Below are 103,693 nucleotides of genomic sequence, written 5' to 3'. Positions count from 1 at the left end.
TTGGTTCATCAAAGTCCAACTTACAAAAATCTTCAGACGGTGTCCGATACAGATCACAGCCTCGAGTATCTACAGATATCAATATCATCAACATCTAGGGGTGCAGCTAACGATTATTTTCATAATTAATTAAGCGACAGAGTAACAGAGTAGTCGTCTGGTCCATAAAATCTTGAAAAATATAGATCAGTGTTTGTCAAACCTGCAAAGGACGAGGTTCCCAATTGTCTTGTATTGTCCACAAACCAAAATGATTCAGTTTGAATGATTTCTTAGTTATATGGCGCAAAGAAACAAGACAATATTCACATTTAAGACGCTGAAAAATCACAAAAACTAGTTTTAATTCTTTAGAAAACACTCAAACCGAATAATAGATTATATCGATATAGTTGACGCTTTATTCAGTAATCGATTAATCACTTCAGCCCAAGCGATATCGATGAGATACTGTCTTAATACTAGGTAAAACTCATCCGTTTTCCTCATTTCTTCTTTTATCTTAAAAATAAAGAATCCTTCACTTACATCCTGGTCACATGACATTTGTGGCATTCATCGTCATTTACAGCCAGTGCTTCACAAACCATTTATTGTATGTGATCTGTAGGGTTTTTGGACTCGATCAGATTCTATTATCATTTTTAGATCCTGTCATTTTAAATAGCATTTGACTGATTCTAAGAATTGGTAAAAACAACAAAAGGGGGAACACAACTAATGTTTTTGTGGCTTTATTGTCACATAAAACTTGTACATGATTACATTATTCTTGGTCTGTTCCTAATTTTTCTGCCGCTACATATTTCCCCGCTGAATTTCACAGGCAACTCAGGGACCCGGAACAGGATTCTGCTGACAAAGACAGTAGTCAGGATTAAGACTGTGGGACAAATGGTTATAGAAAAGCATCTACTTACAGAAATCAGGTCAAAAACACAAGTTTTCACATCATTTTAACGGTTACCTTGGCAACCACCCTCGGCCTGCAGATTCCAAACCAGTCACACAGCTGATTCCTGTGAACCCGTACTGTGTCGAGGTCATTCCCCCTGAAACAGACACCCAGCACATGTCACACACTGTATATGAGCAGAATTCATCAATCTGGTTTCACCACTAACCAGTCAGTATCGCTCAGCAGGGTCAACACATCATCCAGCAACTCTGGATCGACGACATCGTCGTGGATCAGCAGCATCTCATACATTTGACTCGCTGTGCTCCTTCTTACCTAGAGTTGTCAGAGAGGAAAAGTTCATCTTTTTGTTTATCACCATGCAATAGTCGACAAGTCGTTTTGCCCCAAACCACAAATAAATCCAGTATTTGACTGAGTTAGTTGCATGGCTAGAAAGCTGAGCAGGCTCAATCATAACAATGGTAACGATAAATATATTCATATAGAACCTTTAAAAACACAAGTTTACAAAGTGCTTTGACGAACAAAGCAAGATACGGGACACAAAGGGAGAGAAACACAAAGACATGTCAACAACAGAGAAACAAAACCAAGAAGACAATGTCCCGTAAAAGCAAGTAAGTGATACTATAAATAATACAACATAAAAATAGGTTAATAATGGCTACTGATGAACCGATTGTACATCTTTTAACAAAACATTTGTTTTTTTTTGATTTTAGGTCATTCTTGTCGAGTTTGTGTTTATGCATTTCAGAAATGTTAAGACTTGTTTATACGTTGTTTATTTGTGATTGCAGACCTTAAATTGGACCCATGGTGGAAGAAATAAATTTTTTTTGTAGTTTTTTTTTATTCTAAAACACAGTCTATCATTTAGATACAAGTGTTAATGTGAGCAGCCGTTATCTTGTGAACGTACCACAGGGAAGTAATGGCAGAGTAGCATGAGCAGCTGGGACAGAACCTTCTTCCTAACCTCACCCTGGAACTGCATCAGACCACAGAAGCTGGGAAACACAGCTCAAAAGAGTCAGCACAATCACCACCGACAGTTTCAATTCATTCATTCATTCATTCATTCATTCATTTTCATTAAGTGCTATACTGTATATAATGTTCACGCCTCTCATTGAGAGAGATACTTACATGGCTATACAGGCATTCAGCTTTGTGACATCTTTGGATTTCCTGAGCTCTTTGCAAAGATCCAGAATATCCACACAGAACTGATGACTAGAAAAACAAAACAAAAACAGAAAAATGTTAGTTCTCAGATGGCATGCAATCTTTTTTACACACATATACATATATATATATATACACACACATATATACATATATATATATACATATATACACACATATATATATACACACATACATATATGTATATGAAAGAACACATACAGCAGCACTCACTTCTCTTGTGTGTTGAAGATTTCAAAGCAGCCGTTTGTGAGCAACAGATTGAGCATCTTAAGAAAAGGAATATTTACCCTAGGAAATGACACAGATGACCAATTTAAATTTGCACTGCATATACATATATTTTAATTATTTTTCCATTTGCAGCCGTATAAAAAATAACTGTGTGTACCTATCATTGTGGAGATTGTCTCTGAAGATGGAGAGCAAAGTATCTCCAAACTGTGTCAGAGCAACACTGTCGTCTTGGATTCCTTTCAGGTAGTTGAGCAATGACTGGGAGGAAAAATTTACCTGAATAGAGGCAGGAGAGCAGCAGTTAAAAGTAAAACTTAAACTTAAACATACACATTTTTTGTTATATCACTACCACATTGTAAAATGTGTACTCGCAGCTTTTTAGTGCGCACCTGAGGAAGGCCTTGGAAAGACAAACAGGCTGCAGTAAAGACCGAAAGAGTCAAACCCTGACTACATGCTGAAGATAAACAAAGTCACATGGAAGTTGATTTACTGAGCAATAGAAAAAAGTATATAGCGCATGTACGCTGTGAAATATGTGTTTGTCGACCAGAGACAGTTTTTTGCAGAGCTGAAATGAACGCTCTCACTCTCTCTCCACATTTATGCCGACCGTGAGTGCAATTCCTGGAAAGTTGGTGGACGCTCCGTCTCTCTCTGGCCTGTGGTGTGAGAACGGTAATCTTGGCCAACATATTGATGCAGCCTCGGCTCAGTTTCCTTAACGCAACCCTGTGTAAACATACCAGGCCTCCCCGTCTCTGAGGATGAATCTGTGGCAAAGAAAGGCCAGAGGAGCAGGAGGTAAAATCATGACGAGCGCCAGAGACCGTCTCCAAGGGAATACGTTTACAGCCTCCGTTGGCAGATGAGTTCAACTTAACTGGCCTCGCTGCTGCTATTACATGCATTACGCGTTGAAAGTTAAAAATAACCTAACATTACAAATCTTTATGGGAAAGCCTTTTTTTAAATGACCGCTAGTTCACACAAAGGGAGGAGGGAGAACTTGATCAACACTAGTTTGAGGCCCCAGCTGAGTGATGGGGAGAAAAAGGTCAGGAGTGGAAGGCAGCAAACCTGTTTCTTAAGACGTCATTCAGTTCTGTATCGTCAACACGCTGAATCTGAACTGATGGGAAACTCTCGCCACAAGAGACACATTTGATTCATTTATCTGGACAGTTTGACGCTTGATGCTCAAGTGGCTGCAAACTGGCAAAGGTTGTAAGATTCAGGAAATCATAATCAACAGACTGATCACTGAGAGAGTCAGGCTTTCACAAGAATACACAACATTTAACAAACGGCTCCCTCTGCTGGTTTAAAGTCATCCTGAATAATACCAGCTAAGCAGGACTAAACACCAGCTACAATAGATAAAACAAAGCAGCACACACTGAAAAAAAGAATGCCATTGACCATTGAGTTGACTAAAAAGTAGTTTCATGGCCAGGTAATTTTTCTGTTACCTCACTATTCCCTGTCAGAACAAGCAGATAAAGGTCTGCAGTTGATTGCAAGTGTTGATTTTGCATTTGGTGGCTTTTCACTGAACGTTTCAATATGAGGTACACAGATATGTCAATGCAAGTGAAGAAGGCCATCATCAAGACTGAGAAAACTAAATAAACCTATCATAGAGAGTAGCCAAATCAACAATTTAGACCTAAAAGACCAAGGACGACAAGTAAAGAGGGTGATCACAGAATTCTTCTGAAGGTGAAGGAAAACCCAGGTACAACATCCAACCAAGTCAAGAACACACTTGAGGTGGTAGACGTGTCAGTGTCAGATCAAGAGATGCTGTCATCAATGTAAACAAAGAAGGGTTTACAACAAGGTGCAAACCACTCATAACACTAATGGCTAGATTATAATTTGCAAGAACATATCTTGAAAAAAGCCTGTAGAGCTCTGGAAAAAGATTCTCAGGACAGATGTAACCGAGCTGAACTTGTACCAGAATGGTGGGAAGAGAAAAGTAACAGCTCATGATCCCAAGCATACCACGTCATCAGTCAAACACGGAGGAGGCCGTGTTATGTCATGGCTGCCAGTGGACCAGGCTCACTTGAGTTTATTGATGATGTGACTGTTGATGCAGGATTATAATCCTCTCTGCTCAGATTCAGCTAAATGCTGCAAAACTGAAAGGAAGGCATTTCACATTACAGATGGATAATGACCCAAAACATGAGGGTAATAAAGGAAACCCAGACGTTAGGTATGTAGTCATTGACTGCAAAGGATTTTCTAGCAAGTATTAAAAAGGAGCCTTTAATTTATCATGATTTGAGTTTGTCCACATTTTGAGGCGGAAGCTTAATATGCAAACGAAGAAGAACGACATCATTCAGGTTGTGCAAAGGCCACTGCAAGACCGTGACCCATGTGGGAGAGGAAAGGGGTGAGGGGGGTGAGTCACACTGAACGTATTATAAGATGGGCCAGGAAGTGGACTTCGCAACTCTCTGTATCATAGATTGTTTATGGTGGAGGGACGGAAAATGTTCTCGAAGACCATGATTCCAAATTTGGTGTTTTGTTAATGGCCTTTCTAATAAGTGAGTCTCAATTCGTCTATTGCTATTTAACTGGGTTGAGCTCCTGTGACTAATAAGGCTACATGTATTCACTGAACCGGTTTGTCCCTCAGTCTGTCCCCCCAAGTATAACACATAATGCTGTCATTCGACTAAGTTACTCCCTTCAAAGATGACCTACCGTAGACTCGGTGATCCCTCCCACAGACACGGTGAGCCCTAGCAGGGTGTGGTAGTGATACTGTGGCAGTCCCAGCAGCTGACTGATATAGTGGAATGACTGGGATGAAGCGTTCCAGTTCAGACTGGTTATCGTCTCACTGAAAGATATGACACATTTTAAATAATCTTACATTTACTTGGCTCCACGTCACGCTGATACGTTAAATGTTATGTACAGTATTGTGTAAAAAAATGTAGGCTTTTATTTACAATGTGAATAATGAAATATCCACAAACAAAACATCGTCTAGAAGCACATGGAGTTTCCACAGAAAGTACAACGGTGGTAAAATCTCAGAGTCGCTTGGAACACACAAACTGATATTTAAATTAAAATAATGTATGTGTACATATTAATAGTAATTAACTTTATTTATATAGCACTTTTCTTAACATTGTTAACAAGATAATTAAAACCAAGTGCAAATAAAGTGCTCAACAATAAGTAAAACAATGGTAGTTAAAACCACACAAGCAGTTGACTAACACATAGCGAGACATGCAGAATGAAAGAAAACAAATAAAAACAAATATGTATCAGAAAAACATAAAGCACAGTGATTTAAAATGATTAAGGGCATTTAAAAGAAGTGATTTAAAAGAAGCTTAACAAGAGCTCAACAAATGCAACACAAAGTTGGAGCAATGTATATGTTTAAGATTATAACAGCTTTTGATTTAATTCAGAGTTTTGCTTGACTTTTATTAACCAGAAAAGCTGACGGTTGAAATCACTGCAGCAGCTATTACAGTAAGTGAAAAGCAGGAATTACTCACACAGGAAAAATGGCCAAGACCTCCTCCCGGTGGGGGATATGTGGTACTGCAGGCTCTGTGCTATGGAGGAGGCGCAAGAAGATGTTGCCGGCGTGGGCTCTGGATCGGTCGATCTTCTCAGCTGCCTGCTTGGCCAGGCCACACATCATGCATCTCATCCTGCATCACACGTAATGTGAAAATGAAATGAAGTGAAAATGAAATAAAGAAAAACTTAACCAAACTTCACATTTTTGAAAACTAATAATGATTCAGGCTGGACTGATTTAGTGCTGATGTACCGACATTGATTTTGTCTGACACCAAAGACCAAAAAAGACACTTCTACAAAAAAAATTCTACTCACTGATCTGAAGAAAGGATCTCTGGAGCAGTGCTGGCCACCAGCAGTGTCACATCCATCAGACTGGTCATTGCTGCCTCCCTCACCCTGGTGATAAAAGTCAGTGGAGACTTAATGATTACAATGATGGAAGTGACTCTACTTTACACACACTGAGTAAGTCCTAAAATATGATCTTCTAATATGGTTTCTTATGTACAGGGAAACAAGTCACCAGATGAATATTGTTTTTAATGTCACTGGAATTTGCAGGTTTGTGGCTGCAGGGCATAATTTGTTTATGTGACCTGTAAATCACAAGCATTCATTCAAACGTCACGCCCTGAAACAGGTGCACACAGGCAACAAGAGGAACCTCCGACTGTTGGCTTATTGGCAAATGTGAGGGAAAAGGAAATTAAAGATCATCTATGTTGTGAATGATGAAAGATAAGAAAGAATGCGTTCCTGTACAGGTGTGGCAGGAATGATAAGGATGTGCAAACAATGAGGAAAAAAGAAATAAAGAAAAAGAATGAAGGAAAGGAAAAAAGATTGCTTTGCTTGACAGCCTGAAAGAAAGTGCCCTTCCCATGCTATGAGGACAAGTGACAAGCCTGGTGGCATTCCAGGCGAGTCACTAAGCATGGCCCAAGGCTACTACTGAGGGAAGCATTTGTGTCGTCTTCATGTCCTTAAGTGGAGGGACAGAAAATCTCCAGAGGCCTCAGGCAGTGATCTTAATGCCTTAATGGCAAATGTACGGTCTTAAGTTTTAATCATCAGTGTGTATGTATATCTTTTGCACATAATGTGCATGTTCACTCACCAGGCTCCTATGTCCCCTCTGCTGTCGGTTGTGTAGTCGTTGATGTTTTTGAGCAGCGTGTCATACACCCCAGCTACATTTTCACCACAAAGAGCAGAGTCTGGGGAACCCTGGACGCAAACACCAACCGTCACACACACTCTGAGGGAGAGTGAAAAAGGAAAAAAAAATACTCAAGGATGCACATGAACACTGTAAACCAGATAACATTAAATTTCAGAAGAACTGCATAAAAATAGTAGTAGTAGATGATGATGATAAAGTGACCAACACATCATTCAGGTCCTGCAGGTATTGTCACTTGAGTGTTTATTTTACAGACTACACAACTATGTTGTTAAACTAGCAGACAGGCAGGACAAAGGACTGAGGAGAGACAGAGGGGCCTTTCTAACCTAAGCCCAAACCATTCTCAAATAACAGAAATACAAATAAGAGAAATAATAGACAAAGAAGGTGTTAAAATGAGGAGTCTATAAAAATGTAAGAATGTGAGAATACTGACTGAGAAATTGCCTTGACAGCATCTCTCCTCGCCTCTGTAAAACTCGCCTCCTGGGTTACTGTGCACATCTGCTGAAGACCTTCCAGGATCTGTGAAGAAAACACTGTCAGAGTCTGGTTTGAGGACATTAATCTCCTGGCGACTCACTCTTAACTTAACTTAAAAGTACTACTGGACTAACCCGACCCCTAAACCAAACCTCATCCGAACCATACAACACGTCTTCACCTTGAAATGTCCCCATAATGTGACTTTGTAAACAGATTTAGGTCCACACAGCATCAGTTATACGTGGAACACGCACACACAAAATGCCCTAATATTGAGGCAGTGAAATGTCAAATGTCAAACATAACTTCAAAACACACCTGTTCCAGTTTACCACTGATGATAAATCTCGGCAGACAGCCGAGGGCAAGGGCGGATCCACAACGCATGAGTATCTGTGGACTCTTGAGTCCGTCAACGTATCGAGATACCAGGGCATCTACACATGCACGGAGATACACACAGCACACACAGGTTATTCTCAAACTAAGACAAAGAGCATCACGCATGGGTTCACACCATTCAATCTACCTTGGATTTGTGGGTCAGCCTGTCCTGACTGTGTCTGGTAGTATTCCTCACACAAGGCAGACAAGGCTGCTATCACAGCATCCTGCAGAGACGGTAAACAAACAGTTTCTTTTGTGAATTCAATCCTTTAACTGTCTAGTGTAAGGTGGAAAAATTCAAATTCTGTGACGAAAATCAGAAGCTGACCATCATGCTGTCCTTCACTCCAGAAGAAACAAGATGAAGGGTTCGTATGGTGTCATCAATGAATTGCTGCCACTCGGCTGAAACACAGTGTCACAACATTAGACATCTGTGGGTGTCCTACTGACTGATTACTGTCTAAAAATAATGAACTTACCGATAAGTGGATCATTCTTAAAAGGCATTTTGGACAAGGACAGCTTTTCTATTAGGCTGCACACTGCAGAAATAAAACAAACAAAACACAGTCATACAAGTTGTCCTCCATTGTGTTTCAACTAATTAGAAAAACTATTAAATTAATGTTGGTTTGCTTATACTCTTACCTGCTGGTCTCATTAGCTCTCCACCAAAACCCCTGCAGGAAAAAAGCATAACTTTAACATGAATCCAAAATGACACTACTAACAAAATAATCCACTAACATAATAAACGTACCTGTATTGTTTTCTGTTGTGTAGCTAACAGAAATTTAAAAAACAGAAGAAGCAACAGAAGTCATTTTGACAATTCATTCAATCTGGCACAATTCTTTCTTTTTTTTGCACTTGAGGCACTCTTACGTTTTGGTGAATGTTTTTTAATGCATCTACGCATTCTGAGGAAATCATGTCCACCACAGTCCTACGTGACAAATACAGAGAGAAGGTGCATCCGTTAGTTTAAGTTTAGTTCCAGGTTTTCACTCTTTATTATACCCCCTGCACAAATAAAACAATGTTTTACCACTATCTCAATTCAACAGTCAGTAACATGTTCTGCTGCTGCAACCAGCATGTGAGTTTTAAATATTCCTGGGTATTTATCATTTGGACACTAAATGTCTATCAGTGTTTAAAATTAATACATGACATACATGATTTACTAAAGAGTCTACCTGTTGGTCTGAAGGCCCAGTTTGTAAAGAGCATGCGTGACCTCTGCACATGCCAGAATAGCTCCATGGCGACCGTGAAGGTCAATGCCCACAGCCATGGTCAACAGCTTTGGCAGAACTGAAACAAAAAAGATGTTTTATGTTCATTTTTGATCAAATTACAATTTGCAAAGTGAGCTCACGGAGGAAAAATGTAAATCAAACCAGCGTACAATTTTATAAGTCTAAATCTAATCTAAATATTATTCAGATTTTTCTTCTGTTAGCATTTTTCACTCCTGCACACTTGCACAGTGTATATTCATGACAAATAATTATGGGCTTCAGTTGGTTCCAAAACGAGGTATGTTGCATGAGCATTTTACTTTTGTCGAGAGCTCTGCTTCAGCTGGGGAACAGGCGAGGTGACATTGTTTACCTGTTGTTGCCATATAATCAGGCGCTTGAGGCGTCAAGTGGTGAAGAGCTTTACTTGCGAGCTCCCGGATCACGCTGCAGAAATGCATAAAAAGATCAAAACAAAACGTCAATATTGATTCGTCCTATGGGCTGGAATCATGAGGGCTAAGCAAGTATTTACCTGTCCCAGTGGTTGATCTTCATGGCTATTAAATGGTCTATCATAGCATTGGTGTACTCTGGGAAACTGGCTATGTAAACACTGTGAGAACAACAACAGAAACAGAGTGAATTCAGCTTCAGACACATCTCCATCAGTGGGAAATTAAATAATTCCATCCAGCTCTCACATTCTATACATACAGAGTGAATGTTCTTTGTTCAGTGCAAACCTACATTCAAACATACCCTGAGGGAAGCATCTTTATCCATTTCACTACTTGGATATTTGTTCTTCTGCATTTCTGCCAGAGGTGAAAATGCTTGAAAGGTTTGAAGCTTAACTTTGCGGGACTTAATAGACATCATAGTCAAATAATGTGCAACACTAAGTGTGCTGCTGTTCATAAAAACACACCAAGCAACAAAACTGCGCATAGAGTGTAGGAAAACATTAGCAACTCCTATAATGTGTGACATATTAAGGTATTCATTTTTTACTGATTTTGTGCCACGTTACCCAAATAAAACTACAAAAAGGCGTTTTGCGTTTTGTGGTATTCCCTGAAATGGTTGCAAATTCTTCAATGTATATTTAAATGTAGTTTATGACAAGAAGTTCTCTTGAATGAATAAAAAATGAATAAAATCTAACTGAGTCAGGGAGGAATGTGTAGAAACCGTTCTAAGCAACTGCTCAAGTGCACATTTTTAATTTTAACAATGTGACACTTAAGGTCAACATGGCCCTTGTGAGACCACTCAGACTTTCTTACCTGATGTTCAGGTAGCAGCTGTTGAGATTTCCAACAGCATAGTAATCTGCTGCAGTTAAAATGTCAATACCATGAGGAAAAGTTCCCTGTTGAGACACAAACAAGCAGAAATAAGCTCTTATGTTTTCAGTGCATTGCATAAGAACGGTCTAAAATGTTCAAAACTCAGCAAAACGATGGGCAGTCACTGATTTGACCCCAAATTCAACTCATGACCTCACTTTTTCCACAGTCTTTGCTTCACAAGATTTCACTATCAAGGCAAGTTTGAGCAAGACCTGTGTTTTGACAGCAAATTAAATTGGAATCACAGTATTTCTCTAAGTCATATTGTAGTAGGACAGTCACAAACCTGTCTGCCAACATTCTCCTGGAAGGCAGCCTGGGACAAAATGAGAAATAAAAGTTAAAAAATTGTGTCGTGAAACTGTACATATTTAATAAGATAAAGATAGGAGGAGGTCGACCGGGGAACTTACAGAAGCAGCTCTGCGGCAGTTAACGTTCCTATCAAACACGGCCGTGATCAACAAAGCGCTGCAGAGGGAAACACAAAGTGTTGGTTGAAGGATATAAATGATTTCATGGAAAAAAAACATGTCTACACCAAAGGTGGTGTATTAATTTGTTAAGAATCTCTGACTCAGATGTTTTAGTGATGTCTGGATTGCATCACCGACACAAAACAGATTTTTCTGAAGCGTTGCACAAGTTCCCAGCAGAAATACGTAAATTTAACCACAACATGATTAATAGCAGGGCTGTAATGATTATTATCACTTTGAAATGGTGATGTTCTCAAATGTCTTATTTTGTCCAAAAACCAAAATGAATCAGTTGTAATGATTTCTTTGTTATATTGAACAAGAAAACCAGACAATACTGTATTAATGTATGTATATTTACTGTATAATGTATAAATCGTTGCAGACCTAATTAACTGTGACCCTACCGCAATATGTTCTGTGTTTTTACCTCGAAATCCTTGCTTCTTTACACTCTCTCTTCAAGTTCTACAAGTGGATTCGAATGTAAGTTAGTGACGGCAAAATGTCCGACCTAAACAACTAAATATCCATCTGCCACTTACTGCTGCTCACTTTGTTTGCTCACCTTCCATGTTCTGCGTTTCCTAACAGAAAGATTCAAGCCTGCAGCTTTTATAACTGGCCCATTTTGCCTTCAGTTACTGCCCTTAGCCTAAGGGCTTGAAAAAAAAAATGCAATTAATATTAATATTACACTCTGAATCCAAGTAACTGTAACTGTGGAAGTAGAGACACTACTGTTTGTATGTATGTGCCCCGGAGTCACTTAGTCCCACATTAAAAAAAAAAAAAAGTGAGGGTTTTTTTTGTGTCATCAAACTGTGATGAACAGAGCAGGAACCAGCTTGTCTGACTGTTTCTGCCAAACGGCGACCGAAACCTACAGCAACAGGCGAAACCTGGCAATCCTGCAGGCTAGGGAAAGGGAGGGTGTTGTCGCGACTGCCGATGATAATGGCAGCAGGGGTTCGAACTGACTCTGCAGAGCTGGTCTGCACAGTCAAAGGCCACAGGTCCATACATGCACGCTGAGAGAGCGAGGAGGAGGCAAGCCGTTACTGTTGACAAAGACGGCGCATACATGACTGGATGACGTTGCAAGTTAGCTTCTCTAGCATCGAGATCAATCACATTTTTTCTTCAGTCAACCCCAGAGTCATCTACTTGAGATTTGCATGAGATTATCTATAAACGTTTTTCACATATACACCCATTTACTTTAATCTCATAACACCTCAGCCTTGTGTCTGAATAAGCATCCTGGTAATTTCTGTAAATGACTCATGTGTGAGGAAAGAATATTGACATAAAAAAAGCAGAGTCACATAGTGTATGTATGCAAAGGAATATACTTTTTACGTCTCATTTCATGTGTAGAATTAAGAAGGTTATTAATTCACTGTCTTTTTGTTAGAACAGGTTTTTATTAATCTGTCCCTACAAATGCAGATACCACTATGGTTATACAATTTAATTCAATCATTATAAATATTATAATTATTTGACACAAAGTATATAATTTTACATTTGGCCAGTATGTAAAAACAAAACCAAGCAAATCCCAAAATGTCTTAAGGCTCCTAACTGATGTTTCAAAACTGAACTGGTTTCACTAATGACTTTCCCAATAGCAGTGATCGTGGAAGACTTTCGGGATGTAGGGCTTTATGAAACTGAGGAGTGTATCATTATTGTGTCACACGGGGAAGCAACAAGGATTTATTTATACAAAAGTGCCACTGGCACTGAGCCACAATAAGATCAACAGCACATAGAAACTGGCAGCAGTGCAATGTTCATAGAGAGATCGAACATTATAGTCATTATAGTCCAAAAACACCTGTAGCATATAGCAGTAGTATGTTTGTTCAATTAAACATAAGTGTATTGCAAACGTTTGATGGTTACATACAGACTTCCAAGATGTAGTAGAGAAAAACTGGTTTCAGGCAGTAAGTAATGGCTCAGAGAAAATCCTTTTTAACTGTTTTTTGAGAAAGATTCCTGTTTCAGTTGTGAGCTGCAACTCTATTCATATTTGACCTTGTCAGGAGGGGATGGGACTCAGATATTGATTATTACTAACCAGTAATAGTGAATTTACCTTTTGCTGTAACGCACTGTACACACCAACACACAAACAAGGTGTAAAGAGGAGCAGTGGACAACACACATTTGCAGCCCTGGCGCAATGCCGGTTAGGTTCCTTGCTATGGGCCACCTTAGCCCTTTACCTGTCTGTCCTGAGATTTAACCCTCCAGTTACAACCCCATTTCCCTACCACTTGTCCACAGGCTGAACCCTCACAAGATTGCCTTTCAAATCACTTAAACCAGTGGGTTCTCAAAGTGGAGTCCAGTGTTTCCTTTGAAACCACTGACATAAGGAGATTATTTGACAGAAACAAATGTGTTGTTGGTTTGGATTTCTTGAGACCTAGGCATATGACAGTTTTAGGGGGGAAGAGGACTTACCTGGCAATCTGAGTGACGAAAGGCTGGAGCTCTGTGGGCTCATAAGCTCTGGCAAATGACCAGCACACATAGCAGGCAGCATCTCGCACAGTAGAACCAACACTGCATGCTCCCCTCTTTTCATCATAGATCAGTGACTTGATGATGAGTGGCACAACTGCAAGTGATGAAAAAAAGAAAAAGATGCATGTCATAAAGTCATCAACTATAATGCAATTCTAATTCCTTTTGAATGCAATGCTTACTTCACATTAATGGTGGATCTATAGATTATTTTTGTAGTAAACAATTCAAATTTCCAAAAACTGAGAAGCAAAGCTGTACTTGGATTTTACTAAGAGGCAAATCGATATAGATTTATAAAGATTGAACTGAAAGCAATAGCAGAAAGGTTGTGCACAAAAAAAAGAAACTACTACAACTACTTACGTCTATATTAGGAAAACAAAGAAAAACATGTTGAACAGTTTCACCGGCTGCGCATGTAAAAATGCTACTGAACTTGACATGAAACTTGACGCATTTCCGTAAATGAGCATGTTACTTTCAGGATCTGCAGAGTGATATCCATGTGGTCATTTCCACAAAAAGGAGAGACGGACTAGGATAGAGGAGGAAGTTGAATTAGCGCCCACCTGACCTCATCATGTAAATCATCCCTTAAGGCTTGACTAATATCAAGTACATCAATGTTGCCCGAGGGCCCTGCTGTTTGGGCTGAAGCCCCACCCACTGAGACAACACCTCAGAAAAAGGAACTCACCACACAACTACCATCACCAAATGCAGCACACACATGCACCTTCACTCACATTCACAAACACGCAGTGAAGTGAATGTCCTGACGAGATCATAACACTGGCTGTGGAAGACGGACTGGCTCTCTGCAGAACACATACTCCGGAGAGAACACTATTACTACAACAAGTGAAGGTAATCTTATTTTTAATTAACGTTTACTCAGTAATTCTGTCTCTTTGGAAAAAAGCCATTGTTTGGTTAAGGGGTTTATATTTAAGTATGTTGCACTTGTTGCCAATAGGTTATAATTAGCATCTGCTCGCACTGCTTTCACTGCGGACCTTCTGAAAACTGTTCAAAATAGTTAAACAACAGACCACATTTAAACAGATATTTAAACTGAGCTCAAAGAACCCAATCATATATTTTTTATGAAGAATCCTACCTTACATATTTTATGAAGACAAAAGGAAAAAAACAGGAAAGTGTATCAATATAATATCATGTTAAAAAGAGATTTCGCTTCATACGAAGGGTGTGGTTTTGTGTGCTCCTACAGTTGGACAGAAACTTGAGTGACAACTTCTTGCGACAGCGCATGACAAGCAGGTTCCTCCGAGCGACACCCAGTAACTCTTGACTCACAGCTTAAGGTGATGTTTCATTTCAAAGGCGGACCTGAGGTGTTTCAGATGCCAATCACTACACCTGTTTTAGCTGGTTGGTACATAACCAAGAATCAAATTATTAAAGAGTTACTTCTAATGATCTTATTTCTGCAGAGCTGGTGAGCTCATGAAATGATGAATGAGAGCATCCCGCAGGTGTAGTCATGGGAAGCAGGTGGCTGGTAGTTCCCACGCCGACAGCAGATATTAGTAAGGTTGAGAGATAATTCATGTCTCTGCATGCCCTCCAGGGCCGTGTTAGTAAGTGTCTCGTCTGCTTAACAACTGCCTACCAAGTGCCTTAGCAACTCCCTAACTGTACAGGACACATGAGTGCAGGAAAATCATAATGATAGCAAGATGAGCACACAGGCCAGCGAGAAGCGTTTGCAGGCTGCTGTCAATCAACCACAGGCACAGTAAGGTGCATGTGCACATGTATGCAAAACTGCAGGTGCCTTTTTGCATTCAAGAGACAGATTTCCATTTTTAACCATGCTCTGCTTGGTGTCCAAACCAGCACAAAGTAACAGTTGCAGGAATACATTAGCCTGAGGGCACAGTGTTTAGTGCAGGTAGAGATTTTCTGACCAGGCAACTTAAGGAAAAACTGAGACAATCTTAAGAACCGCTCTCCAACTGAACCAGTCAAACAACTTTATGAGCCTCATTACTCAGTGACAATCTGGAACAAAAGCAGCAATGATTCACCAGTTGCTCCTATATGCTTAAGTGTCATGTTCCCCAACAGCTTCAGTATTTATGAAAAAAGAGAAATTGAATCTAAAAACTGCTGCTCTTTTTTTTTTTCTTTCAAAAAACGTGCATTAGAATCAAGATGGAGACTGTTCAGGAACGCAAGCCAAAAAGGCCACACTACATTCCACGACCACCGGGCAAGCCCTTCAAGTACCAGTGTTTCCAGTGTCCTTTCACCTGCAATGAAAAGTCCCATCTTTTCAACCACATGAAATACAACTTGTGTAAAAACTCAATCTCGCTGATGTCACAGAAAACTGGGCATACAGCTCGACAGGCCAAAGCTGTGGCAAAGGGGGTCCCCATCATATCCAAGGATTGTGCAAGTCCAGCGCAGGCAGGTTTAAACGACAGCCTTGAGAAACAGGGAGCTGACGAGAACAAAGCGGAGAGCAGAGAAAATACAGAAGAAATAGATGTGGGGTGTGACAGTCCGGTGAATAAGGACAGTCGGAATGTGACAACACCAAATCCATCTACAGAGAGTGAAAAAAGAGACAGTGATGAAGCCAAGTCTTTGCCACGCCCATCTGCCTTCTCCCCTGTTACACCCAACCGTGATGGAACAGACGCCTTCAAGTCATCTGTGCAGCAATCAGAGGATTCACAGTCCCCAACTCCAACTTTTAACCATCCAAGTTTACAATGGGGCACAATTTCATCATCCATCCCCCTAAAACCATTACCCCCTCCCATGGTTCCTGAATACCCAACTTATCTCATGCCAGACCGGTCCCCGTATCCACCCTACTACTTTGCAGGAAATCCCCACACAAACGAGCCAAATGCTTCTTCTTTCCAGCCAGAGTTTCTGGACCCCCAAAGGCCTTTGGTGCCACAACCAATTGCCCCACCTCACACTTCCCTCTTTCCAGCATACACATACAGATACTGCCACCCTCTTCACCCGCCCACCCCTCTACACTATGCCCTGTATAGACCACATGAGCTCTCCATGCCAATTACAGGACCCAGATATATTCCTCTGGAGTTGTATGACCCAAATTTTAGGTCCAAGGATTATGATGTATACCTGCATTCAGGGCCGAGACACAACAGCTTCAACACATCTGCACAAGAGCAGAGCAAGCATGGACAGAGTGGAGACAAAGCAACCAGACAAAGCCCTAAAGAGGGATGTTCAGCTTTGGGCTCCCCCGACAGGCCGAGCCATGCACACACCATCCAGAGAGATACAGAGGCACTGAACTATACCAGCATTGGTGTGACACAAACAACTCCCCAATTAGGACACACAGCTTCTGACTTAAGACAAGAGGAGTCTTCAGAGAGTTTGCCACATTTAAGTAATCAGCATGTGGACAGAAGGTAAGCTAATATTTGTATGCATCCAGAAGCAAATATTTCTTTCTAAGCTCAACTGTGTCGCTATATTTGCCTATAAAATGTTTGTTTTTGGCCCGTCCTTTTTAGGTCCTCAGAGAGCAGAAGTTATTCATCCATGTCCGTCTCAGAGCCATGTCCTGAAACCATGTCAGAACAAGATGATAAGGACAGCAGAGTAGATCTGGCTCCCCTAAATCTCTCAACAAGAAAACAGGATAAAGAAAATAGCCCATCTGAACACAGACTGAGGTATTCCGACACATTAAAGGGGGAGATGTTGCCTCTGAACCTCAGTCTTCGACCGTCTTACAGCAGCCCTGACGATCAGCTGAGGCCAGACAATGAGCTGGAGGAAGAGCCATGTGACCAGAGGCAGACTGCAGCACTGGCACTGTGTCAGCTAGCAATTGCAGGCTCTGCTGTCTCGTCGTGTGACTTCAGCACTGCAGTCGTGCCCTCATATGACTGCACAGATGCTCGAAGCCCGAGCTCTCCTGATGACACTAAGCATAAGGTAACTGGCATGAAAAGAGCAAACAGGGGTGAGTCTGAAAACCACTGCCATAAACCAAATAAGCAAGCAAGAGCTCCACGACGGGTTCTGAGGAGGAGGCCTCGCTGATGCTGACAAAGTATCTCTCACCTGGACAAATGTAAGCCCCAGCGTATTGAATATCAATATTAAAAAGTATGAATAAAGCACTGAATGATTAGATCTAGTTCTTGTCAGAAGAGAAGCAACATATCTACAGAACTGCCACAAGAACAACTACTGAAAAACTGAAAATGTTGTCACAGGTATATGTACATTATGTTTTGTTACACTTGATTTAAAGAGGTGAAAAGCATTTTTTTAAGGGTTCTTATTATTTAAACGTGGACACTTTTGTAATATAAATGTTTACACTGTGAGATGTGGTAATGCACTGTAAATGTAAAACATGAACATTTAATAATAAAGAAATAACAACAACAACCTTGCATACAACAGGCCATGTATCTTGTAACATGTGAACACATACCATCTGTCAATCTGGAAGGCAACAGCAGGCCTCGCCTACCAAGTTCTGCCAAGGCCAGGCAGCCTCCATGCCAAGCATTGTCAGTTTCCTGGAAGCTGGAAGACAAATTACATGTGTTTCTTGAATATTCAGCTGCTTGAAAAAGTGTCAGGCATTGTGGAAAAAAAAAGGAAAAAAAGAAAACTAATGATAAAAGCACTGCGTTGCTGATGCCGAGAGCTAATACACCCCAGGCATGAACCTACCTCAAGCAGTCCAGCAGTGATCCAACAACCTCATCTGCCAATTCCTTGGGAAGCCTCCCAGTCACCCTCCCAATGCTGAAGGGGTAAATAAAATAGATTCTTTGAGTCTTTGACATGAATAATTCCAAAGACAAGTAGCAACAAGGACAACTTGTTATCAGCTCCTGTAAATTTGCAGTGTGAGGACACATTGTTACCCTTTTGCTGCAGACCAGCGCACCACTGTTTCCTTGTCCTTTAGTCCCACCAGCAGATGCTCTGTAAAATAGCATGTACATTTGATTTAAAGAGGAGACATTATGCAATGCCAAACATTTTTAAAATGAGTGGAGGTGGGACCTCACCAATAACAGTCTCTACTTCTTCAGGTATGTCAAAGTCCTCCTCCTGTTCCCGTGTGTCTGCATGAGGAGTCACAGCATCAGCTGTTACAGCAGTTTGGGACATGGAAAGGTTTGCGGCCAGGGAGCGGCTGCCTCTCTGGTACCTGAAAAACATGGGACATAAATATTTAAAACACTGAATTATGTGCTCATAGTGCTTGCTCATGAAAACAAACTATATTGTATAGTATACTACATTAATCACCACGAAAAAGCAGCTAGGAACACAAATAAGAATGGGTAGACATAGGCACTGACTTTATACATTAAAGATGTTGAAATGTAACATGGCTAGGTTTTACAGAACCACACATTCAATCAGAATCAGAAGAGCTTTATTGCCAAGTACGATTTGCACATACAAGGAATTTGTTCTGGTGTCATTGGCGCATAACAAGCATACAAAATTTTCAAAAGTGAACAGTAAACGTATATATACACAGTATATAAATGTTTTTAAAGATGAAAAAGAGCACTACAGAAAGAGCAGTAAAGAGCAGTAAAGAGCAGTACGACTGGGCAGAAGTGAGTAACAGTGCAAAGTGTAATAAGTAATAGTAATGATAGTATTTAATGGTTTTATGACTGACCGCCAAGCAGCCAAACGTGGCTTCAGAAAATTGAGGCCAAGTCGTTGCATTAGTTTGACACTGAACTTCCTCAAAATGGCCTCACTGCTCTCTAACAGATGTTTCTGCTCGAGACATTGCAGAACTGTAGGAGCTGGGAAACAAAGACACAATTAATGCATGTTGTAATACAGACATAATTTAGGCAGCTAATAGACTACATTATACACTTACTTAGAGTACTAATACACACAATTCTGAAGATCTGTCTTGCAGCTAAGGCTTTTCGATGTAGATTTAAATATTAACATAAATTAACAGGCCTCAGGAACAAAAACAAAAAACTGAACCATGCATTTCGTGTCATGTGATGCACTGACTTCAAACCAAGACAAACAGGACTCACTTATTTTTAATAGCATTTTCATACTTACCATACATACCACATCACATCATCACCTGAACCCAAACCAATAGCAAAGTGAATTACTACTCTAGACAAATAGGAAACATTCAAATATCTCTCCTCTGGCATAGGCAATTTCAGTACACAGAAATAATCCAGTTCCCACAGACAAAAGCAACTTAATTGTAGGTTGTGAATATCACAATGGCGCACTCAAATAGGGCTGCAACTAAAAATTATTTAGTTGATGATTTCATAAGCAATTAACTTGTCGATTAATCGGATATCGATAGAAAATGTTGATCAGTGTTTCAACAAATAATGATGTTCTCAAGTGTCTCATTTCATCCACACAACACAATTATTCAGTTTGAATTATTTCTTTGTTATATAAAGCAAGCAGCCAAAACATATTCATATTTTAGAGGCTGAACAATCTGAGAACTCAACTCCAATGAATGTAGTGATCAATACTTGATCAATAATTTTTTAACGGGACTGACTATGAAGGAACCTTGCTGCCATGACCTTACCTCATATTAAATTACATTATTGTCCACAGTTTAGTGAGCCCACAAAGCTGAAGTCCACATATGATGAATATGATATGGACATAACAAGGCACTTCTTAGAGATTTAATGAAATCAAAAACAAAAAAGTGTTCCCTTCATATATTAACACTGGTATTTTATTTAGGTTGCGCTGTCCTGATAGCTCACTTGTCTTTCGGAGAAGCCTGTGAGACCAACTGGTTGCGGTTAATGGCAAATGTCAATGGATCTACGTTCACTATATACAGTCAGTAAACAGACAAACACAGGAACCTACCATACTGCAGGAGGTCATCTCGTTTCCCATGTTTAAAAAGCTTTGCCTAGGAAACACATAAAATGACCAAGTCAATCTTGTACTGTAAACACATAAGATAACAGTAATATATCCAATATATGGAATGTTCTCCATAATTTACAGCAGTACTGTACATCCTGCCAATAGTAAGTCATTTCTGGCTGTTTGGGTTCATATATCCAGATATTGTTTCCTCAATGCCCACACAAATAAGTAATCATTAAGGCTGAACAGTGAGTTCTTTCTCAACATGTTACACAGGTTTATGTGCTGATGATAGTTCTGTAATGTACTTTCTTGCAGGGGGGGGGGCACACAACTCATCACCTCACCTCAACTGACAGGGAGTGAGATTAAAAGAAAACATTCATTAACAAAGAGTGGCGGTGTCAACAGGTGTAATTGGAGAGTGCTTTTCATTGGAATGAAGTACCCACAACCCTGTTCTCATTTGCTGATGAACCGTTTACCTTAAAGCTATGGATTAAACTGAGACAAGTCACTTAAAGCAGGCGATCTCACACACGCAACAGGTGCATTGTACACCTGCCAGAATAATATTAAGTGTTGGCTGAAAAATAGAATTCATGTCAGCTCTTGTAAACAACCCACTGCAGGTTGAAATAGCATCATGCACAAAGAATACACTGGCTTAAAACAAACATGCAGGCAAGCGTGCATGCAAAACAAACTGTGTATGATCTTAAGTGTGTGTTTACCAGAGACTGCAGGGCACCATCCAGCACCCTAACATCCGTCAGTGACTGATCACTGGTCTGGGAAATAATGCAGAGGCTCCAGTCCAAAAAATCTCCAAGGCACTTCTGTTTCACATCAGGGCGTGTCATGAACCTGTATAGTCACGTATAATAAGACAAGAAAGAAAGAAAAGTTTTTAACTGGATAAACACAAGCACACACCAGTAATTATAGGAACAACACTGCCCTCTATTGGTTATATTAATATTTGCAGTTAACAACTTCACATGGTTGCTGTAAGCTAATAGTATCCAAAATAAAACTCTAAAACGAACATCAAATTGTATTGATTTGATCAAAATAACATTGTTTTGCATCTGCTACTAATATGAATACCAAACCAACCTGATGTCAGGCTGGTTTTGCAGGGCCGTTGATAAGCTTTTGGGGGCCATTGCATTGGTAAGAGGTATAGTGAGCTGCGGCTCTGCTGATGTGCTGAATGACACAGCCTTGTGTATGAAGGATTGACTGTGATGCTAATAATTTAGCAACTCTCTGAGCAAATCATCATCATTCAGCTCATTCAGTAACAGACTGAACCATCCACACCAACAGAGCCACTTAAATGTATTTTATTTTATTTGATATTAGAAATATGTCTTTGATCTTTGATCCTTCTAACTCTTAGTATATTACCTTTCTTGTTTTTCACTTTAAGTTTGAAATTTAATCTTCATATTTCATTTTATTTTTCTCTGGGACCTCTTCATAGAACCCTTGAGGTCCCTAGACCTGTTATTGATAAACGTTGTTCAAACTACTACAATAGTTTATCAGGGTTCTCAAGCTTTGAAGTCAGTTCAGAGTGAGATTTTGTCAGGAAGGACAGGGGTGTTGGTGGCCGGGGGTTATGATTGTGTGTTGTAGGCATTGGTGGCAGATTTTGAGGCCTTCAGGGTGGGGGGGGTAGGGTGCTGACATCTTTGAAACAGACAAATGTAACGATTAATGTATGCATGGCCAGGATAAAAAACCTAAAAATTAAATATTACAACTAAAAGTAACCTCCTGACTAAAATAGACTGTGCAACGATGAAACTGTATTTACTGCAACGGCACTGCAAACTGTTATTTCAAAAAGAAAAGAAACAACAGCAACAATAAAAACAGATGATGGAAATATGACTACACTCGTGTAAGGACAAGAAATGATAACAGAATAAGCCACTTCCCTTCCTATATATTTTTCAAGTTGTTACATTTCAAATGTTACATGGTTATTATGTCCAGTTTTTTTATGTATTGTATATGTATTGTTCTGTGTAGCAGTGTAGCTCACAAAATAGTATCTGTGCTCCCGTTTTGACATTGATGGAAAAGCTTAGAAATCACACTTTCAGAATCTGTAAATAACTGTCCCTCAGCCTACTTGTTCCTGGTTTTTCCATGGCTGGTCACATATCTGTTCTTAGACATCTAACGATATACTCCTACCTTTTAGCAAAATGTTTGATATGTGCATGTGATTATATGTTGAACGGGTAAAATTATTTTTCATCTTTCTTCTGTGTCCGTAAAACACTGTTTTTTGGACCTATTACAAAATGAAAATTATTTTTTTTTGTTTTTGTACTTACTTTGATACCAGTACGGCTGCAGCATCCCTGGGTTTACTGCTGACGACTAGATAAGACTGTAAACAAGCAAATCACTTGTTATTCATACTGAATAAAAACATTAATGTTGAGCAAAATTGTATAAATACACAACGCCATGCTCATTTCACAACATTTTAGTTCAGGTATTAAAAACACCACTAGCTTCTGTGGTTTTGTTTCACAGTAATTGCAGAGGAGACACTTTTTTACCGTTATTGTTGATAGAAGAGCAACAGATGCTTTGTTATAAGTTACTTTCTGTCAAACCTTTTGCAACAATACTACTTTAAGGCAGTTAAAGTTACATTAGTTACTGTAGTGTTTGTCATGTTTCCTCCCCAATATGTTTTTGGGATAACGGGTCTCTGTCCTGAGCTACTGTCATTAGATGATCATGGACAGACAAGGGCTGTCACTTGTTACAAAAGTCAAGTTCCACCATATATTATGACTGACACATGTGACATTCAGTCACCGCGTGTATGGAACACCCGTAGCGCGAATATCATATCATTCTGCCTTGTATTACTTCACTTCGTTCACACATATACAAATAACTTGCCTTTGCAATGTTTAAGATGCGGTCCATAGTGGATTCTCTCGTGCTACCTCCATCTGAGTCCAGGTGGCCATCCAGACGAGAGAGGTCAAAGGGTATGAGGCAGGTCATGGACAGCCACAACAACAGAATGTAGCGAGTTTCCCAAGTCTGGTATATATAGAGTAAAAATAAAATGTTCACTGTAAAGACAATATATAACATATACATAAGAGGAAGTAAGTAGTAGTAAAGTCAGTCTCACCTCAGTGTCTGTGGAATCCTGTTTGGACAGTAGGTCCAGAACTGGCTGGAGATCAGCTACCTCATGAGGCAACTGATGCATGAAGATTTTATAGCCTCTTACCTAGACAGAAAAAAAACAACAATTAAATACATACATATTTTACCACCCTAGAGCCTACATCACCAAACAGGATTATTGAAATCTGCAACTGTCAGCAAGAGCGTAGTGGGATTTTTTTTTACTGACCTTCGAGATAATATAGAGAAACCTGAAGCCCAGGTGAACCAGTGAAGAAGGAGACTGTTCATTCTTTACAAAGTCCAGTATCATGTTTACCATCCATTCTAATACCAAAATGGAGAGTGGAGGCATTTTAATTAAAAATAATATATATATCCTGTCCAAAATGAATCTACAGAAGTGACACAGATCATTTTAGAGTCATGTACCTAGATGTGGGTCCAGCAGATGAGGCTGATCTTGGTATCTGTTCATTATCACTGTGGGGAGAAAAGGCAAAAAGTAAGGGACTGTGAGCAAACTGAAAATCAAAAAACATAGATTCAATTTAAGTAGGTACAGCTGTTCATCTTGTGTATTTTAAAGCATTTGTTTAATTTGACATTGCATTTAGGCATATAGACATGAAGTTCAAATTGAGCATTAGAATGGGGAAGAAAGGTGATTTAAGTGACTCTGAATGTGGCATGGTTGTTTGTGGCAGACAGGCTGATCACAGTATTTGAGAAACAGCTCATCTTCTGGGATTATCTCACTCAACCATATCTCAGAAAAAAGAGATTATATATCCATTGAGCAGCATCTGTGTCGCAGACAATGTTTTGTTGATGCTAGGCATCAGAGGCGAATGACCAGACTGGATTAAGACCAAGTGGCAACTAGTTATGATGTCACACTAGGACAAATAGGAGTCTGAACTCCTATTTTGAAGCCTTCAGAATCTCAATTTGGCCAAAAGTTCAGAGGCATCGCACTAGTGTCCACTCATATTTATGTGCTGTAATTTATCATCCATTTCCCTCTAAATGGAAACATAATTTAGAACATCTACATTATGTGTGGCTACACAGTGGTTTGCATTGTTCCCTCATACAGTAGGAGGTCACCAGATCGACCAAGTGCCTTCCTGTTTGCATGTTTTCCCTGTTAACTGGACACTCAAAACATGACTGTGGGTGTCAGAGTGAAAGATTGTTGGACTGGCTACCTGTCCAGGGCGTACCTTGCCTCTTGCCTGTCAGTTAAAATCGGCCCCAGTTCCCCTCATACCCCTCATATGGAGGACAAAGTGGTAGAAAATGGACGGTTTGAAAATCATGTGCTTGTGAAAAAGACGCAAAACGAGTGATTGGGTTCATTAACCCGCAGGAAAATGTTTGCTAATACTATAAATCAAGCAGCTCAAGTAAGCTCATCCCATGGACGTCATGCTATGCATGTATATCCATGCTATGGGTCAAGAGTAATACAACGACTTGTTTGCAATAATAATGGTACCATGAAACCATATCTGAACACTTAACATGTCAAATCTTGAAAGGTTTGGCCTGCGACTGCAGCAGCAGAGGATCGTACTGGCGGCCACTTCTAGTGTCATGTGTACCTAACACTTCTATGTGAGAGTCTGCAGTCAGAGCACTGATTTGTTTTAGGAGTTCTGTTGATGAATGTCTCACCCAGAAACCTCTGTTCGGCGGTTTCTCTGGTTTCCATGCCCTCGTGGACCTCCGGCAGACTAGCGATGAGAGTTCTGGTCTCGTCGCTCTCATTGAAGCTGTCGAAGACACATGCTGCAAGAGTCACGTCGGACTCTCCGCCGTCCCCGCTGTCCGGTGAGGCCATTTATAAAATAATCTTTTTGAAGAGGCTAAACTTAGTGTCTGATGTTACGGCGCAGGCACCAGTTAGCTAGCTAACCACAGAAAAGAAATGGATGTGGGTAAGAATTGGCCCGGGAAACCGTGGTGTGACACGTTTATATGGTGTAGAGAATCTTAACCTTTTTTTTTTAACTCGCTTGAAATAAAATTAATTCCACAAAACAAAACCCTGGTTCCTTATTATATTCCTCTGTTGTGATGCTGCAACAACGTATCTGCGTACATCCACACCCCGCCCCAGTACGGAAAGCGAGAAGTGTCTATAAAGGAGTGACGACTTAAAAGTCACTGGGTTACCTTTCAGATGCGCGGTTCAAAATTCAGCAGATCGTTTTTATCATTTACATTTTTGACACATTCTCAAGTAAAACGTGTTTAAACTAAGAAATAACTGACTTCTAAATAAAATAAATAAATAGCTTTTAAAAATACAGTGTGCCAGGACAACTGTAAACAGTATGTGTGATTCAGTCTCAGGGGTTCAATTATGGAACAGGCTAACAGATGAAGTAAAGCGAAGACAAAGACAAATCAGTTTAAAATAATATATACAAAATGCAATTTTACAATAAATATAAGAATGAACAACAGCAGTTTAATCCAAGATAGAAATGTATATAAAACTAGAACTATTCTTGTGTTGTACTGAGAACATTAAAAACATTGTATAAAATATTGTGCAGCTAATTTTTCTACAATTAATCTTTCAAACCTATTCATATGCTGCCAGCACAGTGTCTTGCCAAAGGACACATTGGCTTGTAGTCTAGCGAATCCACAACCTTCAAGTTCCACTCCACTCACTCTACCACTCTGATGACATTGCCCTCATGAAGTTTTTTTTTTTTGTTAATGACTCTCTATAAGCTGTATTTTATAGAATATTGAGGTCATATTCATCTTGTGTATATAGCCAATGGATAATATTCTGATACTGAATCCTGATCGGGCAAATATGATGTGGCATTTCAAAATAAAGGCCCTCTGACATATCATAATCAACATATATTCTACCAAAGAAGAAGATATGGGTTTATACTGCAGTTTTTAAGACATATCAAATAATAGATCAAGACAAGCACTTTTGATCAGCTCAGCATTTATTGATGGATAAGCAGTGAATACCTTCTGTATTAGTCTCCATTACAGTGACATCAACATCAATCAAGGATTTTCATTATAGATACACGGACAAATGAATGTAGGAAGTTATTATAAAAAATATTGAACTAAGTTATATTCTTGTTCAATTTAAGACTTTTGCTGGAAAATACAGATTTTTGAGAAGTTTTGAAAGGAAGCTGGCATAGTTGATTTTGTCATTTGATTCTGAATGTTAAACACACTATAACAGATATTACAGTGTCAACCTGTAAGGTCTATTCGGCAATCAGTCACACACTGATTTTGGGTAATATAAATAAAATTGACTTGACTCACCTAGTTTTGGTCCAAATAGCATTGATCTCTCACTCTCTCTATATATATTACATATGATACTTGGCTCAAGTTTAAGACATGCAGCATTCTACAACTGTTACTAGTGTTACTTAGAAGTGCATTCTACAGTTACTTCAGTAAGTTCTTCATTATCTTTATTGAGGAGCCTCTATATCCTCCACCAAAGTGGTTCCAGTGATTCAGATAGTGGAACAGCTGGTAAAGCTGGTTTCTCTCTGCAAACCCTGGTGCTTTGATAATCTTTTCATGGTAAGCAGAGTAAAAAGATCTGTCAAAGCCACCAAACATCCCTGCAATACTCAACTCATACTCTGAATGGCCATAAAATGAAGCAGGGTCAAAGATGACTGGGCCCTCTGCAAACTCTGCCACATTGCCACTCCATAAATCCCCATGGAGGAGAGCAGGGACAATCTCCACACCTGTGAAAAACTGTGGGATCTTCAGCTGCAAAAACAAACATAAAAGGTAAGGTGCACTGTCAGATTACTAATACAGTGTTTTGCTTCTTATGAGGGTTAAAGGAAGGGTGCACCTGTAGCTTAGCCCACAGTTCTCTGGCCTCCCTGTCTCCATAGGATTCCTCTACCAGGTTAAGCTGATGCTGCAGCCTCTGCTGGGCGTAAAATGTCACCCAGTCATCCTGCCACTCATTTCTCTGGTGAGACAAGAAGAAAAGAACAATGAGATCAAGCACACAGGTGCAATCCATGCATCCATCCATCCATCTTCTACCGCTTTATCCTCCACATGAGGGTCGCGGGGGGCACTGGTGCCAATCCCAGCTGACGTAGGCAAAAGGTGGGGTACACCCTGGACAGGTTGCCAGTCCATCACAGGGCTACAAAGAGACAAACAATCATTCACTCTCACACACAGTCAATTTAGTGTCCAATTTGCCTAATCCCCAAATGTGCATGTTTTTGGATTGTGGATGAAAACCAGAGACCCTTAGAAAACACGCACACATACACAACATGCAAACTATGCGGAAAGACTCTGGTTCCAACCAGGTCGCGAACCCGGGTCACACAGATGCAATGTTTAGATATATACTTTTTAGTTTTACCTGTGGTAAATATCCACAGCATGTTGTTACACCAAAGCCAAATTTCTCAACCGCAGCTGCCTCTGACTGTCCAGCTCCTTTTCCTGTGTACCACAGAGTAAGTTCATCCAAATGTTTTCATTCTCACTGAAAATGTGTCTTTTCATGTCATTAATAGTCACTTGTTACTTAATGGTGACTTACCGACTGTCTGCTGCTCTTTACTCAGTTTTTCTAACTGTCTCTTGTTGTGAAGATGCAGATCAGCGAGCTGCTCTCCCAGGTGCTTTGTATACCTACATATTTTCATTTGGAAGAAAGAAATGACATTCAAAAGAAACTTTAGCATAGACTGCAGTGTGTAAATAGTAATTGCATTACTGATATGGCACTTAACTACTTAAACAACAGAAGTCTTACTTGTTAAGATGTCTCATGTCCATATGCTCCATCACAAATACACAGCCTCCATTGTCAAGTTCAATCACCCTCACAGGCCTGGGGACTTTCACAGTGTTTGTCTTTAAAATGGCCTCCAAACTGGCCATCTCCCCGTCAAACATCAATTTGGCCTTAGAGCAAATAATTCACTAAATAAATCATTTAAAAGTTGAAAAGTTGTGGGGATTTTAGAGGGTATGGGTTAGGGATAGTGAAACAACAGCACATATTGCAATGCATTACTCGTGTGCATTTCAATAAAATCATATTTACCTCGCTCTTGTGGTTTATCTTCACAAACACTCTCCCATTGTCAGTGTCGTAGCTCTGTCCCTCGCTGATGCATCCACCTGCTGAGTGACCAGTTGACTTCAGCACGGTTGTCCCTAACTCTTTCTTTAACTTAGCTTCCATTGTTATTTCCTCTGAGCAAGTGAAGTAGCTGAGATCAACCACACATGTTCGAGAGACGTGTGGGGGCGTTTTCAGTGGATTAACAACACGACGGTTTGTTGTCTTGTTTTGCTTCCGGTTAGTGATGACGCCAGTGAAATGGTAACCAATCAGAGGCCAGGCGCGGATGATTGACGTCTTTTTTTGTCCTATGGCATTGGCGCGTCATTCACGTCGTCATGGTGCCGTTGTAGGCTAGCTCGACTAGCATGCTACCATCCTCCTGAATATGAGCAGAAGTGAAATGTGTTTGCTTCTTGGGGCCACAGGGGTTGGAAAGACGTTGCTGCTCAAACGTTTGCAAAATATCCTTTGTGTTCAAGTGAGTGTTTTGAACGAGAGCTTAAAATGGTGCTTTAAAAATGTTTTGTTACACAAGTGTTGTGTTTCTTAACTCTAGCTAATTGAGCCTTGATTGGCTAAGAAAATGGTAAAAAGTATTCTTGTCAGTGTTATAGAGAAACGAAGCAACGAAAAGCATTTAAGAAATTGAAAAGTATTTTTTTCATTAAAAGAAATACTCTAAATCAGTGGGTGGTTCTCAAACTTTTTATACCAAGAACCACTTGAGAAAATATTGACCTCGCAAAGTAACACCTTTATCACCAATGTTAGAAATACAGTGGAGTAAACAGACAAATAGGTGTGTGTGTTTGCAGTAGGGTACACATAATTAATGTAATGTTATTTAATAAAATCAAACGTATCCCACAGGATTTTTCTCTTAACACATTTTGTTCACAGCTCAGTGTGCATGGAGCAGGCGAACTGGAGCCAACTCCTGCTACTCTTCCCACGGTAAATGGCAATGAATGGTAGTTGTAATTGAGAGTTCCGTGACAGCACAGCCCATTTTTCCTCTGTTTCGTTTGATCCTCTATAGGTTGGAACAAATCTGACAGACCTGACCCTGAAGAAGAAGATGATAACTGTGAGAGAGCTGGGAGGCTGCATGGGCCCTATATGGCTCAGTTATTTCAAGGACTGCTCTTCTGTTATTGTATGTCTTGTACACAATGTTCTGTTTGCAACAGTGGATGTTAGTAAATAGATGTATTTACCTGAATGTTTCCTTGTATTTTTTCATAGTTTGTGGTGGACTCGGCCAACATTGCTCAGGTATCCTCCTCCTGTATTCAGCTGCTATCTGTCCTCTCTGCTGAGCCTCTGCACAGTGCTTGTGTGCTTATTCTATTCAACAAGAGGTAGCACTTTATATACGAACCAGTCCTTAACATTCACTTGTCATACACAAGCATCATCAGGTTCAACAAAACATAAATCTCATATGTTGTGTACTCTCTCCTTTTGTTTTGTCTTCCACCCTTTCCAGGGACGTGCCCAGCACTATGAGCCTTGTGGAGATAAAGTCACTGTTCAGATTGGATGACATTGTTGCATCTGCTACTCAGCCAATCACATTGCTGGAAACAAGTGCCCGCTCTGGACAGGGACTTCCGGAGGTTCTCAACTGGCTCGAGTCCATCACAGTCAAGTGATCTATCATTAGTTTGGATCTTGCACTTTCTTAATTTGAAGAATGGTTAAAGCCTTGTGGCAAAAAACATCGGTGTCCTCAGTGCGTTGAGATTGTTTACGCAATGTTATCAAGAGGATGTGATGATGTGTTTAATGTTAGACTTCCTAAAAATGTGGCAAGATACAGGACATAAAAACTGAAAAATCTTTGGTGCCGTTAAACAAAGAAAGCAATGCATTTGTGATATCCTGACAGGATGGGATGGCAGTAACTCTGGCCTTTTTAACACCGAAAAAGCAAAATTTCCGGCACAACCTCATCTACTTTCAAGATGCATGAAGAAATTACAGAAATGTGTGAAGAGGTCAAAACTCCAGGAACAATTGCAGTTTATAGAAGAACTTTATTGTTTTACTGTTGCGTGTTTTGCTTGTGGTTCAGCACTGCTGTCTTACCTGCTGTTATTTACACTGGTTACTAAATGTTTACTAAATAGTTCCAGATAAACTGCAGGTATTCATGAATGACAGTAGTGTTATCATATGACATTGTAACATTGGAGTAAAGTTCATGAAAATAAAAGTAAGGAATAAAGTAACCTCTTGTATTTAATGTTTAACAACCAGTAAAGTTTGGTGAACAAATGTAAGAAGACTAGTTACTCTAAAAGGGATGCAATGTAGTGGAAATTAGATATCACCAGCAGGGGGCACAAGGCCCATAGCAAACATTGAAACTGGTACTGGGCGTGTGCCTGTGTTGTGATTTCACATTGACTAATGATATCAAGAGAATGAGAAAATGCAAGGCAATAAAATCAACTTCAGAACGATACTGCGTTATAATAATACCCTTATGTTTGACGAGAGTTCACAAGAAATGAAGGAAACTCATGATTCAAAGATGATTCTAATGCTGACTTGCTCATGGGTCATAGTGAAATATGTATATTCCTCCAAAGTTATAATTTAATTCACATAACTCCAGTAATTTACTTCACCATAGTAAAATTCTATACACACGGGTCAATTCTGGTCCAACAAAAGCTTTAAGTTAATGTTCAATGCAGTAACATTTGAAAAGCTGGACAAATTTGTTTCCAGTTATTACATTTCTTTGCAGGAGCGTCTATGACAGCAATAGTGCAGCTAAGCTGATCATACAAACACTTCAGTGTGCGGATTTGCTGACTAAGTGAAAAGCTGTAAAACATTTGCCTGGTTGTTAGTGATGTATTGTATAGACAAACAAAATATTATCAAACTGTGCTTTTGTTTAGAATTTTGACATGACATTTTGGAAGAGGAGAACCGTGTTGCATCAGTCTATGTGTTACTGTATTACACCACATTGTAAAAACAACCAAGAATTGGGTTTTCATACAAGTCCTTGGGGCTATAGTTTGGTCTGCTGTTAGAGCGATTTCATAAGCATAACCTAATTGGCAATCCCCTTCCAAAAGAACCCAAAAAAGGTTTAGTTGGTCATAAGAAAGGGTTTTGACTACTCTGTGCAGCCAGTGATTCTTGAGTGCTGGCTGAAGAGAAGGGCAACAGAGGCTCAGGGAGTGGCCCCGGCAGGTCCAACCCAGGCTGAGTGGGGTGAGTCAGTGATGAAGGGAGGCTGGCAGGCTGGTGGCTAATGGGCAGTGGTAAGGAGGCACTGTAAGGAAGAGAAGTGGTGAGAGGAGGCATAGAGGTGACGTTGGAGCCCATTTGGTTTAGAGTTAGTTTGGGCTGCTCAGCTTGGAATGGATTGGTGACCGAAGGTGCACTCAGGCCTGGAAAGACAAAAAAAGTAGTGGATTAATTTTAACCAATTATTCTTATTAGATCCATCATCTCTGATACTGAATCTAAAAGCTGATAAATAAGACACTTATGTCAAGTTGAAGTGTCTCCATTGTAGGGTTCCTGTCAAACTGCTAAATGTCCTTTTTTTAGCTCTTTTTGTGGTCACTTATTCGTGTTTTTGGTCATTGCTCACAATAGTTGTATGCCTTAATTCACACAAAAATCAGTATTATAATTGAATGGGCTAATTCATGCTAAATAGCAGGGTGACATAGTGTTCAATTAAATCATTTCCTGGTCATGAAACAGAACCAAAAAAAAAAAAAACATACCTGATAAAAAGGGGTTCTTGGCCTGAGCTTGGGGATTTGCTGGGATCAACCTTTCCAGATTCACCAAAGATGCTGCTGTGGGGCCCAGGAAGGATTCGGGTGTTTGGCATTTTCGAGGGCTGGAAACAGCCAGGCTTTCCCCAAGACCTGATAGGTCAAAGAGCTCAGGACTGCCCTCTCTTCGACCATTGACATTTATCTGACCTCCGTCCATGGCCTCATCAAACAGATCCCCATCTGACAAGACAAAAAAAAAGGGTTTTGTTGGATTCAAAGACAGACGGTGAGAGAATGAGCAAGAGAAAGTTTTGTTTACCTGAGGGGCTTCCAGTTCGTAGAAAAGCTTCCCCAACAGCTCCTTCAATTACCGATCTTTCTGATGGGCCAGAAAATGGATCGACTCTCGAAGGGGCTATAAAAAACAACAACGAAATGCTACATGATTAGATACTGTGATGCACTTTACTTCATCTCCGGTTCGTCCTCGGTCAAGCTGTGCGAGTGCATGCACATCACAGACTCACCTGTGTTTGCATGAAGAGCCCAGGCACCGTCTGTGGCATTGGAGACATTGTTAGGCGGAGCATCCCAAGGATGAGTTGGGGGCTCCCATGGTGGTGGAGGGCTGCTAGAAGGTGGTGGTACCATCCAAGATGAATCCTCTCTTGAGGCGTAAGTACTGCCTTCTTAATAACGGGGGGGGGTTCAGAAATACACATTTCATAATTGCATGTAATTCACTTCCTATTTGTGTCCTAAAAAGACTGATATACTGTACCTATAATTGACGAGGCTACAAAAGCTATTGCCTTCAATTAAAAATACTTAATGACCATGGTTTAACACATGTTATTGTAACATTTAAGTCGCTGTGAGCTAACTTAAGGCTCACCCATTGTGTCCCACGGGTCTGTGCCGCCCATTCGAGCCGCTGCCTGGTGTGCATTATTCCAGCGATGGTCACTAGAAGGCAACTCTGAGGGAACTGCAAAAACATCTACCAGGTCCATGAAAGAGGTCTGTACATATTTAAAAAGAAAAAAAAATCTTTTCATTATATTGCTACAGTACTAACCATTACTTCTGTAATCCCTAAAGGTCCAGTGTGAAAGAATTAGTGACATCTAACGATGAAACTGAGGAAGCTTGTCAGGAAACTACGGTCTGCGTCGTTTCCGTTAAAAGCTTTTGCTTTAAAATGTGAAACACACTGTGGCTGACATTCAGGCAAAACATACCTATGGGTAGTGTATTCAAATTCTGCCAATAAACTCTCACTGAACTCTTTAAACCACATACAAGTAAACTGGACTTATTTATGACTTCCATAAACAAACTAGATTGAGGTTTTTACCACAATTTATTTTCCGAGGATAAAACTAATAAATCCTGAAGCCCAAAAAACTATAATAACCCTAATTGTCCAATCATAAAGTATTATAGTGTGTTTCACTGTGATCCTCAGGCGATTCAAATCTGTGGTTATATTTCATCACCCCATTGAGGTATTCCATACCCCAATATTTCATACCCCGCCTTTAGTCTCCATCTCGCGTTTGCTCTCCTCCAAAGCTTTCAGGAGCATTGACTCATCTCCTCGGCGACTGAGTTGTTCCTGTCAACAGAAAAAAAATCACATGGTTTGACTTTGGGAATGGCTTCGAGCTAAATTCACACATTGGCACATCATATTTATGAGTCAGTGGAAGCACAAAAGCACAAAAGAGAGTTTGTAACTTCTTTTTTTTTTTTCCTTGGGCAACATATAACCCAGAGATAGACATGTGAAATGGGCAGGAACCAGAACATTCTGTGGTCACAAAGGGGAGAGCATCATTGTGTTCTCTAACAGAGCAGTTTTATTGTGCCCCACATTACTGACACAGTAAAGGGCAGACAGACAAGTGACAGAAACATAAAGAGAGCAAGAGAGTAGCACAGTAGTTGGATGAGTGAGTTAAACATCTGATTGTGGGACATATAATCAGGAAAAAAAGAGAGGATGAGTCAGATTACTGAGGGTGAGGATGGAAACCATGACATGTACAGTCATCATGTTTGGAATCCAAGTGAAGTCATTCAATTTAGGATTGTTAAGACTGGATTCTGGGCAGTCTTCCAGTTTCAAACGTGAAGCCTTGGAAGTAAGAAGGAAGTAAGTTTTAGCCAACAGAGGGCGACTCAGCTGGAGACAAAAAGAACTCCATTTGAATGGAAGTATATGGGAAAGTGTGCTTACTTCTCACCTGATATCGAACACATCAAGTGAACAGTTTCAGGTCATCTTCAATAACTCATGATGTCAATTTTGTTTCCAATTAGAGGAAAATAGACGATAAAGTATGGCACATATGGGTGAACACCAGTGAGATGGACAGCTAGTATCATCCAATCCAAGGTGCCAGGTTGAAGGTGATGTCTGTGAATTTCTGGTTTCAAAGACTGACACGGCTGCCGTCAAATTGCGAATCTTAAGGCTCCACGATGGTAGTCTCTTTGCATCTGGAGGACTACGTCCATTTTTTATACAAAATGTTGTCAATGTCAATGTTATTGTTTCAAAACCCTGATAGTGTCCAAAGCATTACAAGGCAGCAGCACCCCCATCCCTTCAGTGAACCCCCCAAAGCAAACCTACCTGCTGGTGCTCCTCCTTGCTCAGGTTCAGCGCTAACTGGAGCTGGGTATCCTCGTCCATATCCACTGCAGGAGGTGCACGTTGGACCGTCTGTGCAGGTGTTAACCAGGGAGAGTGTTTGGTTAGTAAGTAAACATGTCAATAATTGCTGGACACAGTCTCAACAGTGCGTTGCATGCAGTCGTACAGGTGTCCCAAGTAGAGTAAAGGGAATAAAAACCCTTTCCCCTTCCATGACACCACACCAGAGGAGGTTAAACTGGCCGAGCTCTCCTACTACTGAACCAAGAGGAGAGATTTAGTGGTTAGTGGAGGAGAAGGATGAAGCCACAGCTGACCAGCGGAGAGAAAGTGAGTAGCATATGCCGTTTTTGTTTTTTTTCCGGAATTCACAATAACTGGAGTGTGGTGTTGGTTTTAGTGCACAGAGATACAGGGTAAAGGATGCAGAGGAAGGATCGTCCCTTCTCTTACTGTACATATACCTTATGTGCCTCCTCCTTGCTGAGACTCATAGCAATCTGCAGCTGCGTCTGTTCATCAATGTCCACAGGGGGAGGTGGCTACGGTCAAGGGGGAAGACGAATCAAAGGAAAACGTACAATCACGTTTGAGAGCATACAATGACTTGCGGTAATTCAAATGAGAGCAGTACAACAATTTAGATCTTCATTTGATCATCAATGTCAAAGCTGATGTGTTTGATTACAGAAGTGGAAAGTGCTGCCCAGCCCAAAAAAAAAAGGGTGACCTATTTGCCTATGTTACAAGAAGCCTGTGGGTAGTTCAGCATGTCAGCTGAAATACCTAAATATACTGAATGACTAGGTTTTGGGGGGACATTGGATGACACTCTAAATGGACCCAAGCCACCAGGGGGGCCCAGATAAATGGGACAGTTGGAAGAGCATCCAGTGAAAAAAAAAAAATCAAATATGCCAAATCAAATCATTGAAAAAGCAGGTGATCCACTTTGGTGACCCCTAGAGAGAGTGATGCCGCCACAGATTCCAGACCTTAGCCCCATTGAGAATCTATGGGATGTGTTAAGGAAGACTTAACACAGAGCCCAACTCCCATCATAATACAAAATATTTTGGTGAAAAATGAATGCAACTGTGGACTGAAATAAACGCTGTGACAACGCATTAGCTTATCAGTGTCACGGCAAATGCATGTCTTAATTAAAGCTAAAGGCAGTGCTATAAAAATTCAAGTGTGTGACCTTCTATTTGGTCGGGCAGTGTAACTCCATAGTAGACGAAGAGAAGTCCCAGAGGGCAAAGAGTGAACAGCTATCCTTGCCATGGAGACCAGGGTGAAGTGTGGCTACTTAGGAGTGGATCAATGCACACATCCTGCCTGGCTTCTCACCATTTCACTCACAGCATCCTGACTCTTCACCAGTGCTCACGCTGATTGGTCAAAGTGCCTTTACTGACCACATCAGTGGTCACAGTTGATGCTATCAGTTTCTGTGATGGTGCAGCAGAGGACCGACAGTGTCCAAGCACGTGTATTTTACTGCTGAATTACAGCATAACATGTCAGCAGCAGGGCAGTAAAGAAGGCAAAAGCCTCCTCCTGACAGACTGTAAATGCTGTGAGGAAAAGGGTATTAAGCTCAGTTCATGTCTGTGTGTGTGTGTGTGTGTGTGTGTGTGTGTGTGTGTTATCTTAGTACCTTTTCAGTTTCTTCTCGGCTCATGGCCAGGGCCAGCTGCAGCTGCAGCTCTTCTTCTCCACTGGTCGCGGGCCGAGCTTGCTCCATGTCAGGAGCAAGTTGGGGAGAGGAAGAGGAGGCTACAGAGACAGAGGGAGGGCAGACATTAATGCAAAGAACTAAAGAAAAAAAAACAATTATGATAGATATTAATGTCAAAATGGAGCTGGCACTGCTATTGAATATTAACTTTTCTTCCATTGCCTGTTGTGCAGGGCCTTCGCTGGCATTGCTTGACACGGTCCGCCGTACTCTGCTGGCACTGAGAACAATGGTGTGTCTGTGTGGAGAGCGAGCCTAGTGAAGGGGGAGAGGAATGGTTGGGTTGGAGCCTGGCCCACCTTACTACCCTGAATCCTTTGGGTGGGATCCATGATTCAGGGGGGGAGGGGGGTTGAGGGTGGGCTGCTGGCTAAGCCAGGCTCTGTGTCTGTGGGTCATGGGGCTAAAACAGTGCAGCAGACCACACACTGGCAAAGTGTGATCTCAGAGACCAATCGTTTACACTTTGCTGCCCTTTGATGGCTCCCCATCTGAGCTCGAGAGCTTGCTATGCCAGCCTCCTGATCCATACCCAAGCCATCCATCAGCTCTTTAACAATGCACTGATGTCCACGGGCCCTCAGACAGGCCACCACTGTTCTCTCTACTTGCCTTTAATATCACTAGAAGAAGAGCAAGAAACACAGCTTAAGTATTTTAACACCTACAGCATAAATGTTTTATTTATCGTCATCACAGCCTTTTTGAAACCGTTCCAATTTGGATGAAGACCCAGTGATTTGAATTACTTGCAATGATCGCTGAAGTGTGAAATTGTTATGATTATCCATCATGAAAGCAGGCCTCTGTCTGAGGATCTGTGGCTTTAAACTTTCATGCAGTGTTATCAGATTTATCAATGCATCGGTGTATTACAAGGCATCATTGTGCTGCAGCATCGCTAAACTCGAGATCAAGAGGTTGGAGGTTGGAAAATGGCCACATGTTCCCACTGGCACACATTTTGGTCTAGAACCAAAAAAAAAAAACACACAGAGACATGGAAAAAGAAAAAGTGAAAACTTGTTTTGTTAAAAGAGGAACCTTTGAGGGATTGGTGGTAATAAAATGGTCAGATACCATCTGTGTGCCTAACTCAGTTTTCACCATGAGAGAAGCATCAGACATCAAAGTTTAACAGAAGAACTGGCGCTTTCATGAAACCACAGCTCCCGAACATCCAGTGAAAACCAACTGACACATGGCTCGCACAGAGTTTGAGAAGCAGAACAATTGAATGACTTGATTTGACCCAACACTTACACACTCGCAAAGAAGGGGCCATTTAGTCTTTATATTAGCAGAACGCGGCACCACAAGTAAACATGGCACCCACTTGTGGTTTCACCTCGGAGTGAAACTAGCACAGATGGGCCACTGCTCTTCTGTAAATCCAGTTTAGCTGACATGTAAACAGGAGAATGGGAGGAATGCAGATGTCTAACTGACAGTAGCGAGTACTACTCAGACACTTCCCGCTTAAACATAAAGGACTAAGCCGTTGTGTTTACTTATCCAGGCTCGGATGGCGACTGATAGTAAAATAGCATCGGTGTCAGCGGGAAATCAAAGGTGAGAAATGACGAACGTACTTGTTTAACAAACACTGGACAGAGACGAAATCTAAATACTGACAGCGCCCGTCATCACACGGACAGTCTTGATAGGTCGTTGCGTTCGTCACTGGTGAAAACTGACTTGATAAATGCTGATAAAACCTCTTGACTGGTCACGTGTGCTTTCCTGACAATGACAGGTCACAAACTGCACACAGGAAGCATTCAGATCCCAGCTGACATGGGGAAAGGTGGGGTCCATCACAGGGTCACACTTAGAGACAAACAACCATCCACTCTCACACCCACACCTAGTGTCCACTTTGCCTAATGCCCAAATCTGCATGTTATGGACAGTGGGAGGAAACTGGAGAACGAGAAAACCCCCCCACACACACACACACACGGGGAGAACATGCAAACTCCACACAGAAAGGCGTACATTAAAACACACAGTTTGTCATTTCTGTTGCTAAGTGTCTCGATGATAACAACAACAAGAAAAGCCCTAGTTGAATGATGACGTCAGGAAGCAGCGCGGGAATCGTGGGATTTGTGCTCTTGTTGGGTTTCCTGTTCATTTGCACTTAGAAGCCCAGCAAAGCATCCATTAGTGACAAAGATACACAACAATAATATTCCTCCTGCTTAATGTTTCACAGGGGATTTGCCCAGTGATTTATTATAGCAGAGAAACATTAAGTGATATGGTCCGTTACCTTCAATCGAAATATAGATTTCCACGGATCTGAAGAGTGTTGGAAACGCTTTGGATAACATAAGCACTATTTGGCAAAATATCTAACCTTAAGCCTTTTCACAGTGAGATGTCCCTGCTACTCACAGTTAATGGAGGACGGCGAGTCCTTGCACTTCCTGAAATCATCCCCATAAACCGCCGCTGAACTGTGATGTCCCGAGTATGGCGGCGGCGTGGATCGTGAGCCCATACTGCTGGTGCCGCCCATGCGTGTCTTCGTCTTCAGTGCCTGGCTCCTTTCCCTCTTCAGCTTCTCCTCATCCTTCAACAGAGCCACCAGCTGCTTGGCCTTCTCCCGGACGTTGATACCCTGGTCACGTCCGTCCCTGTCTATGTACTGGAAGTCTCTCAGTGTATGGATGGTGTATATGTTCTCCCGGCACTCATGGGCCACACGCTCAGAGCCAGTTTTGATCAGGTAGTCCAGCAGCGTCAGCGCCTTATAGACATGGCGCCAGTTCTTACCGTGGTCATTTAGCCGTTTCCAGATCATGCCCATAACCTCGGCGAAAGCTACAACATTGAAGGTCAAGTCTGCGATTTCAGACATGAGCGAGCCGGGAGGCCCCCAGTGGTCATTGGAGGTGGCCTCTCGGACCTTGATCTCAGCCTCCGTGTAGTTGTTGACCATGTTTTTCATCTGCCGGCGCAGTGATGAGGTCTGCATGATGGCAGCAGTGTTTTACAGGTGGAAAAAGGAAGTCTGACAGCAGGCCTGTCCGCTGTGTCGCCTCCGGTCACCAAGGTCACTCGCTAAAGATAAGGTCAGCGGAAAAATTTATTGAAGTCGTCCTCTTCTAAGTAACTTCAGTCACGCCCACAGTGCTGCTGGAAAAGAACACACAAATGACGTCGTTAGAAAGATTTGAACCCTTACAGGTTTTTTATTATTAATATTTTTAGTATTTAGTAGAGATCTTCCTCTCATTTCACCAAAAATACACCTACATACTTATTTCACTCGGTCTGGAAGGAAAGAGGAAGGAAAACTAAGCACCTGAAGCAACACGAAACACAACACCGCAACAAAGTTTAGTTTCCGCAAGACAACTTAAAGAGAACAGTGTGAGCACATATTCAGTTGGACGTTCCCAAGTAAACAAACATGAGCAGCTCCTCGGCTATTCCTACTTTCAAATGTGCAACTTTTCCTTACCTAAAAGGCAAATATTGGTTTTAGAGTTCAGAACAGCAGCCCAACCAGCCAGTGTACTTTTTTTCCCTTTTTGTTTTACCTCAGTGTTATCAGAGATGGGAGGGGCTCCAGCTCCCCCTGTTTTTCTGTACACATTACATCACCACCACCACCACAGCAGCAGCAGCAGACACACAAAAGTGCAACTAAACAGTTGCAAGGACACACACTTACAGTCCTTCACCAGAATACCGACAATCTTTAATCTTTAAATAAGATATTACTCTAACTTTAAATCGAATGCAGTCAAGTATCACAGTAACAGTACATATACTGCTTTGACTAAGACGTTGAACTTTGTCCCGTGTTGTCATGGGAGTGAGTTCGCTCAACTGATAACCTGTCACTCCCAGACCTGTCTCATGTTTCCAGGATGAATGAAAAGAATCAATCCTTGTTGTATCATGTGTAAAATATTAAAGAAAACTTTTAATACTCAACTCTTAATACATATATATACATATCACATATCCTTTCCCTTTTAACTGTAGATATGTAAGATATGTTATTTTAAAATAATGACTATTAATGTCTTATGTGTGTATGAACTGTAAGTGTAGGACTAAATACAGTGTGTAAGGTAAGAGAGCGGGTATGTGTGTGTACATGTACATATACAATTATTTGTGGTATTTGAGTTGTCCTCTTTTATTACTATAGGCACTGTGAATGTCCTGTTTTGTTACGCTGAACAAAGAAAACCTGTGTAAAATGCATCACACACTTTCAGAGCTTGCTGTGCGACAGCGGGGCTGGAAATAGGTTTATCAAGAGGGCGTGAGGGTCAAAATATTTGTGGCTCACGGTGATGACCCAGGTTCACCATGTAGTGCCATTACCGTATCTCCTGCTGCTTTTTAAGACGTGAGATTAAGTCAGCTGAAATGTGTGTTTGTTGTCAAAACTACTGGTCCTTGTACAGTGACCTTGGATTTCGTGAAAGGCAGTATAGAAATTGAAGTTATTACTATTATTGTTATTATTATTAATAATAAAAATGGAAGACGGTGAAGCAGAGGTGGTTTTTACTGGAACAGAACTGGACGATCACAGGGTTTATGTGGAAACTACATTCTCCATGTGGACGGATTTCTAATCGATGTCCATTATTCTTGCTCCCTCTCTCATAATGCACATCAATAAATGCTGGGACATAATCTGGCATCTTGGTTTGGGCTAAACATGATCATCACTTATGTCAGACTTGACAGAACTGGAGGAATGGATAGCATTTATGTCATTTATAACACACACCCTCACCAGACCTAAGTTTTCATGCCATAAAAGTCAAGTCATGATGATTCAGTGAATAAAAACACATATTTTGGCTATGAGATCGATTTCCTCCCCAACACTCTTTCCCTCCCTCTACCTCCAGGAGGCGAAGTGAAAGGCCTACACACTCGGTCAGGATGTTCAGCAGAGCCGCACAGATGGTGTGTGGTAAAAAATAAATAAAACAAAAACAAGAAGAAGCAACAAAGTCCCTCAAAAGTGTCAGTGTTATTCCTCTGTTGTGTCCTGATTGTGCCACAAACAATGATCGCGTATCCATGCGCGCTGCGTCAAATGGGATGATCGGGTAAGTGTGTGTGTGTGTGTGTGTGACGGTGACTCAGCTATGTTTCCGACTTTACACGGGGAAGAAAAAGTTGAAACAAAAGCGAGAACATTGTATCGAAAAGACCCGCTTCGCTGCTCCCACTCCCTCTTACCTTTATGCCATCGCGCGTCAGTTTGATCTCAATTTGGGGGGGGGATTTTTTTTGGGTGGGGGGAGAGAAGAAGAAGTGGTGGTAGTATTAGTAGAAGAAGAAGGAGAAGGAGAAGAAACGCCTCTTCTTGTCATGTCCCGCAGGTTTCGCGCAGAATGGAGAGAACCGGTGTGTTGGAAAAAAATACCGCCAAGGGCAAGAAGAAGGAAAACATCCGTGAATCCCAAACTTGAGCGAGCCTTGTGCTGATTTGTTGTCAAAGTAAGTTGTGTGTGCACAAGCGCAGGGCATGTAGATGGTACAGCCTCTCTCTCTCCCCCTCTCTCTCTCTCTCACACACACACACACACAGCAAAATAGATGGAGAGCAGAGAAAAGGGAGGGAGGCCTGCTCTCTGAATGCACAGTCAGACTTAACCATTTCACTTCCTGCTCTGTGTGTGTGTGTGTGTGTGCATGTGTACAGGTGATCACACAAAAAACCCTGTGTTGGGAGGAAACAGTGAAAGTAGAACAGCTTATGTTAATATCCTTGATAAAAAAACAAAACAAATACTAAATAAGATCCTTGTGATACATTCCAGTGGTAGTAGGCTGTACATATTCAGACACAAATATGGTGACAATGCACATTTGCACGAGGAGGTAAAAATAAATACCATAAACTATAACAGACACTTTCCCTATAGAGATATATAATAGAAAAAAAGGCTATGCTGTAACATTTTAGAGCAGACTAAGTGAACATGTTATTCCACGGGGAATTCTCCAAAGTGCCACATTTCCTTTTCAGCAGCTTCATCTCTGCATCACTGCTCTTTACTTATTTATCAGCACTAATGGGTTGTTGTGTGAAGGCACATCTCTGTGCATTACAACCAGACCAGAGGCTTCACTTCTTCTCTTGTTGTTTTTTGTTTTGGTTTGCTCGAGCTCACGTTCAGCGCCTGGTCCCAAAGTAATCTGCTGGCTCTCATCTACACGTTTGCGTTTTTGAGAGTGCACAGGGATCATCATCACTCACACACACACACAGTTGAGTGTGTAGTGATTACCCAACAGAGGCTCAGTTGACTGAGCAGGATATACAGGAAATACCAGCTCCACCTTGAGAGAACAAAAGCTATGAGTCTTGAAAATGACAAGAGGGTAAAAGTGTACAGGAAACAACAAAAGTCCATCAAGCAGAGTGAAACTAGTTGGAATATAAGTTTGTACAGTGTTTTCTGCCCATTGTGTGTCCCTGTGACTCTATATATACCTCCTCCTCTCTGTCATGCCACCCTATGTCTTTATTTCTCCTGAAAACAGATGCCTGAACAGTCTTTGTTTCCCAACAAAGGCTTGGCGAGGTCAGTGGGGGGTGTCATGCAGGAAGGCAAGGTCTGGGAGAGCAGGGGAGGTGAGAAATAACACCAGGCCGCTGTTACAGAAAGAGAAAATCTGACTGTGAGTGTGCTGGGTTTTTTTTTTCATATGTGGTAATAATGGAAAACATGAATGAGTAAAAGCCTCATCAGCTGTGCTCACAACAAGGTTCCTGTGTTTCAAAAACTTTCCCTTTTTGGTGTCCCCTCCTCTTTGCTGCCATCTAGTGGGACTAAATCCCCACCCTCACTGCCATCCCCAGCAGGATGTTCCGTTTCTGAGTCATGAGTTCATTTCCTGGAGAAGGAGGCAGGAGTTATGCTTCTGACTCGTTTATGTTTCACACTGCAGCGCGGCAGTTTCAGTAAACCACATCACATCGAGTGCCTGGAATGGGCTGTGAGCCAATTTCTAAAAATACAAAATCCGGCTGTATATGATGACACGAGTCTCTGCTGTAGGTTCACGATAATACAACCGATAACAGTCTAGTATGATGTTGCATTAACACAATTATTAAAATTTTGAATTCATATGAAACAATTAATAGAGCAATAAAACTGCAGCCTCAGCAATACCAATACATATTTCTTCTTGTTAGCACAGTTACACAGTATATAAGAACAAATATACACTGCCTAACTTACTGAAAAAAGGAATTATATACAAATTATTAGTATTGTTAGTATTGTTTTGTTTTTAGACGGGTGAATGGATATAAAACAAGACATATCTGCTATTTGTGATGTAGGACAAGACGTGAGAATACCTTGCATCCACTGTATTTAACCATTTTAAAACAAATTTCAGCTGCAGGCTGTGGTTCCCTAAACAGTTGCTTTCAGAATTCAGTATATTCAAGAATGTCTCACTACAATCTTTTCAGTATCAGTGTTTTTGTTTTGCACAACACAGTGCAACAGTTCAGTGAAAGTATTAGTATTTATTTCCTTCACACTCTCCACATTTATACAGCACAATTACACTCACTGGCCACTCGCATGCAAATATGTTATCAGCCAATCACACGGCATGGCTGCTGTTGCCAGGGAGGCTGGTGTGTGTGTGTGTGAGTGGGAATCGAAGAAGCTGCTGATCTACTGGGATTTTCATACACAACCATCTCTACAGAGAATAGTCCCCAAGACGGAAAATATCCAGTGAGCGGAAATTCTCTTTGTTGAAGAAACCTCTGTTGATGCCTGAGGTCAGAAAAGAATGTTTGGAAATAATAGAAACTCAAAGAACCACTAATTTTAACCAAAATTTATAGATGACCACCTCTGGACACATGACATTGTTGAACCTTGATGGTAGAGCATCACTCCTGCCCCTGTTATTCATGTCCTGTGTACCTAATTTAGTGGCTACTGAAAACAACTGGCCACATTTGACTTGGCTTAAAATCAAGTTAATGTTTGCTGCCGACAAGATCATCTACGACAAAGCAGCTTCTGGAGTCCAGAAATAAACGATGACTCACTTTCTGTTTGAATTTATGTAGTACAGGTATGTTTCATTTCAAAACACGAGTATTTAAATCCAAGTACTCAAAATAGCATTGCTTAATATACACTTAAAATAGTATAATTTACTGCTAAAGCAGCCTGCTCTATTGTGTGGGCTGAATATCCACAGTGTCCTTGGCTTGAGAAAAGGATGGTTAAGACAGTGATGTTGTATTTTCTTGTTCCTGCACTGAAGTACCCAGATCAGAACTATAAGCTCAGGCAAGGTACGATGTGTCCTCTATCTTTCACCGCTTCACCTTGCTGCAACACAGACCCGAGGTAAGTACACACGTGTCGCGCAAATGAAATAATTCATTTTCCTCCTCCAAGAGGAAAAATGGTAACGATTTATGCTCCTGAATTGATGCTCCTTTCAAATGTCTCCATATCAGATGGCATTTGCTGAGGCTGGTGGTGCAACAAAGAAATCATTTCACAGGGTTTGTGAATCACGGAGCAGGGCTGCGAGTCGTGATCGCTGTACAAAGCGGCAGTGCTCACCCATCACACTCGTCCACCGCACAGTCCCAGACGCACAGTTCACGTCAGGCCCTGCAGGTATGAACTGTAAATATGACTTTAATTTAAACACACTGTGTACAGTCAAGATTGTGCAAACATGGAAATCGATAAAAAAAAAACAAAAACAAAAAACAACCAGGCCACATTAAATAAACACCATGACAGAATCTCAGAGATAATGGTGAATAAATTGAATTTGTGCCCATGGTGACGGCGATTTGGGCAATTAACCGGACACTCTGTCCACCAGCTCATACACACTTATCCATAATGAGGCAAAGAACACCTGTACCAGATGCTAAAAATAGACTGGCACATTTAATGAGGCGTGAATCGACCAGAGTGGATTTTTTGAAAGGTTTGTCTAAAAATAATTTGTTCAGAAGCAGATTTGAGCTTTTATCACTTTTTGAACATATTTACATAATGAAAGCTGTCAAACCACAGGGAAAATATACAGACTGTGTCCAAAGATTGTTTCTTCAAGGGAAAATTTTAACAGTTTTAACAGAGAGAGATAGAGGGAGAGAGAGAAAGAGCTTATTTGTGCTTCTATAAAAGGAATGAGTCTAGGATGACGAGCTGTGACGCAGACTCTGCGCCTGCTGTGGGAGTATAAGAGATGGTGCTCTGCTCTGTTTGAGAGCACACATGGAGAGGAGACTGGGCCGGTGATACTTCAAGAGCCTCTTGGTGCCTGGAGACGAATGGAAGAACAAAGAGATGAACGCAACTGAGAAGTTTTACCTTTCGGTTGATGGCATCTTCGAAATGTTCGACTCTTTCACCGGGCATCACCAATCACACCTTGCACACGCGATCCTGCAGAGCACAGCCCTCACTCCAGCACTCCTGCACCCCAAAGTCACAAACATATCCAAGACTGGCATGGGCATCCTCAAGACTGTTCAAGGTTACTGGAGACAACAGGAAAAGAGAGTTTCGCGACGTAGGTCAGCCAGCTCTGGCAAGCGGCACGCGTCGACCGATCGACTGCCCAAAATGTCCACGGATCTGCTGGAGTTGGGTCTGACCAAGCGCACGAACTGTCGGAGAATAGTTGTGCTCGGTGCACCCAAAGTGGGTAAAACCAGCATCGTCCAGCACTTCTTGGGTAAAGACTTTGAGGCGCGGTATGAGCCCACATCTGAGGACTTCCACAGAAAGCTATTCCACATAGGAGGAGAAGCGTACCAGGTGGATCTTCTGGATGCTTCAAGTGAGAGGGCCTTCCCAGCAAAACGGAGGTTATCTATACTGACAGGTGAGCCAGCGTGGTGATTGACAATCTGTGAATGATGGTATTGTGTTGTTTTAAATATAACTCGTTATTGTTTTTAAGTCGCTCATCCTCACTTTGTTTTCCAGGTGACATGTTTCTGCTCGTCTTCAGTTCGGACGACAAACACTCCTTCCACGAAGTCTGTGAGCTGCTGGAGGAGATCAAAGCCGCGAAGGCAAAACTACACAAAGCGAAACATCCCGTGCGAGTGCCAGCTGTCGTATGCGGGAATAAAGCGGATCTGGAAGCACAGAGGACCGTCAGCCGGTCCGAAGTGCGAGAACTCTTCGGGGACGAGGTCTCTTTCTTCGAGACGTCGGCTAAAGATGGCTCCGGACTGGAAGACATGTTCAGAGCTCTCACTGCTCTCGGTGGACTTCCCAAAGAGACATGTCCATCCCAGCATGAGCTCATATCCATCCTCACCTACCAGTCGCTGTACGCCGACCAGCGAGGGAGGAGGGGAAGCCGCATGCGGGGGCGTGGTGTGCCCTGTGCCGCTGTGGATCCTTTGGCGCGCCGGCCAAGCTTCACCAGCGACCTGCAGATGGTGCTTGGATCAAGCACCAAGCAAAACAAATCGGAGAAGTGTCAGATTCAATGAATTGTGAACCTTCTCCACAAACCAATTGTAGTAGTATGCTGCAATGTCATATCATGTGAAGAGTTATACTCTCTATAGCACATGGCTGGACCAGTGCGTTCATATTTTTTGTATAGACCCATGTCAACTGTCTTTTATCTTGCATTAAAATGTATTATTTCCAAATGTTATTTGTGCTATTTTATTAAATGAGGAAAACAATTCCATTGAGAGTAAGAACTTTTTTTTCCCCAAATGACACCTGGCAAAGACATCAAGCTGCAGATATAAAAGGTAAAAATAAAACATTTAGCCTCACGACTAGTCGTGGAGAACCTGCCTCATTCTGAGTTTAAATGCATTAAGTGAGCTTCAAGTCGTGCAGCTCATTTTAAGCCACAAGGTGCAGAACTCTCAAAGGCCCTTAAGATGTGGAGGTTACTCATGAAACAAGATGAGACAGAAACAGATTATGGTCCTGAGAAGTGATGACGATGCAACCTGGCAACTGCCTACGTATGTAGGAGAGCGATGACTGCAACACAAAAACCCGCGAAGGTCTCCCAGCGTTTGCTGAACGCCCACAGGGTTGTGAATGGCTTCAAAGCCTGAGGTGTGACAATGACTGTTAATCAGCTCCATGGTATTTTGAGGAAACAAGTAATTATTGTATCAAGAGGGTTGGTGGGCGAGATGAGATAGAGAGGCATAATGAGGTCAGGGAAATGGACGGACAACTGATTAGTGAGCCCAGCTCTCACTTATGAACCACTTATGAACTTAAGTGTCCGGACATGAATCACGTCCATAATATACTGACATTTTGTCATTACAACTAGTCGTACAATATAATAATAATAATAACATAAGCCGACACCCAATGTCACCTTACAGCATTAAAATGGGATACAGCATAAAGAGGACACAGACGGCTACATAGAAATAAAACAAAAAACAAGTTCAGCAAATGGTCAAACTGGATATGCTAATCTAAAATAAAAAGTGATTTGAAGGTGGGAAGAGATTAGTTTCGCAGATTAGTCCATTACCAGATTTTGGTACCACTAGATAAATATCCATAGATGATATTCTGGTATGATACCCCATCCTAAGTAGTAGCTTTGTGACAGTTATCAGCACATGAAGTGAACCACCCAACACAGAATTTATACACCTAATTTATGCTCATTCTTCAGTTATGAAACTCGCTTTCATTTAAACCTCGTTTTGGGCCTGTCTAAGAAATAGAAAGGTCACATAATCCCTTCAAACTGTCAACTGTCAATTCTTTTTCTACAATTTTTTATAGCTGATGGTTAGTGTTATACATATGTATTCCATCTCTTTTCCCACCTATGGAATTAAATACCAGCTGAGTTTGTGCTTTTGAATCGAAGCTCAAATCCTTTCCGTTTTCCCAAGCTTCTAAACTGGGTTAGTGTGTGTGGAGTGTGAACACTAACACCATCTGTGACCTTACTACGAGTACACTTGTTATGACGTACTGCGTGTGTGGCATTCTGTTTGACACGTGTTATTTCGAGTCCTTCGTGTAAATCACATCTGAGTTTCTCTGTAGTAAAAATGTGAATAAATAAATGTGGCATATTCCTCCACTCCTTTCTCACCCCCCAGTTTCTCCTTTCACTCGCACTGACTGAGTCCACATTCTCCCTGTTTTCCTCCACTGTCACCCAAGGGTTTGCTCATGTATGCAGTGAACTCTCAGCCTTACTATGTAAAGTTGATGCTAAATAAAATGAGCTTATAACACTATACAACACTTGCTCCTTTCCAAACCCCAATAATTAATGCTACATTGCATCCAAGTTGAAGATTATGTCGTTATGAATCCATACAGAAAAATGATTAAGCGGTAAAAGGTTTTTACTAAATACCGTTTGCAAGGGTTTTTCTTGGTAAATACAATCTGTGGGGGGTCGTGACGTCGGACTCCTTTATAGAGGGGGTGCATTTAAAATGTTGAGTCATAAGACTGGTGATGTTTTGGTAGTTTTAAGATATCAGGGCAACTAAAACAGGCAAATACTCAATGATTTCAAAAGAAAAAATGTAAAATAAAATGAGAAAAAAATATTAAAATAAATATGGTAGCATTAAATGTTGGATATGTTAGACTGCTTCGACTGATCACTGGTCCTGCCGGTCTCACCCGAAAACAAGCTTTCACTATTACAGTCATCGTTGGCTGGAGGTCTCCTGTGTTAAGTCTCTTTGTAGCTTTTGGACAATCTGTGTTTCCAGCTCCACCAGTAGAGCTGGCAGTATGCTGTCCAGTAAGGCCAGTCCATCCCAGGAGCTGCGCAGACCTCTGAGGGAAAAAAAAGGAAACACAAACTTATAAAAAATAAGCAGTTATCATGATGATACACTGATTTCTCACAAAATCTCCTCTTATGCCACATTCCATCCAGTGTAAATGTATTCAATTACATCTATATTATCATCAGATTATTACATTATAATACATTTGGACAGTGCACTCACTGGCCACTTTATTAGGGACACCTGTGCATCTGCATGTTAACACAAATGTTGCATTAGCCAATTAAATGGCAGCAAGATAACACAGTTAACAATGCAGACATGATTGAGACGACTTGCGGACGTTCAGGGGAGATGTAGGTGACATTCAACGCGGCTCGATGGTATTTCAAAAACGGATGATTGACTGGAACTTTCATGTATAACCATCTCTAAAGTTTACAAATAATAGTCCCAAGTTGATGCTAAAGCTTTATTAAGTTCCCCGTGTACCTAATAAAGTGACTGGTGAGTGCGTATAACAATCATAAGTGACCTGTCATCGAGAATCAGCCGTCCATTACGCAGCAGGTCTTGGACGTCGGCTGAAGTTCCAAAGATGTCACGGAGGCCCAGCTGAGGGCTGAACAACTCCCAATGCTGTGACAACACCAGACGAAAAAAAAGCATCACCAGTTACTCACAAATGAACTAAACACTGAGACTGTGTTGAACAGAATGTTTTCGATTCTGTTGCTTTTGAGTGTGCGAACATCACCTTGTGATTAATGCCCTCGGTCAATCTCATTCCCATCACCAGCACCTCCTCCAAACTGCCAAACAACACAATGTTTTCAATGACTAAACTTTGATAATGACAAGGACAAGGACAGACCGGGAAAGTGGACGTGTCCAATGAGATTGTTTGACAAGGACAGAAGGTCTGAAAGAACATGCATATTTATAGCAAGCGCTAACACTATGCTTGTCACAGTGTGTTAAATGACTGAGTAAGCTGGCTGATACGTTCCACATAGGCAGAACGATTGTGGAATACACTCATTATCGCAGCAGTGCTGCCTGTAGGTGCAACAGCTCACAGTTCAAGGTGGCTGAGCTGAATCCTCCTCCGCGTCCCATGTCCCTTCTGCCGGACTTCACGCATCCATAAGTCAGGCTCCAGAGTCTGGGTCCGGGCTTCGCGAGCGACGCCTCCCTCCCCAAAGGGAACAAAGCGTCCGTGTGCACCTGTTACACAACAAAATGCTTCAAAACCAACGTTTTCCACATGTACAACATTAACCAATCTCAAATCTATTCATGTATAAATAACTGATAAATATTACCTGGGCCAACACCAATGTACTGTCGCCCTTTCCAGTAGCTCAGATTGTGATGACTCACTGCATTCTGCACGACAGGGTTAAGAGTTAATGTGTTGTGATTATGAGCAGATGTTTGCCGGATGTGTGTGTGTGTGTGTGTGTGTTTGTATATATATATATATATACACAAATATATATGTATATATAGATATACACATATATATGTATTCATGTATATTATAAACCCTTCTAACACAGGATTTAGGCTACTTTTTCCCCATTAAGATGTTAAAAGGTACATATATACAGTACAGTGGCTATAACAATGTGCTTTTTTTAACATAGGCAATCTGATGAAATTCTTATATTTTTTAATTTTGACCAACTATAAAAACACACCTAAGCAAAAAGTACTCCTTATTTGGAAATAGATCACAGTTCAAAGTTTGCTCGGCTCATTTTTTCTATGAACAAAAATAAAAGAAAAACTGTCTATTTCGTGACTTCTGCACAATTACCACAACTCCCATTTTTTTGGCTATTATTAAATATGCGACATAAAATGAATCATAAAACATAGAACTTTGACTCAACAACACATAAGAGGACGAAATAAAACACATTTTGCAAAGCCTGAGGACGTGATCTATAAATAACCCCCCCCAGGATGTCCATTTAAGGAGTTGTGTATTTTTCCCACGGCAACAGATCTGTGCGTGAGGGTCAACAGTGGTTAAATCATTTCAGAAAAGACAGTGTTCATTAATCTCATGAGATTTCCCACTGCTCTACTGCTCAGGACTACATGTGCTGCAATCACCGTCATTTTATGCTTCGACAGGAAACCACTTCTCCGAAGACTAAGAAGCAAAAAAATTTTAAATAACAATAGTGTGAGAATTTACCTGAAGAAGTAATGTGCTTAATTCAGTACTCAAATGATTCCTATGGCTATATTTGAAATCAGGAGAATCAAGGGCTGATTTAAGTGGGAACTTACATTCCTTGCGAAGTTGGACACTTCATACTGCACAAAGCCACTCTTGAGGAAAGTCCTCCTCGCACTCTGGAACATCTCTGCCGTCACATCGTCGGCCGGCACAGTGACTTCCCCTCGCTGCACCTGTTTGAACAGCTGCGTGCCTCGCTCCAGAGTCAGCTGGTACAGGGAAACGTGGTCGTCGCACACCTTCAGCACCTCAGACAACTCCTTCTCCCAGGAGTCAACTCTCTGTCCGGGTCGCCCGAATATGACGTCTACCGACACCCTCCCCGGGCACAACCTCTGGGCCTCTTCGATGGTTTGCAGAGCCTGATGAGAGCTGTGGTCTCGCCCCAGAACTCTCAGGTCATCGTCCTGCAAAGACTGAAGGGTTGAAAAAGGGAAAAGTGTGACTTCACTGTTCAGTCTTCAAGAACTACTCTCGCTGGCCACTTTATTAGACACACAGGACCCCCTGATGAAGATGGACAAGAACTTTTTTTGCAATTTATTTTGTGAGATCATTTGTTTTGAACTTGAGCTGCAGCTCAATTCATACTTTAACAGATTTGATTAATTAATTAATTATTAAAACTAAACACTGCTACACTGAGACACAGAGAGAGTCATGTGAAGCTGGTGGGATTAATCAGCATTGTGTGAACTCATAAATTCATATTTAAAGGTCACCCACTACAACTTAAACGGAAATATGTTAAAACTAGCGCTGATTTTAGCAACATACATCTTTTACAAGCAAGACTTTGCTACATAAGAACAAACAATTTACTCTCTTTTGCATATTAAAATGAATTGAAAGAAACACACACAAGTCACTTAAAACACCTTTCTCCCTGCCTCTGATGATTGGTTTGAACTATTTGAAGTCCAAAAACATGCAGATTTGGGGATTAAGACACTCTAAATTGCCCGTAGGTGTGAGAGTGAATGGTTGTTTGTCTCTATGTGTCCCTTTCATGGACTGTCGACCTGTCCAGACCCCGTCTTCCATCCTATGTCATCTGGGATTGGCACCAACGCCCCCCACGACCCTCATGTGGGGGATAAAGCAGTAGAAGATGCAGTTGAACAAGCTTGTACCCACTAACGTGTCTGTATATTCACCTGGACCCCAATGGAAAACCGGTTCACCCCAGCACGGCAGTAATCCTCTAACTTTGACATTCCCTCAGGAGTAGGGTTGACCTCCAGAGTGACCTCTGCCCGATCTGAGAAGTCCACCTGCCCGGAGACAGTTTCGAGGATTGCACCAATGGTTGATGGGTTTGCCAAGCTCGGAGTCCCACCGCCGAAAAACACAGAGGTGATCCTGCAAATCAAAAGAAAAGGGTTGTTTTAGATGCTGCGATGGATGTCGGATGACTGAACGTGACACTTCTATGGACATAAATCGACATACGATGACACCTGACTGAGCTGCAGCAAATGCACGGCCTCCCGCTGCAGGCACTCGGTCATGGCGTGGTGGTTGTTCTCTCTGGGTATGTACTTGTTAAAGTTGCAGTAGGAGCACCTCCTGAGACAGTAAGGCCACTGTAAAAATGGAGACAGGGGGACGATGAAAGAATCTGGCAAACACATGACATTGTAGATAGCGATGGCAGCGCGACACCGAAGCTTCGATATGGGCTTCAAACCCGGAACTAAAATTCCATGGAGCTTCAATGCTTGTTTTGACGTAAGCAACTGCTTCATGGCCTCAATGAGTCACCTGACTGGTTCGCGGTCCAATCAGGTGATTCACTGGCACTGTTCCTTGTGGGCGATTATTTTTCCAAATGTGGAGAAGTTGTGAAATAATAATAAAAATAATGTACCTCAATAAAAGTTTTTTGTAGCATTCCCCATCCCTCATAATCAACCCCTGCCTCAACCTATACCATATTTTCCCAGCAATGTCTCTCCTCAAAACCCCAATACACACATTCATCAATCTAATTGATGAATCTAATTTGACTGCAGCCCTGCACTTCGCCAGGAGAGGTCACTCTATCTGAAACTTCGAGTAAAATGAACCAATTTTTCGAAACAATTAGCTCAACAAGTGCTTCACTCAGTGCGTCACAAAAGCTTCATTTGCTCATCACTACTTGTGTATTTTAAGACCGGAAACCATCAGCGTTTTTGTGCGTATCTCTACGTAAGAGATGTCTCATTAGGTAAAGTGGAGTAGAAACCAGCTCACGTGAACATAGAGAGACGCCTGCTTTGTGAGCAGTGACGACTTTGTCCTCTCACATTCTTCTTTCTTTATTTCTCCGCCAGACGACGAGAAGCGCAGACCGGGGCCGGAGACACGTCTGCCCACAACGAGACACGTGCGCCCGATCATTGTATGGAGACAGTACTTGTTTATTTCTCTCTTTTCTGTCCAATAAACTGATCCACGTGTCCATTCATCAACTTGTCCTTCACTCCCGTGTGACAGGAGTCGCACGCGCCTGGCTCCATGACAACAGGGAAGACTGTCAACGTGACCTCAGCCGCACGGATTCTGCAAACAGGAAACACGTGCAGTTGGCTTCCTTTTGTATGTTACAAGGTTTGACCACACGGAGGCGCTGTTTTACTAGTGTACGAGTCACCCATCGAGTGCGATGCTGACAATGGACATCATTGTGGACAAATCAAAACAATTAATCGACATTTATCTGCAATTTTTAAATGGAGCAAACAGTGTGCGTCAGTTGTCTCGCCGTATACACATCTTTTCCTACAGACAAAAGAGGACATCTTTGTTTCTCACAGATCTGCACAACTACCACACAGTAAACATATGAGTGAAAATGTAAAAATGACCATTCTCTCTGATATCGCGAATCATATCGCAATCGCGTTACCTGTCAAAAAAAAAATATTCAATGTTGTTCATTCGTTCGATCAAATGCAACATTTTGCACTGTAGTGTCTTTATTCTGAGAAGTAATCAGTCTAATTGTTCTAAAAGAAGCAAAACAGTCCAACCTTATTCACATGTGCATGATTAAAAGACGAATAGGGAACTTAACCCTCTTATGACCATAATTATAACCAGGCCGCCTGGATTTATTTTGATTTTATGGCTGCAATGAGTGAGTGCTGCAGCCCCCTTTTCCAAGATAACTTCAACTTTCAATATCTGGCAGTTATTCCATATTACTGCGTGTTCTGACTGAGCAATAACAGTTTAAATCATTGCTGCAGCTTGGTACTAATAGTGTGTGTATTAGATGTTACATCAAATGGATTTAATGCAGAAGTATTTCTCATGTAAACGTCACAGAACAGCAATTTATTGATTAATTGGACTTGTTACACAGGAAGAAAGCCATGAAATATAATATCGGCACAACAAAAGAAACTCCTATTCTTAGATTTAAATGATTTGTTTTGAAGTAAATAGCCTAGTTGTACCAATGGGCACCCAACTGTTAGTCCCTCTCCATTCAATTACAATGCGCATTTTTTTAGTCAAACAGTAAAAGTGTGCAGCAACAAATAGTTGTTGTTTTTTTGTGTAGTTTGTGTTAGCAGTGTCAGCCATGGATATGTGGATAGTTCATAATTACCTTTATACATAAGGCTGGGTTAAACATCAGCAGGTCTATATTTGGAGTGTTATCTGTTCTGCATTCACACAGGATCAAACTAATTTAATGAGCTATTGATTTCCCTCGAACCCAGCGAATACATTGCCTGGTGGACTGATAATGAAATAACCTTGTTCAAGCAAGGATCACCTTTCAAATTAGAATATTCATTTTAACATTGATAAGATGTGTGTGTGTGTGTGTGTCTGTGTCACTCAACATCCACACCATTACTGCGTCCTTGTCTAATTATTTACAATGTAACACATACACATATTTATTGTACAATTAATCAACAAAGTATTTCATTAAAAAAAAAACACTAGTGATTGTGAATGTGATCACACGTGACAGTTTCTGACCCTGAGGACATTTTCCACTTTATATTAAATCTGGTGTCCAGTTACCTCATCAACAGAGAAAGAGAGAGAGAGAGAGAGAGAGAGAGAGAGGAGGGAAAATCAGACATGCGCTTTCACTATATAACAGTTACAGTGATGAGTTGAGACACTCAACTTTAAAACAGTGTGTGCCATAAATTTGACAAATGGATAAAAGGAAGAAAGGTAAGCTATTTAATTTATTACGTATCTACTGTATGTGATAAACAAACATTGCATGGAAATGAGTGTAAATGAAGCTCTAAGATTATAAAGGTTAGTCAATTGATATTAATTATCATAATGTTAGCGTTTATCTAACACTCCTGGTTTGGACTTGTTGTTTGGTCAGTGTGAGAATTGACTTTACATTTTAATTAGATAACCATGATTTCTATTTCATCTTTATCTACTGACACTAGGTCAATAGATAGGTCAGTAGGTCAAACCTCAGTGAATCGCACTTACTTCAGTTCTTTCTGAAGTTCAACTGAAATGTTCTTTCATCATAGGCTCAACTGAATTGAGGCTTATGGTGGTTGGAAGCAGTGGACCATCTCAGTTCCAACTAACCAATGCCATACTTGGGAGGGAGGAGTTTCCTAAGGATATCGCCAGCATTTCTGGCAGCATGAAGAATTCTGGAGAGCTGGCTGGTAGACGAGTGGCCGTGGTTAATGGACCAAGCATCTATGAAAAGGATATTTCTCAAGCAAAGAGAAAGATGGAGCTGAGGAGGTCAAAGTGCTTGTGCATCCCTGGTCCCCATGCTTTTCTTGTTGCCTTTGACATAGAGAATATTTCCCCGAATGATATAAAAACTCCCAGACTGATGAAGGAACGCTTTGGGTGTCACTGTCTGAGGCACTGCATGGTCCTCCTGGCCACTGAGGGACATCTGGAGGATGCTGTGTTGGAAGACAAGGTGCTGAAGACCAACTGGCACCTGAAAGAACTTATCCAAAAGTACGGAGGACGCTTTCACACTTTCAGCAAGAATTGGAGAGATCGCAGCCGGGACCAAGCACTCCTGCAGAAGATAGAGTGGCTGGTGGCCTCGTTAGGAGGAGGTTGCTTCTCAAGCAGAACCTTCCAGACGGCAGAGGACTACGTGAAGAAGGAGGAGAAGAAGCTCAGAAAGCAGAGGGCGGCAGAGATAGAGAAGGCATGGAATGAGATGGAGAAGCAATACATAGCAGAGGAGCTGTATCATCAGAAAGATGCCTACACAACCAGTGTTGGTGCTGAGATAAGAGCTAAGGCAGAGATGGACAATGAGTGGCTCAGAACCTCTCTGGCCAGAGGACTGGGGACAGGGTTTATTGTGGGAGCTGTTCTGGGAGCGTTGGTTGGGTCTATAGAGGGTCCAGGAGGAATGGTTCTTTATGGGATCATAGGTGGTGCAGTTGGAGGATCAGCAGGAGGAACGGCCCAGGTAGCTATAAAGCACATGGAAGACAGAGTGGCTCCACCTGCCCGACTCAACTTCAACTCAATCTTTATCAACCGCTTCTTTGCAGCTCCTCGACCATGATGATGAGACACTCACTTTTTATCTGTTAGTCAAAACAATAGTAATCTTGGTATCTCATTGTTGATTATGTAGTTTCAGAAGATAAAGTAATGGACGATTCCTAAACATGATTACCACGCATACTCCTTTGAATTTTATCTTTTTTAGATAGTCAAAAACAATAAATCTCAGTAAATGAAGGTATGTTAAATAACATGATTACTGATGGCGGTTTTGTTGTTTGTTACGTAACCATATAACATTTTGTCCATCCCCCAACATTTCCTGGAGTCTTGCTGTGGGTTAGTTAAAGTGTAGCTCAGATAACATTCAGGGTGGAGTCAAAACTGGGAGTGCTATTGTTTAAGACAGCCCCGTCCTAGACAGCTCACACACACACACACACACACCTTAATGCACCTGTTAAACATTGCATTCCTTATGTTACCTTGAAACTGTGAACCGAAGCAGTAGAGACCGACTACAGTGCCGTCCGGATAAGAACAACTGGTGTCGGTAAGAACACACTTGGCTCTTTAAACTTTTCTTTGTTGTTTTCTGTTTCGGTTTAGGGAAACATTCCTGTGAATCAAAGAAGCACGTTACCTAATCGGAGGTTGTCAAAAGTCAGGAATCACACATGTCATGTCGGGCAACTTTAAGTATTCAGTAATGATCATTTGTTGTGATGTTGTAGCGATGCAAATAACCATTTGTTGGCCACCTGTTTGACAACATAGTTGTCATTTCAACTTTCACAAAGCTGCTTCCGTTCTCATGATCACAAAGAAAATTGGTTTAATTCTAATGTTTGTGGTAGAACACAATCAAAGGGCTGGACTAAACATAGCATGAACTTGAGTCCAGTTAAAAGTTAAAAGAGTTAAACATTAAAAGAAGCATGTATCTATCTGTTCATCATGTTAAATATGAGAGGAATGTTGTATTCAAGAACATGACGTCCATTCTTCCACATATAGTTGTTATGTAGTTTTCAGAATATCAGCGAACAATCATGCAGCAACATGTACTCAGTGGGGGTAGTGTACCAAGAGAACTTTGTCTTTATATTTCATTTTAGCATTTATATTTTCAGTTAAGTTATACCTATACTATATTGAACTTTGCACTCTGGTTGATATACAACATTACAATACTTAATACACATTTCATTAAATAACACAATAACCTTTTAAAAAAAGTATTTGGGGGCCTCTGATTCTTTACTAGAGAATCTGTATTTAGTATGTTCCACTTTTCCAACATTTCAATTAATTTGAATTTAAGTAGCAGACTTTTGTTTTTCTTCATCCCTCAACCCCTCAGATTTTTCTTGTGGGAACCACAGGGAACCGCTATTCATAAAATATATAGTCTTTGTCCATATAGTCTACAGAAAATCCCTCAATACTTTGTTGACTTTACCATGATGTTGTTATTTTCAGAGAATGGCCTCCACCATCAGCCTCCTCCCCGAGAAGCACTTTCTGTGCTCTTTGTGCAAAGACATCTTCACCAACCCAGTTACCATACCATGTGGACACAGCTTCTGTTTGTCCTGCCTCTGCCACTACTGGACACGACACCTGTCCAAATACTGTCCGCACTGTAAGAGAATCTTCACCGACAGGCCCGACCTCAGTGTCAACCGCATTCTGGCAGAAATCTCAGACAAATACAGGAAAAACCGACCACAGAAACCACCCGATGAAGAGAAGGTACTAACCTATCATATAATAAGAGAAGGTATAATGTAATCATTAATAAATGCAGTATATTTGTGTATGCCTGTGCCACTGCTGCTGCACCTACAGGTTATAGATGTGGAGCAAATGATTCAAGAAAGGCTGCAGAAGATAGAAAGGTTGAAGTATTCTCTCGAGCTTCAGAAGGTGTGTTGAAACCCATCCGTAAAACAAATAATATCTTTAATATATTTATTCAAAATGTATAACTTTAAAAGATGATAATCGTGTCCAATCAGAGCTCTTACCTCAGAGAGGTGCGGGACAGCCAGAAGGTGTTCTCTGCCCTGGTGAATGCCATGGAAAAGAGTCACAAAGCAGTTGTTGCTGCAATTGAAGAGCGACAGATAGAGGAGGAGAAGAGAGTAGAAACACTGGTGAAAGAGCTGGAACAGGAAGTCCAGGAGCTGAGGAAGGAGACCACGGAGTCTGACCATCAGGTTCCTGAAAATGCTGATCAGAGTGACGATACAAAGCAGGTCCCGCTGGTATGCACCTTCATTTACAACAGATGACACAGCTATCATGCTGAAGTGCTAACGTCTCTTCTCTATGCCATGCAGAGCACCCTTTCCACTTTTTCCATCTCTGACATGAAGGACTGGTCTAAGGTTATCATAGAAACTGACCCTTGTATTGGTGTCACAAGACGAGCCTTGTCAGACATGATGGATATGATTAAACAAGAAGTCAACAGGCTCTCCAAATCTGGTGAGTAATAATACAAATGTTTTCTTTTAATAACTTCCAATCAGATAACTAAATGTATATAAGTGACATGTCTTTTCCCCCCATTCCCCCTCCTCTACAGAGCTTAAGAGAACAGAGAAATATACAGGTAAGTCTTTGTCTGCACATAAATGGAAATTACAGATGATCTCGTAGATTTTTGGAGAACTGAGAAGGTTTGAAATGTATCAATACCTAAAGAAAGAAGGAATTGCATAGTCATAAATGAAAGATGCTCAGTACTTGGGGCAGCCAAACTGAAACTAAACCAAAGTCAACTGGTGGCACCGGGCCTAGTTAGGGGGGTTTTAAGCATGATGCTATTGCCTTCATGAATACAATAGCCATACAGTTTAAGGCAGGGGTCTCAAACTCAAATGACCCGTGGGCCACTGACGGTTTCGTCTGGTCAGTCAGGGTCCAGTCAAGTAAAAAAAAAAGCCCAACTTTTTTGGGAAAAGCAACAGTTGCGGTGGACGGTATGAGCTCATATCATCAATATGCCGTATTAATTCCTTTTTTTTTATATGTACTCTGTTGCCTCGTGTGAGCTTTTCTGTCTTTTACTTCTTCTGTCTTTTATAGATTATTCTGTACAGCACTTTGGTCCACTGTGTTTGTTTTAAAGTGCTTTACAAATAAAGTTGGATTGGATTGGTGTGGTTGTTTTAATATGCAACAATAAAAAAAAAACCTATTTATGATGCAAAATTAATCTATTCATTTAAAAATAAAAACATATAGAAATGACTCGTTACAACTTGATATTGTTTGGAGGACCACATGAAATCGGATGTGGCCCCCGGGCCACCACTTTGAGACCCCTGGTTTAAGGGGTTTTCCATTAAATTGTCTTTGTGGACTAATGTAATAACATGCTTTTTGTGGGCCCCAATCTCCCTGGTCATTAATTGCCTTTGTAATATTAAAGGATGACAATGTCTTGCCTTTTTTAGTTGCGGGATTTTTGAAATAGATGAAGGGTGTTGTTTCTGTGCTTGGTGCTGTTTTGTTTGCCACCTCCTTAAACATTTCGCTTCTGTGTCTTTCCAGTGGATATCAATCTGAGTGCGAAGACAGCTCACCCCTTCCTGTCTGTCTCAGATGACAGAAAACAGGTGAGACACACAGACAAGCATCAAGAGGTACCAGATAACCCCAAGCGATTTGACCGGGTGGCAAACGTGCTGGCCAAAGAGAGCCTTCAAAGTGGGCGGTGCTACTGGGAGGTGGAGGTCGGGGAGAAGGTTGAGTGGAACTTAGGTGTTGTGAGGCAGTCCATAAACAGGAAGGGCAAGTTCACTGTCTGCCCTGCAAATGGCTTCTGGACTTTAAGCCTCAGGGCTGGAGGTCAGTACATTGCCAACACGTCTCCTGTCACCACAGTGGCTCTGGAGCAGAAACCAAAGAAGGTGGGAGTGTTTGTGGACCACACAGAGGGCCGTGTGTCTTTCTACTGCGCAGAATCTGGTGTCCATATTTACACATTCACGGATACCTTCACTGACAAGCTTCATCCATTCTTCAGTCCAGGTCGTCTACATGGTGGTAAAAATGCTGCTCCCCTCATCATCTCTTCTAGCTTTTGTAGTATCTGAACATCAAAATCAGTAAAAGACAATTTTTTAAACTCCAGTGCAATATCTATTCTGTTTGATAAAATTTCTTTTTTTTTATTAATTTATACAATGAACCACATTTACACTGAACAGTGAACAAGATGTTGTATGACGGCCAACTCCCTACACTCAAAAACTTCAAAAAAACCCATAAACAGATTGAAAAGAAAAGAATAAAAGAGAAGACTCTCATAAATGAACAAGTGAGTCCGAACTGAAAAAAAAAGAGAAGAAAATGGGTTGCTGAGTTGGATGGATGTAAGGGGGTGCAGGGCTGGGACAGAGGTTGAAGAGGAGCAGGGAGGGAGGGCACAGAGAAACAGCAGGACATTGTGCTCGTACACCAGGCACTGGGAGACACACTCAAACACGTTCATGCATTCACGCAACAACACTGCCGTGCACACAAGCGCATGCTTCTGCCCACTGGCACACAGACTTGCGCTGGCATCTCGGAGGGCAGCCCCATCTCCAGTCCAGTCCTGGGTGTCGAAACGGATCGACCCCCTTTACTGTAGTTCAGCTTAGCTCAGAGACTGAGCCGTCCCTCCTTTCCAGTCTTCCCGTGGACTAAAACTGAAATCTCAGGGACGCCATTCACAACTTCAAGCATCTACAACTGATCAACACAAACAAAGGACCAGTGACAATATCCAGTGAACCAAGGGGACCAGAGAGAATCCACTGTATTTCATCTGAGGTAAATATTTTCATATTCACATAACATCCTCTGTTTGTTAAAAAAAAGGTGATATGTTTGAGTTCTATAAAGTACGTGTGTGGTGCCTTTTATTACAATATTCACAACAAGTGTTACATTTCTGTGAAATGATCCTGTTTTTCCATTGCTTCGTCATTATAGCATTATTCCCTGAAGAGTACTTTAATCAAAATAGGCTTGGCCATTTGTTGAAGCACTGATAAGGCAAATTTTTCAAAAGCAAATGTCTGAGGGCCTTCAGGAAACACTGAAGGATTTAGAGAAACATTCATTATCACGAGTGTATGCACAGTGTTTTGTTACAGTAGGAGAATGTGGGCCAATCAGAATGTTGTTTTTTTTCCACGAAACACATATCTTTCCTACTTTTCCTCATATATATATTATCAAGTAATAATCTCCCTATATGGACTCCTAAGATGTTCATTTGTCTACCAGAAGTCCTTTGTTTGAGATGATCTCGTACAAGTAGGTCTTGATTCACAGAATTGGTCAAATGTGGGGAGACTGAGAGCTGTGATATAGAGATGATACAGGTCATCCTGGCCCACTCTACGAGCTTTCATGAAAGCTGCTTGTGTTCGAAGTCTCCTCATGTTTTCCTGAGATAATCCACTCACCCAACAAGGCGTAGCTGGACACCCACAGCTGTGTCAAAGACGGCTATTCTCTGTGGTTCTTAGTGGAATCCACTGAACATGGGCCTCACAGCCCGTCTCCAAATATTTATGATAACTATATGCCCCATTAGTCCTTTCATACGTAGCTAATGTGATGCAGTAAAGTATTGAAAGAAGTTACAGGCATTTTTGTATTTGTGAATTTTCACCATGAGGAATAAAATCTGATTTCAATTGTTTTCTGAATTTTAGGACACCTAACCTGACGCAAGCTGACCTACATCAACGTCATCGCAACCAGACTGAGGATCCAGTAGTTGTGGACGTTTTGCAGTACTGTAGACTGTCACATTTCTTTACGGGACTGTAAGTGGGCCCTCTGCAACAGACAAATATAAAACCAAGACAAATCCAACCCAATTCAAACAACACCATGGCTACCACGGGCATGCAGTTGCTGGGCCTAATCCTGTCCCTAATGGGCTGGGTGGGTGGGGGAGTGGTCTGTGCCCTCCCCCTGTGGAGGGTCACTGCCTTCATCGGTAACAACATAGTGACAGCTCAGATCATTTGGGAAGGCCTATGGATGACTTGCATTGTGCAGAGCACAGGTCAGATCCAGTGTAAAGTGTATGACAGTTTACTGGCTCTGCCCAGTGACATGCAGGCTGCCCGGGGCCTCACCGTGTTCTCCGTCCTGCTCTGTGGTGTGGCTCTGGCCATGGGGGTTGTGGGAGTCAAGTGCACCAAGTGCATCGGTGTAAACAGCCTCAAAGCCCGCGTTGCTCGCATCTCTGGAGCCCTTTTCGCTATCGCAGGGTTCCTCTACCTTGTGCCCGTCTGCTGGACTGCTCACTCCATCATCAAGGATTTCTATGACCCACATGTTGCAGCTCCACACAAGCGTGAGCTTGGTCCTGCCCTTTACATCGGCTGGGGGGCTTCAGCTTTGCTCCTTATCGGAGGGTCTCTGCTCTATACTGGGTCAAGTCCTCCCGGTATCCCAGGCTCTCCCACTTTTAGCAGTGGAGAAAGTAGTCCTCGCAGGGCACCTGCCTCACAGGTCAAAGGTTATGTCTAATTCCCCAAAACATCTGATTGCCTTCAAGTCTGACAAACCTGTTTTCTCTCCCATTGATTTCCCCTCCTGTAATGATTTTATATTTAATGTTATTCTTCTATTTTGCTTTTTTCTTTGAAAAGCCACAGGAGGCTGTTTAGGGAAAATCGAACTCATTCTATGACTCCATACCTGATACCCTCAAATAACACATTTCTCTGTCTGTCAGTGTAAAATACAATAAAGTTTTTGATTGTCCAAATCTTCTAGTGAAAGAATGCGAGTGTGTGTGTCCACATTTTTACATACATAAAAGCCATTAAACACTCTCACAACCAAATGAAGATGCATGTTTAAGAAGGCCAATATTTGTTTGTCTCGTTTATGTAAATGCAAATATGTGTTCAGCTGTGAAGAACAATAGAACAATAGGAGTGTGTGTACATTTGCTTGTGGCGCCATATTATGAGTGTGTGTGGTCCATTACTTTCCATCTCCTATCCCTCTCTAAGCTGACACATACTTGGCACAATATATACTGTACTATAGTTATGTAGCTTCTTTTTTTTATAATACAAAAATATTTCTCATAATAATCAAGACCTATAGCACCATTTAAAGCCGCCTCCCACCAACATCACACCTGATAAGCTAAGAAATCAGTGAAGAGGGTGAAGGCCATACGATCATCATAAATATTATCACATGATATTAAAGCAGCTCCATTTGGATGTGTCCTGTGATTTTTCAAATCTGTCAGATTTTGTCCCTAATTAGTAGTAAATGATCATCCTTGGTAAAAATGAAACATAATTGTTGTTTTTGTGTGTGTGTGTGTGTGTGTGTGTGTGTTGTAAACCAAATGTAAACATTTACATTGACTCCTTACAAATAAATGCCCTGTCTCCTTTTAACAACAAATCTGACCATAGTTGTAGATATTTCAGTTTTTCTTTTCTTTTCTGTCTCTGACAGCAGAGGACAGAGAAACACAATGCCACTTTATAAAGCAATACAGCACCACAGTAACAATGGGCATCAGTGTTCCATGTGCCAGGTAGTGACTCATTCATGACCTAAGCAGGCCTTTTTCCCAGTGTTGGTCCAGTAATGTTGTGAATACAGTAAAACAATATGTGCTATTGGAAAGCAGAGTAAGACAAGTGAGCTATCTTCGTAGTAAAAAAAGAGTTTAGATTTAACACAGAGGGGACAAGTATATACATCATGCATGCACACAATATTGTGTTCAGTAAGGTACATCATTACCATATTTTAGTGGCAGTGTTTGCTGGTATATGTGCATGTATATAAGTAACTTTAGATTCAGGAGAGGTGAAAATAACTGGGTTTACAGTATGCTTTCCGAGTGCTTTCTCTTCTAGTTTATTTAACTTATCTACTATCTACAGTTTTATGTTTTATTTACTCTCTAATTGTATTCCCTGGTCTTACTCACTCTTACCCAGCCATTCTGCACTATTTAATATTATTCTTTATTCATTGTAAACTCTGCTCCTGATGTCTAATTGTTGGCAGCCAGAAAAATTAATAGATAAGTGTTAGTGATGAGTCATCTGTAAGCCCAGGGTTTTGGACTTACATGGTCAGTTTCCCTTTGCAGTGAATAGATCGGTCAGATGGTGAAGAATAGAGTCCCCTCGTCCTTCCTCTCTCCATCTTGGTTGCTTATACTGCTCCAGTATGCAGCCACTGGCAAACCTGTGAATAAAATGAAATTGTGTGTGTGTGTGTGTGTGTGTGTGTGTGTGTCTTCTCACCTGTTGCACCTGTTCCTTTTGTATTCCACTGTGACATAAGAGCAAAGTAGTTATCTCAGAGTTAATTAGAGTCACATGAAACTGGTTGTAAAGATTTTAACTGATTCACACTGATTGCTGAATGACGTATACTGTAATATTTTTGTGTGTGTATTTTATTCATTGATTTTAGAGACATTTTTATATTCATGATTCTTGAAGTTTTGCTGTCAGTCGATGTGTCTGTTGTAACCATGTAAAACAACAAGAACAACAATAATACAGTAATAAAAAATAGTCCGGCTTTGATCTTCGTCCTATAATATTACGAAATGTTGTAAACAATGGGTGGAGTTGTGGATGTACTAACCTTGGTACCTTTGAAGTGTAGTTACACGTAACTGTCGCTGGAGGAAGAATGTTCCTGTTGTTGCTGTTTCTGTGACGGAAGCAGGAAGTAGGAAAAACTGCCCAGCTGTGCTCTGTGGCTAACAGAGAAGCTAACAGGCTAACAACAGCGGTGGAAGTACCAGGCTCCGGCGATTAAACGGGACCCCTCGACAGCTACTTTGACACTTCGAGTATAAAATGGGGAAAGGTGGAGGCACGTTTGAGAGGCTTCTCGGTAAGTTACCCGCATATTCGTCAACATCCATGATATATTAAGCGAGTCAAAGTGCGACGTCTTCCAGCGTATTCTTTTGACAGACGCTCGGGCTGTGGCTGTCGGGCCAGCTAATTTTAGCCTGCTAACAAAATCGTTGCTTTTGTTTGTTTTGGGGCCCAGTTAAGTCTCCCTACATTTAGCAGCCATGTTAATTAGCGAGTACGGTCTTATTGGTCCTTGCTTTATTTTCTCCTCAGCCGATCTAACCAGATACTTTAGTAATCTTTGAATTATTAGTCAAGAAAGAAATCAATCAATCTGTCGAGTCCTTCTATCAGCGTCAAACTGAACTCAAATGGTTCATCTCTAGTGATCCACACCAACATAAATAATGTTACTCGTGAATTCAGTTGTTTTACAGCGAAGTACTGTATTGTCATTACGTAGTCATTAGTTTTTAGTCAACAACAGGTAATTCAGTGTTATATAGCCACTCTAGTAATAATATATGTAGGCAATTATTACCCTTTTAGAATAGACAATTAATGATTTCACTGTTGATTAATAGTTTTGTTGTTTGAACTAGAGGATGCAGAAATGTCAGTCGGTATTTTCTAAACCCAGAAATGATGACATATTCGTCATCACTTCTGACGATTTCTGATGTTCTGATGCTGAAGAAGTTTAAATCACAGGACTTGCTTTTTTTTGTAAATTAGTAAAACTAAAACATTCAGTGATGAAGTCATTTTCAAACCCGTTGATAATTAGTTGAGTAATAGATCATTAAAAACAACAAATATGTATGTGTAGATCGTTTCAGAAATAATGCAGAAAATTTACAAATGGGCACATCGGACAAAGTTAGATTAAGAGACAGGCGGTGAATCAATTATCAATAACCTGTAACTTGCACTTGAAAAATAAATCTGATGGATGGAACTCTTAAATATATACGAGGTGATGGCACCTGTTACAGCTCCGTTTAAAAAAAACAACTTTCTGTCCTTTGTTAATTTGAAGTACACAAACCATGCATTAAGACCTGAAATTAATAATTAGTAAGCAATCAATGCAAACACTTCATGTCCCCACACTTAAAATTGAATCAAGAAAATGTTATTTTGGCTATGAATATTTAACTACAGTAACGGTTTCTGAGAAATGTGTTGAAATGTCGGCCTGACAGCTTTATAAATAGTAAACTTACCACAGAGAAATGCTTTAAGTCCAAATATTATTTTAATTTATTCATTTCACTGCGACAAAAGAAAGTGACAGGATAAGTGATTTGTGGTTGATCACTTGTCTCGGTTTCACTATGGGACAATAAAGTATAATAAATATTGATTGCTATTAAATATCAAATCTGTCATAATTATGAATTATTTAGGTACACATTGTTACATATATATAGATATAGAGAGATATCCGCTATATAAACATGTTTTCTACCATCTACTCTACTCATTACAGATAAGGCCACTAGTCAGCTGCTGCTGGAAACTGACTGGGAATCCATTCTGCAGATCTGTGATCTCATTCGACAAGGAGACACACAGTGAGTAATTCTGTTAACTTCTGCCTTCATACTCAAGTTCATTTGACAGTTAAGGTTTATTTTTGATTTGAAGAAAGAAAACTATTGAGCAATATTTATTCTTGTCCTTGCAGAGCAAAGCATGCTATTGGGGCCATTAAGAAAAAGCTAAATGACAAAAATCCCCATGTGGCCCTGTACGCACTGGAGGTAAGACATTTACAAAATCAACCGACTGTTCTACTCCACAGCATATTTACTGATGTGCTGTTTTGTTGTGATGGTGTGTATGACAAATGTGATCAATAATAATGTCATCTTACCCCTCAGGTCCTTGAGTCAGTAGTGAAGAATTGTGGCCAGACAGTCCATGATGAAGTGGCAAGTAAACAAACCATGGAGGAACTGAAGGATCTGCTTAAGGTCATTGAATATTCATTTCTTAGAATAGAGAATCACACTCCTTTTACAATTCATTGTAACATCCTGAATTTTCTTGCTTTACAGTCAAAATTTTTATAAACAGAGAAAAAACAGCAAATAGAACTTCTTTTGATATATTTAATCATTGGTTAATCAGTCATTAGGTTAATTTCTTAAGCTTAAGTAACTCAATATTTAAATACAGTGCTTTTAACTGGGGCTGTTGTGGTAAGGGAATTTTGTCCTCGATAAATTAAAGTGTCGTAATACATACATTTTAGTAACAGACCAGTAGAGTTGTCTGATGCTGTATTTTGGCTGGAATCCTTATCACCTTTTACACCCTCGCTCTCTCATCTGTTTGCTGCTGTCAGGCAGTCGGCTCTATGTCAGCATGAGCTAGCACTATTTGATTGGATCCTTGTTGTACCACATGACCCAGGCTCCTGCAGCTCATGCTGGTTTTGACTTCCTGATGATGTCATTGACTTGTGACTGAAGTGTTCCAAACCAAAGAGCTTCTCATCTGACCTTTTGTCGGTGTGCTCAGATATGTTAATTTTTGTGTGACGGCAGAGTGGTAGAACATATAGGAAGGATTTAAGAGTAAATAGATATGTCCTTTATTTTCTGTGGTTCTTTTACCACCAGAAGCAGACGGAACCAAATGTCAGAAACAAGATTCTGTACCTGATCCAGGCCTGGGCTCATGCTTTCCGTAATGAACCCAAGTACAAGGTGGTTCAGGACACTTACCAGATTATGAAAGTGGAAGGTATGTGAATGCTCATGTGTTGGTTTTTTTTTATTATACATGCCTCAATTGAGGTAGACCTATTCATTGGTCCAATTTAGCTGTTTTTTAAATAACCTGCATTGGCCAGTTATTAATTGATAATCGACAGTTATTGAAGTTATGCATTTTTGTTGTCAGAAACTTGATAAATCCTGTCACAGAAATGTTTTTATTGATTAATGTATTTAATAATTATTTTTATTGAAAATACTATACTATTCACTGAAGTGTAGACATACAATGTATATTGGAGAGACAGACCATCAGTGTTGTTCACTAACTGGTCATTGAACTTCAGCAACATTTTGCATTATTTATTATTGTTGAACAGTTATGTCAGATGAATAAAAAAAAAAAACTGCTAAATATATGGGCCAAAATGATTGCCATCAATTACTGGCTATTGCCCAAAATGTTTTTTGTAACTCTTTCAGCTACAGGAACAATGTCTTTGCACATTTAAGTAATTTATGTAGACAGCATCAAAAATGAACTCAGGTTTTCAATTCTCTTTGCTTAACCAGTTTGTTTTCTTTTCTCAACAGGTCATGTTTTTCCTGAGTTTAAGGAAAGTGATGCAATGTTTGCAGCAGAGAGGGTGAGACATTTTAGTTTTTTCTTATTTTACTGTGGTAGATTTGTATTAAAGAAATAAGTGATTTCTGTAGTGTGAAAGTATACGCCATAAACATAAAATGTGATAAGCGCTTAACTATTCAGAACAGATCTTTATTGATTGTATGCATACCAATCACCAGTTTTTTTCACGTCAGTAATATTTGCTGTCTGTCTGTGGTCTAGGCCCCAGACTGGGTTGATGCTGAGGAGTGCCACCGGTGCAGAGTCCAGTTTGGAGTTATGACAAGAAAGGTAGGCCACACTTTCTACTAACTAGGACACATGCTAAATTTATGGTTTCCTTCATTTAGTTACAGCATTTTACGCACGTGTTGTATGCATGTAGTGTGTAAATCTATAGCTCGTGTGAGGAAGTTGACCTCGATTTGTGTTCTGTTTTTTTTCCCAGCACCACTGCCGAGCATGTGGCCAGATTTTCTGTGGCAAGTGCTCGTCTAAATACTCCACCATTCCCAAGTTTGGCATTGAGAAAGAAGTGCGTGTGTGTGAGCCCTGCTTTGAGCTGCTTAACAAGTGAGTCCTGTGAAAAATGTAAATTATGGTGATGGCCCTGGACAGTACAATGGTTTATTTACCTCAAGCAAAGTAGAGATAGTTTAGGTGATGAAGTGTGATACTTTTGAAATAGTAAAATATTCTCCTGCTCATGTTTTAATTATTCCTTTAAATACACTTGACCCTTTTTAGCTTAAAGTTTAAAGATAATGGGTTGTATTTTCTAAACTCATGTAATTCATCCATATTTGTACTTTGAACTGCACTTTGTCTTGGTAAGTTTGTTTATTTATTTATTTATTTATTTTTACCACCATCAAAGAGTTAATCAGACTAGTGTAACAGTTAGTAGGACCATCAGAGAATAGTGCAACAAATAGGATTTTTGATTGGACATGTTTTTTTCCCTTTTTTAAAAATCATATTATACAAAGGACAAATACATGATTCAAAACAAGTTTACATTTATTATTACTGTAACTCTTATAATATGAATTCCCCTGGTCTGTTAAGTTGCAATTACACACAAACCTGCCTGCTGCATTTAGTTGCAATCGCACACAAGAAACCAAGTTTGCAGAAGGCGTGGGTTTGCTCGATGTCTGAAACCAAAACAAACCCTGTGCAAAACCACACCAGCTACATGCCACTGAGGAGACTAAACCATTTTCAGGAACACACTCTTCACTGCTTGCTGCCATCTTGTTAGTCTCTCAGGGGAAGTGCTGGTGGGGCTGAGCTGTAATGCTGCACCACTATGAACTATGGAAGTGGTAGTAGACGAATAGATTTTCATTAAAAATGTATCTTGCTTAACCATTCAATTGAAGTGATTCATTAAATCGATTAATTGCCCTGTCCTAATTTACAATAATGGTCAAAGAAAATAGACATAGTAATGCACAAAATCTAGACCAGGATCTAAAACTTCCTAAGCTTTCCTTTTACAACTATAACAAACGATTAAAAAAGAGCAGACATTGGTGTGAACTTGCAATTTACTTTTTGTTGTTGTAGAATGCTCTCCTCTAATTTACAAGGTTCTTTCTCCTCCATCATCCCTTTTCCTCCCCAGCCACCCCTCCCTGTCTCCTCCGCTTAGGAAAGCTGAAGGGAAAGCTGCACCCGCAGGCCCCGCTGAGCTGCCTCCGGAGTACCTGACCAGCCCTCTGTCCCAACAGTCCCAGGTTATTTTTCAGAAATAATAAGGGTTTAGAAAGGGGAATAAAGTATATTAAGTGCACATGCATACATGCATTTTAATGATCTATGGGTTTTTCCACTATTCATACCACTGCTCTTCTCTGTCACTAGATGCCACCCAAGAGAGATGAGGCAGCACTGCAGGAGGAGGAAGAGCTGCAGCTGGCTATTGCCCTTTCCCAAAGTGAGGCTGAAGAAAAAGAGCGAATGGTGGGTTGCACTGCTGCTTTTTTATTGGGCTTTTTTTGTAACCTGTTAACAAAAACCTGACTCACGTCCGCGCTTGCTCTTACAGAGGCAAAAGAACTCGTACTCTGCGTATCCTAAAACTGATCCCACCCCAGTGACGTCATCAGCACCACCAGTCAGCACCCTCTACACTTCCCCTGTGGTATGACTTCACTCTGGCAAAATGATTTACACTACCAAACATTTTTTTGACTGATTTTATTGAAATATGTTTACAACATGAATTGTTCACTGTTCTCTAGAACTCCTCCGCTCCATCAGCTGAGGATGTAGATCCTGAGGTAGTGATGTTCTTCTCTTCTTCAATATCTGCCTAACTACAGACTAATGGGAATGCTATATGGTACTAACAATACTGATATGCTATTATATTCCAGCTGGCACGTTACCTGAACAGAACATACTGGGAGAAGAAACAGGAAGAGACTCGTAAAAGCCCCACCCCCTCAGCCCCTGCTCCTGTGCCATTGGCTGAGCCCCTCCCACCTATCAGTCAGCCTGTAGAAAGTCATGTACCTGCTGTTCAGCCAGTCAACATAGTGGAGGTATATTGAAATACTTTACTCTTGGTTAATGTAAGATGCTACAGTTTCATGTATAGTTGACCTGCAAAGGGCTAACAAATGACTCTTTGCCTCCTTGTCGTCCTTGCCTTCAGCAGCAGTACCAGAACGGGGAGTCGGAGGAGAACCATGAGCAGTTTCTGAAGGCTTTACAGAATGCTGTCACCACTTTCCTTAACCGAATGAAGAGCAACCACATGCGCGGTCGCAGCATCACCAATGACAGCGCTGTGCTGTCCCTCTTTCAGTCCATCAACAACATGCATCCACAACTGTTGGACATCCTCAACCAGCTGGATGAGAAAAGACGTGAGTGTCAGCTGCTCAGGGGTGTGTGTCTGTGTGCGTGTCTGTCTCGCCGGGTGCCTAACCTTTGAACCTTGACATCTGCAGTGTACTACGAGGGACTGCAGGACAAGTTGGCTCAGGTGCGCGATGCTAGGGCAGCTCTTAATGCCCTACGTGATGAACACAGAGAGAAGCTGCGTCGTGCTGCAGAGGAAGCAGAGAGGCAAAGGCAGATCCAGCTGGCACAAAAACTGGAGATAATGAGGCAGAAAAAACAGGTAACGAGATGAGGCTTTCCAAGTAGAATACCAATTGCCGTTTGATTCACTAATGATTAGCATGCTCACAAGTGTTTGTCACTCACCTGCAGGAGTACCTGGAGATGCAAAGACAGCTGGCCATTCAGCGCCTCCAGGAGCAAGAGAAGGAGAGGCAGATGCGTCTGGAGCAGCAGAAGCACACAATCCAGATGAGAGCTCAGATGCCTGCTTTCTCTCTGCCCTATGCCCAGGTACACACCGTGTACTGACGTGTGCATGTATAAATCACCCAGCATAAATATGTCTACATGTTTACATCTGTATGTGCTGCTACACAGATGCAGTCCTTGCCTCCCAATGTGGCAGGAGGGGTGGTGTACCAGCCTGGTGCTCCACCCAGCTACCCAGGCACCTTCAGCCCTGCTGGTTCAGTGGAAGGGTCACCTATGCATAACATCTATATGAACCAGCCTGGGCAGACAGCACCTCCGCAGTACCAGGCAATGCCCAGTACTGCCACAGGTGAGGAGGTCACGAAGAAGATGGAAAAACCTGGATATAGTTAAATCCTCTTGATAGCTCCAGGTCTTTAGTAACTGTATTATATTTATTCCATGCCTGTTGTCTTTCCACCCAGATCCAAATATGGTTAACGCATACATGTACCAGCCTGCAGGCACAAATGGGCAGCCTGCTCCTCCTCCTGGTCAGGCTCCACCCACAACAAGTCCGCCTTACTCCAACTATCAGCCCACGCCCACACAAGGCTATCAGGTCTGGCTGACTCCCATTTTCAGTTTATGCCACATAAAATAATTTGTCATAAAATCATGCTAATTCTTGTCCTGTTTTCTGTGCAGAATGTGGTTTCACAGGCCCAGAGTTTGCCTCCCATGTCCCAGGCTGCACCCACAAATGGTATGGGTTACATGGGCTACCAGCCATACAGCATGCAGAACATGATTTCAGCATTGCCAGGACAGGACCCCAATATGCCCCCCCAACAGCAGTACATGCCAGGGCAGCAGCCAATGTACCAGCAGGTCAGTTGCAGCAGCATAACCCTTTTCTCTCTAATGTATCTGCTTATTTCCGTGTTTAATAATCTTCCTGTTTTTACATGGTCTTTTTCTTGCTAGGTGGCTCCCCCTGGTGGCCCACAGCAGCAGCAGCAGCAGCAGCAACAGCAGCAGCCAGTACAGCAGCAGACCCCTCAGGCTGTATCAGGCAGCGCGGAGGCACAGCTCATCTCCTTTGATTGAAAGCCTACGCGCTGCAGGGTCTGACACACTACACGCTCTCTCTACCATTGGTCTTTTCCCTCCATCTCTGGACTCTGAGGATGCCCTCCAGAAACACACACTCACACACACACCTCCTGCCTGCCACCCTAGCTGTGATGTTGTGGCAACGTGAAATATTGTGATGTTGCAAAACTGTTGCTCTCCTTGCCTCTCACTCACTGGAGTATTTGAATGTGAGGCGAAGACACAAGGGAGGGTACCATTAACCAAACCCTTCCTCCCTCGTTTTCCCTCTTTCCACCTGACATGTATGTAGAACTTCCTTATTAAATTAACCTCAGAAATAGTCAGTGCTATTAAAGTGAAAGACAAATATAATAAATATGACATTAATTGAGGAGAAAAAAAAAACATAACCATCATTTGCCTCATATTTTTCTAAAGCAAAATCTGCATGTTATGTTTTAATAATTTTTTGGAATGGAAGTTATATAATCGCAGTGTGGGGAGTGATTTAGAGACACCAGTATGTGCTATTACTAAAGGTTATGGGTGTGTGAGTAAAATGTGACATATTTGCAGCGATAGTACAGTCAAAGCCCTGAAACAAATGGCACTAAGTCTCCATCTCTGTCACGTTCACAGCTTCATATTCCAGGGGTAGTTTTCATCTCCATCCCATCTATGCACATATGCACAAATTTAGTCATGACATTTGTTTGTTTGTGCACTGCTTGAACTCCTGAGCATTAGGATGCGTGATATGATGTGATGAAACGGGGATTATAGATTGTGGGAGGAGTACAAATGAAACTGTGTGGTTGTTAAATCCTCGGTTAATGTTATTTTAATACATGAAATCATTCAAATCAACTAAAGACCATTAATATATACATTCTAAAGCAGTCCAGCAACTCTACAAGGATCGTGCATCTCTTTTATTCAAAGATTCATGTTGCTTAACATTGACTACCATGAAAACACAGGAGGAGCATATAATCCTGTATGCTGTATCGTGTGCATTTGTGACTCACAGATGAGGGTGTCAACTTAGTAAGTTCAGGTAGGTGTTCTTTTTGTCAAGTGTACTCTGTCTCCAGCAAAGTGGAAATGATTGCAGGGTGAACATGACGTGTTGCATGTATGTATCACACACCCAACAGTGATTTCTGTAACTGGTCAGTTGCCATCTGTGAACTTTATTCTTTGTTCTTCTTTATTCCATCACACTGATCTGTCAGACTTAAAAGTAATTTTGAAATTATATTTAATAAATATCTGGTTCTTATTGTCCAATTGCTTCATTTGTTTTTTTTCTTTCTTCAAAGAATTTGAAAAGACACATATTTGGATCAATGACCTTTATTCATGTAAATGCATCGTATGTCACATATAAATTGGACTTTACAGTAAACAAAAAAAAGAATATTTTGAAAGCTCTGTGCAGTTCACATTTTTCTGAAGATGAGGCATTTGTTGTAGTCTTCCATCTCAATCTGAAAATGAAACGTCACAGGTGTAAAGGCAATATTAAACTCTCAAATTACTAACAAATGACAGTATGTAACTCACTATTCTCTCCATACGCATCCCTTTCTCATAGGCCAGCTGTCTCAGCACATCAATGTCTGGAAGACCCCACTCTGGATTCCTGTGTATCAGAATAGGACATGGTGGCAGTGTCTTTATATTGTACCAGTAAAGACACCAATGCCCATTGTTGTAACGCAGTTGCGTAAAATAGTTACTGCACTCACATTTTTTGAATCTCTGCATCTAGTTTTTCATTACAACTTGGTGTAATGATGCCATTAATTGCATACACCTGGAACATATAAAAAAATGGCAATCATAGGGGGCTGTTTTTACTTGTCTTTATAATATAGTCAATACTACTGTTGGCACGTATGTACCCCGTATGTTATGAGAAGGCCATTTGGTTTGAGGATCTGACCTGCTCCACTGAAGACACCCTTGGAAAATCAGCAAAACAAAGAAGAGACATGATGGCATGATGTTCATAAACCATTGTAGCATCATCGGTTTTATGGCAAGTTGATTCTCAGATGATCCGACTTACCTGTGCTGTTTTAAAGGAACTGTACTGCAGCAAGTTGATGGCAATAACAACATCATAGGAGTTGCAAGGAATCCCTGCCCATTTCTGCCATGGCTCGCTGGCATCTAGGTGGACAGGTTGCAGTATTGTCTTTGCATGGGTTGCAGCGATGTATGCTTTGATACTGTAAGCAAGGCATGCAAAGTGTAGCTTTCGTTTTTAACTTGTTACATTCCTGTGCCCCAATTGTACCGCATGACCTGGAAAGTGTGTGACCCGTAGCCTGTGAATCTCATGGTAACACAGCTGGGTGTATTGCTGTGGTCGCCAGTCACTAGAGTAACGTTCTTACGACCTGATTTTTGAATGTGTCAGATGCACATTAAACACAAACCTGCCCAGGAGCTCCTCCTTGACGTCTGATGGTTGCCAAGTGACGAAGGGCATCTTCTGGGCAAAGCGTATGACATGCTGCCCAGTGCCAGAGCCCAGCTCTAAGGCAAAGAGCTGCCTGTGGGACTGGTCCTCTAACACATCTTCAAGCACTGAACATAAAGCCTCCCAGTTCCTCTCTGACTGAGGAGACAGCAGCATGGTCTGGAAGAAATATATAATGTGGTCCCAGCCGTTTCATTGATTCTTTTCTCACAGAGGGTTCTTCTTACCTTTTCTTGTGCTTGTTGACAGGAATCAAGTGGGAAATGGGAGGCTGGATGTGATGGTTGACTGTACCAGCAGATGGTTGTGGAGATTACCTGGCTAAGAGGATTCTCTGTTTGCTCCTCCCCAGTGTCCAGCTCTGGTTAAGAAAACAGACAGAGATCTGTTCAAATGTGTGTCTATATATTAGAATTGTATGGGATAATATAATCAGGACCCAACAATTAAAAATGTTTGATTTAATTTTATGAGTCATTACACCTGTAATTATCAGTATTATCTCACTTGTCCATGTAGTTTGTACAGTACACGAATGAATGTTTTGATTTTTTTACACGTGACCCTCATGAGCTTCCGTTGCTGCTCCAACAGTTCACGCAGGGCATTCTGGGTAGGTCAGGCGCCATGTGCTTTTGAAACAGGGGGACTAGAAGGAGACCTGTTTGAGGCGAAGCTGGCCTGTTTTTTAGGGGAGACACACACCGGCATTCACGGCTCTAGTTGACGTTAAACATGTACTGCACTCGACGCTGCCTCCGGACCGCGCTGCGGGCCGCGGCGACAACACACCGGTACGTAACGTCCTTCGACATCCTGTCACGTCACACCGGTGTAGTAGCAGCGGTAACGGGGTCCATGAGTATCTGACTGTCTGTCTCTTCAAGGGCAGACTGTCAGTCAGTGCTGCGGCACACTGTGGTCGTTAAACTCGCAATTGTCTTCGTAGCGTTTGTACGTGCAGAGGGTGAAGATTAGCCTTCTAGAAACGCAACCATTAAACAGACTCACGTTTAATGGTTGCGTTTCTAGAAGGTTCGCTAACATTAGCTTGGTGCCTTCACCCTGTGGTTAATTTAGCTTGAAAATGATCACTAAGTGAAAACTGCATTTTCGTCCATTTGTCATCATTACCTTAATTGTTAAGAGAAAGAAAACGAATTCCGTAGATGAATCGTCCTCCATTTGGCTACGGTGGTTTTGTCTGACAAGGTCACAAAAGAGAAACTTGACATTTGTATTTTTGTTGATCAAATTACAGCCAGCTTCATTTACAAAGCTGTGCACTGTTCCTCACTGAGCAGTTGTGATTCCTTGTCAATATGTTGGATTACATGTTCGATTATTTATGCCAAGTTTTTAGGGGTGGGAATCTTTTGGTGCCTTACGAGTCGATTATGATCACCATTCGGGGGGGGTGTCAGCATTCCAAAAGCTTGATGGTAATGTGGTTAAAGGCTGTCTCTGAACCTTCCGTTTCGGGTGCAATGGTTTGTTTTCCCCCCAAATTGGATTCAAGCCACATTTGGAGGTTCTTTGAAGCAGTTGAAATAGTCTTTTGTGTCATTCTTAATACAACACATATCTAAAGTATTCACTCATCATGCTGTTGTAGTGTACTTCCCTACTGTACAACAAAGCTGGCTGTGATGGCAGCACAGCAACTTATAACATGTACAGTCTCTCTTGTTGTTTAGTTTTTGAACAATTGTTTCTGCGGCTCGACTTGTGCAGTAATTAATCATAGAGTGAGATGTTGCTCCTCCATTTTTCCTGTTTCTGTAGCTGTAGATAATCTCATTTCACTGTGGATGGGTTCTAGATTTGAGTTGTCCTGTGTCTTACTCCCACCCATTCAGCTCATACATTTTTAATTTTCCAGGCAACAGCTTCAGCGGCAAATACCAGCCCTGTGTACTCTCAGACTTCTGAGGACCAGTCCAGCTCGGTCAGATGCCATAGCCACGCCTCCAGTGGATGGAGCACCCAAGCAGTATCCCCCCAAAATCCAACAACTTGTCAATGACATAGCCAGCCTCACTTTGTTAGAGGTGTCAGACCTCAATGAGCTCCTCAAGGTTTGTGACGGAACTTAAAAATATGTCTACAACACAGTTTGCCTCTTCAGTTGTTATTGTGATCCTGCAACCATTTTTTTCTTCTTTTTTGTAGAAAACTCTGAACATTCAAGATATTGGGATGATGCCGATGGGGGCGATGGCTGCGACAGGTGCACCTGTGCCTCAGGTGAGAATTATCAAGACAAACAAGTACAACTTAATAGGGGTGTCACAATACTTCAAATCCTTGATTCGATTTTAATGTCATAGTTTCCTCACCGGTGATTTCAGCGAAGTGGGAGGGGGTTTGGGTCCGGTCGATGTGTCGCCCAAATCAGCAGTTGCCATGGTTGCTATTAGTTGGTAGCAGCTTCGTGTTTGCGGGAGGAGGTAACGTGTAGTCATGCTGGAAACGCAACATATTTTTTCCACTATGGCACGACTGCAGGACATGGTTAAATCCTCGGTTCAACCTTTGCTTTTCGAAGTTTGAGATTGTGACGTCATTCCAATCAATATTCGATTTACAATCGAGATCGTGACACCCCTACAATTTAAGTATTTACTAAAACGTTGCATCAGTGCTCCTCTGATGCAGTTTTGTTTTAATGTCAACCTACTTCATAGCACACATTTAAATATGCTGCTTTCCCCCTTGTGAACCCAGGCTGCAGAAGAGGAGGAGGCACCAGTTAAGGAGAAAACTCACTTTACAGTAAAACTGACAGATTTAAAAGCAACTGACAAAGTCAAACTTATAAAGGAAGTGAAGAACTGCATCCAAGGCTTGAATCTGGTTCAGGTAAGTTTTTTTAAATGACCAAAGTGTAGACTTTAGAGGTCCCTATTGGCAGAAATATAATTTAATGGAACATTGAATGTAGAGTTGTACAGTTGAAATTTTTATATATATATATATATATATATATATATATATATATATACATACATATATACGTGTATATATATGCGTGTGTGTATATATTTATTTTTTTATTTTATTTTTTTTGATTAAACATTTTTACATTGGGAGAGACATAAAGCTACAGTCCAATTTAAATTTGGTTATACTGCCAAATTGGCAGATGCTGCATTTTCTAATTTTCTAAATTTAGTCTTGAGATTTAAAATTGAGAGTAAGAGCAAGCTTGTGTCATTATCAGAACCAACCATTTGTTCACCTTCAGTTTTCATTAACCGATTGGCACCTGTAGTTCATAATAGTATCCAAACTGAAAAAGTAGTTTTAAGTTTGATTTCACGTCACACGGAAAGAAATGTCTTCACCAGTACCAATCAGTTTTTGTACCTTTCAAATTCAGAGCTGTGGCTTGGGATAAAGCAATTTCTCTTCAAATCAGATGGTCAGACAGTTTTTTTTCCCGTCATGTAACTAACTTAACTTCTTCCTCTTTTCTTATACCAGGCAAAGAAACTAGTGGAGTCTCTTCCCCAGGAAATCCGGGGCAGTGCACCCAAAGAAGAGGCTGAGAAACTGAAAGCAGCACTGGAAGCAGCAGGTGGAACAGTGGTGTTAGAGTAGACCCATGTGCCCATGGTTTCACCACTTGGCTCCTCATACACTTCGTCCTTCATTCTCTTATTATAATTTTTTTTACATGGCTAAGAAGAGAGGATCCCAGGAGAGAAACAAAGGAATGCCTTATGACATTAATACAGTCTCCCCGTGGCATCAGGTGGGGCGGAACAACTCGGACTGAACTTTCCAGGCATACAGCCTCCACATATGTCCGTCCTGCGGCTTGCCTTTTCACCTCTGTCTCAAATTTGTGTAGCAAACCAAGCTACAGAAATGCCAGCCTGTGTACGAATGAAGTCAGTTTGTCAATCTGAGGGCTGGTTCTGTCTGGAGGAAAGATTCTGTAGGGACATGGTTACCAGGCATTGTCTCTGTTATTACTGTATTTAGTTGGAGGGATTTCAGGGCTGAGTCTGTACATCACTCATAGAATTGTTAATAATGTGATTAAAGTTGAAATCTCCACATTTTCCATTCTTTCCTGTTGTTGGTTTTATGCAAAATGCTGGATATGCAAACTTAAAACAACTGATATGAGAGAAACTGGAAGGTGAATGTGAGGTGTTGTGCTTTAAATGTGTTATGCAGTTGTATCTTGTAACGGATAAAGAGGTAAATATTCTTATTTGTAGTGGAATGTGTTACTGCTGCTGACCAGCAGAGGTCGCAAGAGCTCTGATGTTGACTTCCCACAGGTTTATGGCTGTTACCTCGTGTAGTCAGGCTAAAAGTAGAAAGCACCGTTTCATACAATTAAGTACTTGGTAAATGTATAAAGAAATGTTAAGACCATTACAAACTTGTGGCCAGAGGATTTTTTTTTCTATTACTCTTAAGATGTGCTGCAGCTTAATGCTGTGTGACTTGAGGATTTGTGGTGCTGTTCTGTTCTATCTCTGATCTTTCTGAACAGACATGTTGCGTTGTTTGTGCGTCACATCCTTCATTTGAGAATGGGCTCTGTCAAGCAGTACTATCAGACCGGACTCAGCGAGTGTTTGTGGTTTGCGGGGCAGGTGTTTATCCTGCCAGACTGCGGAACAAGCATATTTTTTGAGCAGTAGACTTCTTTGAAACTATTTTCTGTTTTCTGTTTTAAGTCATAGCAGGAATGTTGCCACATGTGATACAAGACCTTAGACCCATTATACTGAGAAACACAGAGCTGTGAGGAGCTGATGGGCTTAATCAGAATTGTGTGAACTAATTTGACTGGGTTTAATCTAACAAATATTTGATTATATTCTATATTTCAGTATAGTTTTGAGTTGCTATTTTCTTGTATTCACTAATCTGAGTTGCTTGACATCAACTGTTAAATGTAACTTTTGCATTACAGTGTGTTTGTTATTATGTTTCTGTTCTACAGGCAGTGAATCTTTTTGCTTGAAGATACCAGTGAGTGTAGATGACCAGCAGGTGGCGTACTCTGTCTCTGAATTTATGTCTGTAGTCTTGTTGAAAGAGAAGCGTGATCTCACTACAACTGGAGCTTAACTTTTGGCACCTGTGAGTTTATTCTCCCACAATGATCCTTTAGTAGGCAGCTCATTAATTCATAAACTGATCATGTTTCATTTATTGAGGCTGTGATTTCCTGAATGTGGACATGAATCGTAAGTAAAGCCGATGAGGTTTACGCCAAGTGACATGTCGGGAAGAGGAGATTCAATTGTGTTTAATGTGATGTCATCTAGTGATATCATCTAAACTATTGTTACACCAGTGTCACTGCGTCAACATAACAAAACGTGAAAATAACTGGTAACTGCTGGCAGTGTAAAGTTAATCTAATCTAACATTTATACAGTTTATATAAAAAAAATGCATTGTTGTGGAACAACTTTCAGTTTATTATGTACACCTAGTTGAAATTAATCCAGCAGTGTTTTTCTATAATATTGCACATTTATAACTGTAGTGCAAAATAATGTACTAAAACCTTACTGTAAGGAAGGCAGGATTTAATTTTGTATTACATTAGTTTCAGCTCAGTGTTTCTAATTAACATATGTCTAAGTATCACGTGTGCAGTATTATAATAACACATTTTTCAGAAACACAAAACCATAGCACAACCATGCCTCTCTTAAACCTGGAGCGGAATCCTGATTAATCTTATTGGTTAAATCTGTGTTTGTTTCATCTCGTCAAATATCTGATGTGAACAAGGTTTAATCAAGACAAACTTGAGAGGTGTAATGCTGCCCTCCACTGTTCTTAAGTTCTTAAACATTTCAAACTCCTCAGATTGCTAATTAAATTGCATTATTCCAATCCAAATGCTAATGAGTGAACATAAAAGACATAAAAACAACTGAGCTGGTGGTGCCCTGGGACCTTTGCACAGCACTGTACACTGTATATAAAACTGTGGGGTCAAAAGAAAAAGTCCACAAATCCCCCCCAAAAAAAAACAGATGAAGCCCCTAAACAAATTAAATAATAAAAAGCAAGTTTACGTATGACTAAAAAACAATAAAAATGTATATTGTTAAGTTACAGCACAAAACATAAGGGAAACATAATGTCTCTTCATGGGTGTATCACAACAGTCCTACATGTCATTTTATTGAATTATACATATTAACATGTATTGCAATATAACGATTGACACATTTTCTGTGTTATCATTTGCTGTCGTTGCACATGTGTCACGTCCAATAGCCGTCTGCTGGTGTTTTGTCTTCGCTCTGACTTTGATCAGGTATCTGGCTACTGTGTCAACTGTCAGCAGTTCCACAATGGAGTCTGGCTGCCCCTCTCAGATCACTGCTGCACTACTCATTTAAAACCAGGTCACATATAACAACCAAAACAGATGCCTGTGCGTCACAAACTACAATAACACTTTAGTTAGTAAATATAATTTTTGATCTCAACACCTCGAAACTGGATGCTTTTGTGTGTCTATTTTTGACAAATATTTGATTGAACGATGTGAACGTGACTCTGGAATACTGGCGTAACAATCGCACAACTACAGTGGCAGTCCAGCTGACATACTCACACTATATAGTCAGGAAATATTTGCTGTATGTGACTGCAGTAGCTGAGGACGAGCTCCTCGTTGTGAGAAACTAAAATTCTAATTAACAAGAGGAGAAACATTTAAGATGAGTAATAACTGTCCACCAGCAGCATTCAGGGGCAATAATGAGGAGAGCAGCCCTAAACAAAGGTGTCCCAAAGCTGCTTTGTGAAGCCAACACTTTGCAGGATAATCACTTTTATCGTTGGCATTTCAGTGGAGTCTCGTCCAGCTCGGCAGCCTCTTCATACAGGGGGATATTAATTAATGTAAAAGATACACCTATTTTTCTTTTTTATTCAGCTGCCACTGGAGGAAAAACTTCTCATCTAGGAAATTAAGAAAAAGATCTACTTGGGCTTTAATGACCTAATCGTGGGTGTGTGTTTTTTTAAACTTCATCTCTCTTCCTGTTGAAAATAACCTTTGAGAATAGCTTCCAGTTATATGGCCCTGATTCATTTTTCCTTATTTTCAAGCGTTTCAGTTGAACTACTCACTTTGGCAATAATGTGTCTAAACTACTTCCCTCAGTGGCATTTTCAGCACAGACCCACTGATTGTGTTTTGTATTCCCTACAGATATTACCCAGCTCCTGAATGGATTTCTCTGAAATTCAGCTCTCCAACTGAACGTTTGTGGTTATGTTTCAATCTGACGTAACCACTCAAGTTGTCCGCTCTAATTTAATCATGATAGTCAACCCCTTTACGCCCTGTACAAGAAGATGTACACGTGTGGCCGACCCTCTGCTGCTTCCTTGTCGTCATTTCCACGTCTACAAGTGTAATATTACAGACACAGCAGGAGGTCAGGCTGACAAGAAACATTATGACTGCTAACATGGTGAGGAGAAAAGGTTATCACACGCTCCACAGTGGCTCCAGTCCATCCCTCGGTTGGCAGGTGGGAATCGACTCACATATTAAATTCAACATGCACCTTTCTTCTTTCCCTTGCATGATTCTCTAGCGTTATTTGAAATTTGTATAAAGTCAAGGTTCCTACTTTTCTCTAAGGCAGGGGTCTCAAACTCAAATGACCTAATCAGCATTATGTGGATTTATTTGACAATGGCTTGAATGTAGCAAACAGCATTATATTATTACTCACTACAGCTGTAACGCTTTTAAAATCATAAAATCACAGCATGCTGCGCTTTGTTTTTAGTGGCTGTTGCTGTACAGCTGCATTCTCTCATGGGGAAGCCTTAAATTTGCCCTAAAACTGATGTCAAATCTGCTTCCTCAGCACTGAAGCTATAAATCATTCAGAAAGGCTTTTTTTATTATTTCAGTGAGGATCGTGTATTGAGTTATTTGACTTTAATAAGAAAAGGTGGAAATGTTTCGCCTGCTTTAAAAGGCGTCACAAAGTTGAGCTTACAACAAAAGATAGTAAATTAGAGACATTTGAAATTTATATATGTATATTTATATAAATATATGTATATATATATATATATATATATATATATATATATATATATATATATATATATATACATATATATATATATATATACACACATATGTATAGGACTGCCTTTAAATTACACAGTGAGTGATGTTTCCCTCTTATAGTAACTGTTTTGCTCCTGCACTAGACCAGTATTTTCCGTTCCTGGTCCTCTGGGACGCCTGTCCTACACTTTTTAGATGTTTCCCTGCTCAAACACACCTGATTCAAATAGTCAGCTCGTCATCAAGCTCTGCAGAAGCCTGACAACAACCCGCTCATTTGAATCAGGTGTGTGTGTGGAGCAGGGAAACGTCTAAAATGTGCAGGACAGGGGTCCTCGAGGACCAGGATTGGGAAACACTTCACTAGACAGACCATTAGACCATTAGGAATGCTTGGACATGTTCCATCACAGAAGAGAAATATCTATGTGATGGAGAATTATAAATACCATTGTCAGCACAACACTGAAATGTAGGCTATGATTTTTCTATGATTTGGTACTATTTGTCCTTGTTACATGCAGTGGTTGCAGAAATGCTGAGAATCTCAATAAATTCCTTAGTTTAAACCTTTTTCACAATGCTTACATTTCCTTCTCATTCAGCTTCTTCTTTTTTTCCACACAGCTGGAATGAGAAAACCTTGGACTGTAATTGCTTCTTCCAGAAGTGCACTGGCCCATCAGACAGGTAAAGAACTCTTGTTTTTAGTATGTGAACTATTTGTCCCTGCAGCTTAGTTTATGACCAGTCCAAACAATCAGTTCTGGCTGCAGTCTTTGGCGTGCCATTGTTTTATATGTGTGATGTCTTGCAGGGTATATTTCACTGGCAAAGTTGAGACCTAGGGAACAACTGATTATGTTAAACCTAGTTTACACTTCATGATTTTCCCCAGTAATCTGGTCACCAACTACATTTGCCACTCACACCCCCCTCTAATCGGCACATGATCGTCAGTTGGCAGTTGCCACATGTGAAATGTAGACCACTGACATCTTTCCAACATGTCGCAGACATCTATCTCATTTCCAGTGTGCTGGAAGTTTGATCCCATACCAAATACCAGGAACGAGGTGATAACAGCTGATACTCAAACAAAAATACCCGTTCACTATAGAAAAATCCTCTGCAACATGAGATCAGAGACATCACTGCTACAATAAACACTCAGCTTTCGACCTGTAGACAGGAAAATTAGCGCTGGTGTCACGTATCATTCATTCCCCCGCGTCACCTTCAATGTGTGTTTTTGTGACAACATGTGTTGTGATGACAAGACATTCTAGTGGGGGTCCTCCTGATGACAGATCATGTAGTGTGTAACATCCCCTTTACCGCAAACGCATAAGGACTGCAAAGACTGCCGATCACATGTGGTGCTGAGTGGGATGCACAGTGATCCTGAAAGTTGTGTAATGTGAATTTAATTAACAATGATTAACAATGTCTTTTTGTGTGTGTGTCCTTTCTCTGGACTGCACATACTGTATAGCTAAGGTCTACCAGCAGAAGGTGCACATTAACCAAAGTGCTAATGTAGTTAGTATTAGAAGAAGTCGAAGAACATGGAAGCAACTGTATGGCCATGCTTTTGGAACACTGCTGAAACAGAAGTAAAAATCCACGACAAAATCTCTCCGCTGGATGTAAACTGTGTTGACTGTTGTTGAATGTTTTCCCAGGTTAGTCAGGCAGTAATCTGTGTTTCCCAGGGACATCTGTGTCATTAGAGAGAGTGTTTCCCTGCGGCCAACTTAACAACAGGGTGACATGCGTGGTATTTTTCGAGCAAGAGATTTGTTGTTTTATTTGGTTTATACAACCTTATTTTCACCACTAATATCAGTTTCAAATCTTAACCTTCAAGTCTCAAGTCTTAACCTTCAAGTCTCAAGAGTTAACCTTCAAGTCTCAAGTCTTAACCTTCAAGTCTCAAGCCAGTCTAACCTTCAAGTCTCAAGCCAGTCTCAAGTCTTAACCTTCAAGTCTCAAGCCAGTCTCAAGTCTTAATCTTCAAGTCTCAAGCAATTCTCAAGTCTTAACCTTCAAGTTTCAAGCAAGTCCAGAGTCATTCTTGCAAGAATCAAGCAAGTCGAGTCAAGTCAGTACATTAATATAGAAGATGAAGATGATTTCCCAGATATTCCACATTAAAAAATCGTGGACGCAAAAAAGTGGTATCGTCCCATCTCTAAGTGTGAGCTTAAAATAGAAAACCAACTGACTTCGTGTCTTACCTTTCTTTGTGGGATTTGAAGTGTCAAATGTAATTTACTGTTGTTGTGTTGGTGTTGCTTGGTTGCCAGGTTTTTGTACGCAACCCAGTGTAATGGTAACTTGTTAATATTTGAGAACATTTAAATATTCCCAATGTCAAGTCATTTTACTTAAGTCTGCTTCTAACTCACCAGAATAGCGGTATTATTTGTATCCTTGTCTTGTACCTTATGTAGTCTGCACCTACATTATCCTTGAGGAGCATTCTGGTGCATTGTTCATCACCTGTGAGTTATTATAAGGAAGCGAGTGTTCAGGGAAGCAGCAACAATTCAGGCTGACTTTAGTGCCGGACAGCATCATCATTATGAATGCAACTCGAAGAGAATCCAAGAGGTATCACTAATAAAAAGAACACAGAGGAAGTCACACACACCGACATTTGCCGTAGAATATTCATTATTATGTTACTGCACATTCTCCACAGCCATAACCCACAACGGAAGGGACTCATGCATGCATTCACATTTCCACATAAGGCACTGAGGTATAATGACAGGTGATGTCTTCTGTTTTCTTCCACAGTATAACAAACACAGATGATTGACATTGTCGCACAATATCTTTCATCAATTGTATTACAATAAATATGAACAGCACAAAAAAGACTTGGTCTTGTGAAAATGAAATATTTACATTAGTAAGTAAATACACACTTATGGCACTATACTAGATATAAATAGTGTATCTGTCGTAAGCTTATAAATCTTGTTTGTGTGGATGTGTATTAGGAGGTACAGTGGGGGGTTTCCACTAATCAGAGGGTCACATCAATCACAGAACCTCCACGTTATCTCTGGATTCTGTGCATATTAGCACATTGAGTCAGTGAAATTAGAATAACATGCAAAAAATATTTAATATATTTTACTATTAGTTACATTTTATAGTATCACTAGTAATAACTTTTGTTATATACCCCTGATATTTGATCTGTTTTCAAAAGGGCATTGCACCTACTAGTAGGAAGAAAAACCTTGACTATACTTAACTACAGTGTGACTGTATTTTCATGGCAAGCGAAGCAAAATTCATTTAAAAAAAATAGTTTTGACTTTTAAATTCTGTAAGTCGTTGTGGGTGGTTTAGCTGCAGTATGTGGGTTTGTGGTTTCTTATTATTCAGTGATGTTCCAAGTATTATTGATTTCCCACGTTTTACCTTCTAGTGATGCACAATTAATCATACTCAGTCTCAGAGGACACCTGATATTATTCCATGTGCCATAGTTCACTTAATGCCAGTTTCAATGTCAGTATTTGAGCGATGATAGCTGTCGTCTGGGGTTTGATGCTCTGTTTGTGATATAAAAACTAAGGCAAAAAGACAGATGAACTTTCTCACTGTAGTCCAAACTGCTGACTGACAGATATCAACAAGAGATTAATGTGTGTGGGCAAGCATTTATGTAAAACAGCTCTTTGGCTAGAATAATATGACAGTGTTGGTTATATAACCTAACAAAGTCATCTAACATCAAGTCAGTTATCATCAGTGGCTGTTGTGGAGTTCGCCAAGACTGAAGAACAGCATGAGGACATGCTGCAGGTAGTTAATGACAAATGACACACCAGGCATGTTTAACACACACACACACACACACACACACACACACACACACACACGCACGCACACACACACACACAGAGCGTCTGTCCAATTTCAGTGGATGTTATTTTCTTACCACGGTGGCTTAGTGTGTTCACCACTTCAGGCTCTCATTCACTGATAGAATACAGATTGACCACAATTCTGGAAGAGCTCCGTTGTGGATAATGATAACACACGCACACAGGTATAAAAACAGCCCATCTTTCGCCTTGTTTTTCCTCTTTATTTGTTTCTGGGAAAGAGAAGAAAGGGACCTCAAACTCTGGTTTAAAGCTGAGAACTGACAGACTGAATATCTTGGAACAGTCCTGAGTACAAAAACAGAATTTGAGATTTCAAACAGGAATAATTCTCACAGCAGATGTTGAAGACTATATCTGGACATTTGGAAAAAGTATTCATAGCTTAAGCCTGATATGGTGCTTGATATATACAGTGCTACCAATGAGTATACCTTATACAACATGTGTGTCTAATGCTGAAGCATGCCTTGAATAAACCTGGTGTAATAAATGAAATGGTAGTACAAACAGTATAAGAGATGGTCACACAAAATAATTGACACTTCATCCTGTAGACCATTTTTTCTTTGAAAACTGTATTTTCTGGATAAGATGAATAATCATCTTAATAATTATATTTGTGCGGTTTACTGGCAGAGAAGAACCCAAAAGCATGACAGAGGCAGAAGTCAATTCAAAGGAGTGCTTAGTTTACATGCTCAAAAACAGGCGGAGGTCCAATCAGGCAAACAAATCCAAATAACGGCTTCAACAATCCTGAGATCAAAATAAGAAATAATTCAGATTGGGTAGACTACAAAACCAAAATGCGGGAGAGACAATCTGGCAGTGGTAAGGTGATAGTGAGCAGGTATAAATAGTGGGAAACTAATGAGTTGTAGTTGAGAAGAAGGGGCGTGGAACAACAGGTGAGGAGAATGAGCTGATTGCATAGGAGGTTGAACAATTACAATATTGACTTGTGTCTCCTCCAAGCTCAGGTACTCTGAAGTGGCCCCACTTCTGAATCAGTGTCCACTTTGTGATGGCTGAGGGGATTCAGTAAACAATACCAATGACTGGAGAAAGCAGGACTAAAAGACGACACAGAGACTATTATCACTGCTGCAAAATTGCTGGCCCTAAGAACTAGTTCAGTCGAGGCTGGGATCTACTACACCAGGCAAAACCCCAGGTGTAGGCTGTGTAAAGATGCTGCTGAGACAGAGGGAAGGCGTACATGGAACCCCACAACCAAGTCAACCCATCAGCCTACTCCACAGTTTATGAACAGCAGGTTCGCGGCATGGCTACCCGGATCCTTATAGGCTACGGTGTCCGGCCTGCAGGACCCAGAGGAGGAGAGTGACCTTTGTTCCCCAGGCGGTTGTCCTTTTAAATGTGCTGTTCTTTGCCCTTGAATTACCCCACAGGATAGATAAAGTTTCCTGAATCTGAATCTGAAACTGAAAGTGGCTGGAATAATGTACAGGAACATCTGCGCCGAATATGGACTGGAGGTGCCATGATTGAGACTGAAGAAGCCTACAGAGGTGGTTGAGAATGACAGAGCTAAAATCCTATGGGACTTCCAGATCCAGACAGACAAACTAGACACAGTGGTCATTGATAAACAGCTGAATAAGGCAGTGGTGATAGATGTGGCAATCCCAAGCGACAGCAACATCAAGAAGAAGGAACACATCAACAACCTGGGAGCGCGTATATGAACAGACATGCTTTAAAGGTACTTTCTTTTTTATTTTGAACCACATGCTGTGCCATTTCAGAGAAAACATATACTATATATATATAACATATACTCTAGGTCACACAGTAAGCAAATACTAGGCATCAGTTGAGAGAAAAAACTCCCTTTTAAATGGGAGGAAATCTCAGGGAAGAGTTATATGTTTAGACAAGGCAGTTCTGAATCAGTTATGACATATTCAGTACTACAATGTCATTTACACGCAGTAGCACAGATTGCTGATATCAATTTTAATCATAGCATAAAAATGATGGCAATACTACTACTGCTAATGATAATACTAATTATAATAGCCTTGAAAGTGGAAAGGCACAAACTAGAGAAAGAAAGAAGCTTAATGACATGTAATAAAGTCATATTCATTCCCTCCCTCATAAATATAGTGTGAGGGAGTGAGTGTGAGTGCACCACAGGATTTATAGGTTTATAGCAGCATAACTAAGAGATGATTCAGGTTTTCCTGAGCCAGCCATAACTATAAGCTTTATTTAAAAGGAAGTCCAGAGAGGGTTTCTGCCTCCCGAAACCAACACTAGGGGCTAAAACTGAAGGCTCTGCCTCCCATTGTACTCTTACATACTTTGGGATCCACAAGTAAGCTTGTATTTTGGGACCAAAGTGATCTGTTGGGATGATAAGGAAAAACAAGTTACTTCTAGGTATGATGGAGCCTGATCATGTGCCAGTGTCGAGAAGCTAACACTGACATGATATGGTCTCTCTTTCTAGTTCCTGTCAGAACTAGAGGGTTTTAACAGACTTGTTGGAACATGAGTTGCAGTCCAATCTAGCTGTAACAAATGCATGAACTAGTTTTCCAGCGTTAAGGACAAAACGTTTTCTCAATTGTTAATTAAATGTTCCACAGGTGGAAGAAGGCTGTTCTGGAAATTAGTTTTATGTGCGAGTCAAATGACATATCCTGGTCAAAAATAACTCCAAGGTTCCTCACAGTGGAACTGGAAGCCATGGTGATGTCACCTATGGTCTAATGTGTTTAGGGCCAAGTATAAAGACCAGTTTTGTCTCTTGATTTTCAGAGTAGAAAGTTGCAGCTCATCCAGGACTTTGAGACGTTCAACTCCAGGAATGTGTGTTGTGATTCCTAATAATTAAGCATGTATAAGGTAAAAAGTATAGGCCCAAGCACCGAGCCATGTGGAACTCCGTAATTAACATTTGTGTGCAACGAAGCATTAGCATTAACAACAAGAACAAACCGGAATCTTTCAAATAAGTATCATTCAAAACAACAGAGAGCATTACAATAGATCCCAATATTGTGCTCCAGTATCTGTAATAGAATACTATGATCAGTGGTGTCAAATGCGGCAGACCATTATCTGAGGCTAAGAGGAGGTCGTTGGCAACTTTCCGCTGAGAAAACAGTGTGGTAACTTAAACAGTGACCCTGACCTCAGCAGTCCTTGTCCATCCATAAATGTTGGTTAAACATTAGTCTATACCAATAGTTGCCTTAAATGGCACCAAATATTTGTCTGGGTCAAACAATGTGTTAGAACACAGTGGCCAAATTGAAGCAGGATGGTATTTCCTACACAGTCTACATATACTGTAGCTGTCACCAATTTGATGCAATAAAAATGAATTTAATTGGATTACATGGATACATACTGGGACAGTAAATTAAACCTGATGCACCACAAAAACAACACAGACATTTTCCAGCTGGTATTTTCAAGCAGATAAATGTAATGACTGCTGAGTACCACTGTCTATTAAGCTTCTGCTGGTGTCTCTTCTGGGGAACACCACTTCTCAGAATTTGATTTCAAACTTTGGAGCCTCATTTTAATTTGGGGAGGCAGTGAGGAGGCATTTATCTCCCACCTCCTGCAGCCAGCCAAGGAAAAACCGTACCTTCTTCTTTGCTAAGTTTGCCTCCTGGACTGTAGCCGCAACATTCTATTCACACCATAAAAGACGACTGTGTCTTTAGCCACCAGCGTTTTCCAAATGGAACCTTAAAGCGTTCTCCTATAAAACAAATCAGCTGATGTAGACCCTTTAATAGATATGATCTTTGTTAAGTACTGTACATGGAAAGTGTCTATCTTTGACAAGCACTTGAATGGATGTTCCTGTTTTTGTTTGTTTGTGTGTTATTGTTTCTGTCAAGCTGTTATAAGTGATGATTAAGTGTTCGCTACAGTTTTTTGTCCCGGTTTGGAGCTAACACACTTTCAATTAACTCATGTTAAATTGATAGCTTACTTGTTACATCTGATGAAATGATTCTGTTTATTCTGTAATTGACATTTTTTAATCTTCCACTATTATCACTATAAATTCCACGTTTTTCAGGTGGGGCAACAAGGTCATTGAAGGCTACAAACATTATTATTTTTGCAAACTAGACCTCTGTGTTCATAAACCTGTGTCCACTGCCTTTGCACTAAGATGATCTTCGATTCTCCTCTCAGTATTAATGTTTGCAAGTCCCCTGAGCGTTTATAGTCATGGCAACACCTGTACCAGTCTTGGCAGGTTGTACATCTACATTAGCCTTCACACAGGGACTAGCAGAGCGGCCGCTGCCATACCACCTATCCAAAATGTCTGAGATTAGCTTATTGGAGCCAAATGTGCGGAACAGAGAAGCCGTAAATACATGAAATTACACAAATTATAATTACAGGAAAATAACCAAATTTGCAGTTTCCAGGTTGGGTCACTTGACACCACCACTTTGCCTCTCGTTCTCTCTCATGAGTCCTTTTGTTGTCTGTTCCTTGGTGGGTGGTAACAGTGCTTTGGTTTGGACCAACGACAACATCGAGAGAATGAGCAATGGTTTCACATTATGGAAAAGTTTGTGGGATGGACTATGGGAGCCAGGCTTTTCTCTTGAGGTTTGACTGTGATTTTAGGCCTACGTGCCTCTGTGCTCCTGCCTCAGGCCACTTGCAGCCAGCCAGAACAGTGATCATCACACAAACAGGAACTGAAGCCAAAGGGGAGGATGTCCCAAAGACAAATAAGTAAGTCTTGTCACTGGCAAACCAGAAGTCTGTTTTTGATTTTTGGTCTTTTCAAATTTGGTCCAGAACCTTGCAAGCATGTGCCACATTAAAACAAATAAATAAAAAATACAGAAAAAATACACAATTGTTTTTCCCCCAATCCTGCTATATATTTGCAGATCTTTGATTTGGTCCCAAATCTGACAGGAGTATGTGCCATGCAACTTTTTTGGAAAGTCGTCTGTAATCCAAATTACAGACGAAATATTTCATATTTCATATTTCATGGTCCGTTTTATTTTCTCTAACTTCTCTAATTTGGATTCTGTGAGTTGTTGTGCGTTCAGTGGCCACCTGAAGACGGCTGAGGCAAAAGCAAAAACAAGTGGGAACCAACATGTTTTGTTCTCAGTGGAGACTAAAATCATCTTCATCCATTAGGAGTGAAAATAGTGGAATATATTTTCTTCTTATCTCTTGTAATATCAGCAATGATGGTGACATGTTGTGTTACATAGAAATATTCTAAGTCCTGTTTCCATGAAGCAGAAATTTAAGCTACAAATCAAAAACAATAGCTGGACTGTGGGGGTTTGGATTCATCCCAGTGCTTAATAACATCAGTGGACATAAAGAAGCTATTAGTGGATTTGCTTATCAACCTGATGTAACTAGACACTGGAGTCAATCAAACTGAACCCTGTAACCTTCGCTTTAAGGCCTGACTATGATGATAGAAAGTGAACATTTAGAACTGAACTACCTTTCATTCCAATGGTGCAGTTAACTTGTTCTGCTCTTAATTTCAGTCGCAGTCGCACTGGGCTTTGCAAAGCTCACTCGTGCAGATCTGCAGCTCCTCTAAAGTCGGTTACTGCTGGAGGTTTGTCTTGTGCTTTTTATTCTCTCTTGTTTTATTCCTCGGGGGATGCCATTAGAGATTCACATTAAAGCCACAGCCAATCATATAAATTTGCTTCGATGTCTCGAAAACGCAGCATGCATGATCATTTTCTGAAAGTCGGAAAACAGTGAGCCCATTGCTGTAATGCAATGTAGAGGGAATGTGAAGTTTTGGTTGGATTTACTCAGTGAATACAGTGAAAAACAATAAAACAGCTGCGGCTTCACTTGCACTATTAAACTGTGAAACCTAATTAAATTCAACTTAATAATGACTCTGACAGCTTTACTACAAGTGCTCCTCCACAGGAACGACTTGCAGATGTTTGACACTGGCATCCCGCTTTTATATAGTAATATTTTGGAGACATCAGCTTAGAGCGGAAATATTGGGCACTTGACTTTTAATCGACTTAATTAGATGATGTTAAAAAACAATTTGCTGTTGAGGTTGGAGGCTATGGAACTGTTAAATCCAGTAGCTGGTTACTTTGGAGCGAGTGCAGGAAAAGTTGTTTTTTTCACCACTTTCCTCAGTGTTGGAGTGCTTTCATCCTCAGTATTAACATAACACAAAGTAGGATTTGTTCTCCGGTTCCCCCCACAGTTGGTAAACAGTATTATTTGTTACAACTGCAGTAAAATATATGACATGGTAACATGTGCATTTGTTGACAAGCCAACGATACTGTTGGTCTGAACATGTTGTCAGACCAGGTGCAGCATCCTGTGTTATAGCACTCTATACACATGGTACACAAACACATACTCATTACAATATAGTAGAAACAAAACAAGGATAGTGCTTTAGTTTATGTAGCTTGTGTTTTCAAACCGACTCATATAATCAGTATTTGGATGAACAAGAGGACGAGAGGACAGCCTGACCCACAGAAAGCTCAAATGCACTAGATAGATGACAAACAAACTATTTACACATACAAATCCAACAGTAACAGGACCAGGTCGCACTTGGTTGAGGTCCAGCTGCATATTCTATCATTCTCATTAAACCTCAGTGGTTTTTGTGCCGCCTCTTCCATGACATCAACTCAAGTAACATTGTCACTTGCCGTAAATTAGTTCTGCTGTAGTTGTTTCTGTGGCATGGACCCAAAACCACAAGTTACATGGTGCCAATGCAGGTGATGCAGACCTGGTCTTACTGCCATTTACTCTCTTATGACCTGATGTACTATCAAAATAATCTTGGAGACATTATTTGAAGGTTGAAATCCTACAGTGTGTTTCTTAATTAATCAAGCTCAGTGAGTTTTGACAACAAGAGGTGACACAGGGGTTCTTCTGAGCTTGTTGGCCCTGTGATGGACTGGCAACATGTCCGGGCAAGACACCCCGCCTTGTATTCCTTTATACACTAAAGACAGCAGTGTGTAACTTTTTTGTGGTTGTTGATGTTATTATTCTGCTATTAGACCTGACTGAGAGAGTGTTTGTGCGTGTACAGCTGCAGCGCTGTGTGGAGCTGATGGAGTATGCTACCGACATGTGTTTATATTTAAAAGTTACAAACTACAGTTCTTTGCACAGCAATAATAAAAAAAAGGAAACTAAAATAAATACCTAAGTAGAATCAATTTACCCTTTATCACTTCACTGCTTCACTGCTTCAGGATGTCTGTCAGACACTTGGAAGATTCCTATTTGTACATAAACATCCCCAGCTGTGTGTGTCATGTCATGTTGACGCTGGACTCTGTGTCAGTTTCTCTTTTGTTAGCATTGTACACCATGTTGTTACTCACGTCGTTCGTCCTCTGAGACGACCTCAGTCCCTGTGACTTCTTAATATTGACATCACCTGCTGCATCCTAATTAGTTGCACCTGTGTGTCGTTAACTAATTACTAAGCCACTGCTCACCTTTCAGTTTCTCCCAGTTCATTTTGTTGTGCATGTAAATGTCCCAGCATTTGGTTTGTGAATGTTTCTGTATAGTTTTCTACTGCATACAACACATTAGTTCCACTTTCTTGCTTTTGGCAACATGACTTCAGAACTGTTTTGATGCATGTTTTTAATCCTTTCCAGATGCCACTTTTTCTACCGAATGCCAAAACGTAATAATATATAATAGTGAGTGAATTCATCTGAGACCTATTTTCTATTTCTATTTTTTATTAACTGTAAAATGTTCAACAAATCCAAAGTCATGCACATCTGAGTTTAACCAGAAGATCAGAGAAAACCACTCGGAAGACTGTAATTACATTATTTACCCTCTGCACTATAGACAATAACTGTAGTTCAATATAACTCAGAAAAATCTCTTTTCAGTCTTCTAAAATAATGTATTTAAATTGCAGTCCCAAATTTTATTTTGTATGAAAAATAATAAATGTTTATTTGTACATGATTAATTTGATATTTGAGATTATTTATTCCTCGAGCTGACTTACAGTTGGTAGGTTTGATCTCTGCTAACTGATTCTATCTACATATATAACAAATATAATTTAATGATGGCGGACAGTCAATGCATGTGAGACATTTCAGGAACCATAAATGGGAAAAATCATTCCTGTGACATTTCTGGTGGCCCGCGAAGGCACGGACAACCAAAATACATTTCAGACAAAGACCGTACCGAATGAAATCTGATCTTTTATGTTTATAATAACATATCTCGGGCTCTTTAAACAGGCTAATGCATCTGAGACAAAACAAACACCAGCAGTGTTCCCCTTTGCTTAAGTCTAATGTCTTCTAAACTGCTCTGACATTTACTCCAAATAGATAAATAGAAATAAAATCACATATTCCAGCCTTTGTGTGCCTCTAACTCAGTTTTATGTTTTACATCCATGTGTCTGAGGACAGTTCTTTGTCCATTAATGCATAAGACCATTCAAATATTGTTTTGCTGCCACATTATATGACAATTGTTTTCATTTCCTTTCCTTGCATGTTCTGCCCCCGGGTCCAAATTGGCTTGATTTAAAATAAACAGCACATGCACCGATAAATGCATATTTCAGTCGCGGGAAATAGCACCTGGTGTTATAGCTCGAATGTTCTTTTGGACGCGAGCCTGTTGCTGATGTCTTTAAGCTTGTCATTACAAACCTAATATGTCCCCTCTATTAAACAGCGGAAGAACAGAGTTAGTGGGATGTTGTTTTCTTCACACCTTGGCCTCACATAAAGAAACAATTCCGAGGGAGGCGGATGTCTGTGATTAGCGGGGCTGTGTGCCTCAGACAGTAGATTGAACATGTTCCGGCAAAAATGCGACAGGTCAATAGGTTCTCGCAGTTTGTGACACTGTGAGTGACACCGTGCTGCAGCAGGTCATGTGCAGGTGATGGCTAAGTGCACTCTGTATCTGCAGAATCACACTTTGCCTTGTTTTCATACAACAGTGAAGTACAGTTAATTAACTGTAATATAATGTCCTTTCCTAGTTTGCAACTTCACAGCATTTATGCAGGAGTGGCTCATGGCTCATTCCTCACTTCTTTTTTTTTATAAATACTTTTACTTCTCAGAAAATTACTTTTGATACCTAAGTATAATCAATGTCACATACTTGAAGACTTTTATTTAAGTAATATTATACAAAGAGTGACTTCTACCAGTGTCAAGATGCTTGTGCTTATAAAGTATCCCTTTTAGGTACTTTATACAAGACTGCTATGCACTAATATCACATTTATTTGAAGCTATGAAGATAAGCTCATAAAATATAAGTATTGCTTTGTAGCCAAGAGCTACCAAACTAAATCTAATTATGTGTACACATACTAAGAATTCTTCTTAGTATACTTCCCAATGACGTTTTTTTCCTGTTAAAACACCAGGGTGGTGGTTTCGTCTGTGTGTCTGCATGTGAGTGTGAGACGGGTTGCAGGTGTGCACACTTGATTGAATTATGTGTGTGTGTGTGTGTGAGTGTGTGTGTGTGAGTGGGTGGATCCTGGGAGCTGATTGGTCCTGCACAGGAGGTTTCAGTACAAGAGGGCTGATCATCACAGCTGCACTGGACTTCCCTTGAACCACTCGCAGCTCACAGCCAGACTCCCAGCAGACATTTTGTGCTTGTTTTTAAATAAACCTTTAAAATGCATTGTTTTACCATTTGTTGCTGGTGGTTTGGGAAGTGGGAGTCTCCATGTTCATGGTGCGATCAGGTTTTCCCCAAGGCCTGCTTGTAACATTCCTTATAGCAAAACTCACATGGTCAAAGGCAGCATTTTACCAAGGCGAGGCAAGTTTATCTGTATAGCGCCATTCTTACACATAGTGCTTTACAGAGGCAAGTAAATACGTTGGACATTAAAATAAAATCAATTCAAAAATCAATTATAGAAATAAAAACAATTTAAAATCAAGCAGACGAAGATTTTCCATCTGATCTGTGTTTGCCCTCCCTTATTTGTCCCCGATGTGCAAATGAAATAAGTCACAGGGCTTACACTCCCACACAGTCCCCTGAGTCTCCAAGAATCAAAAAAAAGTGCTCTTTTACATTTTCTTCTCATTTCATCCAATTAGTCCTCCTTTAACTCCGAGAAACACCCAACAGATTACGCATCTGTCAACTTCAAATTAATGCAACATTGGAATGTAATTTAAAATCGTTAAACAAGCAGATATGAAAGTTAAAGTGGTTAAAATTGGCATATCAGAAAGCTGCAGTTAGCAGTAATGTTTTCAACCCTGATTTAAACAAGCTGACAGTTTGTGCACACCTCAGGTGTTCAGGGAGCTTGTTCCACAGGTGAGGACCATAGAAGCTGGTGTTTATTTCTGATAGTATAACTAATGAGGTGCACGTCCAGATGATGCCAAAAAAGGTAAAACAATGCGCTGTACTCTCTGTGCGCACGTGTGTCCCAACATGGGCTCTCGATGACAGCCGTTGAGATACGGCAGTGGTTGGAATGGAGGATGTGATTGCCACTGTCATCACTGGGGTTATTTGCATTTTATGTGCAGCGATTCTCGGATGAAAAATCTCAAGGGGGGAAAGAATGAAAAAAGGTAAATGATCCAGGAAAATGATACTTGAGAGATATGACAGGCTTGAATGGAAATATTGTTTGTGTTTATTAGGGCAGTGCTTATTCCCAGGCTAACAATTTGGAGATACACTGCAACCTGGATGCTATCTGGCCTTAACTCTGTCTGCGTGCAGCCTCTAAGCATCCGGTTCCCTGGTGGAAACAGTGCCACGTCATCACTGAGATGGTGACCATTAATCCCACTCAGCTGAGAGCACTAAGCCTCTTTAACCTCTAATTGATTAATTATCCCTGTTGAGATTCACCCGTACGGTGAAAATATAAAACCCCACGGTGAAGAGCCTGTTTGTGCGCACATGTAAGTGTGCGAGAGAGGCTTTGCAGGCCTCAGTCGACTACCTAATGTCGTGAATGTGACAAGTCGCTCTCCAAAATCCCACCACAGCAGGAGGAAAGCGGTGTACGTGTAATGTAAGTGAGTAAGTGTGAAAGGGTCGCAGGATGTTAACTCCTGGCATCCTTTTATTGGCTTTGAGCACTGCATAATGACTTCCAGCAGGCACCACGACTCTTTTGCAGTTTGTGGTTACAGTGAGCGGAGGCAGAAGCAGGCGTGCTCTCCTTCCACTGCATGTATGCTTCATGTGTGGGCAGGACAGCTGTGGAAATGTTTCCTTGCACATCTGCAAACTCGCCAAAAGATCATACAAACACAGTGTGAACTGGCGGGCAGCAGGTCTACATTCTGAGCGAGCTTTTCATGGTAATTGTGATTCACATTCTTGTCGGAATCACAATCATTTCCTCCAAGGGTTTTTATATTGATCACACACTGGAATGATTACAACTTTGGAACAAAACTGACACAAGCTGATTCCACTCTGGTGTTTGGATGGCGAGTGAAGCTACCGCTGACAGCTGGTTATCTTAGATTGGCACGATGAGAGGAAAAATTGGAAAAACAATTAGTTTGTAGTTTTCTGCTTCCAGTTTTTGTGCACGTTATGGTTGACGGCTGATTTTCTTTTTCTTCTTCTTATTTTTTGTTGTTTGGTAATTTGAGCTTTTCTTCCTGTATTCGTGCTAAGCCAAGCAGCCTACGGCTTTTTATTTAGATATTGACCGTTTTAATCACAAGACACTGCAACACAGACAAACACAGTGCGAGACCTGTGGAGTTGCGTAATCAGCAACGTGTGAACTCATTTGACAATAATTTGATTTGTTTATATTTGAAAGTCACAAACCCTCACGTCAAAGCTATACTTTGTTTCTAGGACACTTTTTATTTTATTTGGTGAAATTCACATTCTTAGCAATGAATAAATACAGTTGTCTGGAAATAAAAGAGAAAATACGATGGAACCTCTGGAGTCAGTAATGAGTTAAGTTGAAAGATTTTATTGTAGAAAGCTTAGATCTGAGACAATGCCTGACATCTGAACAGTCAATTTTTTTATTTTAGATACTTTATTAATCCCCTTAGGGAAATTATTCTCTGCATTTTGACCCATCCTAGAATTAGGAGCAGTGGGCTGCCACACTGAGTAGCGCCCGGGGAGCAGCACCAGCCCTTTCGACCTGGTGGGGGCTTGAACTGGTGACCTTTCAGTTACAAGCCAAGTTCCCTTTTCACTTGGCTACAGGCTGCCTCGAGGTATCATTGCAGATTCTGGCGAGCAACGTGCCGGTCTGATACATATAATTAGTAAGACTTGAGATAGTGTATCCGGTCCAGATTCCTGGAGCCTTGGTATCTATAGGGAGGGAACCTTGAAAGGCGCCTAATACGTGTCTTATCGTCCATTATGGCTGTTAATACTGTACACCAGGTCTGGTTATAAGAATATGTGAGTAATTACACTTAAAGTTGGCTGAAGATTCGAATTTTCTCTCACATAAATAATCTTGCTTGTCGTTAGTTTCAGGTCTTCAGTTGCGCATGGTGTCAATTTTGTAAACTTTATTTCCAATGAGAAGAAAATAGACGATAAAGTGACACTAAATTTCCAGTTGCAAAAATCTCAACAAAAAATCTTTTTCCTCCCAGGCTTCCACAAGTTTATTGATTTGAAGAGAAATTCAACAAACAAAAACACATGATAAAGTGTTGAACAAACACATTTAGAAAGCCAACTTTAATTAAAATACAGAATACAGCTCATTTGTATTCTCATGGTTCCAGCTCCATACAATATCTTTGCATGCTTCATGTAATCTAAGTAATGCAATTGTACTCTCGGGAGACTATATTATAATATCTGCTTTGCTTTTTTAAATTTCTAAAATCTAATTAACTGTGCACTTAAATATAAAGAATCCTCATGCATATACAGTATATGCATGAAACACTTAAGGCAAAGTCACTCTCCCATGGCACGGCTTGGGTTTGGAAGAAGAGGTAAAAAGCAATCATCTCTCCTGATTATTCAGCTGCCCTCACGGCCCTGGTGCTGTTTTCTCCAGTGTGCTGACGCTGCTTTTAATGGGTGCCTCGACCACAGCAAGGCTAAGAGATGAATTAAATCGTCACAACACCTTTTTATTACAGCAGACTCTGCTGACAGTCATGGTGCTGAAGGAAAACAAGGTGATACAGAAACATGCATAATCAAACAGCTCGCTGACAGCAGCAGTCGTCTCGTCAGGTATAAACCCTGTGCCACGGCACGATCGACGCTGTGGACACTGGAGCACCGATGGGAAAGAAAAGCCATGGCGCATCCTTAGAAGTCTCAAAGTAGGGAGGTTGTTGTGAGGTTGTCAGAAGTGGAGGCAGATTGTTCGCTTGCTGACCTTTTATCTAATGAATTGCAGATGAGGAAGCCTGAGCTGTTTTACAGACATTCACGGACAAAAACGGGAAAGGTCACTGAAGTGGGTGAGACGCTAACGTACAGCGTATGCCCTTTGTCTAATTACATTCTTTGTACATAGTGTATAATTGTTTGGAAGTGTATATGCGTGTGTAATCGCATAATATGTTGAATTCAATGCTACCACTCATTAAAAGATCAATGTGTTGTTTGGTGGTCGTTTTTTTTTTCTTTTGAACATGATGCAGCTGAACAATTCATTGATTTCCAGTCCATTCACAGTTAAGTTTGACATATGTAATTTCAACAAATATTATTTAGTACACCATTTAACAGTAAATGTCAGGTGAAAACAATAAAATAAAATGATAAAAGGGCTGGGTGACAGATTTGTGTAGTTGTAATTTGCACAGGGAATAAAATAAAACAGGGAATGAAAGTTTGAGGGAAGGTTTAGGCAGGTTTAAAACTTTCGTCACATCTATAAATTACTGCTGCCACAGTTTGACTAATAATAATAATTTAAAAAAAAAAGTTAAAACATGTTTAATTATTAGCTCTTTTTATAGGTAGAATATTGTTTTTTTTTTATTGCTGCTCATTAGGGATGGCTCTGTGAAGGAGGGCGGCCCTGCGGCCTCAGGCGTCTCTGTCCTCACTGATGATGTAACGTGGCTCTAAATTAGAAAAAAAGAGAAAGCTCTTTTAGAACTCGGTGACTCAGAGCCGAGCTCAGGCTCTGTTGATTCTGCATGCGAGCATGTGTGTGTGTGTGTGTGTGTAAATATGCCTGTTGAGTCCGTGCTTAGTTTGGCTGCAGACATCACGTAACCCTGTCTCTTAGACCAGAATGCAAATTTCTAACAGCAAATACCTTTTAGAGCAAACACAACGCCACGCAGATGATGTTGTTTATCAGCATAATGAGGACACATTATCAATTAGAAAGAAATAAACGTGGCAAAATGTTGACACTTTTGCAATTTCCAGGTTTGCAATCATGTCTGATCATAACAAACAAACCCTTATTTAACTTAATTATGCTCCATTATTATCACGTATTAACCCACTGATTTACATTTTGTGAAAGAGCTTGATTTAATATGAATAGGTCTTAGTCATTAGGACAGATCATCCAGCCACAGAATAAAATATAGTTTATAACAGATGTTGTGAAAGCTGCTGCGTGGGCTCGAAATGCAATGCAATTTGTTATGCACTCATGAAGACCCTGAAGACACTTGGTCTTCTGAAAGTGTCTGTTTGGACATGTGATTGTGTTGTTATATTTTGGACAGTTAGTTCCCTCTCTTTGTGAAACTGCTGTTTTTCAAATTTTGAATTTTAAGATTTTTCAAGATAGTCGTGGTTGTTGTCTGGTGTGTATCTGTCATTATTTCACCTCCTCTTTTACACAGTTCTTTCTCTTCCCTGGTTTTACATCCTTGCCTTGTGTTTATCCCTGATTACACACACCTTTTCCTGATTGCTGTCACCTGTGTGTTGTTACTGGCCTCCTGTCAATATCCTCTCTGTGTTTCTCTTTGTTTCTTTTCCAATTCATCTTGTTACTAGTGTACTTTCTGGATGTGGTTTTTGTTTTGTTTTGGTTATTTTTATCTTTTGT

The 103,693-nt window shown here is 40.8% G+C and overlaps 13 protein-coding genes and 1 long non-coding RNA gene across 26 annotated transcripts; 8 read left to right on the top strand and 6 right to left on the bottom strand.

Moving 5' to 3' along the window:
- Positions 1-718: 718 nt before the first annotated feature.
- tbcd (tubulin folding cofactor D) lies at positions 719-25,841 on the bottom strand. Of its 3 annotated transcripts, none has more exons than XM_044051681.1 (39): positions 25,401-25,841; positions 24,153-24,203; positions 23,950-24,047; positions 23,722-23,823; positions 23,481-23,627; positions 22,898-22,953; positions 21,278-21,410; positions 20,538-20,583; positions 19,324-19,456; positions 18,695-18,837; positions 18,548-18,608; positions 18,351-18,425; positions 18,106-18,200; positions 13,569-13,725; positions 11,025-11,082; positions 10,898-10,927; positions 10,546-10,631; positions 9,792-9,872; positions 9,630-9,703; positions 9,212-9,329; positions 8,898-8,958; positions 8,773-8,795; positions 8,661-8,692; positions 8,492-8,554; positions 8,338-8,414; positions 8,152-8,233; positions 7,941-8,059; positions 7,573-7,661; positions 7,068-7,208; positions 6,263-6,346; positions 5,917-6,075; positions 5,099-5,237; positions 2,523-2,644; positions 2,345-2,422; positions 2,072-2,158; positions 1,845-1,932; positions 1,125-1,234; positions 968-1,052; positions 719-855 (listed from the first exon to the last, which is right to left on the bottom strand). In XM_044051681.1, the coding sequence occupies exons 1-39, from the start codon at positions 25,564-25,566 to the stop codon at positions 832-834; spliced, it is 3,573 nt and encodes a 1,190-aa protein (XP_043907616.1). In that variant the 5' UTR covers positions 25,567-25,841; the 3' UTR covers positions 719-831. The 3 variants fall into 3 exon arrangements, with proteins under 3 accessions (XP_043907616.1, XP_043907617.1, XP_043907618.1); XM_044051682.1 differs by having other exon boundaries at positions 719-852; XM_044051683.1 differs by having other exon boundaries at positions 8,898-8,960; positions 9,217-9,329.
- Positions 14,390-18,026, top strand: LOC122785757 (zinc finger protein 750-like). The gene is made up of 3 exons (XM_044051697.1): positions 14,390-14,501; positions 15,809-17,065; positions 17,171-18,026. The coding sequence occupies exons 2-3, from the start codon at positions 15,816-15,818 to the stop codon at positions 17,703-17,705; spliced, it is 1,785 nt and encodes a 594-aa protein (XP_043907632.1). The 5' UTR covers positions 14,390-14,501; positions 15,809-15,815; the 3' UTR covers positions 17,706-18,026.
- Positions 25,842-26,686: 845 nt separating the features above from the next.
- On the bottom strand, positions 26,687-29,063 carry LOC122785766 (fructosamine 3 kinase related protein). Its single transcript, XM_044051707.1, has 6 exons — positions 28,828-29,063; positions 28,534-28,685; positions 28,318-28,409; positions 28,135-28,217; positions 27,601-27,723; positions 26,687-27,512 (listed from the first exon to the last, which is right to left on the bottom strand). Exons 1-6 carry the CDS (start codon positions 28,966-28,968, stop codon positions 27,174-27,176), a joined length of 930 nt encoding a protein of 309 aa, XP_043907642.1. The 5' UTR covers positions 28,969-29,063; the 3' UTR covers positions 26,687-27,173.
- Positions 29,064-29,196: 133 nt separating this feature from the next.
- On the top strand, positions 29,197-30,974 carry arl16 (ADP-ribosylation factor-like 16). Its single transcript, XM_044051710.1, has 5 exons — positions 29,197-29,312; positions 29,750-29,805; positions 29,891-30,007; positions 30,097-30,212; positions 30,341-30,974. Exons 1-5 carry the CDS (start codon positions 29,237-29,239, stop codon positions 30,504-30,506), a joined length of 531 nt encoding a protein of 176 aa, XP_043907645.1. The 5' UTR covers positions 29,197-29,236; the 3' UTR covers positions 30,507-30,974.
- Positions 30,871-42,575, bottom strand: epn3a (epsin 3a). Of its 6 annotated transcripts, none has more exons than XM_044051692.1 (11): positions 42,242-42,575; positions 39,416-40,159; positions 36,935-37,053; positions 35,736-35,813; positions 35,251-35,340; positions 34,144-34,227; positions 33,505-33,631; positions 33,137-33,295; positions 32,929-33,024; positions 32,613-32,849; positions 30,871-32,267 (listed from the first exon to the last, which is right to left on the bottom strand). In XM_044051692.1, exons 2-11 carry the CDS (start codon positions 39,996-39,998, stop codon positions 31,972-31,974), a joined length of 1,869 nt encoding a protein of 622 aa, XP_043907627.1. In that variant the 5' UTR covers positions 39,999-40,159; positions 42,242-42,575; the 3' UTR covers positions 30,871-31,971. The 6 variants fall into 6 exon arrangements, with proteins under 6 accessions (XP_043907627.1, XP_043907625.1, XP_043907623.1 ...); XM_044051690.1 differs by having other exon boundaries at positions 33,137-33,298; positions 39,416-40,156; XM_044051688.1 differs by having other exon boundaries at positions 33,137-33,298; positions 42,242-42,574.
- A 1,957-nt stretch (positions 42,576-44,532) lies between these two features.
- Positions 44,533-46,517, bottom strand: LOC122785771. The gene is made up of 2 exons (XR_006362348.1): positions 46,450-46,517; positions 44,533-46,339 (listed from the first exon to the last, which is right to left on the bottom strand). It is a non-coding gene; the product is annotated as an uncharacterized LOC122785771 (long non-coding RNA).
- On the top strand, positions 46,332-47,715 carry rasd2 (RASD family member 2). The gene is made up of 2 exons (XM_044051705.1): positions 46,332-46,906; positions 47,011-47,715. The coding sequence occupies exons 1-2, from the start codon at positions 46,366-46,368 to the stop codon at positions 47,526-47,528; spliced, it is 1,059 nt and encodes a 352-aa protein (XP_043907640.1). The 5' UTR covers positions 46,332-46,365; the 3' UTR covers positions 47,529-47,715.
- On the bottom strand, positions 47,414-54,579 carry rsad1 (radical S-adenosyl methionine domain containing 1). 2 transcript variants are annotated; one of them, XM_044051703.1, is made up of 10 exons: positions 54,286-54,579; positions 53,500-53,633; positions 53,205-53,409; positions 52,098-52,463; positions 51,119-51,182; positions 50,873-51,020; positions 50,551-50,605; positions 50,329-50,432; positions 49,681-49,839; positions 47,414-47,477 (listed from the first exon to the last, which is right to left on the bottom strand). In XM_044051703.1, the coding sequence occupies exons 1-9, from the start codon at positions 54,430-54,432 to the stop codon at positions 49,707-49,709; spliced, it is 1,356 nt and encodes a 451-aa protein (XP_043907638.1). In that variant the 5' UTR covers positions 54,433-54,579; the 3' UTR covers positions 47,414-47,477; positions 49,681-49,706. The 2 variants fall into 2 exon arrangements, with proteins under 2 accessions (XP_043907638.1, XP_043907637.1); XM_044051702.1 differs by lacking the exon at positions 47,414-47,477 and having other exon boundaries at positions 49,377-49,839.
- Positions 54,580-56,100: 1,521 nt separating this feature from the next.
- LOC122785764 (GTPase IMAP family member 4-like) lies at positions 56,101-57,657 on the top strand. Its single transcript, XM_044051706.1, has 2 exons — positions 56,101-56,235; positions 56,562-57,657. Exons 1-2 carry the CDS (start codon positions 56,217-56,219, stop codon positions 57,581-57,583), a joined length of 1,041 nt encoding a protein of 346 aa, XP_043907641.1. The 5' UTR covers positions 56,101-56,216; the 3' UTR covers positions 57,584-57,657.
- Positions 57,658-57,785: 128 nt separating this feature from the next.
- Positions 57,786-61,821, top strand: btr02 (bloodthirsty-related gene family, member 2). Its single transcript, XM_044051704.1, has 7 exons — positions 57,786-58,078; positions 59,008-59,280; positions 59,377-59,454; positions 59,547-59,795; positions 59,871-60,018; positions 60,119-60,145; positions 61,090-61,821. The coding sequence occupies exons 2-7, from the start codon at positions 59,011-59,013 to the stop codon at positions 61,632-61,634; spliced, it is 1,317 nt and encodes a 438-aa protein (XP_043907639.1). The 5' UTR covers positions 57,786-58,078; positions 59,008-59,010; the 3' UTR covers positions 61,635-61,821.
- Positions 61,822-61,941: 120 nt separating this feature from the next.
- On the top strand, positions 61,942-64,977 carry cldnk (claudin k). The gene is made up of 2 exons (XM_044051708.1): positions 61,942-62,355; positions 63,249-64,977. Exon 2 carries the CDS (start codon positions 63,430-63,432, stop codon positions 64,075-64,077), a length of 648 nt encoding a protein of 215 aa, XP_043907643.1. The 5' UTR covers positions 61,942-62,355; positions 63,249-63,429; the 3' UTR covers positions 64,078-64,977.
- Positions 64,978-66,273: 1,296 nt separating this feature from the next.
- On the top strand, positions 66,274-75,416 carry hgs (hepatocyte growth factor-regulated tyrosine kinase substrate). 4 transcript variants are annotated; one of them, XM_044051139.1, is made up of 20 exons: positions 66,274-66,441; positions 67,900-67,984; positions 68,098-68,173; positions 68,294-68,386; positions 69,038-69,161; positions 69,728-69,780; positions 69,984-70,052; positions 70,210-70,334; positions 71,392-71,503; positions 71,631-71,729; positions 71,815-71,910; positions 72,011-72,049; positions 72,146-72,313; positions 72,430-72,640; positions 72,725-72,897; positions 72,990-73,130; positions 73,218-73,401; positions 73,517-73,653; positions 73,740-73,922; positions 74,019-75,416. In XM_044051139.1, the coding sequence occupies exons 1-20, from the start codon at positions 66,405-66,407 to the stop codon at positions 74,139-74,141; spliced, it is 2,328 nt and encodes a 775-aa protein (XP_043907074.1). In that variant the 5' UTR covers positions 66,274-66,404; the 3' UTR covers positions 74,142-75,416. The 4 variants fall into 4 exon arrangements, with proteins under 4 accessions (XP_043907074.1, XP_043907076.1, XP_043907075.1 ...); XM_044051141.1 differs by having other exon boundaries at positions 66,275-66,441; positions 69,044-69,161; positions 72,427-72,640; XM_044051140.1 differs by having other exon boundaries at positions 66,275-66,441; positions 69,041-69,161; positions 72,427-72,640.
- Positions 75,417-75,469: 53 nt separating this feature from the next.
- Positions 75,470-76,945, bottom strand: zgc:103625 (methyltransferase-like 26 B). 2 transcript variants are annotated; one of them, XM_044051143.1, is made up of 7 exons: positions 76,848-76,945; positions 76,577-76,779; positions 76,204-76,366; positions 76,037-76,096; positions 75,881-75,948; positions 75,696-75,774; positions 75,470-75,619 (listed from the first exon to the last, which is right to left on the bottom strand). In XM_044051143.1, the coding sequence occupies exons 2-7, from the start codon at positions 76,774-76,776 to the stop codon at positions 75,572-75,574; spliced, it is 618 nt and encodes a 205-aa protein (XP_043907078.1). In that variant the 5' UTR covers positions 76,777-76,779; positions 76,848-76,945; the 3' UTR covers positions 75,470-75,571. The 2 variants fall into 2 exon arrangements, with proteins under 2 accessions (XP_043907078.1, XP_043907077.1); XM_044051142.1 differs by having other exon boundaries at positions 76,577-76,945.
- Positions 76,946-77,225: 280 nt separating this feature from the next.
- On the top strand, positions 77,226-80,692 carry mrpl12 (mitochondrial ribosomal protein L12). The gene is made up of 5 exons (XM_044050035.1): positions 77,226-77,414; positions 78,503-78,698; positions 78,793-78,867; positions 79,348-79,482; positions 80,107-80,692. Exons 1-5 carry the CDS (start codon positions 77,356-77,358, stop codon positions 80,221-80,223), a joined length of 582 nt encoding a protein of 193 aa, XP_043905970.1. The 5' UTR covers positions 77,226-77,355; the 3' UTR covers positions 80,224-80,692.
- The last annotated feature ends 23,001 nt before the right edge of the window (positions 80,693-103,693 follow it).

This window comes from Solea senegalensis, linkage group LG19, assembly GCF_019176455.1.
Source record: "Solea senegalensis isolate Sse05_10M linkage group LG19, IFAPA_SoseM_1, whole genome shotgun sequence".
Lineage (NCBI taxonomy): Eukaryota > Metazoa > Chordata > Actinopteri > Pleuronectiformes > Soleidae > Solea > Solea senegalensis.
This window is presented reverse-complemented; position numbering and strand designations above follow the sequence as displayed.

Bases quoted from the DNA above. Each gene is read 5' to 3' on its own strand.
- LOC122785757 (XM_044051697.1), top strand. From the start codon at position 15,816: ATGGAGACTGTTCAGGAACGCAAGCCAAAAAGGCCACACTACATTCCA. The intron at 17,066-17,170 runs GTAAGCTAATAT...CGTCCTTTTTAG, and splicing joins AATCAGCATGTGGACAGAAG to GTCCTCAGAGAGCAGAAGTT.
- tbcd (XM_044051681.1), bottom strand. From the start codon at position 25,566: ATGGCCTCACCGGACAGCGGGGACGGCGGAGAGTCCGACGTGACTCTT. The intron at 13,726-18,105 runs GTATGTGTTCAC...CATCACTTGCAG, and splicing joins GCCTTCCAGATTGACAGATG to TTGTGCCACTCATCATCAAG. The intron at 8,415-8,491 runs GTAAGTTCATTA...ACTGTGTTTCAG, and splicing joins TAAGAATGATCCACTTATCG to CCGAGTGGCAGCAATTCATT.
- LOC122785766 (XM_044051707.1), bottom strand. From the start codon at position 28,968: ATGGAAGCTAAGTTAAAGAAAGAGTTAGGGACAACCGTGCTGAAGTCA. The intron at 28,218-28,317 runs GTAAGTCACCAT...TGTGGTACACAG, and splicing joins TAAAGAGCAGCAGACAGTCG to GAAAAGGAGCTGGACAGTCA. The intron at 27,724-28,134 runs GTAAAACTAAAA...TTGTCTCACCAG, and splicing joins GCTGTGGATATTTACCACAG to AGAAATGAGTGGCAGGATGA.
- arl16 (XM_044051710.1), top strand. From the start codon at position 29,237: ATGAGCAGAAGTGAAATGTGTTTGCTTCTTGGGGCCACAGGGGTTGGA. The intron at 29,313-29,749 runs ATATCCTTTGTG...CATTTTGTTCAC, and splicing joins GCTGCTCAAACGTTTGCAAA to AGCTCAGTGTGCATGGAGCA. The intron at 29,806-29,890 runs GTAAATGGCAAT...GATCCTCTATAG, and splicing joins CTCCTGCTACTCTTCCCACG to GTTGGAACAAATCTGACAGA.
- epn3a (XM_044051690.1), bottom strand. From the start codon at position 39,998: ATGCAGACCTCATCACTGCGCCGGCAGATGAAAAACATGGTCAACAAC. The intron at 37,054-39,415 runs GTGAGTAGCAGG...CTGTCTCTGTAG, and splicing joins CTCGCCGTCCTCCATTAACT to CCTCCTCTTCCTCTCCCCAA. The intron at 32,268-32,612 runs GTATGTTTTTTT...TTGTCTTTCCAG, and splicing joins CAAGAACCCCTTTTTATCAG to GCCTGAGTGCACCTTCGGTC.
- rasd2 (XM_044051705.1), top strand. From the start codon at position 46,366: ATGAACGCAACTGAGAAGTTTTACCTTTCGGTTGATGGCATCTTCGAA. The intron at 46,907-47,010 runs GTGAGCCAGCGT...TTTGTTTTCCAG, and splicing joins GAGGTTATCTATACTGACAG to GTGACATGTTTCTGCTCGTC.
- rsad1 (XM_044051703.1), bottom strand. From the start codon at position 54,432: ATGATCGGGCGCACGTGTCTCGTTGTGGGCAGACGTGTCTCCGGCCCC. The intron at 51,183-52,097 runs GTAAGTTCCCAC...CCTGTCGTGCAG, and splicing joins TGTCCAACTTCGCAAGGAAT to AATGCAGTGAGTCATCACAA. The intron at 50,606-50,872 runs GTGAGCTGTTGC...GTTGTTTGGCAG, and splicing joins CAGCTCAGCCACCTTGAACT to TTTGGAGGAGGTGCTGGTGA.
- btr02 (XM_044051704.1), top strand. From the start codon at position 59,011: ATGGCCTCCACCATCAGCCTCCTCCCCGAGAAGCACTTTCTGTGCTCT. The intron at 59,455-59,546 runs GTGTGTTGAAAC...GTGTCCAATCAG, and splicing joins ATTCTCTCGAGCTTCAGAAG to AGCTCTTACCTCAGAGAGGT. The intron at 60,019-60,118 runs GTGAGTAATAAT...CCTCCTCTACAG, and splicing joins CAACAGGCTCTCCAAATCTG to AGCTTAAGAGAACAGAGAAA.
- cldnk (XM_044051708.1), top strand. From the start codon at position 63,430: ATGGCTACCACGGGCATGCAGTTGCTGGGCCTAATCCTGTCCCTAATG.
- hgs (XM_044051138.1), top strand. From the start codon at position 66,405: ATGGGGAAAGGTGGAGGCACGTTTGAGAGGCTTCTCG. The intron at 68,174-68,293 runs GTAAGACATTTA...CTTACCCCTCAG, and splicing joins TGGCCCTGTACGCACTGGAG to GTCCTTGAGTCAGTAGTGAA. The intron at 71,504-71,630 runs GTTATTTTTCAG...CTCTGTCACTAG, and splicing joins CTCTGTCCCAACAGTCCCAG to ATGCCACCCAAGAGAGATGA.
- zgc:103625 (XM_044051142.1), bottom strand. From the start codon at position 76,776: ATGCTGCTGTCTCCTCAGTCAGAGAGGAACTGGGAGGCTTTATGTTCA. The intron at 76,367-76,576 runs GTTTGTGTTTAA...CCTTGCTTACAG, and splicing joins AAGGAGGAGCTCCTGGGCAG to TATCAAAGCATACATCGCTG. The intron at 75,775-75,880 runs GTGAGTGCAGTA...TCTGATACACAG, and splicing joins GATGCAGAGATTCAAAAAAT to GAATCCAGAGTGGGGTCTTC.
- mrpl12 (XM_044050035.1), top strand. From the start codon at position 77,356: ATGTACTGCACTCGACGCTGCCTCCGGACCGCGCTGCGGGCCGCGGCG. The intron at 77,415-78,502 runs GTACGTAACGTC...TTAATTTTCCAG, and splicing joins GCCGCGGCGACAACACACCG to GCAACAGCTTCAGCGGCAAA. The intron at 79,483-80,106 runs GTAAGTTTTTTT...TTCTTATACCAG, and splicing joins AAGGCTTGAATCTGGTTCAG to GCAAAGAAACTAGTGGAGTC.